This window comes from Salvelinus namaycush, chromosome 17 (genome assembly GCF_016432855.1).
Source record: "Salvelinus namaycush isolate Seneca chromosome 17, SaNama_1.0, whole genome shotgun sequence".
Classification (NCBI taxonomy): domain Eukaryota; kingdom Metazoa; phylum Chordata; class Actinopteri; order Salmoniformes; family Salmonidae; genus Salvelinus; species Salvelinus namaycush.
Window position 1 is genome coordinate 18,626,700 of NC_052323.1, and position 102,500 is coordinate 18,729,199.

At 43.7% G+C, this 102,500-nt stretch overlaps 3 protein-coding genes and 1 long non-coding RNA gene across 8 annotated transcripts; 3 read left to right on the plus strand and 1 right to left on the minus strand.

Annotated features, from left to right (window-relative positions):
• Positions 1–24,433: 24,433 nt before the first annotated feature.
• LOC120062396 (alpha-2Db adrenergic receptor-like) lies at positions 24,434–62,001 on the minus strand. Of its 4 annotated transcripts, none has more exons than XM_039012345.1 (3): positions 61,765–62,001; positions 47,168–47,275; positions 24,434–28,423 (listed from the first exon to the last, which is right to left on the minus strand). In XM_039012345.1, exon 3 carries the CDS (start codon positions 26,559–26,561, stop codon positions 25,260–25,262), a length of 1,302 nt encoding a protein of 433 aa, XP_038868273.1. In that variant the 5' UTR covers positions 26,562–28,423; positions 47,168–47,275; positions 61,765–62,001; the 3' UTR covers positions 24,434–25,259. The 4 variants fall into 4 exon arrangements, 2 of the variants coding, with proteins under 2 accessions (XP_038868273.1, XP_038868272.1); XM_039012344.1 differs by lacking the exon at positions 61,765–62,001 and adding an exon at positions 56,400–56,656; XR_005478395.1 differs by lacking the exons at positions 24,434–28,423; positions 61,765–62,001 and adding exons at positions 33,935–34,834; positions 56,400–56,640.
• Positions 60,236–69,319, plus strand: simc1 (SUMO interacting motifs containing 1). Its single transcript, XM_039012340.1, has 9 exons — positions 60,236–61,808; positions 62,505–64,037; positions 64,121–64,447; positions 64,631–64,791; positions 64,944–65,054; positions 65,232–65,363; positions 65,474–65,630; positions 68,172–68,256; positions 68,983–69,319. Exons 1-9 carry the CDS (start codon positions 61,665–61,667, stop codon positions 69,189–69,191), a joined length of 2,859 nt encoding a protein of 952 aa, XP_038868268.1. The 5' UTR covers positions 60,236–61,664; the 3' UTR covers positions 69,192–69,319.
• Positions 69,320–69,556: 237 nt separating this feature from the next.
• Positions 69,557–93,431, plus strand: LOC120062395 (CCR4-NOT transcription complex subunit 6-like). 2 transcript variants are annotated; one of them, XM_039012342.1, is made up of 12 exons: positions 69,557–69,936; positions 70,780–70,904; positions 71,228–71,414; positions 71,656–71,741; positions 71,850–71,954; positions 72,051–72,119; positions 72,273–72,430; positions 72,599–72,753; positions 73,457–73,611; positions 88,012–88,245; positions 88,479–88,687; positions 90,036–93,431. In XM_039012342.1, the coding sequence occupies exons 2-12, from the start codon at positions 70,793–70,795 to the stop codon at positions 90,282–90,284; spliced, it is 1,719 nt and encodes a 572-aa protein (XP_038868270.1). In that variant the 5' UTR covers positions 69,557–69,936; positions 70,780–70,792; the 3' UTR covers positions 90,285–93,431. The 2 variants fall into 2 exon arrangements, with proteins under 2 accessions (XP_038868270.1, XP_038868269.1); XM_039012341.1 differs by having other exon boundaries at positions 69,573–69,900.
• Positions 93,432–93,698: 267 nt separating this feature from the next.
• On the plus strand, positions 93,699–99,960 carry LOC120062043. Its single transcript, XR_005478379.1, has 3 exons — positions 93,699–94,629; positions 94,848–94,920; positions 99,848–99,960. It is a non-coding gene; the product is annotated as an uncharacterized LOC120062043 (long non-coding RNA).
• Positions 99,961–102,500: the final 2,540 nt, after the last annotated feature.

Here is a 102,500-nt window from a genome sequence, read left to right on the forward strand (position 1 = left end):
TCTGTTGAGAGAAGCCTAACTCTCCACACTCTGTTGAGAGAGCCACCACTGTCCACCACTCTGTTGAGAGAAGCCACCACTCCACACTTTGTAAAGAGAAGCCAACGCTCCACACTCTGTAGAGAGAAGCCACCGCTCCACACACTCTGTAGAGAGAGAACCCAACGCTCCACACTCTGTAGAGAGAGAGAAGCCACCGCTTCACTTTGTAGAGAGAAGCCACCGATACACTCTGTAGAGATAAGCCACCGCTTCACCCTGTATAGAGAGAAGCTACCGCTCAACACTCTGCAGAGAGAAGCCACAACCACACTCTGTAGAGAGAAGCCGCCTTTCCACACTCTGTAGAAAGAGAAGCCGCCTTTCCACACTCTGTAGAGAGAGAAGCCACCGCTCCACACTGTACAGAGAGAAGCCACCGCTCCACACTGTGTAGAGAGAGAAGCCACCGCTCCACACTGTGTAGAGAGAGAAGCCACCGCTCCACACTCCGTAGAGAGAGAAGCCACCGCTCCACACTCCGTAGAGAGAGAAGCCACCGCTCCACACTCCGTAGAGAGAGAAGCCACCGCTCCACACTCCGTAGAGAGAGAAACCACCGCTCCACACTCCGTAGAGAAAGAAGCCACCGCTCCACACTCCGTAGAGAGAGAAGCCACCGCTCCACACTCCGTAGAGAGAGAAGCCACCGCTCCACACTCCGTAGAGAGAGAAGCCACCGCTCCACACTCCGTAGAGAGAGAAGCCACCGCTCCACACTCCGTAGAGAGAGAAGCCACCGCTCCACACTCCGTAGAGAGAGAAGCCACCGCTCCACACTCCGTAGAGAGAGAAGCCACCGCTCCACACTCCGTAGAGAGAGAAGCCACCGCTCCACACTCCGTAGAGAGAGAAGCCACCGCTCCACACTCCGTAGAGAGAGAAGCCACCGCTCCACACTCCGTAGAGAGAACACACAGCTCCACACTCCGTAGAGAGAACACACAGCTCCACACTGTATAGAGAACACACAGCTCCACACTGTAGAGAGAACACACCGCTCCACACTGTAGAGAGAACACACCGCTCCACACTGTAGAGAGAACACACCGCTCCACACTGTAGAGAGAACACACCGCTCCACACTGTAGAGAGAACACACCGCTCCACACTGTAGAGAGAACACACCGCTCCACACTGTAGAGAGAACACACCGCTCCACACTGTAGAGAGAACACACCGCTCCACACTGTAGAGAGATCCAACCGCTCCACACTGTAGAGAGATCCAACCGCTCCACACTGTAGAGAGAACCCACCGCTCCACACTCTTTAGAGAGAATCCACCGCTCCACACTCTGTAGAGAGAACCCACCGCTCCACACTCTGTAGAGAGAAGCCACCTCTCCACACTCTGTTGAGAGAAGCCACCGCTCCACACTTTGTAGAGAGAAGCCAACGCTCCACACTCTGTTGAGAGAAGCCAACGCTCCACACTCTGTTGAGAGAAGCTAACTCTCCACACTCTGTTGAGAGAAGCCACCACTCCACACTCTGTTGAGAGAAGCCACCACTCCACACTTTGTAAAGAGAAGCCAACGCTCCACACTCTGTAGAGAGAAGCCACCGCTCCACACACTCTGTAGAGAGAGAACCCAACGCTCCACACTCTGTAGAGAGAGAGAAGCCACCGCTTCACTTTGTAGAGAGAAGCCACCGATACACTCTGTAGAGATAAGCCACCGCTTCACCCTGTATAGAGAGAAGCTACCGCTCAACACTCTGCAGAGAGAAGCCACAACCACACTCTGTAGAGAGAAGCCGCCTTTCCACACTCTGTAGAAAGAGAAGCCGCCTTTCCACACTCTGTAGAGAGAGAAGCCACCGCTCCACACTGTACAGAGAGAAGCCACCGCTCCACACTCTGTAGAAAGAGAAGCCACCGCTCCACACTGTGTAGAGAGAGAAGCCACCGCTCCACACGGTAGAGAGAGAAGCCGCCGCTCCACACTGTGTAGAGAGAGAAGCCACCGCTCCACACTGTGTAGAGAGAGAAGCCACCGCTCCACACTGTGTAGAGAGAGAAGCCACCGCTCCACACTCCGTAGAGAGAGAAGCCACCGCTCCACACTGCGTAGAGAGAGAAGCCACCGCTCCACACTGTGTAGAGAGAGAAGCCACCGCTCCACACTGTGTAGAGAGAGAAGCCACCGCTCCACACTGTGTAGAGAGAGAAGCCACCGCTCCACACTGTGTAGAGAGAGAAGCCACCGCTCCACACTGTGTAGAGAGAGAAGCCACCGCTCCACACTGTGTAGAGAGAGAAGCCACCGCTCCACACTGTGTAGAGAGAGAAGCCACCGCTCCACACTGTGTAGAGAGAGAAGCCACCGCTATACACTCCGTAGAGAGAGAAGCCACCGCTCCACACTACGTAGAGAGAAAAGCCACCGCTCCACACTCCGTAGAGAGAGAAGCCACCGCTCCACTTTGTAGAGAGAAGCCACCGCTCCACTTTGTAGAGAGAAGCCACCGCTCCACTTTGTAGAGAGAGAAGCCACCGCTCCACTTTGTAGAGAGAACACACCGCTCCACTCTGTAGAGAGAACACACCGCTATACACTCCGTAGAGAGAGAAGCCACCGCTCCACACTACGTAGAGAGAAAAGCCACCGCTCCACACTCCGTAGAGAGAGAAGCCACCGCTCCACTTTGTAGAGAGAAGCCACCGCTCCACTTTGTAGAGAGAAGCCACCGCTCCACTTTGTAGAGAGAGAAGCCACCGCTCCACTTTGTAGAGAGAACACACCGCTCCACTCTATAGAGAGAACACACCGCTCCACTCTGTAGAGAGAACACACCGCTCCACACTGTAGAGAGAACCCACCGCTCCACTCTGTAGAGAGAACACACCGCTCCACTCTGTAGAGAGAACACACCGCTCCACACTGTAGAGAGAACACACCGCTCCACACTGTAGAGAGAACCCACCGCTCCACACTTTAGAGAGAACCCACCGCTCCACACTGTAGAGAGAACACACCGCTCCACTCTGTAGAGAGAACACACCGCTCCACTCTGTAGAGAGAACACACCGCTCCACTCTGTAGAGAGAACACACCGCTCCACTTTGTAGAGAGAACACACCGCTCCACTCTGTAGAGAGAACACACCGCTCCACTCTGTAGAGAGAACACACCGCTCCACTCTGTAGAGAGAACACACTGTAGAGAGAACACACCGCTCCACACTGTAGAGAGAACCCACCGCTCCACTCTGTAGAGAGAACCCACCGCTCCACTCTGTAGAGAGAACACACCGCTCCACACTGTAGAGAGAACACACCGCTCCACACTGTAGAGAGAACCCACCGCTCCACACTTTAGAGAGAACCCACCGCTCCACACTGTAGAGAGAACACACCGCTCCACTCTGTAGAGAGAACACACCGCTCCACTCTGTAGAGAGAACACACCGCTCCACTCTGTAGAGAGAACACACCGCTCCACTTTGTAGAGAGAAGCCACCGCTCCACTCTGTAGAGAGAACACACCGCTCCACTTTGTAGAGAGAAGCCACCGCTCCACTCTGTAGAGAGAACACACCGCTCCACTCTGTAGAGAGAACACACCGCTCCACTCTGTAGAGAGAACACACCGCTCCACACTGTAGAGAGAACCCACCGCTCCACACTTTAGAGAGAACCCACCGCTCCACACTGTAGAGAGAACACACCGCTCCACTCTGTAGAGAGAACACACCGCTCCACTCTGTAGAGAGAACACACCGCTCCACTCTGTAGAGAGAACACACCGCTCCACTCTGTAGAGAGAACACACCGCTCCACTTTGTAGAGAGAAGCCACCGCTCCACTCTGTAGAGAGAACACACCGCTCCACTTTGTAGAGAGAAGCCACCGCTCCACTCTGTAGAGAGAAGCCATTCAACACCAGTCCTTAGATGGGCTTTTATGGAAACAAAAGGAACGAAAGAAACACATGATCAATATATAAACAAATACATAATCAATACACAAAGAAATACATAATCAATTAAAAATCCCATCAAATGACATTTCAGTACATTATCACAATTATATGCACAAAGCACATTTCATAGTCTACAATAGATGCAGAAATCAAACAGCATATATATTTACCCCTAAAATGTACAACTTGATGGAGGTATGAGGGTCTTCATGGCAGGGCTGGATGTCGAGGGCCCCTGCCATTAAGACCCTCGTACCTCCATCAAATTGTAAATATTAGGGGTAAATATGATGGCAAACGGAAGCAATGGCAAAATGTGTAGAATTGCAGGAAATGATCTTTAGAAGTGTAAAATGTTCTCTCAGCCTCACACGGCTCATTTTTCTCTCTGCCCCATGGTCAAATGTGTTTAGGACGTTAGATGCTTTTCAAAATAAATATATTTTCCTAGAATATATATATATTTTTTGGGGGGGTTGGGGGGCAGCCTGGAGGTAGGTGCCCCAGGGCCCCAAATGTGATAGTCTGGCCCTGCTTAATGGATCTGTTGATAACACACAGCAATTCATACATGATTGCACTGTTTGAGCGGTTGCAACCAGTTTGGGGTGTTTCAATTGAATGTGTTGTGGCAGATGGCAGGGAGAGGTGAGGGGAGTGGTAATTGAGGAGTGATATCTTGCAGGTAGCTGGCTCCATCCCCAAGCCTTATATGGACTTCATGCCCCAACGAGGAAAGGCTGTGGGTCGTTAAGCCAGGGAGTGCTGGGGAATAAAGGAGGAAGCAGCCTGCACAAAGGGGCACAGCTAGAGCTGTGTGATTACATGTTGTGACCTGGACTGTTGGAGTAACCAGCTTGTGTACCGGATTGGCTGAGGATCTGACTGTGAGGATTACCCCTGGAAAATGGAATGAGCAAACGAGAATGGCTTGTGGACTGTGAGGTGATTGGTGCATTTCCCCCTCTTCCCCAGTGTATGAAAATCCCGAATAAACTTCTCCTTTGCGTTCTGTTTGTGCTACTGGTGCCGGTTTTGTTATTGAACTTGGTGACGTGGAAACCCCACACCCTTGATCTTGCTACACTATTAAATGTTTCAACTGTTTATGTTCCTCTGATAAAGTGCTCCTTTGAAGTAGGAGGACTGGTCTACAGAGGTTTTATATAGAGCATGGATGGACAACTAGCGGCACGTGGGCTGCATGTGGGCCGCGGCCTCCCTTTTGTAGGCCTGCGGACCAATTTAAAAATAATATACAGTGTAATAATATACCGTGTATACAGTCAGGGTCTCAACTTACTATTGAGAGTTAGAATAATGGAACGCACAAGGTGCAATTTTGAAATTAAGTTCAATTAGCCCACGTCAGCAAATGTTTTTTGGATTGGTAAATTAGTCTGGCGGCCAACTACCTAAACTTGTAGTAAGCATGGTCGTAAGCATGGTCATTTATCGACCGGCGTGGAGTCCATTGAGCGTCAATTATCATAAAAATGGCAAACATTTGCCTCCACCCTATGGCGAAATGTGTAGAATTGCAGGAAATTAGCTGTAAAACTGCAAATGTTTCTCTGCTCCATGAGAGAATGAGTAGAATTGCATGAAATGGGGTAGGTAGTCTGGCCCTGGGGGGTATGGATGTGGGTACGCAGACCCACGAGCCACTGCAGCCCCTCATGATGAGTTCATGTTTTTTTGTGGCTCCCACCCCCATCAAAGTTGCCATCCCTGATATAGTTTCTCATTGTGGCTCACCTAGTGGACAACCTAGGTAGCTGTATAGTGTTACCTGCTCTTGGAGGACCCAGCCCTGTATCCTGTGTTCCCTATAGCTGCCTCTCCTGTAATGCTCCAAGTTCCAACACAAGGTGTGTAGCTAATAGCTATAGTGTTTGCTGCTCCTGGACACGCTGGTGTGTTAGCTGTACCTCCCCTATAGTAGTATATCCTGTGTTCCCCTGCAGGTACAGATGTATGATCTTAACTTGATTACTCTTTAAATTGCTGAGAATCTTCCTGCTCAGCAGGAAATGCAAATGTGTATTCAAGATTTAAAAAGGCTTCAAAGGTTGTATTTTCCGATTAAACATTTCAGAACTGAACAAAAACAAAAAATGTATCAACTCCTACAAAAACTGTGATTAATTTATACATTTACACATTAATTCACATTTCCTGTTGCTGCAGAATTATTTTCCTGCTGTAGCAACTAGCTCAAACTAAGATCCTATACCTGTAGCTGTAATTAGTGTTAGCTGCTGTAGTACACGGTGGTCTATTAGCAGTACAGATGTAGGATCTTAATTTGAGCCAGTTTGCTACAGCAGGAAAATAATCATGCAGCAACAGAAAATGTGAATTATTATGTGGATTAATACAATGAATTTACTTTTTTGTATGGGTTGATACATTTTTCATAAGGGAAAATCAAGTTTGAAATGTCAAAGTGGAAATTTCAAACTTCAGAAACCTTGACAAATACACTACTCGTTTTAAATGTCCTGCATTGCAGGAGGAAAGTTTGCCTGGAACAGGGTGATCAAATGTAGATCCTACACCTGTAGGTGACCAACCACTAGGATGATTTACACTGGGCCAGACAGTAGCCTTATGTGATCTCCCCCTCTCTCTGCCCAGATGATTTAATGACTATCTGCCCTGTGTCCCTGCCTGCAGATACACACATCCTGGGAGTGACGTGTCAGAAGACCTTGGATGCTTCCAGCCTTATCTTGTTAAAAACAATTTAAGAATATAAATTACCCGAGTGTTTCCATTGTGTCTGACAAACAAGAAGCAAGGTAACCAGGCATCTCTCTCTCTCTCTCTCCAATGAGACCCTTACTTTTCTCCTCCACCACATCTTGAAACATTCATAAACACATCTCCCGCGTCATGCCTGTTGTGGCTGCAAATAGCTTTGCCCATCCTGTCGACCTAAACAACCCCTCGCCGCTCTCTCTCCGAGACTTCCACCATCAGATATATTCTTTTCCTTCCTTTAAGAGACAGGCAGAGAGCTTGATTTCCGAACTAGCTGTGGATTGTTTTGGTTTCATCTGTCCTGCTCCCGTCGGTCTGGAGCTCTTTATGTACTATGGGACGGGAGCGTGGAGGTCAGGGGTGAATGTAGCTCTTCTTTTCCTGGACTATTCTCTCTGACTTTGTTTATAATGGAGGATAAGAAGGATAAATAGTTAGACTCAGAACACAATCATTGTGTAGTAAAGCCATGAGAAGTAGTGCTCCCAAGATGAGATCTGGTGTTTGGAGGGTGTTTGAATGTCAACCTAATGGAAGTGTTATAATACACTGGATGTTTTTCAAAACACAATGAAGTACTCCGAACTCTAGTTCTCCAATCTGAATATTGGTGTTTTAAAACACAATGAAAGTACTCCGAACTCTAGTTCTCCAATCTGAATATTGGTGTTTTAAAACACAATGAAAGTACTCCGAACTCTAGTTCTCCAATCTGAATATTGGTGTTTTAAAACACAATGAAAGTACTCCGAACTCTGGTTCTCCAATCTGAATATTGTTGTTTTAAAACACAATGAAAGTACTCCGAACTCTGGTTCTCCAATCTGAATATTGTTGTTTTAAAACACAATGAAAGTACTCCGAACTCTGGTTCTCCAATCTGAATATTGGTGTTTTAAAACACAATGAAAGTACTACGAACTCTGGTTCTCCAATCTGAATATTGGTGTTTTAAAACACAATGAAAGTACTCCGAACTCTGGTTCTCCAATCTGAATATTGGTGTTTTAAAACACAATGAAAGTACTCCGAACTCTGGTTCTCCAATCTGAATATTGTTGTTTTAAAACACAATGAAAGTACTCCGAACTCTGGTTCTCCAATCTGAATATTGGTGTTTTAAAACACAATGAAAGTACTCCGAACTCTGGTTCTCCAATCTGAATATTGGTGTTTTCAAGAGAGCCTTGTGAAAACCATTGTTGGTGTTTCAGTGCATGTAAAAGGCTGCATAAAATGCCAATGGTTTACAGCATAAATATTGATTGATTACGATTTTCAGACAATGTTTGAATTAACATTTTTAAGAAGACAATGGGAATTGAATAGGTTTCTGTCACACCCTGGTCTGTTTCACCTGTCTTTGTGCTTGTCTCCACCCCCCTCCAGGTGTCGCCCATCTTCCCATTATCCCCTGTGTATTTATACCTGTGTTCTCTGTTTGTCTGTTGCCAGTTCGTCTTGTTTGTCAAGTCAAGCAGCGTTTTGTCAACCAGCATTTCCCCAATCTCTCTTTTCCTCGCCCTCCTGGTTTTGACCCTTGCCTGTCCTGTCTCTGAGCCCACCTGCCTGACCACTCTGCCTGCCCCTGACCCTGAGCCTGCATGCCGTCCTGTATTTTTGCCCCACCTCTGGATTACCGACCTCTGCCTGACCTGACCCTGAGCCTGCCTGCCGTCCTGTACCTTTGCCCCTACTCTGGATTATGGACCCCTGCCTGCCTTGATCTGTTGTTTGCCTGCCCCTGTTGTTGTAGTAAACATTGTAATAAACATAGGCCAGCATCCCGGAATTGTCTCTTCACTGTTGACGTTGAGACTGGTGTTTTGCGGGTACTATTTAATGAAGCTGCCAGTTGACTTGTGAGGCATCTGTTTCTCAAACTAGACACTCTAATGTACTTGTCCTCTTGCTCAGTTGTGCACTGGGGCCTCCCACTCCTCTTTCTATTCTGGTTAGAGCCAGTTTCCGCTGTTCTGTGAAGGGAGTAGTACACAGCGTTGTACGAGATCTTCAGTTTCTTGGCAATTTCTCACATGGAACAGCCTTCATTTCTCAGAACAAGAATAGACTGACGTGTTTCAGAAGAAAGATCTTTGTTTCTAGCCATTTTGAGCCTGTAATCAAACCCACAAATGCTGATTCTCCAGATACTCAACTAGTCTAAAGAAGGCCAGTTTTATGCTTCTTTAATCAGAACAACAGTTTTCAGCTGTGCTAACATAATTGCAAAAGGGTTTTCGAATGATCAATTAGCCTTTTAAAATGATAAACTTGGATTAGCTAACACAATGTGAAATTGGAACACAGGGGTGATGGTTGCTGATAATGGGTCTCGGAACACCTATGTAGATTTTCCAGCTACAATGGTCATTTACAACATTACCAATGTCTACACTGTATTTCTGATCAATTAGATGTTATTTTAAAAGACAAAAAAATAGCTTTTATTTAAAAAACAAGGACATTTCTAATTGACATACATACATACATATATTCATACCAAGTTACCCACCGGATGGCCAATCCTGAACCAGAGTCAATCAAGACAAGGATTGTAGACTAATGCCAACTGAACTGTCAACTGTCAATCATATCATCTAACTCAATCCATATGAACAACCTTCATGTACCATCATCTAAATGTAAAGACTCAGGTCAGAGACATTAGCATAATGGCTGACTGGTGGATCACATTGAACCCTGGGTTGAAGTGTTGTATGAGTGCTACTTTTAACAGCAGCCATTGCCTGTTTTGTTTTCCCATTAATGTGAAATATAATGCCACATTTCCCTGAATTTGGAAGAATATTAATATGACAAATAACTTACAGATCTTTTAACTGTCTTCATCAATATAAAAATGTGAAAGACGTACATTCTTTTGTCATTTGATGATTAGCAAATAAAAAAGAAAGCATTTGATGCTTCACAATAATTTATTGAAAAAGTAATTGTAACGTTCGTCTTGTGGTGCATGAACGGACCAAGGCGCAGCAGGTGAGGAATACATACTAATTTATTGAATGAAAGACGAAAACACTGACAAAACACTAGAACAAACTACAAAACAATAAACGAAGGCAACAGACCTGAAAACAAACGAACTTACATATAGACGAAGAACGCACGAACAGGAACAGACTACCTAAAACGAACGAACAAACGAAACAGTCCCATGTGGTATACACTGACACAGGAACAATCACCCACAAACAAACAGTGAGAACAACCTACCTTAATATGGCTCTCAATCAGAGGAAACGACACACACCTGCCTCTAATTGAGAACCATACCAGGCAAACCATTAACCCAACATAGAAAACACATAACATAGACTACCCACCCCAACTCACGCCCTGACCAATTAAACACATACAAAACAACAGAAAACAGGTCAGGAACGTGACAGAACCCCCCCCTCAAGGTGCGAACTCCAGGCGCACCCCTAAAACTCAAGGGGAGGGTCTGGGTGGGCATCTGTCCGCGGTGGCGGCTCCGGCGGTGGACGAGGACACCACTCCACTACTGTCTTTGTCCCCCTCCTTAGCGTCCTTTGAGTGGCGACCCTCGCCCCCGACCATGGTCCAGGAACCTTCACCAACGCCCCTCTAAAATAGAGGAGAAAACTCAGGACAGAGAGGTAGCTCAGGACAAAGAGGTAGCGCAGGACAAAGAGGTAGCTCAGGACAGAGGGACAACTCAGGACGAATGGCAGCTCCGGACTGAATGGCAGCTCCGGACTGAATGGCAGCTCCGGAATGAATGGCAGCTCCGGAATGAATGGTAGCTCCGGAATGAATGGCAGCTCCGGAATGAATGGCAGCTCCGGACTGGGTGGCAGCTCCGGACTGGGTGGCAGCTCCGGACTGGGTGGCAGCTCCGGACTGAATGGCCGCTCATGACTGGAGGGCAGCTCATGACTGGAGGGCAGCTCATGACTGGAGGGCCGCTCATGACTGGAGGGCCGCTCATGACTGGAGGGCAGCTAATGACTGGAGGGCAGCTCATGACTGGAGGGCAGCTCATGACTGGAGGGCAGCTCATGACTGGAGGGCAGCTCATGACTGTAGGGCAGCTCATGACTGTAGGGCAGCTCTGGCAGCTCCTGACTGGCTGGCGGCTCTGGCAGCTCCTGACTGGCTGGCGGCTCTGGCAGCTCCTGACTGGCTGGCGGCTCTGGCAGCTCCTGACTGGCTGGCGGCTCTGGCAGCTCCTGACTGGCTGGCGGCTCTGGCAGCTCCTGACTGGCTGGCGGCTCTGGCAGCTCCTGACTGGCTGGCGGCTCTGGCAGCTCCTGACTGGCTGGCGGCTCTGGCAGCTCCTGACTGACGGACGGCTCTAGCGGCTCCTGACTGACGGACGGCTCTAATGGCTCGGGACAGACGGGCGGCTCTAATGGCTCGTGGCAGACGGATGACTCAGATGGCACTGGGCAGACAGATGGCTCAGATGGCGCTAGGCAGACGAGCAGTGCAGGCGGCGTTGAGCAGACGAGCAGCGCAGGCAGTTCAGACGGCGCTGGACAGACGGATGGCTCAGACGGCTCTGGGCAGACAGATGGCTCAGACGATGCTGGGCAGACGAGCAGTGCAGGCGGCGTTGGGCAGACGGCCGACTCTGACCTGCTGAGGCGCACAGTAGGCCTGGTGCGTGGTGCCGGAACAGGTGGTACCGGACTGGAGACACGCACCTCAAGGCTAGTGCGGGGAGCAGGAACAGGGCACACTGGACTCTCGATGCGCACTATAGGCCTGGTGCGTGGTACCGGCACTGGTGGTACCGGGCTGAGGGCACGCACCTCAGGGCGAGTGCGGGGAGCAGGAACAGTGCGTACAGGGCTCTGGAGACGCACAGGAGGCTTGGTGCGTGATGCCGGAACTGGAGGTACTGGGCTGGAGACACGCACCACAGGGAGAGTGCGTGGAGGAGGAACAGGGCTCTGGAGACGCACTGGAAGCCTGGTGCGTGGTGTAGGCACTGGTGGTACTGGGCTGGGGCCACGCACCATAAGGCGAGTGCGGGGTGCTGGAACTGGAGGTACTGGGCTGGGGCGGGAAGGTGGCGCCGGATATACCGGACCGTGCAGGCGTACTGGCTCCCTTGAGCACTGAGCCTGCCCAACCTTACCTGGTTGAATGCTCCCCGTAGCCCGTCCAGTGCGGGGAGGTGGAATAACCCGCACTGGGCTGTGTTGGCGAACCGGGGACACCGTGCGTAAGGTTGGTGCCATGTACACCGGCCCGAGGAGACGTACTGGAGGCCAGATATGTAGAGCCGGCTTCATGGCACTTGGCTCAATGCTCAATCTAGCCCGGCTAGTGCGGGGAGGTGGAATAACCCGCACCGGGCTATGAACACGTACAGGAGACACCGTGCGCTCTACTGCGTAACACGGTGTCTGCCCGTACTCTCGCTCTCCACGGTAAGCATGGGAAGTGGGCGCAGGTTTCCTACCTGCCCTCGCCACACTACCCTTTAGCCCCCCCCCCCCCCAATAAATTTTTGGGTGAGCCTCTCGGGCTTCCGTGCTAGACGCGTCCCCTCATAACGCCGGTTCCTCTCTCCGGTTGCCTCTGCTCTCCGAGCTGCCTCCAGCTGTTCCCATGGGAGGCGATCCTTTCCAGCCAGGATCTCCTCCCATGTGTAGCAACCCTTGCCGTCCAAAACATCCTCCCATGTCCATTCCTCCTTCGTGCGCTGTCTCTCTCTCCCGTTACACCGCTGCTTGATCCTTTGTTGGTGGGTGATTCTGTAACGTTCGTCTTGTGGTGCATGAACGGACCAAGGCGCAGCAGGTGAGGAATACATACTAATTTATTGAATGAAAGACGAAAACACTGACAAAACACTAGAACAAACTACAAAACAATAAACGAAGGCAACAGACCTGAAAACAAACGAACTTACATATAGACGAAGAACGCACGAACAGGAACAGACTACCTAAAACGAACGAACAAACGAAACAGTCCCATGTGGTATACACTGACACAGGAACAATCACCCACAAACAAACAGTGAGAACAACCTACCTTAATATGGCTCTCAATCAGAGGAAACGACACACACCTGCCTCTAATTGAGAACCATACCAGGCAAACCATTAACCCAACATAGAAAACACATAACATAGACTACCCACCCCAACTCACGCCCTGACCAATTAAACACATACAAAACAACAGAAAACAGGTCAGGAACGTGACAGTAATTTTGGACTCATTATTTTTATCATCCTGGACAAACTTATTATTTTGTATTTTCACAAAACTATATTTTCTTGTGTCCTTTGTTTGAGCATAATAACGTACATTTTACCTTTTAGAATGATCAATGAGGAGTTTACAAACACACAATAAGAGCAGGGAATACAATAAGAGGAGAGACTCACATTTACACTATTTGGAAACTCCAGAAGAAGGGAAATAATTCTGCACTAGACAGGATAAGAAACACCATCATAGTGTTTTCAACCTTTTCTGTGTTAGTGCTCCCAGTCTCTGGCAAGATGTTGCACAACTCCTGACTTTGTTGTGTTACAACACACCAAGTCATGTTTCAGAACACCTTAAATCTGTGTCATAACCCCTTTTAGACCCATGTGTTTCAAAACTCCAGCAAAGTTCAGGTTTCGTCTCCTTAATGTTGTTGGCAGCTCAGTTGCCACTAGTTTTAGTGTTCCAAAACTCTTCATTTTAAGAGTGTACAACGAGCTCCAAAAGTATTGGGACAGTGACACATTTTGTTGTTGTTTTGACTCTGTACTCCAGCACTTTGGATTTGAAATGATACAATGACTATGAGGTTAAAGTGCAGACTGTTTAGAAATATTTTTTTTTATACAAAGTCACACCATTTTTGGGGACAGTCCTGAATGGATAGTGAATAATGATGAGTGAGAAAGTTACAGATGCACAAATATCATACAGTCTCACCATTACAATAACAGGGGAGGTTAGCATTTTATATCATACCCCCAAGACATGCTAACCTCTCACCATTACAATAACAAGGGAGATTAGCATTTTATATCATACCCCCAAGACATGCTAACCTCTCACCATTACAATAACAAGGGAGATTAGCATTTTATATCATACCCCCAAGACATGCTAACCTCTCACCATTACAATAACAAGGGAGATTAGCATTTTATATCATACCCCCAAGACATGCTAACCTCTCACCATTACAATAACAAGGGAGATTAGCATTTTATATCATACCCCCAAGACATGCTAACCTCTCACCATTACAATAACAAGGGAGATTAGCATTTTATATCATACCCCCAAGACATGCTAACCTCTCACCATTACAATAACAAGGGAGATTAGCATTTTATATCATACCCCCAAGACATGCTAACCTCTCACCATTACAATAACAAGGGAGATTAGCATTTTATATCATACCCCCAAGACATGCTAACCTCTCACCATTACAATAACAGGGTAGGTTAGCATTTTTGGGGGGTATAATATTTACGCGTCTGTAATTTTCTCACTCTACATTATTCACGATTCATTTAAGATTATCCATAATCATGGTAGCACCCACATTAATGTAGAAGTGTTTAGAAACTTATTTTATTCTTATTTACTATAAAAGTGACTCCAAAATGACACCATACATGATTTACCAATATTTTCTACTGCACACAAAATAATCTTAAAACCAACCAAAACAAACAGCAAATGGTTCCAACAATAGTGTAGGGTCATACGATTGATGTAATCATTGCGTGCTGCGGATATGGGACCAAATACTTAACTATTTACTACTTTAATACACATATAAGTGAATCTGTCCCAATACTTTTGCTCCCCTAAAACAGGGGGACTATGTACAAAAATGCTGTAATTTATAAACGGTTCCTCCGATATGGATGAAAATATCCACAAATGAAAGCTGACAGTCTGCACTTTAACCACATACTCCTTGTATCATTTCAAATCCAAAGTGCTGGAGTACAGAGCCAAAACAACACATAATGTGTCAATACATGCTAATAGTCTGTTGGATGCAGCTGAAGTGGCCCTTGGAAAGTTGATCGAGACACACCTACTCGAGTGGGGCTGATATCCTCTTGATCTTCTTAATGTAAAAACATTCTTGTAGGCCTAGTTTATCTACAGTCAAGGGAGGCAAATGGTTCTATTTTTTGGGTATTGCTTAACCAATCAGAAAGTGAAGAGGATCGGTCGTCGGGGAGTTTGAGCATTGAGACTTAGGGTTCGGTGAGGAGTGCTAGTGTAGCATGAGAAGAGAAGAGGCCTGGAGAGAATACACATGGATCAGAGCATTGAGAAACAGCACTGCTAATTAAACAGCATTGTGTTTCATTCTTGCTGCAATGGAGCAGTTGATTAGAAAGATAATTGAATTGGGTAGCGAGATTTGACAGGGGAGTTTCATGCCTCGTCCAATCGTAATCGAAAACAGTGCAACGCTATCACAAAACAAATTGCATGTGAGTGCTTGATTATTGTTTCGCATTCTTGACACCTGGTGACGAAGGAATGCATAATGATTGCTACATAGAGAATATATCCCGTGGTAAATTGAGCTTCACATCAATAACACATTTACAGAACTGTGATCTTGAAAATAATTGTTTTGGGATGAGGCTGATGATTCATTCTTTGGTCAAAAGTGATGTGTTTGAGGTAAATATATATTTTGGAGCAAGTCTCCATCAACACACCAGTCCTAAATCTCTCATGCACTCTCTAATTTAGTTTATAAATAATCTGCAGCACTCTTTAAACCATCTCCCTTGGAGAGAAAATAGACATGAAAAGAGTGCATGATCACTCCCTTCTCTGACAACCACCTCCTGAATAAAGGCCAAAAACATATTCAAGCATCTCTGCTTCAGTGAAACCCAAGAGGACTGGATGATAGCTTATATGATGTATTTTTCCTCTAAACAACGAGACCGTGCACACTGGGAGACTGTAACTGTTACATACTGTTGGTACAGCTCAGTGTTAATGTTATATACCGTTACTACAGCTCAGTGTTAATGTTATATACCGTTAGCAAACCTCAGTGTTAATGTTATATACCGTTATTACAGCTCAGTGTTACTGTTATATACTGTTAGTACAGCTCAGTGTTAATGTTATATACCGTTAGTACAGCTCAGTGTTACTGTTATATACCGTTATTACAGCTCAGTGTTAATGTTATATACCGTTATTACAGCTCAGTGTTACTGTTACATACTGTTAGTACAGCTCAGTGTTACTGTTATATACCGTTAGTACAGCTCAGTGTTACTGTTATATACGGTTATTACAGCTCAGTGTTAATGTTATATACCGTTATTACAGCTCAGTGTTACTGTTACATACTGTTAGCACAGCTCAGTGTTACTGTTATATACTGTTAGTACAGCTCAGTGTTACTGTTATATACTGTTAGTACAGCTCAGTGTTACTGTTATATACCTTAGTACAGCTCAGTGTTAATGTTATATACCGTTATTACAGCTCAGTGTTACTGTTATATACTGTTAGTACAGCTCAGCATTATTGTTATATACCGTTAGTACAGCTCAGTGTTAATGTTATATACCGTTAGTACAGCTCAGTGTTAATGTTATATACCGTTAGTACAGCTCAGTGTTACTGTTATATACCGTTAGTACAGCTCAGTGTTAATGTTACATACTGTTAGTACAGCTCAGTGTTACTGTTATATACTGTTAGTACAGCTCAGTGTTACTGTTATATACTGTTAGTATAGCTCAGTGTTAATGTTACATACTGTTAATACAGCTCAGTGTTAATGTTATATACCGTTAGTACAGCTCAGTGTTAATGTTATATACCATTAGTACAGCTCAGTGTTACTGTTATATACCGTTAGTACAGCTCAGTGTTAACGTTATATACCGTTAGTACAGCTCAGCATTATTGTTATATACCGTTAGTACAGCTCAGTGTTAATGTTATATACCGTTAGTACAGCTCAGTGTTAATGTTATATACCGTTAGTACAGCTCAGTGTTACTGTTATATACCGTTAGTACAGCTCAGTGTTAATGTTATATACCGTTAGTACAGCTCAGCATTATTGTTATATACCGTTAGTACAGCGCAGTGTTAATGTTATATACCGTTAGTACAGCTCAGTGTTAATGTTATATACCGTTAGTACAGCTCAGTGTTACTGTTATATACCGTTAGTACAGCTCAGTGTTACTGTTATATACTGTTAGTACAGCTCAGTGTTACTGTTATATACCATTAGTACAGCTCAGTATTATTGTTATATACTGTTAGTACAGCTCAGTGTTAATGTTATATACCGTTAGTACAGCTCAGTGTTATTGTTATATACCGTTAGTACAGCTCAGTGTTATTGTTATATACCGTTAGTACAGCTCAGTGTTAATGTATATACTGTTAGTACAGCTCAGTGTTATTGTTATATACTGTTAGTACAGCTCAGTGTTAATGTTATATACCGTTAGTACAGCTCAGTGTTATTGTTATATACCGTTAGTACAGCTCATTGTTATTGTTATATACCGTTAGTACAGCTCAGTGTTACTGTTATGTGCTGTTAGTACAGCTCAGTGTTATTGTTAAATACCGTTAGTACAGCTCAGTGTTACTATTATATGCTGTTAGTAAAGCTCAGTGTTACTGTTATATACAATTAGTACAGCTCAGTGTTACTGTTATATACCGTTAGTACAGCACAGTGTTAATGTTATATACTGTTAGTACAGCTCAGTGTTACTGTTATATACCGTTAGTACAGCTCAGTGTTATTGTTATATACCGTTAGTACAGCTCAGTGTTACTGTTATGTGCTGTTAGTACAGCTCAGTGTTACTGTTATATGCTGTTAGTACAGCTCAGTGTTACTCTTATATACTGTTAGTGCAGCTCAGTGTTATTGTTATGTACCGTTAGTACAGCTCAGTGTTGTTGTTATATACCGTTAGTACAGCTCAGTGTTATCATTATATACCGTTAGTACAGCTCAGTGTTACTGTTATATACCGTTAGTACAGCTCAGTGTTACTGTTACATACCGTTATTACAGCTCAGTGTTACTCTTATATACCGTTAGTACAGCTCAGTGTTACTCTTATATACCGTTAGTACAGCTCAGTGTTATTGTTATATACTGTTATTACAGCTCAGTGTTATTGTTATATACCGTCAGTACAGCCCAGTGTTATTGTTATATACTGTTAGTACAGCTCAGTGTTACTCTTATATACCATTAGTACAGCTCAGTGTTACTCTTATATACCGTTAGTACAGCTCAGTGTTATTGTTATATACCGTTATTACAGCTCAGTGTTATTGTTATATACCGTCAGTACAGCTCAGTGTTATTGTTATATACTATTAGTACAGCTCAGTGTTATTGTTATATACCGTTAGTACAGCTCAGTGTTATTGTTATATACTGTTAGTACAGCTCAGTGTTAATGTTATATACCGTTAGTACAGCTCAGTGTTACTGTTATATACTGTTAGTACAGCTCAGTGTTAATGTTATATACCGTTATTACAGCTCAGTGTTACTGTTACATACTGTTAGTACAGCTCAGTGTTAATGTTATATACCGTTAGTACAGCTCAGTGTTAATGTTATATACCATTAGTACAGCTCAGTGTTACTGTTATATACCGTTAGTACAGCTCAGTGTTAACGTTATATACCGTTAGTACAGCTCAGCATTATTGTTATATACCGTTAGTACAGCTCAGTGTTAATGTTATATACCGTTAGTACAGCTCAGTGTTAATGTTATATACCGTTAGTACAGCTCAGCATTATTGTTATATACCGTTAGTACAGCGCAGTGTTAATGTTATATACCGTTAGTACAGCTCAGTGTTAATGTTATATACCGTTAGTACAGCTCAGTGTTACTGTTATATACCGTTAGTACAGCTCAGTGTTACTGTTATATACTGTTAGTACAGCTCAGTGTTACTGTTATATACCGTTAGTACAGCTCAGTATTATTGGTATATACTGTTAGTACAGCTCAGTGTTAATGTTATATACCGTTAGTACAGCTCAGTGTTATTGTTATATACCGTTACGACAGCTCAGTGTTATTGTTATATACCGTTAGTACAGCTCAGTGTTAATGTATATACTGTTAGTACAGCTCAGTGTTATTGTTATATACTGTTAGTACAGCTCAGTGTTAATGTTATATACCGTTAGTACAGCTCAGTGTTTTTGTTATATACCTTTAGTACAGCTCATTGTTATTGTTATATACCGTTAGTACAGCTCAGTGTTACTGTTATGTGCTGTTAGTACAGCTCAGTGTTATTGTTAAATACCGTTAGTACAGCTCAGTGTTACTATTATATGCTGTTAGTAAAGCTCAGTGTTACTGTTATATACAATTAGTACAGCTCAGTGTTACTGTTATATACCGTTAGTACAGCTCAGTGTTAATGTTATATACTGTTAGTACAGCTCAGTGTTACTGTTATATACCGTTAGTACAGCTCAGTGTTATTGTTATATACCGTTAGTACAGCTCAGTGTTACTGTTATGTGCTGTTAGTACAGCTCAGTGTTACTGTTATATGCTGTTAGTACAGCTCAGTGTTACTCTTATATACTGTTAGTGCAGCTCAGTGTTATTGTTATGTACCGTTAGTACAGCTCAGTGTTATTGTTATATACCGTTAGTACAGCTCAGTGTTATCATTATATACCGTTAGTACAGCTCAGTGTTACTGTTATATACCGTTAGTACAGCTCAGTGTTACTGTTACATACCGTTATTAGAGCTCAGTGTTACTCTTATATACCGTTAGTACAGCTGAGTCTTACTCTTATATACCGTTAGTACAGCTCAGTGTTATTGTTATATACCGTTATTACAGCTCAGTGTTATTGTTATATACCGTCAGTACAGCTCAGTGTTATTGTTATATACTGTTAGTACAGCTCAGTGTTACTCTTATATACCATTAGTACAGCTCAGTGTTACTCTTATATACCGTTTGTACAGCTCAGTGTTATTGTTATATACCGTTATTACAGCTCAGTGTTATTGTTATATACCGTCAGTACAGCTCAGTGTTATTGTTATATACTGTTAGTACAGCTCAATGTTACTGTTACATACCGTTATTACAGCTCAGTGTTACTCTTATATACCGTTAGTACAGCTCAGTGTTACTCTTATATACCGTTAGTACAGCTCAGTGTTATTGTTATATACCGTTATTATAGCTCAGTGTTATTGTTATATACCGTTAGTACAGCTCGGTGTTACTGTTACATACCGTTATTACAGCTCAGTGTTACTGTTATATACTGTTAGTACAGCTCAGTGTTATTGTTATATACTGTTAGTACAGCTCAGTGTTACTCTTATATACCGTTAGTACAGCTCAGTGTTATATACTGTTAGTACAGCTCAGTGTTACTGTTACATACTGTTAGTACAGCTCAGTGTTACTGTTATATACTGTTAGTACAGCTCAGTGTTACTGTTATATACCGTTAGTACAGCTCAGTGTTACTGTTATATACCTTAGTACAGCTCAGTGTTACTGTTATATACCGTTAGTACAGCTCAGTGTTATATACTGTTAGTACAGCTCAGTGTTACTCTTATATACTGTTAGTACAGCTCAGTGTTACTCTTATATACCGTTAGTACAGCTCAGTGTTACTCGTATGTACCATTATTACAGCCTAGTGTTATTGTTATATACCGTTAGTACAGCTCAGTGTTATTGTTATATACCGTTAGCACAGCTCAGTGTTACTCTTATATACTGTTAGTACAGCTCAGTGTTACTCGTATGTACCATTATTACAGCCTGGTGTTATTGTTATATACCGTTAGTACAGCTCAGTGTTATTGTTATATACCGTTAGTACAGCTCAGTGTTACTGTTATATACTGTTAGTACAGCTCAGTGTTACTGTTATATACCGTTAGTACAGCTCAGTGTTATATACTGTTAGTACAGCTCAGTGTTACTCTTATATACTCTTATATGCCGTTGGTACTGCTCAGTGTTATTGTTATATACCGTTAGTACAGATCAGTGTTATTGTTATATACCGTTAGTACAGCTCAGTGTTATTGTTATATACCGTTAGTACAGCTCAGTGTTACTCTTATATACCGTTAGTACAGCTCAGTGTTACTCTTATATACCGTTAGTACAGCTCAGTGTTATTGTTATATACCGTTAGTACAGCTCAGTGTTACTCTTATATACCGTTAGTACAGCTCAGTGTTATTGTTATATACTGTTAGTACAGCTCAGTGTTATTGTTATATACCGTTATTACAGCTCAGTGTTATTGGTATATACCGTTATTACAGCTCAGTGTTATTGTTATATACCGTTATTACAGCTCAGTGTTATTGGTATATACCGTTATTACAGCTCAGTGTTATTGTTATATACCGTTATTACAGCTCAGTGTTATTGTTATATACTGTTAGTACAGCTCAGTGTTATTGTTATATACCGTTAGTACAGCTCAGTGTTATTGTTATATACTGTTAGTACAGCTCAGTGTTACTCTTATATACCGTTAGTACAGCTCAGTGTTACTCTTATATACCGTTAGTACAGCTCAGTGTTATTGTTATATACTGTTAGTACAGCTCAGTGTTACTCTTATATACCGTTAGTACAGCTCAGTGTTATTGTTATATACTGTTAGTACAGCTCAGTGTTATTGTTATATACCGTTAGTACAGCTCAGTGTTATTGTTATATACTGTTAGTACAGCTCAGTGTTATTGTTATATACCGTTAGTACAGCTCAGTGTTATTGTTATATACCGTTATTACAGCTCAGTGTTACTCTTATATACCGTTAGTACAGCTCAGTGTTATTGTTATATACCGTTAGTACAGCTCAGTGTTATTGTTATATACCGTTAGTACAGCTCAGTGTTATTGTTATATACCGTTAGTACAGCTCAGTGTTACTCTTATATACTGTTATTACAGCTCAGTGTTATTGTTATATACCGTTAGTACAGCTCAGTGTTACTCTTATATACTGTTAGTACAGTTCAGTGTTAATGTTATATGCTGTTAGTTCAGCTCAGTGTTAATGCTATATGCTGTTAGTTCAGCTCAGTGTTATTGTTATATACCGTTAGTACAGCTCAGTGTTATTGTTATATACTGTTAGTACAGCTCAGTGTTATTGTTATATACCGTTAGTACAGCTCAGTGTTATTGTTATATACTGTTAGTACAGCTCAGTGTTATTGTTATATACCGTTATTACAGCTCAGTGTTATATACCGTTATTACAGCTCAGTGTTATTGTTATATACTGTTAGTACAGCTCAGTGTTATTGTTATATACCGTTAGTACAGCTCAGTGTTATTGTTATATACCGTTAGTACAGCTCAGTGTTACTCTTATATACCGTTAGTACAGCTCAGTGTTATTGTTATATACTGTTAGTACAGCTCAGTGTTATTGTTATATACCGTTAGTACAGCTCAGTGTTATTGTTATATACTGTTAGTACAGCTCAGTGTTATTGTTATATACCGTTATTACAGCTCAGTGTTATTGTTATATACCGTTAGTACAGCTCAGTGTTACTCTTATATACTGTTAGTACAGCTCAGTGTTAATGTTATATGCTGTTAGTTCAGCTCAGTGTTAATGTTATATGCTGTTAGTACAGCTCAGTGTTAATGTTATATGCTGTTAGTTCAGCTCAGTGTTAATGTTATATGCTGTTAGTTCAGCTCAGTGTTAATGTTATATGCTGTTAGTTCAGCTCAGTGTTAATGTTATATGCTGTTAGTTCAGCTCAGTGTTAATGTTATATGCTGTTAGTTCAGCTCAGTGTTAATGTTATATGCTGTTAGTACAGCTCAGTGTTAATGTTATATGCTGTTAGTTCAGCTCAGTGTTAATGTTATATGCTGTTAGTACAGCTCAGTGTTAATGTTATATGCTGTTAGTACAGCTCAGTGTTTTTGGCACCAAGCCCATACATCTGATGGCATGGGGACTTTGAAGACATTCCTCAGTGGATATAAATAGTGTATTTATTTCTCAGACAATAGAACCAAGATAACTTCCCTCTCCCTGACCACATTCTGCGTTTCTCATAGAGGGATAGCGCAATGTCTCACGTACTAGGAACTCTAGAACTACACAGCTGATTGAAATAATCAACTCACTCAAAGCTTTGATTTATTTGAATCAGCTGTGTAGTGCTAGGGCAAAAACCTAAATGTGCACCCCTTGGAGTCCCAAGGACCGAGTTTGGGAAACCCTGGCCTATAACACTGCATTTGGACTTACATCGTCTTTGTCATGACCGATCCAACATGAAACATGACCCAGGTCAAGTGTAATAAGTTCTGATCAGCTATCTATAGAACAGAGGTTATATGTGGCCTTTCTGGGAATTAAAACCACAGCCTTGGAGTGGCTAGCCCATTTCCTCCAAATGTAATTTGTCAGTCTCCGCATCTCCATTTGTTTAACCCTTCTCTCTTTGTGATGTGTGCATGATATGACAACATTCGTTTTCAGTCCCCAGATTTGCCACATCTGGAGATCTGACGCACATCTTCCTTGACATCACTGTCATGTGGCTCATGTATGCAACATGGCCAGTTGTGGATTAATTTGTCATGCTATAAACGCCTGAGTCTTTGCGGTTTGAAAATGTTTAAAAAAGGTAGATGAACAGTTGGAATCCAAAGCAGAGGCATTCAGCCTACTGTTTAATTAGACTAAGCCATATAAGCCTTATATTGCAATATCATACAGAACAAAGAGGATTAAGGATTTAAGATTGGTAACGGACGTTAAGCCATTGTTGAACCAATACACAGTGGTTCCATGTCACTGGAGGCCTGCCTGCGCACAAAGCCGATGACAATCAAAACACAGAAGAGGAAGTAGTAGACCAACTAAAACATGTTTAATCTAATATTTTCCCCACTTCCTTTCTCACACACACAAATGCACACACGCAAGCACGCACACACACACACACACACACGCAATATTATGGAAAAAATGTGAGTTTTCTAAAATGAAATATTTGGCTGAAGATTATAATAATTTCAGCAATAAATCATGTTAGATTATAATTTTGATACAAGGCGTCTCAAACTATAGGTACATTCTCATGATCTTCCTTTCTCATTAGGATAAAATAATATAAGCAAGTGTAAAGTGTGATCGATCTACCTGCTTACATATTTTGTCTACAAGTGTCTAAAAGAGGCACACTATCATATTTTGATATCATGATAATCTGATTGATAAAAGTTCATTCATAGGTGCTTTTGTAAACCATAGAATATGCCATGCCAATGCATTCCTGACACAGCATAGTGCTAGCAGTGTAGAGTGCATGTTTCAGCCCCATGGACAGCAGTGCCTGGGTTTGGGGGTTCAGCAATGAGGTAGACCTGAGGTCCACTCAAACCCATCTGACAGAAGTTGTAATCAATACCATTTTAGATATTTATTTTTTTAAATTGACTGAAAACTACATCAAATTATGAGGGTGCAGTGAGATACCCGATGGGTTGGATGATACTTTTCTCGTCAATCATCTTGAAAAAACTTCTGGAAATCAACCAATCCTCTGTCGTTAACACAATGGAAAGGTCAAATGCTGTATTATCTAAATGTTGAAAGTGCGTGGGCGACGGAGAGAAACAAAATGGTGCAGTTTGAGGCCATGTGGCGGAGAGTGATATGGGCGCTGGAGATGGGTGTGTGAGCAGGTGTGTCTGGGCAGGGGTGATGTGGATGTTTGTGTGCATCGGTATGTTGTTGTTTGTATGTGTATCTTTTGTATTGTTTAAAAAAATACAGAAATAAAATCTTTACATTGTGACACCTCTGTCAAACACGACCAAGCAATTGCAGTCATTTGTAATCACTTAGGATAGGCTACTCATCAAAAGTAGACTACACCGATGTTCTCACTCTCATTCCTTATTGACGACAGTGTGATGAATGATTCATGTTTAGAATCTAAAACTCCCAGTGCCCCACACAGCTCTATCAGCTTTGCAATCTGGGTTTATGACATCACTTTTACTCTGAACTAAGATGTCCCATCTTTTTTTTTATCTAGAAGGGACATAAAATATTAATTAAAGTACAGAAAAGAACGGGTTGTACAAAGTTTCTGGAATTATTATGCTTTGGCCTACATACCTTAGCTACATCACTGAATATTAAATTAATTCTTAACTTTGAAAGCAGGGGAAAATATGATTCAGTAGTCATATTAAACCATCAATGACAATATATATATTTTGCTTTTGTTTAATACATCCTATTCCCTCTGTACATTGTTTCTAATATTCACATATTGGTGCACAACACGAGATATTTTGATATGATATCATCATATTATTTACATATGAAAGTTCATTTTGAAACTAATAGTGATTCAGAGGTGTAGAGCTGAGCGCTGGATACGATGAGCAGTGAAGCACAGTCAATCAGTCATGGCCATCAAAGTGACCCTTCTTTTCAAGTGGCATTAGTGCGTTTTGAAGTCCGGCAAACGATTTTCTTAAACGCCTTACGGAAATCCCTGTTGAAAATGGTATATATGATAGGGTTCACGGAGCTGTTGCAGTAACCAATCCAGAAGAAGGTGTTGAAGAGCGCACCGGGGATGTAGCAGCTCTCCCTGCAGATTGCGTGCAGGCTATATGTGAAGAAGAAGGGGAACCAGCAGAGCACAAACACCCCCATCACCACGGCCAGCACGAACGTGAATCGCTTCTCACGCATCTGGGCCACTTTGGTCTTGGACGAGGTCACCGCAAGGTGCTGCCGCTGGGCCGCCAGGGCCGGGTTGGCTGCGTTTTTAGGGTCTTGGAAAAGCTGCGTGGCGCGCGCCGAGGCCCAAGATAGGCGGCAGTTCTGGCGTGGGCAGCAGTCCGAGCCCTCCACCTTCATTCGCTTGGAGAAGCGGTGGTTACCGGGTTTGTTGTCCGATGCACAGCAGCTCTCCTCCAGGTCAATATCATCCAGCTCCTCCTGCCTGTGGTGGTCCTCGGAGCTCTGGCTACTGGGGCTCTCTATCTCCATCCGCTCCTTCCTCACGAAGCACGTCTCTGACTGGGAGGGCTGCCTCTCCAGGCCATTCTTAGCCACGAACACCGTGGAAGAGCGCTGCTTGGCGACTTTATAGATCTTACAGTAGACTAGGATCATGATGAGGCCCGGGGCAAAGAAGGACACGAGGCAAGAGGACAGGATGTACCAGGTTTCGTTGTTTAACAGACACTCGTGCTCATCATGCTTGGTCATGATAAGAGGCGGAAAGGAGATGACGGCGGAGATGACCCACACCATGGCTATCATGGACTTGATTCGCTTGGGGGTCCGCTTCAGATTATAGCTCACGGCCTTGGTGACGGACCAGTAGCGGTCCAGACTGATGGCGCACAGGTGGACTATAGACGAGGTGCAGAAGAGTACATCCAGTGCCAGATAAAAGGCGCACCAGGGGCTCCCAAAGTACCAGTAACCCATGACCTCATTGGCAAGGGAGAACGGGATGACCAGTGTGGCTACGAGGATGTCCGCGCATGCCAGAGACACCAGGAAAAGGTTCTGGGGCGCGCGGAGAGCCCTGCTGGTGAGCACGGCCACGATGACCAGCACGTTACCAACGATGGTGACCAGAATGATCACGGTGACCAGCAGGATGATGAGCGCAGAGCCCAGCTCCGTGTGGGGGAGAGGTCTCGGTGCGCTCGAGGTGTTGGCATCCTGCAAGGTGTTGTAGGTAACGGTGATAAACTTGGCTACATCCATCATAAACGCATCTTCTAATGGGTTATTTATAGCGTGCACCTTTCCACCCCCAAACAGCTTAACTTGGAAGCATTCAATTGTTGATCAAGTCATTAGTCTTAAAGCATTTAACCAATGGAGACGCGCTGTGCACTAGGTTGTGTGATCGGGTAACAGATATAGCCTAGAGCACATAGGTCAAATACGTGAGGACCCTCAGCGTCCTGGCGAGCTGCCCTCATCTTCAGTTCCATAGAGAAGGGTCCGAAACAGCTCCGTGCTCGGTGACAGCTCCGTGCTCTGTACTCACAGCATATTGAGTAAGTTTTTGCCACTATGAAGTCCAGAATCCAAATGAGTAAGTCTCCATATTAGGGTGATATTCCAGCAGCATCAAAACATTTTGTTTCCGTTATCTCTCTGTCGGTCTCGTGCGCAGTGCTGTATGTTGTTTTGTTAAACAGGTGTCCTCGGTGAAGCACAAGAGGCAGCGCGCACTGCGAGATGGAGACACTGCTCGTGGTATATGTGTGCATGCAGGAGTGAAGTGGGTGATATCACTCCTAAGACCAACCCATCGCCAAGCTTAGCGAGACAGAAAGAGAGGGAGAGGGAGAGGGAGAGAGAGAGAGAGAGAGAGAGAGAGAGAGAGAGAGAGAGAGAGGTCTGACCGTCTGAGTTTACTTTGGATAAGGAACAGTTGAAGGGAGACTGCTCCTAGAATTATCTAATTGGTTCTTTATTCAGCTCTCATGCACAGAAAGAAAGCCATTACAGCCCACCTACAGATGGTAATGGAAGTTGATTCATAAACATAAGAATAATTTAACCATCAACTGTTATTAGCATCCATTATTTCATTTTGATAACAAATGGAGAACAGCATGAATGGCATGTTGGTATGCTGGTATGTTGACTTGAGGTGATGTTCATGACTGGAAAGTGAGATCATTTAAGCAGGAAACATTGTGTCTGCTGACTGGATCATATGATGGTATGGTGTGTGAGGTTCAAGGCATAGCAGCTTCAGGGCAAGACAATGGACTATGTTTAGGATCATCATCTACATTAGTAGGAGATTAGAGACAAACAAATAAGGACTATAAAGTTTTTATAATGTCACAGGTTTTTAAAATGCTTTCATAGTGTTCGTTTTCACTACTTGAACTTCAGTCATCATGCAATGCTGAGCTGATAATAAAGAGATGGAAACTGAACCAGTAACTTAGCTATGTTTTAAACAAGGATGTCTCAATTTACAGAGAAAAGCATGCCTAATTTGTCCTATCAGTGATGACATGTTGTGCATTCTACATTCACCTCTCTCTCTTTCTCCCATATTACACAATGAGATGGAAATGAGAGAATACCTGTCTGTCTGTTCCTCTGACCACATTTGCTGCAGGGGCAGAGTGACGTAACAGCCAGAGTGCTCTGTTCAGCTGTGCTGTGGTAGGGCTGAGGATAAAGCTATTTACCCCATAGAGGCGTGGAGACACGTGGACAAAGCTATGACGGCCACCCAGGGTAACAGGGAAAAGCACGGCTGATTGCAATTCGACAAAACGCAGGTCGGCTCTGAGCACGTTGCTGCAGATCTATGATTGAGTCATTTTAGGTTCGCCACAAATATCCAGGGCACTCCATTTGCTAAATAAACAGGGTGTGCAGACAGGAGGTTTGAGTGTGTGTGTGTGTGTGTGTGTATGTTGTCAGGGAGGCTCAGTTATAGCTTCCCTCTGCAGGGATACAACCTGCCCCCATCCATCCCTGAGTCTAAGCTGTAGCTTCCAGTGAGTGCTGAGAGGTTCTCCTCACCTAAAGGGTGACTGTCAAAGTGGATCAGAGCGAGGTCTGGTGATGCAGATATGCCCCTAGTGCTCCACCTGTAATACAGACACAGCCCCACCTCAGCTCACCTCTGTTCCAGTTCAGTCATTACCAGGACAACATGCTTTTTGAGATAGCAGAAGAGCAGAAAAACATTTCAGACAACACCAAAACAATTCAGACAACACCAAAACATTTCAGACAACACCAAAACATTTCAGACAACACCAAAACAAAAACATTTCAGACAACACCAAAACATTTCAGACAACACCAAAACATTTCAGACAACACCAAAGCAATTCAGACAACACCAAAACATTTCAGACAACACCAAAACATTTCAGACAACACCAAAACATTTCAGACAACACCAAAACATTTCACACAACACCAAAACATTTCACACAACACCAGAACATTTTTAACTCATCCAGTTGTAAGGCTATTTTTAACCTTGACGATGTGAAAGACCAGAGGGAGAATTAAGAGCAATTTTATTATTGGTATCATGTAAAGTAAATGTATGTGACTTCAATAAAGGCATTGTAGTTGTGGTTTGAATAATTGTAGACATAACCGGCATCAACTTTTCCCCCCATAAGGTCCTGTACTGTGTTGTCTTCAGTATTCAGGTGCTGGCACAGTCTAGATAAAGAAAAACAGCACTCCCATTTATCAAGGTCTGATGAAAAAACACATCCTGGACTGACTGGCATTACTTCAGCAATCTCCTCAACAGCACAGAAAAGGTTTAAGCCAGCGTCAGGACAATCATCAACTACACTCAAAAAAATGTGGTTTACAGTAAATATCAGTTTTGACGGGCCACACTGGAGAGGGTGAAAAGCTTCAACCACTGCTGTACACACCTTTTCTATTCATATACTGTTCATACTGTCTATACACACCATCATATACATATACAGTTGAAGTCGGAAGTTTACATACACCTTAGCCAAATACATTTAAACTCAGTTTTTCACAATTCCTGACATTTAATCCTTGTAAAAATTCCCTGTTTTAGGTCAGTTAGGATCACCGCTTTATTTTTAGAATGAGAAATGTCAGAATAATAGTAGAGAGGATTTATTTCAGCTTTTATTTCTTTCATCACATTCCCAGTGGGTCAGAAGTTCACATTCACTCAATTAGATTTTGGTAGCATTGCCTTTAAATTGTTTAACTTGGGTCAAACGTTTTGGGTAGCTTTCCACAAGCTTCCCAGAATAAGTTGGGTGAATTTTGGCCCATTCCTCCTGACAGAGCTGGTGTAACTAGGTCAGGTTTGTAGGCCTCCTTGCTTGCACACAATTTTTCAGTTCTGCCCACAAATTTTCTATAGGATTGAGGTCAGGGCTTTGTGATGGCCACTCCAATACCTTAACTTTGTTGTCCTTAAGCTATTTTGACAAAACTTTTAAAGTATGCTTGTCCATTTGGAAGACCCATTTGCGACCAAGCTTTAACTTCCTAACTTCCCCTCTTTACACTACTGCTACTCTCTGTTCATCATTTTTGCATAGTCACTTTAACCATATCTACATGTACATACTACCTCAATCAGCCTGACTAACCGGTGTCTGTATGTAGCCTCGCTACTTTTATAGCCTCGCTACTGTATATAGCCTCGCTACTGTTTTTCACTGTCTTTTTACTGTTGTTTTTATTTCTTTAATTACCTATTGTTCACCTAACACCTTTCTTTGCAAGGTCTACACCTGTTGTATTCGGTGCATGTGACAAATAACCTTTGATTTGATTTGATGTCTTGAGATGTTGCCTCAATATATCCACATAATTCCCCTGCCTCATGATGCCATCTATTTTGTGAAGAGCACCAGTCCCTCCTGCAGCAAAGCACCCCTACAACATGATGCTGCCACCCCCGTGCTTCACGGTTGGGATGGTGTTCTTCAGCTTGCACGCCTCCCCCTTTTTCCTCCAAATATAACGATGGTCATTATGGCCAAACAGTTCTATTTTTCTTTCATCAGACCAGAGGACATTTCTCCAAAACGTACGATCTTTGTCGCATGTGCAGTTGCAAACCGTAGTCTGGTTTTTTTATGCTGGTTTTGGAGAGTGGCTTCTTCCTTTCTGAGGGGCCTTTCAGGTTATGTCGATATAGGACTTGTTTTACTGTGGATATAGATACTTTTGTACCTGTTTCCTCCAGCTTCTTCACAAGATCCTTTGCTGTTGTTGTGGGATTGATTTGCACTTTTCGCACCAAAGTACGTTAATCTCTAGGAGACAGAACGCGTCTCCTTCCTGAGCGGTATGATGGCTGCGTGGTCCCATGGTGTCTATTGTTTGTACAGATGAAAGTGGTACCTTCAGGTGTTTGGAAATTGCTCAAAAGGATGAATCAGACTTGTGGAGGTTTTTTCTGAGGTCTTGGGTGATTTCTTTTGATTTTCCCATGATGTCAAGCAAAGGGGGACTGAGTTTAAAGGTAGGCCTTGAAATACATCCACAGGTACACCTCCAATTGACTCAAATTATGTCAATTAGCCTATCAGAAGCTTCTAAAGCCATTGCATAATTTTCTGGAATTTTCCAAGCTGTTTAAAGGCACAGTCAACTTAGTGTATGCAAACTTCTGACCCACTGGAATTTTGATACAGTGAATTATAAGTGAAATAATCTGTCAGTAAACAATTGTTGGAAAAATTACTTGTGTATGTACAAAGTAGATGTCCTAACCGACCTAACCGACAAGAAATTTGTGGAGTGGTTGAAAAACGAGTTTTAATGACTCCAACCTAAGTGTATGTAAACTTCCAACTTCAAATGTATATATTTATTCTGGACTCTGACATTGCTCGATCTGATATTTCTTCATTTAGAAACACAAGCATTTCGCTGCACCTAGGAACACATCTGCAAAATATGTGTATGCGACCAATACAATTTGATTTGATTAAGAAATACAATTTGATCATGCACAGCAACAAACAGACATCAGTGTCTGATCTAGATATCAGTGTCTGATCTAGATATCAGTGTCTGATCTAGACATCAGTGTCGGATCTAGATATCAGTGTCTGATCTAGACATCAGTGTCTGATCTAGACATCAGTGTCGGATCTAGATATCAGTGTCTGATCTAGATATCAGTGTCTGATCTAGACATCAGTGTCTGATCTAGATATCAGTGTCTGATCTAGACATCAGTGTCGGATCTAGATATCAGTGTCTGATCTAGACATCAGTGTCTGATCTAGACATCAGTGTCTGATCTAGACTTCAGTGTCTGATCTAGACATAAGTGTCTGATCGAGACTTCAGTGTCTGATCTAGACTTCAGTGTCTGATCTAGACTTCAGTGTCTGATCGAGACTTCAGTGTCTGATCTAGACTTCAGTGTCTGATCTAGACTTGTTTGGAGACAACAGGTTGGGGTTTTCATGACAGTTGTGAGTAAACACTTCCTCCAACACACACTTGCACACACACTTGCACACACACACACACACACACACACACACACACACACACACACACACACACACACACACACACACACACACACACACACACACACACACACACACACACACACACACTCTCACTTATAAGCCTACATCCCAGCCCCTTCCAGCAATCCCTATTCCAAGTTGTGAAACAATACCACACATCCTGCTGGTTGGGCTCCAGCTTCCTGCTGTGATGTCATCAACACACCTAATGAGAGGTGGATGTGCATCACAGCCCCGTCCTGACTCCCATCCCCGTCCTGACTCCCAGCCCCGTCCTGACTCCCAGCCCCGTCCTGACTCCCATCCCCGTCCTGACTCCCAGCCCCGTCCTGACTCCCAGCCCCGTCCTGACTCCCAGCCCGTCTTGACTCCCAGCCCCGTCCTGACTCCCATCCCCGCCCTGACTCCCAGCCCCGTCCTGACTCCCAGCCCCGTCCTGACTCCCAGCCCCGTCCTGACTCCCATCCCCGTCCTGACTCCCATCCCCGTCCTGACTCCCAGCCCCGTCCTGACTCCCATCCCCGCCCTGACTCCCAGCCCCGTCCTGACTCCCAGCCCCGCCCTGACTCCCAGCCCCGTCCTGACTCCCATCCCTGCCCTGACTTCCAGCCACGTCCTGACTCCCAGCCCCGTCCTGACTCCCATACCAGTGACCTGACACCCCATAACACAGGTCAACCTCTCACTTCCCATCTCACTCCCAAGCTTTCAACTCTCACCTACCACCACCACAATTTTGCCTGTCAGCAGCAAACACACACACACACATAAACACTGTGTCCGTTGGTCACTTATCTGTGTGAGTGTGCCGATGTCGCATGATCGTCCATGTGTGTGTGTGTGTGTGTGTGTGTGCACGTATGATCGTCCATGTGTGTGAGAGTCACAGCTAGCTGGTGTTTCACATCGCCCTAACAGGGAATCACACCCCTTTCCTCTTACACCAAAACAACAACAGTTTCAGTTTAGTGTGTGTTTGTATGCAGGGCAGATGGCAGCTCTGGATACATACATGACTACTGACCTTTATTTAGCCCAAAATAAAGGACAACATTTACCTCAGATTGCGTGCACCTTCAGACAAACTGTACTGGAACATCCAAGCTATATCATGGCAAATTAAGTTCTGGGTAAAAGGTCAAACGTCTGGGATAATTCCCTGATGTGAAATGTACCTAGCGCTATGTGGATAGAGTAGGTTGAGACCAGGTCCTTTCTCTCGGAGGGGGGGTATTGGGCCTTAGCCAGATGACAATAAACATGTGGCTAATTGCCTCGGGCTAAAATACCTGCCGTAATAATGAAAGCCAAACACGGTCTATTAGGCAGCAGCAGCCATCTGTTGTATCGACTGAAGGGCTGGGAGAGGGTGATAAATGGGAAATCAATGGAGTTGTTGGTGACGTTTTACTGATTTAATGCTCAAATTAGGATGATACAGCAGTTTCCTTTCACTGTTCTGTTCGATTGGTACTAAGCACCGATCTCCAATTCATTGGTCGTACAGGCTGTAATAACTATGTTGTTATAGGCTGCTATTGTCTTTGTCTAGGGTCGTAGGATGTAATTATCTTTGCCTAGGGTCGTTGGATGTTATTATCTTTGTCTCGGGTCGTAAGATGTTATCATCTTTGTCTAGGGTCATAAGATGTTATTATCTTTGTCTAGGGTCATAGGATGTTATTGTCTTTGTCTAGGGTCGTAGGATGTAATTATCTTTGCCTAGGGTCGTTGGATGTTATTATCTTTGTCTCGGGTTGTAAGATGTTATCATCTTGGTCTAGGGTCATAGGATGTTATTATCTTTGTCTAGGGTCATAGGATGTTATTATCTTTGTCTAGGGTCGTAAGATGTTATCATCTTTGTCTAGGGTCATAGGATGTTATTATCTTTGTCTCGGGTCGTAGGATGTTATTATCTTTGTCTAGGGTCATAGGATGTTATTATCTTTGTCTCGGGTCTTAAAATGTCATCATCTTTGTCTCGAGTCGCTTAGTTTTACTAATCATTCCATGATGAACTGTAAGCTTTAGAGGGATGTTCTTTTCACTGATCTCCCACCTGCAGACCTCAAAGGAAAATGCAAAAACACAATCCTTTATTTGAGTTTGGAATTATATTGATTCTTCATAATGTCAAGTGAAATGAACCAGAGTCTAAAAGGTTATTTAAAACATTAACCTCACAGACCTCAATTTGGAGTGAACATACTGACAAAGCACTTTCATTTAATAATCCTTTGTGCTTTCTCTCCGCAGACTTATAATTAAACTTTCGTTGCAAAACCTTGATCATGTCTTAGAATGAAGATCCAATACAGAGTGTTCTGTGTGCTTTTAAGATATACTTCTTAATCAAAGGGGATTGAGGCTTTAGGCCTACACTCTCTATTGCTGTCAAAAAGTTATTTAAACTTTCTGTGATGATTTTTTTTCAACAAATGTTTCGTTATCAATAAAATGTCACAATAAGGTGCAGAGCGTTCTATTTGCCTTCTGGCGGCAAGGAGACCCAGCTCCGCTAAAACCATTGACAACGGTGTGCAGTTTTCAAGGTATTGTTAAATAAATGTTAACAATTTGGTTGTAATATCATCAAGTCTTGAAGAGCATAGTCAGAACTACACATTTTTGATTATTCCTATAAGGGCACAAGGAGAGACCCAAACGCAGACACAGGAGGCAGATGGTTGCGCTCCGATATTTATTATAACAAAAGGGCTAGGCTAAAGGCAGGTCGAGGACAGGCGAGAGTTCATAAACCAGGTCAGAGTCCAAAAAAGTTGAAGGGGATAGGCAGGCTCGAGGTCAGACAGGCAGAGTGGTCAGGCAGGCGGGTTCTGCGTCAGGACAGGCCAGGGTCAAAATCAGGAGGGCTAGGAAAACCGCTGGTTGACTTGGCAAAACAAGACGAACTGGCCCAGAGAGACAGGAAACACAGGGATAAATACACCGGGGACTAATGGGGAAAACAGGTGACACCTGGAGGTGGGTGAAGACAATCACAAAGACAGGTGAAACAGATCATGCGTGACAATTGCATGCATAACAATTGCACACATTTAGCTCTATCATCCGAGTTATACAGCAAGTAGGCCTAACTTCAATCTTTTCATGATCAGTAAACATCAACTGATCATGTCATTTCCGATAAGTGAGGGTTGCCTGATATCTCTCATTATTGGCCACCATTAATTGTATATTTGATTGGTATGTAAAAAAGTTAACTATACCTGACAAGTATGAGTGGTTTAGGTTAATTTCCCATCCTTTGTTGGGTCTGCCTGTCAAGCAGCAGAAGAGCGCATTTGCCAATGTAACGTTACTGTTGGCTGATAATGTTTACTTTGCAAGTTACCGGTAGAAACTTTGTACAGTTGGCTAAACATAGTGGTAAGTAGACCTAATGTACTTTTTTCTCAAACCAAAGTAGGCCTACCTATAGAAGTTAGCTAACATGATCCCCTTTTGAACATTGTTTTTAATTAAGAGTATTTAATCACGATTGCTGCTGACAGACATGATAGGTTACATTGATTGAATTGGCTAGCTAGCTAATAATGACAAATTGGCTAGCTAGCTAACAACAGATCACGTCAATATGGCTAGTTAACAAGCTAACTTTCAGGGGACAAACTAGTTGGCTATATACAAATATTGTTTGATTTGATTGCCATCTACAGTGGTGATGACAATAGTCCGACTGACAACTTTACCAGGACGATTTCAAGCTCTTTCTAAAAGCCTAATCTCTGACGAAGCAAGCTAAATGACACATTTCGTTTGCTTCAGCTAACTAGCTACATACCAAACGTATCTGGCTACCTTCAAGTAACTGAAAATCCATGATTAATTGATATTGCTATCTAGCTATTTTAAGATGAATGCACTAACTGTAAGTCACTGTCACGCCCTGGCCTTAGTTATCTTTGTTTTCTTTATTATTTTAGTTAGGTTAGGGTGTGACATGGGGGATGTTGGTGTGTTTTTGTCTAGTCGAGGGTGTTTGTATTGTCTAGGGGGTTTTGGTAGAGTTTATGGGGTTGTGTTCAGTGTAGGTGTTTTAGGTATGTCTATGGTTGCCTGAGTGGTTCTCAATCAGAGACAGCTGTCTATCGTTGTCTCTGATTGGGAGCCATATTTAAGGCAGCCATAGGCATTAGGCAGATTGTGGGTAATTGTCTCTGTCTATGTTGCATGTTAGCACTTAGTCTGTATAGCGTCACGTTTGTTGTTTTGTTAGTTTGTATAAGTATTTGTTTCGTCTTCATTTTATTAAAGAAGATGTATCATTATCACGCTGCGCCTTGGTCCACTCTTCCACATAAAGACGATCGTGACAGTCACTCTGGATAAGAGTGTCTGCTAAATGACTAAAATGTCAATGTAAAGTTTACTGATTGCTGTATAACTCTGATGATAGAGTTAAATGTGGAATAATCTGAAATGTATAGTTCTGACTATGCTCTTCAAGAGGTGATGATATTAAAACCAAATAGTTATAAAATGTATTTATCAATCCCTTAAACAGCATAGTTGTCAATGGTTTTAGCTGAGCTGGAGATCTTCTTGCCCCCAGCAGCCAAATCGAAAGCTATTGTGACTTTGTATTGATAACAACCTATAGAAGTCCATGTTCAATCACATGTAAGCCTCAAGGCTTTGTAATGGGCAGCTCCCCTATCTGTCATGTTGAGTGGTTGTGAAGCCAATTCATTTACTTTTATGACTATGGTCAGAGCTACATATTTTAGATTTGTTGCATTCCTGCCACAACCTGGTACAGTGCATTCAGAAAGTATTCACACACCTTGACTTTCCCCCCCCAAAAAATTGTGTTACAGCCTGAATTTAAAATTGACATTATTTGCCACTGGTCTGCAAACAATACCCCTTAATGTCAAAGTGGAATTATGTTTTTAGACATTTTTACAAATTAATTAAAAATGGAAAGTTTACTTGAGTCAATAAGTGTTCAACCCCTTTAATATGGCAAGCTTAAATAAGTTCAGGAGTAAAAATGTGCATAACGAGTCACATAATAAGTTGCATGGACTCACTCTGTGAGCAGTAATAGTGTTCAACATGATTTTTGAATGACTACCTCATCTCTGTACCCCACACATACAAGTATCTGTAAGGTCCCTCAGTGGAGCAGTGAATTTCAAACCCAGATTCACCCACAAGGTTGAGGTTTACCAATGCCTCGCAAAGAAGTGCACCTATTGGTAGATGGGTACAAATAAAAGAGCAGACAATGAATATCCATATGAGCATGGTGAAGTTATCACTTACACTTTGGATGGTGTATCAATACACCATGTCACTATAAATATACAGGTGTCCTTCCTAACTTGGAGAGGAAGGAAACTGCTCCGGGATTTCGCCATGAGGACAATGGACACTTTAAAACAGTTACAGAGTTGAATGGCTGTGATAGGAGAAAACTGAGGATGGATCAACAACACAGCAGTTACTCTGTAATACTAACCTTATTGACAGAGTGAAAAATATCCAAAACATGCATCTTGTTTGCAAATAGGCGCTATAGTTATAATGCAAAGAATGTGGCAAAGCAATTCACTTTCTGTCCTAAATACAAAGTGTTATGTTTGGGGCAAATACAATACATTGCTGAGTACCACTCTCCATATTTTCAAGCATAGCGGTGGCTGCATCATGTTATGACTATGGTTGTAATCGTTAAGAACCGGGAGTTTTTCAGGATAACAAATAAACGGAATGGAGCTAAGCACAGGCACAATCCTTCAGGAAAACCTGGTTCAGTCTGATTTCCACCAGACACTGGGAGATGAATTCACCTTTCAGCAGGACAATAACCTAAAACACAAGGCCAAATCTACACTAGTTGCTTACCAAGAAGACTGTGAATGTTCCTGAGTGGTGAAGTTAGTTTTTACTTAAATCTACTTGAAAATCTAAGGCAAATCTGAAAATACTCATAGCTGTAATCACTGCCAAAGGTGTTTTTTATAAAGTATTGACACAGGGGTATGAATACTTATGTAAATGAGATGTTTCTGTATTTAATTTTCAATCAATTTGCTAATATTTCTAAAAACATGTTTTCACTTTGTCATGTGTGTAGATGCATGAGAAAAAACATCTCAATCAATCAAGTGTATTTATAAAGCCCTTTTTACATCAGCCGATGTCACAATGTGCTATACAGAAACCCAGCCTAAAACCTCAAAGAGCAATTGAATCAGTTTTGAATTCAGGCTGTAACACAACAAAATAAGGAATAAGTCAAGGGGTATGAATACTTTCTGAAGGCACTGCATATGGCCCAGCCATTCCTGGATTTTACGGCGGAGACCTGCGAAATTCGAAGCATCCATCTGAATCTCTATCCGGTGCCAAGTGTTCATTAGCACATTCATCTCATTTGACGTTTGGCCTCTTTCCCTGTTATTTTTGTGTCAGGCGGCGGTGAGTTTGATTGTGGCTTTTATTATCGCAGAAAACATCTCCCCTAAATATCCACGAGCGCTTGTTTACCTTGGTGCGAACGCCCCTCTCCTTGATACTCCAGATCATTTAGCAAATAAAAGAATTGGAGACATGGAGCAATCATTGTGTCATTTTTTCAGCTTCATTTCACAGCATGATTAATTTATCCTTGTCCTTCCAATTAGTTGAACGTCAACTCTTTCTCTATCCACCCAACAGAGGCAACAGTTTTTCAAGTAAACATTTCTTCCCTAAAAAAGGAAAGTAAGATATGAAACCTCTTTATCTCACTTACAATGGACATTACTCCATTACATCATTTAGTTTGGGAACTTAAATGGCTCCACTCTTCTAACAAAGTAACATAACATCCCACTCTCAATCTTTAAGTTAAAGTAGGGTTTCCAACAACACAGTTTGAGGCTTTATATCCCTTTAAATCTCAGTTTGCGTATCATGACACATTATTTCCTCTCAGTCAGAAGTTGCCGCTTGTCAGACGCTTGTCATACACTGTGGACAGTGTAAGGTGGGTTGCGTTGGGCAGCCTAGTGTGTGACTCACTAGAGCCCTGGTCAGCCATCAAGACTTCCTGCCTCTGCCCCTGGCATGCTATACCACTCAGATGGATTAGGGGATATTAAGCGCCAGAGAGTGGGGCCACTAGCAGAGCCGGGGGTGTTCATCACAGAGCATGGCAGGATGCATGACAGGTGTGTTGTGGTTCCAGGCTGCTGGCTCTTTTAGTCTGTACTGGATCGTATAGCTGCCGGATGGGGATCGGAGACGGGTTGGATTTTGTGGAGTTAGGTAAGTATAAGGTTTTGTACAATCTCTCTCTCTCTCCATCCAGGCCATCTGGCCTAGCTTGTCAAGCACTTAGCTCTTATCCCGGCCACAGCACTCACTGGTAATGACACAGTATCGCTCATTGTCACCCTAACAGTCATCACTGTACCAATACCAGGGGTCACAGGTGCACCACTCCAAAACGCCACTCTGACCTTGGCCAGAACAGCATCAGTGATAGGCCAACAGCCACGTCTGAGGATCAGGCAGGCAGGCAAACCGATTTGTTCTCTGTTTGCACAAGGATGACCTTTGATTCATTTTAGAGTTATTTAGCTTTCATAATTCTGAGTTAGAGTTGTTATTCTGTTGCATTCATTGTTGAATAATGCTGGAAGCACATTTTGTATTGTTTCTGTGAGCATCCAACAACAATATCTAAAAGTCCTTAACAGACACAAAAGGGAATATTACCTTGTTGAATATTTAATAACACCCTTCATTTTTACAGCAATGTCAAAAACTCATAGAATCCAATTCATCTGTGTTATGAGAATGTATGGCCAGAGACCAAACAGTAAGTCATCCATCAATTGATAATAACAATGCACAGAGGATATGGCCTTATGGGCCAGCAGAGTTGGGAAGTGCTACAGTAAGCAAAATCTCCTGTTTGTTCATCTTTATTTTTCACCTACTGCTGTATTCATTAAAAACTGCCCAAAGGTATCTAAAAGGGCTTGGCACATTAATCCAGAGTTTAAATATCCCAGATGTAAGTTCCAACTTAATCAATACACTCATATAGACTTACAAAACTTCTACACCCACATAAAGAATACTACAGTTTACTATAGAATACTATAGTACGTATAGTATTCTGTAGTAATCAATAGTACTGTATACTGTAGAATGCTATACTCCACTCTGTTGTATCCCACGATCATGTGTAGTACTTACTATAGAATTGCATAGTGTGCTGTAGAATACTGCACACTAATTTTATAAAGATAATAAAACAAAAACACTATAGTAAAAAGTACAGTAATGTCCCCAAAAACACTACAATAAATTTTACAGTATACTACAGTGAAGTCAGCAAAAACACTTCAGTAAATACTACAATAAAGTCTGTAAAAACAGGTACTTATAAAATAGTATGCTATAGTATTTTTTCAAGTAGGCACAAGTTAATTTATAGAACAGATGGAGAGGGTTGGCTGAGAGTACAGTATGTATAGGGCCTTCGGAAAGTATTCAGACCCCTTGACTTTTTCCACATTTTGTTAGATGTCACGACTTCCGCCGAAGTCGGCTCCTCTCCTTGTTCGGGCGGCGGTCGACGTCACCGGCTGTCTAGCCATCGCCGCTCCATTTTCATTTATCCATTTGTTTTGTCTTGTTCCCTGCACACCTGGTTTTCATTCCCCAATCACACTACATGTATTTATTCCTCTGTTCCCCCTCATGTCGTTGTGTGAAATTGTTTGTGTGTTACGTGTTTTTGTACGCACTAGGCTTGCGTGCGTTTTTTCCCAGTGTTAGTTCACGAAGCCTGTTTGTATTGTTATACATTTGATGTTTTGTAACTGTTTTGCTTTACACTTTGCCTTGTTGGCTGGAGGTTTTTTGACGCAGCTGCGTCCATCTGTATCGCTCTCCTGCCAAAATAAAGTGTGCGCTGGTTCACAATTCTCTGCTCTCCTGCACCTGACTTCACCACAAGTACGTAATCTAAACACAATACCTCATAATTAGAAAGCAAAAACAGTGTTTAGAAATGTTTGCTAATTTATAGAAAATAAAAAAACTGAAATATAACATTTACGTAATCAGACCCTTTATTCGGTACTTTGTTGAAGCACCTTTGGCAGTGATTACAGCCTTGAGTCTTCATGGGTATGATGCTACAATCTTAGCACACCTGTATTTGGAGAGTTTCTCCTATTCTTCTCTGCAGACCCTCTCAAGCTCTGTCAGGTTGGATGGGGAGCGTCGCCGCACAGCTATTTTCAGGTCTCTCCAGAGATGTTCGATCGGGTTCAAGTCCGGGCTCTGGCTGGGCCACTCAAGGACATTCAGAGACTTGTCCCAAAGCCACTCCTGCGTTGTCTTGGGTGTGTGCTTAGGGTCGTTCCTGTTGGAAGGTGAAACTTTGCCCCAGTCTAAGGTCCTGAGTGCTCTGGAGCAGGTTTTCATTAAGGATCTCTCTGTATTTTGCTCCGTTCATTTGTGCCTCGATCCTGACTTGTCTCCCAGTCCCTGATGCTGAAAAATATCGTCACAGCATGATTCTGCCACCACCATGCTTCACCTTAGGGATGGTGCAAGGTATCCTCCAGACGTAACGCTTGGCATTCAGGCCAAAGAGTTCAATCTTGGTTTCATCAGACCAGAGAATCTTGTTTCTCATGTTCTGAGAGTCTTTAGGTGCCTTTTGGTAAACTCCAAGCAGGCTGTCATGTGCCTTTTACTGAGGAATGGCTTCCATCTGGCCACTCTAAAATAAAGGCCTGATTGGTGGAGTGCTGCAGAGATGGTTGTCCTTCTGGAAGGTTCTCCCATCTCCACAGAGGAACTCTAGAGCTCTGTCAGAGTGACCATCGGGTTCTTGTTCACCTCCCTGACCAAGGCCCTTCTCCCCTGTTTGCTCAGTTTGGCAAACGTCTACCATTTAAGAATGATGGGAGGCCACTGTGCTCATGGGGACCTTCAATGCTGCAAAAATGTTTTGATACTCTTCCCCAGAACTGTGCCTCGACACAAATATGTCTCGAAGCTCTTTGGTAAATTCCTTCGACCTTAATGGCTGGGTTTTTGCTCTGACATGCACTGTCAACTGTGGGACCTTACATAGACAGGTGTGTGTACCTTTCCAAATCATGTCCAATCAGTTAAATTTGCCATAGGTGGACTCCAATCAAGTTGTAGAAACATCTCAAGGATGATGGCCTCTAAACCTTCAAGCTGCATACTGGACCCTATTCCAATTAAACTACTGAAAGAGCTGCTTCCTGTGCTTGGCCCTCCTAGGTTGAACATAATAAACGGCTCTCTATCCACCGGATGTGTAACAAACTCACTAAAAGTGGCAGTAATAAAGCCTCTCTTGAAAAGCCAAACCTTGACCCAGAAAATATAAAAAAACTATTGGCCTATATCGAATCTTCCATTCCTCTCAAAAAAAATTGAAAAAGCTGTTGCGCCTCAACTCAATGCCTTTCTGAAGACAAACAATGTATACGAAATGCTTCAGTCTGGTTTTAGACCCCATCATAACACTGAGACTGCACTTGTGAAGGTGGTAAATGACCTTTTAATGGTGTCAGACCGAGGCTCTGCATCTGTCCTCGTGCTCCTAGACCTTAGTGCTGCTTTTGATACCATCGATCACCACGTTCTTTTGGAGAGATTGGAAACCCAAATTGGTCTACACGGACAAGTTCTGGCCTGGTCTAGATCTTATCTGTCGGAAAGATATCAGTTTGTCTCTGAATGGTTTGTCCTCTGACAAATCAACTGTAAATTTCGGTGTTCCTCAAGGTTCCGTTTTAGGACCACTATATATTTTACCTCTTGGGGATGTCATTCGAAAACATAATGTTAACTTTCATTGCTATGCGGATGACACACAGCTGTACATTTCAATGAAACATGGTGAAGCCCCAAAATTGCCCTCGCTAGAAGCCTGTGTTTCAGACATAAGGGAGTGGATGGCTGCAAACGTTCTACTTTTAAACTCGGACAAAACAGAGATGCTTGTTCTAGGTCCCAAGAAACAAAGAGATCTTCTGTTGAATCTGACAATTAATCTTGATGGTTGTACAGTCGTCTCAAATAAAACTGTGAAGGACCTCGGCGTTACTCTGGACCCTGATCTCTCTTTTGATGAACATATCAAGACTGTTTCAAGGACAGCTTTTTTCCATCTACGTAACATTGCAAAAATCAGAAACTTTCTGTCCAAAAATTATGCAGAAAAATGTATCCATGCTTTTGTTACTTCTAGGTTAGACTACTGCAATGCTCTACTTTCCGGCTACACGGATAAAGTACTAAATAAACTTCAGTTAGTGCTAAATACGGCTGCTAGAATCCTGACTAGAACCCCCCAAAAATATTATATTACTCCAGTGCTAGCCTCCCTACACTGGCTTCCTGTTAAGGCAAGGGCTGATTTCAAGGTTTTACTGCTAACCTACAAAGCATTACATGGGCTTGCTCCTACCTATCTTTCCGATTTGGTCCTGCCATACATACCTACACGTACGCTACGGTCACAAGACGCAGGCCTCCTAATTGTCCCTAGAATTTTTAAGCAAACAGCTGGAGGCAGGGCTTTCTCCTATAGAGCTCCATTTTTATGGAATGGTCTGCCTACCCATGTGAGAGACGCAGACTCGGTCTCAACCTTTAAGTCTTTACTGAAGACTCATCTCTTCAGTAGGTCATATGATTGAGTGTAGTCTGGCCCAGGAGTGTGAAGGTGAACGGAAAGGCTCTGGAGCAACGAACCGCCCTTGCTGTCTCTGCCTGGCCGGTTCCCCTCTCTCCACTGGGATTCTCTGCCTCTAACCCTATTTCAGGGGCTGAGTCACTGGCTTACTGGTGCTCTTTCATGCCGTCCCTAGGAGGGGTGCGTCACTTGAGTGGGTTGAGTCACTGACGTGATCTTCCTGTCTGGGTTGGCGCCCCCCCTTGGGTTGTGCCGTGGCGGAGATCTTTGTGGGCTATACTTGGCCTTGTCTCAGGATGGTAAGTTGGTAGTTGAAGTTTTCCCTCTAGTGGTGTGGGGGCTGTGCTTTGGCAAAGTGGGTGGGGTTATGTCCTTCCTGTTTGGCCCTGTCCGGGGGTATCATCGGATGGGGCCACAGTGTCTCCTGACCCCTCCTGTCTCAGCCTCCAGTATTTATGCTGCAGTAGTTTATGTGTCGGGGGGCTAGGGTCAGTCTGTTATATCTGGAGTACTTCTCCTGTCTTATCCGGTGTCCTGTGTGAATTTAAGTATGCTCTCTCTAATTCTCTCTTTCTCTCTTTCTTTCTCTCTCTCGGAGGACCTGAGCCCTAGGACCATGCCTCAGGACTACCTGGCACGATGACTCCTTGCTGTCCCCAGTCCACCTGGCCGTGCTGCTGCTCCAGTTTCAACTGTTCTGCCTGCGGCTATGGAACCCTGACCTGTTCACCGGACGTGCTACCTGTCCCAGACCTGCTGTTTTCAACTCTCTAGAGACAGCAGGAGCGGTAGAGATACTCTCAATGATCGGCTATGAAAAGCCAACTGACATTTACTCCTGAGGTGCTGACTTGCTGCACCCTCGACAACTACTGTGATTATTATTATTTGACCATGCTGGTCATTTATGAACATTTGAACATCTTTGCCATGTTCTGTTATAATCTCCACCCGGCACAGCCAGAAGAGGACTGGCCACCCCTCATAGCCTGGTTCCTCTCTAGGTTTCTTCCTAGGTTTTGGCCTTTCTAGGGAGTTTTTCCTAGCCACCGTGCTTCTACACCTGCATTGCTTGCTGTTTGGGGTTTTAGGCTGGGTTTCTGTACAGCTGATGTAAGAAGGGCTATATAAATACATTTGATTTGATGATCAATGGAAACAGGATGCACCTGAGCTCAATTTCGAGTCTCAAAGCAAAGTGTCTGAATACTTATGTAAATAAGGTTAATTTTTAATACATTTGCAAAAATGTCTAAAACCCTTTTTTCACTTTGTCATTATTGGGTATTATGTGTAGATCGCTTATTTTTTTAAATCCATTTTAGAATATGGCTGTAACGTAACAAAATTTGGAAAACGTCAAGGGATCTGAATACTTTTCGAATGCACTGTACTCTGATGCTGTTCACTACACTGAGCAGAGCGTAAAACTAATACTATTGGCACTCTGTGCTCAGCACTCTGTGCTGTTCACTACACTAAGCAGAGCTTAAAATGAATAGTATGTACTCTGATGTTGTTCAATACATTCCATCTATAAATTGATTCAAATTCATCCTATGAACTGGTTTGCCATTATTTATTAATTGAATTGAATACGACCCCAGGTCAGCCACTGGCTGTGGAAACTAAACTCTGTCTGTGATGGTTTGATGACAAAGTTGTGTGTGTGTGTGTGTTCACTGGGCTATCTCTGCTCTGAGACAGACAAGGATGCTGAGGGGTAAATATAGTTATCTATCTCCTCTCTGCTTTGGCTCTCTGTTGTCTGGCGTCCCCCAGCAGATGTGTACAGTGACTCAGCCTCAGGGCTGCATCTCAATCCAAAAGAGCTGTCCCTTCTTCACTCCCATTCATGGATCTGTAATGACTGTGTGAAACTGAGCAAATACTCCCATCTAGTTTCTGAAATATACAGTATCTGTCAAAACTTTGGACACACCTACTCATTCAAGGGTTTTTCTTTATTTGTACTATTTTCCATATTGTAGAATAATAGTGAATACATCAAAACTATGAAATGACACATGGAATCATGTAGTAACCAAAAAAGTGTTAAACAAATCAGAATAGATTTAGATTCTTCAAAGTAGCCACCCTTTGCCTTGATGACAGCTTTCTACACTCTTGGCATTCTCTCAACCAGCTTCACCTGGAATGCTTTTCCAAAAGTGTTGAAGGAATTCCTACATATGTTGAGCATTTGTTGGCTGCTTTTCCTTCACTCTGCGGTCCAACTCATCCCAAAGCATCTCATTTGGGTTGAAGTCGGGTGATTGTGCAGGCCAGGTTATCTGATGCAGCATTCCATCACTCTCCTTCTTGGTCAAATAGCCCTTACCCAGCCTGGCGGTGTGTTGAGTCATTGTCTTTTTGAAAAAACAACTAAGCACAAAGCAGATGGGGTGGCGTATCGCTGCAAAATGCTGTGGTAGCCATGCTGGTTAAGTGTGCCTTGAATTCTAAATAAATCACAGTGTCACCAGCAAAGCACCCCCACACCATCACACCTCTTTCTCCATGCTTCACGGTGGGAATCACACATGCAGAGATCATCTGTTCACCTACTCTGCGTCTCACAAATACACGGCGGTTGGAATCAAAAATCTCAAATTTGGACTCATCAGACCAAAGGACAGATTTCCACCAGTCTAATGTCCATTGCTCGTGTTTCTTGGCCCAAGCAAGTCTCTTATTATTGGTGTCCTTTAGCCATGGTTTCTTTGCAGCAATTCGATAATGAAGGCCTGCTTCACGCAGTCTCCTCTAAACAGTTGATGTTAATGTGTCTGATACTTGAACTCTGTGAAGCATTTATTTGGGCTGCAATTTATGAGGCTGGTAACTCTAATGAACTTGTCTTCTGCAGCAGAGGTAACTCTGAGTCTGTCCTTCATAGGGCTTGATGGTTTTTGCGACTGCACTTGAAGAAACTTTAAAAGTTCTTGAAAGTTTCCGCATTGACTGACCTTCATGTCTTAAAGTAATGATGGACTGTCGTTTCTCTTTTCTTATTTTAGCTCTTCTTGCCATACTATGGACTTGGTATTTTACCAAATCGGGCTAACTTCTCTACGCCACCCCTACCTTGTCACAACACAACTGATTGACTCAAACGCATTAAGAAGGAAAGAAATTCCACAAATTAACTTTTAATTAACAAGGAACACATGTTAATTTAAATGCATTCCAGGTGACTACCTCATGAAGCTGGTTCAGAGAATGCCAAGAGTGCGCAAAGCAATCATCAAGACAAAGGGTGGCTACTTTGTAGAATCTCAAATATAAAATATATTTTGATTTGTTTAACACTTTTTTGGTTACTATATGATTCCATATGTGTTATTTCATAGTTTTGATGTCTTCACTACTATTCTACAACGTAGAAAATAGTAAAAATAATTATAAAATTATCCTAATAAAAACCCTGCAATGAGTAGGTGTGTCCAAACTTTTGACTGGTACTGGATCTTTAGCCTATCCAGTCCTATCAGATCTGTGATGGGGGAGTGGGGGACGGGAGAAGGAAGGAGAGTGAGTGAGGGAAGAACAGAAGGGAATATAATTTTTGGAATGAGACACAGCCTTCAACTTACCCCAGACCCCATCCTGCCTTGCTGTCCCTCCGTGTACCCAGCATCCTCTGAGCTTCTTATCTCCAACCTTAACCACCTCCCCTCCTGTCAACTGGACACTGCTGCTGTCTGAATAGGGAGTACGACACAGGGATATATTGTCTTTAGAACCACAGTCAAATGGAGGTTGGCTATAAAGTGAACTACAAAAATAGGTTGGCATTCCAAGATGAAGATTAATAAAGTTGTGTTTCAATCAATTGTGAGTATATATTTTGATTTCCTTTTTATGTTGTTGTAATATTATTATTTATATTTTTACAATGCAAAACATACACATACAAACGACAACCTCACACAGACATCAACTACATCACCCCTTCCCAGACCCACCTGCCCACACCCCCATCTCCAGCGCCCGCATCACGAGCCGCCACATGGCCTCAAACTGCACCATTTTGTTTCTCTCCGTCGCCCACGCACTTTCAACATTTAGATAATAAAGCATTTGACCTTTCCATTGTGTTAACGACAGATTGGTTGATTTACAGTTTTTAAGTATACATTTTTTCAAGATGATTGATGACAAAAGTATCATCCAACCCATTGGGTATTTCACTACACCCCCATATGCCATGTCTTGAAATATGCAGACAGACAGATTAAAAGTAAGTTTACATTGGAATACTTTTGACAACAACATTTCTAACTCCGCCCATGACTTTTGGACTTCATAGAATTCCCGGAAGGCATAGATTATTGAGTCATTGTCAGATTTACACTTAAGACATGACTGCCATTGTGCTGTAGAATTTGGGAATTTTGTCTCTTGTAAAATAAATGCCATAAATTAGTTTATACTGGATAAAGCGTACATTTTTGTTCACTGTAATTTTGTTAGTTATGTTCCAACATTCCCTCCATCTTGTGACAACATCAGTTCTTTTTAAGTTTTGGTTCCAGTAGTTTATAATTTTTTCTAAGAGATTGTCAGTTGGACAGGCTCTCCGCAAGATTTTGTATATTTTACCTATCATATGAATATCCTTTGCTAACTCAAATAGGTTTCCCTCAAGGTTGCTCTGATGTCTTAAAGATTTCAAATCCAAATTGTGTGATATAAAACTTTGAAGTTGCATGTATTTGAAAATATCTACATTGATCAATCCAAAATTGCTTTTGAACCAGTTGAGCTGACAGCTGTTCTGCACTGTTTCGCTATAGATGTATTCATCAGTCTAGCAATATATTTGATTAATGTGGCAGTGTTCTAGAAAGCTATGACTTTTGACTTTCATTTATGTCTGAGAAGAAAAAAAAGGTCAACCCATATGATCTAGTACACAATAAAAGTATAATAAAACATACAAATATGATATAAAAAAAAAAAATTGTGAATGAATAAGCCTTTTCACTATAATGTTTTAGGAACATCTACCCAAAATATTTTACCTTCTTTATTACTTTATCAAACATATCATGACATTAGTGATAGTCATAATCTGTTAAGTTTGTTAACGTCTAAATCAATATTTGGGCCATTTAAACAGCATGCATGTAACGGTTTTCTTCCAGGGGTGAAGGAGAGGACCAAAGTGCAGCGCGGCTAGTGTTAAACATGTTTAATACAAGAACAAGTGAAACACTACAAACAACATACAAAATAACAAATGTGCAAAACCGATACAGACCTATCTGGTGCAGAACACAAACACAGAGACAGGTAACAAACACCCACAAAATCCCAACACAAAACAAGCCTCCTATATATGATTCTCAATCAGGGACAACGATTACCATCTGCCTCTGATTGAGAACCATATTAGGCTGGACATAGAAACAGACAAACTAGACACACAACATAGAATTCCCACCCAGCTCACGTCCTGACCAACTAAACACATACAAAACAACAGAAAACAGGTCAGGAACGTGACAGAACCCCCCCCTCAAGGTGCGAACTCCGGGCGCACCCCTAAAACTCAAGGGGAGGGTCTGGGTGGGCATCTGTCCGCGGTGGCGGCTCCGGCGCAGGACGAGGACACCACTCCACCACTGTCTTTGTCAACCTCCTTAGCGTCCTTTGAGTGGCGACCCTCGCCCACGACCTTGGCCTAAGAATCCTCCCCAAGGCCCCCACATGATTTAGGAGGTAGCTCAGGACAGAGAGGTAGCTCAGGACAGAGAGGTAGCTCAGGACAGAGAGGTAGCTCAGGACAGAGAGGTAGCTCAGGACAGAGGGGCAACTCCGGACTAATGGCAGCTCCGGACTGAGTGGCAGCTCCGGACTGAGTGGCAGCTCCGGACTGAGTGGCAGCTCCGGACTGAGTGGCAGCTCCGGACTGTAGGGCAGCTCATGACTGGAGGGCAGCTCATGACTGGAGGGCAGCTCATGACTGTAGGGCAGCTCATGACTGTAGGGCAGCTCATGACTGTAGGGCGTCTCTAGCAGCTCCTGACTGGCTGGCGTCTCTGGCAGCTCCTGACTGGCTGGCGTCTCTGGCAGCTCCTGACTGGCTGGCGTCTCTGGCAGCTCCTGACTGGCTGGCGTCTCTGGCAGCTCCTGACTGACGGACGGCTCTAGCGGCTCCTGACTGACGGACGGCTCTAATGGCTCGGGACAGACGGGCGGCTCTAATGGCTCGTGGCAGACGGATGACTCAGATGGCGCTGGGCAGACAGATGGCTCAGATGGCGCTGGGCAGACGGATGGCTCAGACGGCGCTGGGCAGACGGATGGCTCAGACGGCGCTGGGCAGACGGAGGGCTCAGACGGCGCTGGGCAGACGGATGGCTCAGACGGCGCTGGGCAGGCAGGCAGCTCAGACGGCGCTGGGCAGACGGATGGCTCAGACAGCGCTGGGCAGGCAGGCAGCTCAGACGGCGCTGGGCAGACGGATGGCTCAGACGGCGCTGGGCAGACAGGCAGTGCAGGCGGCGTTGAGCAGACAGGCAGTGCAGGCGGCGTTGAGCAGACGGCCGACTCTGACCTGCTGAGGCGCACAGTAGGCCTGGTGCGTGGTGCCGGAACTGGAGGTACCGGGCTGAGGGCACGCACCTCAGGGCGAGTGCGGGGAGGAGGAACAGGGCTCTGGAGATGCACTGGAAGCCTGGTGCGTGGTGTAGGCACTGGTGGTACTGGTCTGGGGCGGGAAGGTGGCGCCGGATATACCGGACCGTGAAGGAGGACACGCGCTCTTGAGCACCGAGCCTCTCCAACCCTACCAGGTTGAATGGTCCCCGTAGCCCTGCCAGTGCGGCGAGGTGGAATAACCCGCACTGGGCTATGCAGGCGAACCGGGGACACCACCTGTAAGGCTGGTGCCATGTACGCCGGCCCGAGGAGACGTACTGGAGGCCAGATATGTTGGGCCGGCTTCATGGCACCCGGCTCGATGCCCAACCTAGCCCTACCAGTGCGGCAAGGTGGAATAGCCCGCACTGGGCTAAGCACGCGTACTGGGGACACCGTGCGCTTTACCGCATAACACGGTGTCTGACCAGTACGACGCCCTCTCACTCCACGGTAAGCCCGGGGAGTTGGCTCAGGTATCCAACCCGGCTTCGCCACACTCCCCTTTAGCCCCCCCCCAAGAAATTTTTGGGTGAGCCTCTCGGGCTTCCAGCCTCTCTTACGTGCTGCCTCCTCAATCCACCGCTCCTGGGCTGTGGCTGCCTCCTTCTCCTCCCGAGAGCGGCGATTCTCTCCAACCTTTGCCCAGGGTCCTTTTCCGTTCATGATTTCCTCCCATGACCATTCCTCCTGGTACCGCTGCTGCTGTTGCTGCTGCCCGTTGCCACGCTGCTTGGTCCGGGTTTGTTGGGTGTTTCTGTAACGGTTTTCTTCCAGGGGTGAAGGAGAGGACCAAAGTGCAGCGCGGCTAGTGTTAAACATGTTTAATACAAGAACAAGTGAAACACTACAAACAACATACAAAATAACAAATGTGCAAAACCGATACAGACCTATCTGGTGCAGAACACAAACACAGAGACAGGTAACAAACACCCACAAAATCCCAACACAAAACAAGCCTCCTATATATGATTCTCAATCAGGGACAACGATTACCATCTGCCTCTGATTGAGAACCATATTAGGCTGGACATAGAAACAGACAAACTAGACACACAACATAGAATTCCCACCCAGCTCACGTCCTGACCAACTAAACACATACAAAACAACAGAAAACAGGTCAGGAACGTGACAATGCATCCTTCCTATAGACAAGTTAAGAAGGGCTATGTAAAGGTCTCGATTTTGTCATTCTGAGCATATGCAAAGTGTCTGCCTCCAACGTAAACAAAATTAGTTCTTTACTTATTTTAGGTTTAATAAAGTGTGTAGGTCGAATTCTTTATTGTACAGTGATTGTTTTGCCATGTCTGCTGTAAAGAAGTCGAGCTGGATAAATGTTTTTCTAAGGACCGCCCCTTTGACGTAACGTTGCAGTGAAGTGATATAAATTGATGTAATGATACAGCAAACCACCAGAGGGAGGTAAATACACATTTATTCGACAGATGAATAAATTTAGAAAAATATGTTTACATTACTTATATTATGGATTTCCCAAGTCAGAAGACAGCCATCCAGACCTTTCTAGGGTCATGTAAACGTCATCTTTCGAATATTTGACAGATGACTGTCAGCAATAATGCAGTTATGGAAATACATTTATTTCCTATTACCAAGTCATTTACAGTTTCTATGCCTTTTGTTTTCCATGTGGATCATTTTATCGGTGAATTCTGACAAGCTGTCCAAGGATTACTCCATAGGGTCGAGTTTTTAGGGAAAGATATTAGTTCTTGTAGAATACGTAACATTTTCTTCCATGTTGTTGTAGTGTTCTTAACTATGAAGTTGTTATTGTTCTTAGCTTTATCATTGGAAAATAGACACATCAAAAGATTCTGGTGATGAACATGCTCATCTTCAATATGTATCCATCGTTCCTCTTTAGTGCATTGAACTATATGTCGCAAGTAAAGGCCTTGGGTGGTGAGTTGATACAATTCCAAGTCTGGAAAGTTAAAACCACCCAAAGACTTAGGATGATGTAAAACTTTCCTTTTAATTCTATGACTTTTATTTGCCCATAGAAAGTCTGTTATGACCAAGTATACGTTTTTAAAGAATGTCTTCGACGAGGTAATTGGTATTACCAAGACTAAGTATAAAAACTTTGCGAGCCATGCCATTCTGAATAGGTTTATTCTACCTGTTAGATTCATGGGACGATAGTTTTTTCCGTCCAAGGGTTAATTAGATCTTTAGTGTCAGTCGATCTGGAGTCGGCTTGCGTGGTATGATTACAGCCAACTCCTACATGAGTCTGAGGCACAAAGGATTATCTGAAAAACGTTCACAGCAAGATGTGTTTACAGGCTAAGAAAGAGAGAGAGGTGAAAATCAATACCAAGTGAAAAGATGTGTTGCTGAATAACAGAGAAACTCGAAGGGAACCAGTACTTCTGAAGTACCACTAATGCACTCCAATTCATACTCAGCCATTAAGTAAAGCCAGGAATTTAGTGGGCAGACTGTCCTCCCTCCCTATGCTAATTCCTGGTTATGCAAGATAATAGGGTTCGGATGAGGGGTTCTTTCTGATGTTTTATTTCTTCAACAGACCTGCTGTGATTATAAGCTATCCAGAGAATGTTTTATGTTCAAGGTCTGTGAATTATTAATTTTTTTAAATTAAATATCTCTCTGTGGTTGTTCCACCTCAAAAAGCACAAGAAAGAGGATTTCGACACCCACCATCTCAGACTGGTCTGAAATCATTTCTGTAGTTATACTTTTTTCAAAGACTAACTTTTAGCATTTGTTGCACAAATCCAATGCAAGTTAATGGTTCCTGCAGTTGAAGTGGGAAGTTTACATACACTTAGGTTGAAGTCATTAAAACTTGTTTTTCAACCAGTCCACAAATTTCTTGTTAACAAACTATAGTTTTGGCAAGTCGGTTAGGACATCTACTTTGTGCATGACACAAGTAAGTTTTCCAACAATTGTTTACAGACAGATTGTAGCACTTAAAATTTGCTGTATCATAATTCCAGTGAGTCAGAAGTTTGCATACACTAAGTTGACTGTGCCTTTAAACAGCTTGGAAAATTCAAGAAAATTATGTCATGGCTTTAGAAGCTTTTGATAGGCTAATTGACATCATTTGAGTCAATTGGAGGTGTACCTGTGGATGTATTTCAATTCCTACCATCAAACTCAGTGCCTCTTTGCTTGACATCATTGGAAAATCAAAAGAAATCAGCCAAGACCTCAGACCTCCACAAGTCTGGTTCATCCTTGGGAGCAATTTCCAAATGCCTGAAGGTACCACGTTCATCTGTACAAACAATAGTACGCAAGTATAAACACTATGGGACCACGCAGCCATCATACCGCTCAGGAAGGAGACGCGTTCTGTCTCCTAGAGATTAATGTACTTTGGTGTGAAAAGTGCAGATCAATCCCAGAACAACAGCAAAGGACCTTGTGAAGATGCTGGAGGAAACAGGTAGAAAGTATCTGTATCCACAGTAAAACGAGTCCTCTATCGACATAACCTGAAAGGCCGCTCAGCAAGGAAGAAGCCACTGCTCCAAAACCGCCATAAAAAAGCCAGACTACGGTTTGCAACTGCACATGGGGACAAATATCGTACTTTTTGGAGAAATGTCCTCTGGTCTGATGAAACAAAAATAGAACTGTTTGGCCATAATGACCATCGTTATGTTTGGAGGAAAAACCCCCATCATGTTGTGGGGGTGCTTTGCTGCAGGAGGGACTGGTGCACTTCACAAAATAGATGGCATCATGAGGAAAGGAAAACTATGTGTATATATTGAAGCAACATCTCAAGACATCAGTCTGGAAGTTAAAGCTTGGTCGCAAATGGGTCTTCCAAATGGACAATGACCCCAAGCATACTTCCAAAGTTGTGGCAAAATGGCTTAAGGACAACAAAGTCAAGGTATTGGAGTGGCCATCAAAGCCCTGACCTCAATTCTATAGAAAATGGGTGGGCAGAACTGAAAAAGCATGTGCGAGCAAGGAGGCCTGACTCAGTTACAGCTCTCTCAGGAGGATTGGGCCAATATTCACCCAACTTATTGTGGGAAGCTTGTAGAAGGCAACCCAAATCGTTTGACCCAAGTTAAACCATTTAAAGGCAACGCTACCAAATACTAATTGAGTGTATGTAAACTTCTGACCCAGTGGGAATGTGCAGAATTTTTTTTAAGCTGAAATAAATCATTCTCTTTACTATTTTTCTGATATTTCAAATTCTTAAAATAAAGGGTGTGATCCTAACTGACCTAAGACAGGGAATTTTTACTAGGATTAAATGTCAGGAAATGTGAAAAACTGAGTTTAAATGTATTTGGCTAAGGTGTATGTAAACTTCCAACTTCAACTGTATATTAGCATTTTCGCACTTCATTTCTAAATAATTTCAAGTAATGTAATTGAGTTACACAAATTTATGGATACTTTAGGATGATTTGAACATGAAGCATGAAAATGCTAATATATATACAATTGACTTGAATTGGATTTGTGCCACAAATGCTAAATCGTTAGCATTTGAAACAGTGGGCAGGTAAACAAAACCAAAGCATGGGTTGCTGTTGTACCTTGTCCATAGAATGCTTTCAGGCTATGGAAACCAATATGTAATTTGTTTAACGATCCCAATAAAATTGAGGGGGGGATTATGTATTTTTAATCACCTAATAGCAGGAACAGCATAATTTAGTGTTCAGAACATGGCAATATCAGGACGTAGGATGGGACATAAACAAAATACTGCAAAGTTGCTTAGGGGCTAGAAGCAGAGCTGCCATGTCTGTTGGCGCCATCTTTCTCTTGTGGGTTTTGAATATCAGTCCTCATCAGGTTTAGAAGTTGGAGTTTTGTGGCGATTTCCCAAGCTAACAAATTAAACACAATTCATTGAATAAACAATTTAATTAATTGCCAATATCCACTTTATGCAAGACAAAGTGCTTCTATTACAAACTCCTACATCTTGGTGTGGAATCTGTCCATATCAGCTAGTAAGAGTATCTACAATATTAGATATAAAAGTGTATAAAAATGTATGAAAGTCAATTTTTGCCAATTACATTTCATTGCTTGTTTTTCTAAGCCGTCTATGCAGCTGTCAGCAGCATTGATTTCCTGGATAAAGACATATCTACCAAGGTGACGATGCTTTACCAGGCAGTGGCTTTTGTTTGTGAAATTCAACTCAGTCTGTTTTCTCTCTGTGTAACAGCCTGATTCACTGCACCTCAGGCACACACGGATACGCACACGCACACAATATTATTATTCATCGTATTCAGCTCTAAAAGTACAGGTAGTCTGTCAGTACCTTCACAACCATGTTATGTACAGAACACTGACTGAATAGATAGATGTTGCTGTGTAGATTATCTGATATCTGATGATGATTCCTCTTTCAACAATATTTGGAAGTGTGTTCTAATGATTGATGTCATTCAAGGTCATGCTGAAAGAAATATACTGAGTATTGATACATAACAAATGTCTTTTGTTGCCTATAATCAAATCGCAAAGCGCCTCACAATGGGTTAGGATTGACTCCTTCTGGAGAAAACAGACTAAGGTTGTACCAGTGGTTGGAAGCTTAATTTCCAACACTACATAGGCTGTGTAGCCCCTGACGCAGGCAATGTATACAGGACAATTCCCCTGTTGTATATCACCTTGGAAACCTGGAAATGTGAATATTCTCATTTTATTTTTCATGCCATTTGTTATCACACTGAATCAATGGCTTAGTGCACACTCTACATCCTGTGATGTAACATCTCCTCAGTATAATATTATCATGTTAACACAGAAGCACAAGCACTAGCACTGTTAACATTCTCAAATTGCATTTTTATTCCCCTCCCTAGTTTTTTCATTTCACTCTGATACAAAATACTGCCCCAGTGTGCTTTAGGACCATGCAGACGCCTCAGAGCGGTCTGTTGTGCAGTTTCAGACTGCTGGATTTAGGACTGCACAGACAGCACAGTGCTTTCGGACAGGTTGTGTGAAGGCAAAGCTTTTGAAAGGCTGGCTTAGGATCAGCACTTGTCTAAACATCGGACTGTTAACATGGTTACTTCATGGATATCAGTCTGAAAGAAGTTGCTGTAAAAAAGACACAATAGTCTCTACAAGCTAGAATGTTGAATAAAGTTATATTTAAACATATTTTACCGATTGTCCGTGCTGTTGGTCCTTTTGGCGGTAGAAGGTGGAGATAGGGTATCCACAGGAAAGTGTTGTTTCCCAGATTTTTTGCGGCGTCGGTAGGTTCGGTTGCTTGTATTTTCCATATCCTGACGCATTTCATGTGTTGCACAATGTGTAAACAATAGCCAAATGTAATCGCACGTTGTCGACTAAAGCCTGTTACCTTACAATCAGCTGGAAGTGCTTGTGAAATTTTCCAGCTGATTGCGTTGGACAATGTTTAGTTTGTGCTTCGGTTAAACTGAGCCATTGTTGACATATTGTGCAAGTCGCATGTTAATTGCATCAGCATTGAAAATACAAACCGATATCCAGACCAGTGTACTGAAAGTCGGGTTAATAAGATTGCTCTGTGGATATTTTGTCTCAGATTACCTCATACCACAGGAGGCTGCTGAGGGGAGGACGGCTCATAATAATGGCTAGAAAGGAGTAAATGGAATGATATCAAACACATGGAAACATGTGTTTGATGTGTTCAATACCATTCCATTTATTTCTTTTCCCGACATTTTTATGAGCCCCTCCACCACAATTAAGGTGCCACCGGCCACCGGTGCCTCCCACATAAGGACAAAATCAGCGGACATCGGGTAAAGTACGTTCAAATTAAGTTTATTCAACAGTCTGACTTGTGATGGGACTGTTCACCAAAAGTGAGCCTACATATTAGAGACGAGAAAGTAATCTTCCACTGTTAGTCGTAGAGGCTTAGACCAGCATGGGAGAGTTGAACAGAGGCAATTGCTGTCAGTGTGCATGCGTTGCGCTCTTACTCCTTGTTGTAAAAGCAAGCAGAGCAGAAACGGGCTACTATTTAGTTGACAGATGTAGCTGGCAAGGTAACTGCTGTTTGACTTAACAGGAAGAAAAAAATGAAACTACTGTTTATTCGCAGTGCTGAACTTGTAACTGACATGTAACATTATCTAATGTTTCCTCCCCTCTCGACTGAGGTGAATTAACTAGATAGTAGCTACCACAGTCAGTTCGGCTCTAGCTATCTGTCAGATATGGCTATAATAGCCACCTCATATCACTATCTAACAGCTGTTGTGTGTTTGTTAATGTTTTGTAGCCTTTGTTTTGTCCTGTTTGAAAATACACTACCGTTCAAAAGTTTGGGGTCACTTAGAAATGTCCTTGTTTTTGAAAGAAAAGCAAATTTTTTGTCCATTAAAATAACATCTAATTGATCAGAAATACAGTGTAGACATTGTTAATGTTGTAAATGACTATTGTAGCTGGAAACGGCTGATTTTTAATGGAATATCTACATAGGCGTACAGAGGCCCATTATCAGCAACCATCACTCCTGTGTTCCAATGGCACGTTGTGTCAGCTAATCCAAGTTTATCATTTTAAAAGGCTAATTGATCATTAGAAAACCATTTTGCAATTATGTTAGCACAGCTGAAAACTGTTGTGCTGATTAAATAAGCAATAAAACTGGCCTTCTTTAGACTAGTTGAGTATCTGGAGCATCAGCATTTGTGGGTTCGATTACAAGCTCAAAATGGCTAGAAACAAAGAACTTTCTTCTGAAACTCGTAAGTCTATTCTTGTTCTGAGAAATGAAGGCTATTCCACATGAGAAATTCCCAAGAAACTGAAGATCTCGTACAACGCTGTGTACTACTCCCTTCACAGAACAGCGGAAACTGGCTCTAACCAGAATAGAAAGAGTGGGAGGCCCCGGTGCACAACTGAGCAAGAGGATAAGTACATTAGAATGTCTAGTTTGAGAAACAGACGCCTCACAAGTCCTCAACTGGCAGCTTCATTAAATAGTAACTGCAAAACACCAGTCTCAATGTCAATAGTGAAGAGGCGACTCTGGGATGCTGGCCTTCTAGGCAGAGTATCAAAGAAAAAGCCATATAAAAAGAAAAAATATTAAGATGGGCAAAATAACACAGACACTGGACAGAGGACACTGCCGTCCTGTGGGTTGTCACTCTGGCCTTGGCCTAACATCTAAGGCTGAAACCAAAAATGAATGTTTCACTAAGATCCTAAAGAGCTCTACAGTACTATTAGGCCTATGAGATGAATTATATGGAGGATGTGCTGTTTCTGTGTGTTAATGTATACTCTATGTGAAACCTTTGGAAATACCTGGATTTCTGCAAAAATTTGTCATAAAATTGATCTTCATCTAGGTCACAACAATAAACAAACAGTCTGCTTAAACTAATAACAAACAATTATACATTTTCATGTCTTTATTGAACACACCGTGTAAACATTGACAGTGCAAGGTGGAAAAAGTATGTGAACCCTTGGATGTAATAACTGGTTGACCCTCCTTTGGCAGCAATATCCTCAACCAAACATTTTCTGTAGTTGCGGATCAGACCTGAACAACAGTCAGAAAGAATTTTGGACCAGTCCTCTTTACAAAACTGTTTCAGTTCAGAAATATTCTTTGAATGTCTGGTGTGAACTGCTCTCGAGGTCATGCCACAGCATCTCAAATCAGGTTGAGTTCAGGACTCTGACTGGGCCACTCCAGAAGGAATATTTTCTTCTATTGTTGATTTACTTCTGTGTTTTGGGTCATTGTCCTGTTGCATCACCCAACTTCTGTTGAGCTTCAATTGGTGGACAGAGCCTTACATTCTCCTGCAAAATGTTTTGATAATCTTGGGAATTCATTTTCCCATCAATGATAGCAAGCTGTCCAGGCTCTGAGTCAACAAAGCAGCCCCAAACCATGATGCTCCCTCCACCATACTTTACAGTTGGGTTGAGATTTTGATGTTGGTGTGCTGTGCCTTTTTTCCCTCCACACATAGTGTTGTGTGTTCCTTCCAAACAACTCAACTGTAGAATCATCTGTCCACAGAATATTTTGCCAGTAGCGTTGTGGAACATCTAGGTGCACTTTTACAAACTTCAGACGTGCAGTAATGTTTTTTTTGGGACCGCAGTGGCTTCTTCCGTGGTGTCCTCCCATGAACACCATTCTTGTTTAGTGTTTCACGTATCGTAGACTCGTCAACATAGATGTTAGCGTGTTCCAGAGATTTCTGTAAATCTTTAGTTGACACTCTAGTATTCTTCTTAACCTCATTGAGAATTCTGCACTAAGCTCTTGCAGTCATCTTTGCAGGACGGCCACTCCTAGGCAGAATAGCAACAGTGCTGAACTTTCTCAATTTATAGACAATTTGTCTTACCATGGACTGATGAACATCAAGGCTTTTAGAGATACTTTTGTAAACCTTTCCAGCTTTATGCAAGTCAACAATTCATAATCTTAGGTCTTCTGAGGTCTCTTTTGTTCGAGGCATGGTTCACATCAGGCAATGCTTCTTGTGAATAACAAACTCACATTTTGTGAGTGTTTTTTATCGGGCAAGGCAGCTCTAACCAACATCTCCAATCTCGTCTCATTGATTGGACTCCAGGTTAGCTGACTCCTGACTCCAATTAGCTTCCGGAGAAGTCATTAGCCTAGGGTTTCACATACTTTTTCCAACCTACACTGTGAATGTTTAAATTATGTATTCAATATAGACAAGAAAAATACAATAATTTGTGTGTTATTAGTTTAAACACACTATGTTTGTCTATTGTTGTGACTTGAATGAAGATCAGATCAAATTTGATGACCAATTTATGCAGAAATCCAGGTATTTCCAAAGGGTTCACATACTTTTTCTTGCCACTGTATGTGTAGGTGGATGTTTTTTTTGTGTTTTTTTACTTTTGTTACAAAAATCTTTCCCTTGGGAAATGTTTTTTTTTAAAGGTGGTAAGGAAATTGTGTTGGGGAGAGAGTTGAGTTATGTACTAGACTGGTGGGGTTTGGGCGTGCAGGTGGCTCGGGCTGGCTGGGCGGTCTGGCTGAAATTTGATATAAAGGATGTCTTGATAAGTCTTTGTAATACATTTTTTAAAGAGTCATTAGGCTATTGGTTAAAGGTGCAACTCAATATTGATTATTGAATTATCTTTTATCTAGTTCAGTCTTATCAATCACTTAAACATATTTAATAATGTTCTCTTACTTAAGCTTGGTGACTGTGGGCATTTTTGCTTACTTTTTGTTATTCTAAATAGAGACGGCTAGAAGGGCCATGCGTCATATTATATAGATTGTGTAGAAATGCAGGAAATTAGTTTTAGATGCCAAAACTAATTCTGGAGGAAGACTCAAAGACCCCCGCACCAGGTTACCAGGTCACAGTTAATTACAGCTGTTTCCCCCCTCTGGCACAGCATGGTTTGTGCCCTTATGGCCCAAGGCTTTGAAGGTCACTGATAATTGGGCTCTTTTATAATGTTCGTCATGGGCTGTCAAGCGTCAGAAGTAAATCCCAGGGACCAGGGAGGAGAGGGCAGTGCGTCACATGTCACAATGTTTTGTTTTCAGTGGAATAGCTCTCTTGTAGTCTCCATAACCCTGGAGTCACAGTAACTGCACAGCTGTCTCATACACACACACACATTTACATAACTGGCTTTTACTTAACATAATTTGTGGTGCATTATATATATATTTTTTAACATAATATTGCAGGGAATTTCCCTACACAAACATGCATTACAGAAAAACTCAGTCTTGTGGCCGGGCACAGAATATGTAAGGTCTCCTCTTTGCGCTCCTTCTACTTAACTAGTTTATGACCATCCCTAGTTAAATAAAAATACAATAAAAATACAAATTCATGACCTGCATCTCCCTCTACTGGTAGGTGTAGGGTCAGTTAAACTGCGGTAGAGCTTCCTCCAGTATGATCCAGCTCAAAACAAGGAAATGGAACATGTAAGCTAGCTAGATGCGATTTCAATCACCGTTACACTTTGTAATTAGAATTAGCTAGTTATGGTAAAGAAACTTGAGTAGGCGTGACATCTCTGTTATTTAGAAACTGATATTATCAAAATAATTTTAATAAGTAACGTACACAGCGGCGGCAGGTGTCACAAACGGAAGAAGTCCATGTAACGTTAGCTAAAGTATCGCGTGACCGCAAAAACGAAAAAGTTTACGGATTTGCTTTGTTCTGTGGCTACTTGATAAATATTGTGACTCTTTTTGGATCATCTCTTTATTTACGGCATCGATTTCATAAAATGGATATAATTTGCTCGCTGTATTTTAGTTACGTTAGATAGCTATCGTACCATCAGACTCATGAGTGCTTCCCGCTGGTTCGCTGGCTAACTAGCTAGCTAGGTGCTAGCTAAATGGCTAGCTAATTTGAGAAGTTCACAGAGATGGATGATATAATTTCGCTCAGCTCGGGGAGCGGAGAGGACTCGGATGTTGAAGTTGTTGGCGTTTACAGTGACACCGAGAACAAGGCCGAAGCAATACCTTTTATCAGAGGAGGATGGGTCAATCTGGCTGCCTACACACCGGTAAGTGTTCCCCGTGAAGTTGCAAGGGCTACCCCGTACAACAACAGAAGAGGTTTGTTTGACATATGGCACGTGTGAAAATACAAGAGTAGGTAGCTTGCAGGCCCAAATGATGTAGTTGTTCAGAAAAAAAAGTTGTTGGCATTGACAGCTAGCTAATTAGCTGTTTGTTAATGTAATGCAAAACCAGTTGAGGGCGTGGCGCGTGCCACAAACTGGCGCTACTGTAATACAGACAGTCATTGGTTGATCCACTTCACTCACCAACTCCTCAGCTGCAGTTTGGGATTTACTGAACTTGTTGACCCGACCTAACTTTTCTTATCAACATTTTGAAAATTATAGCTAACGTTACATTGTTGTTGAAGATATTCAATGTGGTGTAGCCATACTCTATTTACCTGGTAATAGTTTGAGAGTAGACCAAATCGTTGTCCAGCTAGCTAGCTAACGTTAGCAGTTATAACGTAACGACGCGACTGTCCAAAAACACACCTGGTCAGGCCAGGGTTAATGTTTTTTGTTGTTGATGATATTGAGAATATTAAATAATGGCGTCTGCAGTCGATGGCATACATATTCAGCAACCTGAGATCAGTCAATACAAACACTTAAATGAAATATACTTTATGTTGATGTTTACCTCATAGAACTAGAATGAGATTATATTTACTGTGGTATACCTGTCTCTTTCAGTTTGTGATTGACATTACTGGTCGGAGGTGGGCACTACCACCACCAAGGAGGCGCAGGAGGAGGGACCCAGGTGGGCCTGTAGAAGTGGTGGACTTGAGTGACAACAACCTCTCGGATCACTCAGATCCAGGGCCGGTGAGTCCACTACCTCAGGGAGAGAAAAAGACTGAGGGACTTTCAAAACACAAAGGACCACACACCAAAAGTCCAGATTCTCTGTCCCGCTCCCCAACTGAACAAGAGTTGGAGAACAAAGCTGTTTTAAAAGCAGAAGAACGTGACATCCTTGAGTCCAATCAGAGTTCTCTCAGGGATTCATCTTCAACTGGACCACCAGATGTCAAGAACGCTGTGAAATGCTCAGACGTAGACATTCCAAAATGTCCGGTCAAATCACCAAGTGTGCCTAAATCTGAACCGCCAGCAGAGAAGGCAAAAGCCTCAGTGTCTTCCTCTTACCAGATAACTTGGGAGTCACAACAGTGCTTGGGTATAACTTCTCAACCACTGTGTGAAGGGAAAGAAGAGACAGAATGCCTCAAGGCCAAGACCCAAACCTCAATAACCATTCCAAATGAAGCTCCGACAAGCTGCACTGGAAAAGTAGAAAAGCATGCATTGGAAGAGCAAGAAATAGAGTCTATGTTTACAACGTATACACCTCTTCTGACAGAGGAAAGGGAAGAACCAGGGTCTCCACAATCATTACTCTATGCTACTCTCTCCCTCTCCCCCCAAAGCCTAGACAGCCCCTATTACGTCCCTGATGATACAGACCCAGACCATTTCAGGTTCTCAGAGGATTGGGGTGTACATGAAACTCGGCACAACGACACCTGTTATTCCCCTACACACATCCCCTTTGAGAGCTCTCTCTCTCCACCTCTACCTGATGATCAGACAGTGTGTCTCAACCAGAGTCTTAAACAGGATCCAGTCTACCCCTATAGCTCCCCTACCAATGGCACAGGATCAGTGCTGTTGGAGGAAATAAATCAACTTCAGGGCTTAAACCGCACCATCTCCAGTCCCTGCTCTCCTTCCATAGAACCAGACCAGCAGGCTCCCCAGAATTCCCAGCTAACCACCGGCTCCAACTCCCCTGGCTCCTGCATGGGAGGAACTCATAGCAATAATGAGAGCCAGCCCAACCGGACCCCCAGCCTTACGTCCACAGTCATCCTAGCTGGGGAGTCCCCAGACTGGCCTGTGGATGAGACTGATGCGGATCTGGTTATGGATAGCCCCCTGTACATGTGTAGTAGTATCCCTAGTGACCCTCCCATGTCGCTGCGGTCTGAGGACATGGATGTGGAGGCAGGGCCCAGATCTCCTGAGGCCAGCCAGCCTGGTTTGGGGGCTGAGGGCTTGATGACTACTGCATGGAGGGATGGCAATGAAGGAGAGGAGATGGGTGGAGAGAGGGTTGGTGGTGAGAATGACATGGAGGTCAGCAGAGAGGACAGACGCTATGTGTGTCCAATCCAGCTCAGGAAACTGAGGCAGCTGATGGCTGGACCAGTTCAGCACCTGGTAAGTAGGAGAGACATTTTCCCCACATTTTCCTGTGGTTTCTCTCACTCTCTTCTGTTGTTTTTCTCTCTCTCCCTTTCCAGGAGGATGAGGAAGAGGAGGACGATGGTTTTGGTGACCCAGAGCCTCTGTGCAGACAGAGCCTGAGCCTGGTGTACAGCACCATGGAGGAGAACTACCCAGAGGGCACCCTGCAGCTGCTGTCTGACCTGCTGCAGCCCCGCTTCTTCCCCCCCATCGACATCACCACCCACCTCCTCAGAGGCATCCTGCTGGACCCCCAGTGTCCCGACTTTCTCTGTCTGGAGGCCTACACTCTCCTCATGAGGACCCAGAGGCACAATCACACCGATCAGACCACTATCCCATGGGACTGGGAGCTGTTGACGTCAGTCATGGCTGCTGAACAGGTAAGGACAGTGACAGGCCTCTCTCAGCACCTTAACAATTGATTATGATTATACACCCAGTTTTTATTAGAGCAGTGAGGGAAGCAATGTTTCCACAAGCATCAGGTTTACAGGGGTATTATGCTTTCACTAGGATAGTTGATCTGACCACCTGCCCTTCCCGTCAATTCTCCTCTTCCTTAGAGCCGTGGCAGGAGGCTCTGCTGTGAGGTGGTGCGTATGCTGCTGCAGTACGTCGTCCAGACCATGGAGGATGACTTCCGGGTCAAACTCTCCTTCCGTGATCTCCACCATTCCATCGCCAAGGCAACCCTGTCATGTGATGTACGGTTCACCCAGGTCAGGTGAGCATTGTGTGTCCAGGAGAATAAAATATATATATATATATTTGTCTTTATCAGTTCCTGAGAAAAGAGACAGATGTGCATTTTGTTGAGGTTTGTATGACAATTTAATTAGTGTTTAAATATTTTCTACATCTTCTCCCTCCCATCAGAGATGTTATCAATTGGCTCTTTGCTGCTATTGTGAAATCAACAGGGGACAAAGGCAACATGTCTGCTAACATTGAGGTGAAAACACAGAAGGAAAAAGATGAACATCTAAAGTGAGTTAAAAATTACATCTGCATACAACATTCCACACCCCTTGACTCATTGTTTTGAGATTGGAAATATAGCACCCCACCCTTCATATCAGGTCAGTTTGAAGGATACAGAATAGAAACAGAGGACACACAGTCAATGTGTGTGTGTGTGTGTGTCATGTGCCTTATGTGTGTCAGAATGGTGTTCCTCCTCCAGAAGATGCTGTCCTTTGCCTTGGAGGTGGATCGCTCCCCGGCTCTCAACTCCAGCAAACTCTCTGGGGAACTCTTCCACACGCTCATCAGCACTGTCTGTCTGAGACAACACAGGTCAGGGTTTGAGGATGGAGGGGATGTTGAGATGAATGGACGTGTCAGGAGGACTATGCTTGCTGTGTAGAGACAGACAGCATCAACGCTTCACCTTCTCTCTTGCCTAGGATGCTGATGCTGGAGACCCTGGAGAGCAGACTACTGAGATGTAAGCTGATAGAGCACCTGCTGCACCATGCAAGTCCACAGAAGACCCCTCTGCCCATGTCTCTGAGTCTGCTGCTACACTTCCTACACAACGCCACCCTCCCACCTGACCCTACAGTGAGTACTAGTACTGCACAACGCCACCCTCCCACCTGACCCTACGGTGAGTACTAGTACTGCACAACACCACCATCCCACTTGACCCTACGGTGAGTACTAGTACTGCACAACGCCACCCTCTCACCTGACTCTATGGTGAGTACTAGTACTGCACAACGCCACCCTCCCACCTGACCCTACGGTGAGTACTAGTACTGCACAACGCCACCCTCCCACTTAACCCTATGGTGAGTACTAGTACTGCACAACGCCACCCTCCCACCTGACCCTACGGTGAGTACTAGTACTGCACAACGCCACCCTCCCACCTGACCCTACGGTGAGTACTAGTACTGCACAACGCCACCCTCCCACTTGACTCTATGGTGAGTACTAGTACTGCACAACGCCACCCTCCCACCTGACCCTACGGTGAGTACTGGTACTGCACAACGCCACCCTCCCACTTGACCCTATGGTGAGTACTAGTACTGCACAACGCCACCCTCCCACTTGACTCTATGGTGAGTACTAGTACTGCACAACGCCACCCTCCCACCTGACCCTACGGTGAGTACTGGTACTGCACAACGCCACCCTCCCACTTGACCCTACGGTGAGTACTAGTACTGCACAACGCCACCCTCCCACCTGACTCTATGGTGAGTACTAGTACTGCACAACGCCACCCTCCCACCTGACCCTACGGTGAGTACTAGTACTGCACAACGCCACCCTCCCACTTGACCCTATGGTGAGTACTAGTACTGCACAACGCCACCCTCCCACTTGACCCTACGGTGAGTACTAGTACTGCACAACACCACCCTCCCACCTGACCCTACGGTGAGTACTAGTACTGCACAACGCCACCCTCCCACCTGACCCTACGGTGAATACTAGTACTGCACAACGCCACCCTCCCACCTGACCCTACGGTGAGTACTAGTACTGCACAACGCCACCCCCCCACCTGACTCTACGGTGAGTACTAGTACTGCACAACGCCACCCTCCCACCTGACTCTATGGTGAGTACTAGTACTGCACAACCCCACCCTCCCACCTGACTCTATGGTGAGTACTAGTACTGCACAACGCCACCCTCCCACCTGACTCGATGGTGAGTACTAGTACTGCACAACCCCACCCTCCCACCTGACCCTACGGTGAGTACTAGTACTGCACAACGCCACCATCCCACCTGACTCTATGGTGAGTACTAGTACTGCACAACGCCACCATCCCACCTGACTCTATGGTGAGTACTAGTACTGCACAACGCCACCATCCCACCTGACTCTATGGTGAGTACTAGTACTGCACAACGCCACCCTCCCACCTGACCCTACGGTGAGTACTAGTACTGCACAACGCCACCATCCCACCTGACTCTATGGTGAGTACTAGTACTGCACAACGCCACCCTCCCACTTGACCCTACGGTGAGTACTAGTACTGCACAACGCCACCCTCCCACCTGACCCTACGGTGAGTACTAGTACTGCACAACGCCACCTGACCCTACGGTGAGTACTAGTACTGCACAACGCCACCCTCCCACCTGACTCTACGGTGAGTACTAGTACTGCACAACGCCACCCTCTCACCTGACCCTACGGTGAGTACTAGTACTGCACAACGCCACCCTCTCACCTGACTCTATGGTCAGTACTAGTACTGCACAACGCCACCCTCCCACCTGACTCTATGGTGAGTACTAGTACTGCACAACGCCACCCTCCCACCTGACTCTATGGTGAGTACTAGTACTGCACAACGCCACCCTCCCACCTGACTCTATGGTGAGTACTAGTACTGCACAACGCCACCCTCCCACCTGACCCTACGGTGAGTACTAGTACTGCACAACCCCACCCTCCCACCTGACCCTACGGTGAGTACTAGTACTGCACAACGCCACCCTCCCACCTGACTCTATGGTGAGTACTAGTACTGCACAACGCCACCCTCCCACCTGACTCTATGGTGAGTACTAGTACTGCACAACGCCACCCTCCCACCTGACTCTATGGTGAGTACTAGTACTGCACAACGCCACCCTCCCACCTGACCCTACGGTGAGTACTAGTACTGCACAACCCCACCCTCCCACCTGACCCTACGGTGAGTACTAGTACTGCACAACGCCACCCTCCCACCTGACTCTATGGTGAGTACTAGTACTGCACAACGCCACCCTCCCACCTGACTCTATGGTGAGTACTAGTACTGCACAACGCCACCCTCCCACCTGACTCTATGGTGAGTACTAGTACTGCACAACGCCACCCTCCCACCTGACCCTACGGTGAGTACTAGTACTGCACAACCCCACCCTCCCACCTGACCCTACGGTGAGTACTAGTACTGCACAACGCCACCCTCCCACCTGACTCTAAGGTGAATACTAGCACTAGATTTTGAATTGATGAAGGAAGTCATGTTCATTTATATGGCATCTCAAAAAACAGTACACGGACCAATTGTTTTACTAAAATAGTAAGAGAAGTCATAAAGGTATGTAGCATAGGCTCAGTCCGTTTCTATTGTTCTTCAGGATGGAGCTGAGAGCTGGAAGAAGTGGGAGGAGTTGGTCCAACTACTATGGATGTTGTTGCTGAGCTATGAGGAAGTGATGAAAGGTGGGCCACTGAACGATTCACCCATCAAAACGAGCATTCCTGAACAGTTTATTTAACTTTTAAATTGGTCACAGCCTCTTTAGGCTTTCCCCTTAGTTTTGTCCTCCTAACCCAGGGGTTCCCAAACTTTTTTGGCCCACGACCCCATTTTGATATTTAAAGAATTTGCAACCCCACCATGTTCTTTTTTTTATTGGGTCTATGACAGTCTATTACAAATCAGTCTGAAAGTACTTTTGACAGTATTTCAGTCTGAAGGCAGTATGGTTTGAAGTAAATTAAATGTATCTGAAAGGTATTGGGAAGTTCAGAAGATCACCAGGAAATCAGTGTGATCTTCTGTGTAGAAAATAACATCATTTATGTTTTTTCCCCTCAGTCTGATTTTGTGCCTAATCTTGTCCACTCTGTTCTAATGAGACTTGTGGGCATTGCAGAGGGAAATAGAAGACACATTTTTCCTGAGAGTCTTATCTTTCAGTGATGGGGTCATACTATTTTGTTGCTTAATACCTTTCAACGATAGAGACACATATTGTAGGAAGAAAATAGAAACCGCTCTATTTATTACAACTACGTCTAGTGGCTACCGGAGGTTAGACGTTACCCTGGTTCTATAAACCAAGCATGATTTTTCTCTCGCAACCCTATTTTCAAATCAGACGACCCCTAGTTTGGGAAATCATGTCCTAACCCATCTGCACTTTGACCCCTTGAAACCTCCAGGTCACCTGCGCTCTGCCGTCACCGAGCGAGGGGGCTACGGTCGCGCTCCAATCCAGACAGTGAATGATTCTTTGTCGCGGTTGGCGGTCCAGGAGGCTATAGAGACCTTCCTGTCCAGAGCCCAGGCTGACCTGGGCCAAGACCTGCCTCCACACATCCACGAGTCCCTCACCTACCTGCAGGATCATCTGCTGGCCTCCTCTCATTGACGATAATCTCAGCGCTTTGGTTCAAGCGGCTGTTGATTGATTTCTATTTATTTTTGTAATGATTCATTCAGTTTTCAAATTTTTCCCCCAATGAATTGTTTTAAATAAATATTTATTATTTTTTTTAACTAATTGTCTTAACTATGTTTGCTATTGACTTAGTATTGGTGGGACCTGTGTAGACAGTCTGACTGCATCCAATTCTTTATTTTTCCCTCATCAGAAGAAGTAAGCTAGTAATTCAAGACCCATATGCTGATAGTTTGCATGGTCTCCAGTCAAGTGAAGAAACAAGTGTATGAAGAACATAGTTTAGTGTATAGCTCAGCCCGCCCCTTCATTAGGAGTTGGATTACAGTGGCCATGATTTGCTCATTATAACGACCAATGAAGGTTTCACCTCATAATAAGTTCAGAGCCATGTGATATCATAGCAGTTTGATTAACAGCTGTTGATTCTTGAACACACCCCTGAAGTTGCGTTTGGTCCATAAATGTTCACCCAAAGTCGCTGGTTCAATCACAGATGGTGCGGTCCGTCCAAAAGCCAGCCAATAGCATCAAGAGTTGTCATCGTAGAGAAGGAAAAAAAATCCTGACAGTCGCCATGATGCTTGTTTTCTCCCTGTGATACAGCAGCGGAAACGAGTGAAGCAAGTAGAAACAAAAGAGCACGCACACGTCCTCGCGAGTTGGTATGCGTTTGCAGGTAAAAATCATCAACACAGGCGACGAGTTTATTTGGGTGAGACAGATCCACAGCTCATGTTTCAAATTACTACTGCGTTGATATTACCTTACCTAGCCATATGAAGTCGGACAGGTTAGAAAAATGTGGCTATCTAGCTTTCAGCGGGGGTTTGCTAGTTAGCCATAACATAAGTGAGTTAGCTAGTTAACGTTTACTGTTGCTCAGTCAGCCTAGCTAATGTGTTATGGTCAGTTATAAAATAATTACGCGAACGTTATCTTAATTCATTGGTTAGCTAACTATCATTCTCGCGAAGTTATTCGGTATTAATGACCGTTGGCTAACTTGCTAGCTAGCCCCTAGCTAACATGTTAGGCCAGTTAGCTATTGTTTTCCTGACTTTATGGCTTCAACGCGCCACTCAATTAGCTAGCTAGCCAGCCAATTTGTTATAATTAAGTTAGCTGGTGATTGTGGTTATTGCTTTATGCGGCCTGGTGTGTAGCTAGCTAATTGGCTAGGTAGTTAACTTAACTGTTATGTCATGCCATGAGTATTACATAAATACAACTTTATTGAAATCACTGGGTGGTAATCTGTAAAGCAATACATTCTCATGACATTGTAACTGAGTTACTAATTTCAGAAATAATTATCTGCCAGCCAATAATAGCCACATCTTTCTTGAGCCTCATTTCCAGAAGTTGTCAAACTCAAGTGACACCCTCTTGAAAAGTTACAAGGATGGCCTGAATGGCCGGCCTGTGCATGTTTGTAAAGTAGCATTAGTGAAGTCATTCTAAAAAATGTCAGATGTGCACCATGCATACCTCAAGGTGTTTGATATTTATTTTATCAGTGAATAATGTTCATAGTTATTAAACTTTTTCTACACAGTGTTACAGCAGGAATGCCCAAAGAAAAATATGACCCGCCAGACCCCAGGCGGATGTACACCATCATGTCAACTGAGGAGGCAGCCAATGGAAAGAAGTCTTACTGGCCTGAGCTGGAAATCACTGGTGAGCACGGCAGGGGTTGGCCCGGAGGCTGTGGAGGGGTGCTGTTCTCATATTAGGACCATGTGGGGATAGTCTAGGCCAGTTTCTCACAACCTTTTTTGTAAAGTGACCAGCATTCTAGTCATCCTTAGAGGATAAGGGCCTCTATTATAGGCCTGTATTTTGTCTCGACCATGAAGTCCAGCATGAGTGTTTACTTATGTACATTCAAATTGGGTAGAATTCAACCTGTATCTGCTTTGCATAGAAAGCCATCACACAGAGACCTGACTCACCAGTGTATGTTTATCTACCGGTCTCCCCCTCCACATTTCTGTCTCCAGGTAATGTCAGAAGCCTGAGCCCGTCTCTGTGGACTCTGACCCACCTCACTGCCCTACACATCGCTGACAACTGTCTGTCACGCATCCCACCTGACATTGCCAAACTACACAACCTGTTGTACCTGGATCTATCGTCCAATAAGATCAGGAGCCTGCCGGCAGAGCTCGGCAACATGGTGTCTCTCAGGTGATTCGCTGGGAACCATGATTCCCACGATTCACTTTGTTCTAAACTGGGCTTGTAACTGGTTGGTGCTGAAAATAACCATTGTCCCATTTTAAAAAGCCTGTTTGGTTCAGAAGATTTGCTTTTGCCTGTATTGATGACTGGTCAATGTGTTTTATTTATGGGAAGGTTGAGGAAGGGGCTGTATTGTCAGGGGGGCTAGTCTCTGACACTTGCGTTTCCATGTGTCCGCCCTCAACAGGGAACTGCTTTTAAATAACAACCAGTTGCGGGTTCTGCCATTTGAATTGGGGAAACTGTTTCAGTTACAAACACTGGGGTTGAAAGGTGAGTGTGGCTTATCGTTTTGGTAACAATTGTATCCTAGAGACCCCATTGTTGATCCCGTGGCATTTATTTGATGTCATTCAACATTGTGTTCTTCACTCCTAACAGGAAACCCACTTGCACAAGAAATCATGAGCCTGTACCAGGAGCATGATGGCACCAGGAAACTGCTCAACTACCTGCTGGACAATCTGGCAGGTTCAATCAAATGCAGTAAGTCTGCCTCTCACACACTGTTTTTGATATTGTAAAAAAAAAAAAAAAAAAAAAAAAAGTACCAATGGCTAAGGTGGATAACCCTCTCCCCAGCCCCCACAGAGCAGCCCCCGTCCCGGTCGTGGATCGCACTCCAGGAGCCTGACCAGACGAGGCCTTCTGGTGAGAAGCCAGCAGACAGTCCCTGTACACACAGTACCAGCACACAGCCTATCACACAAAACCACAATTCAATATAAGTATAAATGAGGGGGGGAAAGCATTAAGCTGAATAAGATGCAATTTCCTATTTTTCTCCCTGTTCCTCCTTCTCAGCATTGTTCTCTGTTATGTGCTACAACGTGCTGTGTGATAAGTACGCCACACGCCAGCTCTACGGCTACTGCCCCTCCTGGGCCCTCAACTGGGAGTACAGGAAGAAGTCCATCATGCAGGAGATCATGAACTGCAGCGCTGACATCATCAGCCTACAGGTACATGTTTACCTCAACCAGGGATAAACTGCTTCTCTCCTTATGGTTTCTCTCTGATCAATTCATGTAACTGATTGCCCGGAGTGCGCACACTGGATTTCCCTGGTACATGTTATGGGTGCATTCAGTCATATCTGTCCACTCATGTTATTGCTTTGTTTTCAACAGGAAGTGGAGACAGAGCAGTACTACCAGTACTTCCTGCCAGAGCTGAAGGAGCAGGGCTATGAGGGCTTCTTCAGCCCCAAGTCTCGAGCCAGAACCATGCACGAGTCAGACCGCAAACATGTGGACGGTTGCGCAGTATTCTACAGGACAGAAAAGTGAGTGCAACTGAAGTTCTGTCAATGCATCTCTTTTTCCCTGACCACAATACTCAATTGCTAGGTATCCATACAATTGGCAACAGATTTTCATTTGAATATAAACAATTACTAGTTACATGGGTTTCCATTATATTTTCATCTCCGCTGATGGTTGTTAAATAGCAAATGTGCCCACTCTGGTCTTGACACATGCTCTCTAGCCAACAGTTCGCAGATGGGATGGGTAGGCTACCTACATGATGAGATTCTTATGGATAAGAGCAATTTATTTGTCAAACAGCAGCCAAGCATCGATAATGTCACCAGAATAACACCCTTGGTATTTATTGGAGAGGAACATGAAGCTCATCACCGTGCACTTTCACTACCCTGAAGTTAATAGTTTATTATCTGTAGCCTAATAACCTGCATGCTTTTCCAAGTTGTAGTGGGAGGACAAAACGTCATTGCCTGACTCCCAAGTTTACTTCAATGCGATGGTTATCAATATTTAATTACTTTTAAACACAAAGATACCACCTTGTCTACATTTAGAAAGTTAATCTGACAAATGTGCTGTTTCTGTCAGGCATGTCATTTTCTATCTGACCTACTTTACTTGCATAAAGGTTGGATAGAAACCTGGTTAGTGACAGACTTTTATAACACCTCTCCCTGTTCACCCTTGCTTCTCTTTATTTCTTGCTCTGTCCTCCCTCAGGTTCAGCGTGGTGCAGAAACACACGGTGGAGTTTAACCAGCTAGCCATGGCTAACTCTGAGGGCTCTGAGGCCATGCTCAACAGGGTCATGACCAAGGACAACATCGGAGTGGCCGTACTGCTGGAGGTCCGCAAGGAGATGATGGAGGAATCCTGTGAGTACTTATGGCCCTGTCCTATTTCTAACCCAAGTCCCCACACCTAGCCGTGGCCCTGTCCTATTTCTCACCTTAGACCCCGCTCGTGACACCTGCCTCTTCATCTGGTTCTTACTCCTTTGGAGTTCATAAGACTGAACAAGTATAAGTAGGGATGCACCGATATGACTTTTTTGGCCGATTCCAATATTCCCCCATATATATAATTTAACATTTTAGCAGCCTTTTAAGGGTTCTAGTACAGTTAAATAGTTGAAACGGTGTCATATGTTAATTTGTTCAGTTAGGAACCGATTGTTTAACTTAGAAAAATTACATCTGTGAATGTATTTTAACAGACAAATATTTTAGCTGCCCTGCGTTACAAAGATGGTTAAGTTGTTGGTGGCTCTTCCTACTATCCAGTTTTGACCGTATGGAGAAACTTAAATGCTTTGAAATAAATATTGGTTTAAACTAAAATGCAGTTAATCATTTTAGCTTTAAATGCTTGGCAAAATGACTCTAGACTGTCATAAACTGCTATAAATGGCACAACTTAACATTTTCAAATGTGCTCAACTGACTTGATTAGTAAAATGAGAGCAAATTTATAACACATCTAATCTTTCATTTAGGAAATATTTGTATTTTTTTAAACACTTGAGTTTTAAATTAAATGGAAATCTTGACTTATGCCAGCCATGAATGAACAGAAAATCCATTGGGCTTAGTAAACATTTTTCCAGTGACTCTAGATGCCTGGGTTACAATATGACCACCCATTTACAATTTTAACTTTTGGTGAAGGTTTTTCTAAACAAAGAGGACCTGCTAAACTTTGTCACCCGACTCTTTTTTTTCGTCTACAATGTGTGAAGCAGCACTGAAAAGGTGCTCACTGATAAGGTACTTACGTGCAAGATACTTACGTGCAGATACATACCAAGATACTTACGTGCAGCTTTAGCTAGGATGGGGAAAACGGTGCTTGTTACTTCTCCAGTATCCAAGTGCATCTTTCCTGGGAATAGTAGGTTCTCAGGTATCCTAGTATCTGCAAATAATGGGGGGTAGTCGTACATTTAATACAACATATTGCTTTATTCTTGCATTCCAAAGGATCATTAGGCCGATGTAGTAACAGAAAATGAAAATACGTCTGACAAAAAAAAGTTGTTTTGTTGGCATTTACGTATGTCCCCATTACCAGTAAAAAATAAACAAAACTTATTTCTTTCACTTACAACCAGGATTTCATCATGTCAAACAGTGAAGTTTCAGCCCTGTCTGTCCATGGCCTCTAAAGTCGTGGGTCCTCTTCTTGGGTGTGTGCTGTTACTGTGTCTGTTTCCATCTTGTCTAACATTTCACAGTAACCCTGTTTTTTTTGTCTGGGTCGAAGTAGCGGCCCTTGTACCTCGCATCGAGCATGATGGTGACACAGTAAAGAGGATCAGAGAATGCCCCTGAATTGCTTGTTCACAGCGTCTAGTAGAGTACTTTTGCAAGTTTTAACCACAAGGTCTGTGTCGGCAGTTTTGTTGAGCAGGTGTTTCAATGCCATGACAGCGGGTATCACGTCTGCTGCAGACGCAGTTGAAGAGCTTATTTCTTGGGTCAGTTGTTCGAATGGAGCTAGGAGTGTGCATGTTTTCAATGAGTCCACTGGTTTGTACTGATTGTTGCAGGTAATTCCAAGTCGGTAGCGTACACGTCAAGCACCTATTTTTGTTCCAGCAGGCTCTATGTAAATAGGACTGTTCCATCTGGTGGAAGCATCTTAATTAAGCCTTTTAATTTTCACTCCAAGCTGCTCCTGTATTGCTTGCAGGTGCTGTATGCTAGCGGTGAGTGTTTAAAATGACCCGCTATCTTCCTACCTGTTGCCACTGTCAGATATGCTGCATTGGGCACCAAAAAACCTTCGTTCACAGCCAGTTGCACCGTGTGTGCCATGCATGGCAAACTGGCAACTCCATATTCTTCCAAAGACTTTAAGTTACGTGCATTATCACAATTCGCAGGGTGTACTTTTTGGGGGATTTTCCAAGTTTCAAACATTTTCTCAAATGCCGTTGAAATGGCAGCTGCGGTATGAGAACCAGCACATTCTTGAACATGCAATATGGCTTTCCTCGGTACGAAATCCTCGTCAACCAACTGTGCAGTCAGACTCCGCTTGCTCATGTCGCTGGTCCAAATGTCAGTTGTGAAGCTAATAGCCGCAACGCCCATAGCAAGTAGTTCGTGGATGTGCGATTCAACAATACTGTAACTCTGGTAGGGAAATATCTGGAAAAATAGCGCCTACTTGGTAGTGTGTACCGGGGCTTGATGTGCTCGACCAGTAGGCGAAAGCCAACATCCACAACAGAACGGTTGATTGTCAAGGGCAATGAATTACATTATCTTGGCATTACTGGATTTCGCTTTCGAGTTGTCTCGCTGAAATTTTCGTTCTCTTTCAAATGACTAGTCGACATGAACTTGTTTAGTTGTTGGAAGTGTGCTCTTAGTGTTTCTGCTTTTATTCTCAGTAGTCGCTGAACGTCTGGGGGTGATGCACTATCAAATGAGTAATTAGGTTTGTGGTATTGAATGATTTCACTTTCTTCCGTCAGGAAATAATAGCAGCACAAACGTTGCATGTGGCCTTTTTGTTATCTTCCTTTGAAACATCAAAATAGATCCACACAGCAGACATTGTGGGTTAGGAATGATGTGTTGCACGAATAGCGCGGTATTTTTTGTGGCGTCATTACGTCACCTACATTAAAGGTATGCACTTCAGCTTTGACATCGGTTTTGAACATCGGCGTTAAACTAAATTGGGGGTGGGGGGTAGTGTCTTTTTCATCAATGCTTAGGAATGTGTTTGTTTTAAATGTGTACCAAGGGCCTGTTAAATGCAGGGGCTTACCAGGGCTGAGGAGTAGAGGTAGGGAGCCCACGTGTGACTGGGGGGGCCCTGCCTCGGTGGGTAACTGATTAATGCCATTAACTGCATATTAAAAAATGTCTACCAGCCCTGATTTGAATGGGATCGGCCATCTATTGATTTTATTTCTATGTTTGGTTGCGGCTGTCTGTTTGCCTTGTGCAAATGTACAACTGTGAGAAATTCCGTTTGGAAAGCAAATCCCTACTGCTAAAAAGAGAACACTAATCTCTCTAGAACCAGTAGAAAAATCTCATCTCACATTTTTTTTGGGCTGACAGCAGCACTGTTTTTCAAAGTAGCTCATCTTCAGATGAGAAGTGCATCAGCTGTCACCGTGAGTAGCCTATGGCTTCGTCTTTATCATTAGATGAGTCAGTGTGCCACTGGACATTTTTATTTAGTAGCCTACTGTATGTATCCTATTTGTATATCTATCTCAAATGCAACATGCAAATGATCGGTTTCATGACCTGAAATAAAGATCCCAGAAATGTTAAATACACATACATTTGTCTTTAATAAATAACTTTTTGTGGGGAAAAATGTATTCTGGTTGTCTGGGTGGGCCTATGCCCTCCCAGGCCAACCTATGGCTGCGCCCCTGCCCAGTCATGAAATCCATATTGGGGCCTAATTCATTTTTCAATTTACATATTTCCTTATGAACTGTGAAATTACATTTTGTTTATTTTCCATGTTTGTGGTGTGTGTGTGTATATATATGTAATTATTTTTTTTTATGCACGAGAAGGTGTGGTATATGGCCAATATACCATAGCTAAGGGCTTCGCACAACACAAAGTGGAGTGCTTGTGTACAGCCCCTTAGCCATGGTATATTGGCCGTATACCACCAAGTACTGAGATGCCTTATTGCTATTATAAACTGGCTACAAACCTAATTTACAGCTGTAAAAAGATGCTTTGTCATACCCGTGGAATACGGTCTGATATACCACGTCTGTCAGCCAATCAGCATTCAGAGCTCGAACAACCCAGTTTCTAAAGTATGTGGACACTCCTTCAAATTAGTGGATTTGTCTATTCCAGCTGTACCCGTTGCTGACAGGTGTATAAAATTGAACACACAGCCATGCAATTTCCATAGAAAAACATTGGCAGTGTAATCGCCCGTTCTGAAAAGCTCAGTGACTTTCAACATGGCACCGTCATAGGATGCCACCAAATTGCCTCGAAGCAATGTCAGCACAAGAACTGTTCGTCGGGAGCTTCATGAAATGTGTTTCCATGGCCAAGCAACTGCTCACGAGAAAACAATCACCATGTGCAATGCCAAGCATTGGCTGGAGTGGTGTAAAACTTGCTGGCATTGCACTAGAGCTTTGGAAACACATTCTCTGAAGTAATTTATCACACTTCACCATCTGCTAGTCTGAGGTCCTGAGCACTCTGGAGCAGGTTTTCATCAAGGAGCAGCTTCTCCCCCGATTGCTCAGTTTGGCCAGGCGTCCAGCTCTAGGAAGAGTCTTGGTGGTTCCAAACTTCTACCATTTTAAGATTGGATGCCACTGTTCTTGGGGACTTTAAATGCTGCAGACATTTTTTTTGGTACCCTTCTTAGAGTTTTGCTCTGACATCCACTGTCAACTATGGGACCTTACATAGACAGGTGTACCTTTCCAAATCATGTGGTGCTAGAGGAGATGGCTGCCACTTTTACGGGCTCTTAACCAGTTGTCTTGTTTTTTCGTGTTATTTGTAACTTATTTTGTACATAATGTTTCTGCCACTGTCTCTTATGACCGAAAAGAGCTTCTGGATATCAGGACAGCGAGTACTTACTGGACAAATGTTTCTAACGAGTCGGATGCAAAGGATTTACTTCAGACACCCGACAAGGCCCTCATCTCCGTCTTTGGCAGGAGGAGACGGAGAGCTGGTAATCTGCCTCTACCGTCAGTCCTATTAGCCAACGTACATTCATTGGATAACAAAATAGACGCGCTACAATCACGAATATCCTACCAACGGGACATTAACTATCTTATGTTGCACCGAGTCATGGCTGAACGACCACATGGATAAAATACAGCTGGCGGGCTTTACGCTGCATCAGTAAGACAAGGGGTGGTGGTCTGTATTTGTAAACAGTTGGTGCACAAAATCTAATATTAAGGAAGTCTCAAGGTTTTGCTCGCTTGAGGTAGTGTATCTCATGATAAGCTGTAGACAACTCTTGTTAAATAGTGTGTTCATCATTTTTTCATAGCTGTCTATTTACCACCACAAACCGATGCTGGCACGAAGTCCGCACTCAATGAGCTGTATAAGGCCATAAGCAAACAGGAAAACGCTCATCCAGAGGCGGCGTTCCTAGTGCCCGGGGACTTTAATGCAGAGAAACTTAAATCAGTTTTACCTAATTACGACCAGCATGTTAAATGTGCAACATCTCCACACACAGATGTATACAAAGCTCTCCCTCACCCTCCATTTGGCAATTCTACCCAAAATTCTATCCTCCTGTTAAAAGCAAAAACTAAAGCATGAATCACCAGTGACTCTGTCAATACAGAGGTGGTCAGATGACAGATGCTAAGCTACACAACCTTTTGGTAGCACAGACCGGAATATGTTCTGGGATTCTTCCGACGGCATCAATACATGCATTGATGACGTCGTCCCCACAGTGACCGTATTTACATAACCCATCCAGAAGCCATGGATTACACGCAATATCCGCACTGAGCTAAAGGGTAGAGCTACTGTTTTCAAGGAGCGGGACTCTAACCCAGCCGCTTATAAGAAATCCCGCTATGCCCTCTGACAAACCGTCAAACAGGCCAAGCATCAATACAAGACTAAGATTGAATCATACTGCACGGCTTGCAAACTATTAGACTACAAAGAGCAGCCCAGCCGCGATCCTAAATTCCTTATGCCCGCTTTGAGGCAAGGAACGCTGAAGCATGCATGAGAGCATCAGCTGTTCCGGTTGACTGTGATCACGTTTTTCGTAGCTGACCAAAGACCTTTAAAAAGATGTGCTGACCAACTGCCAAGTTGGTCCCTGTCTGAGTCTGTAATACCAACATGTTTCAGGCAGACCACCATAGTCCCTGTGCCCAAAAACACTAAGGTAACCTGGCTAAATGACTACTGACCCGTAGCACTCACGTCTGTAGCCATGAAATGCTTTGAAAGGCTGGTCATGGCTCACCACCATTATCCCAGAAACCCTAGACCCACTCCAATTTGCATACTGCCCCCAACAGATCCACAGATGATGCAAGCTCTATTGCACTCCACACTGTCCTTTTCCACGTGAACAAAAGGAACACCTACGAAAATGCCATTCATTGACTACAGCTCAGTGTTCAACACCATACTTCCCTCAAAGCGCATCACTAAGCTAATGACCCTGGGATGAAACGCCTCCCACTGCAACTGGATCCTGGACTTCCTGATGGGCAGGAAGTAAAGGTAGGTAACACTTTTCTTCACCTTATTTAACCAGGTAGGCCAGTTGAGAACAAGTTCTCATTTACAACTGTGACCTGGCCAAGATGAAGCAAAGCAGTGCAACAACAAGTTACACATGGGATAAACAAGTGTACAGTCAAACACAATAGGGAAATCTATGTACAGTGTGTGCAAATGTTGTAAGGTTAGGGAGGTAAGGCAATAAATAGGCCATAGTGGTGAAATAATTACAATTTAGCGTGATGGTGGTGCAAAAACATAAATAACAATATGGGGATGAGAGTTGGGTGTGCTGTGTCCAGGTGCAGTGATCAGTAAGCTGCTCTGGCAGCTGATGCTTAAAGTTAGAGAGGGAGATATAGACTCCAGCTTCAGAGATGTTTGCAATTTGTTCCAGTCATTGGCAGCAGAGGACTGGAAGGAAAGGCGGCCAAAGGAAGTGTTGGCTTTGTGGCTGGCCAGTGAAATATACCTGCTGGAGCGCGTGCTACGGGTGGGTGTTGCTATGGTGACCAGTGAGCTGACATAAGTCGGGGCTTTATCTAGCAAAGACTTATAGATGACCTGGAGCCAGTGGGTTTGGTGACGAATATGTAACGAGGACCAGCCAATGAGAGCATACAGGTCCCAGTGGTGGGTAGTATTTGGGGCTTTGGTGACAAGAAGAATGGCACTGTGATAGACTACATCCAATTTGCTGAATAGAGTGGAGGCCATTTTGTAAATGACATCGCCGAAGTCGAGGATCGGTAGGACGGTCAGTTTTACGAGGGTATGTTTGGCAGCATGAGTGAAGGAGGCATTGTTGCGAAATTGGAAGCCGATTCTAGATTTGATTTTGGATTGGAGATGCTTAATTTGAGTCTGGAAGGAGAGTTTACAGTCTAGCCAGACACCTAGAATATGTGGACAAAAACCTAAGTCAGAACCGTCCAGAGTAGTGATGCTGGACGTGCGGGCAGCAATCGGTTGAGGAGCACGCATAATGTTTTACTAGCATTTTTAGAGCAGTTGGAGGCCATGGAAGGAGTGTTGTAAGGCATTGAAGCTCGTTTGGAGGTTTGTTAGCAGTGTCCAAAGAAGGGCCAGGTGTATACAGAATGGTGTCGTCTGCGTAGAGGTGGATGAGAGAATCACCAGCAGCATGAGTGACATCATTGAGATATATACACTGCTCAAAAAAATAAAGGGAACACTTAAACAACACAATGTAACTCCAAGTCAATCACACTTCTGTGAAATCAAACTGTCCACTTAGGAAGCAACACTGATTGACAATAAATTTCACATGCTGTTGTGCAAATGGAATAGACAAAAGGTGGAAATTATAGGCAATTAGCAAGACACCCCCAATAAAGGAGTGGTTCTGCAGGTGGTGACCACAGACCACTTCTCAGTTCCTATGCTTCCTGGCTGATGTTTTGGTCACTTTTGAATGCTGGCGGTGCTTTCACTCTAGTGGTAGCATGAGACGGAGTCTACAACCCACACAAGTGGCTCAGGTAGTGCAGCTCATCCAGGATGGCACATCAATGTGAGCTGTGGCAAGAAGGTTTGCTGTGTCTGTCAGCGTAGTGTCCAGAGATTGGAGGCCAGTACATCAGGAGACGTGGAGGAGGCCGTAGGAGGGCAACAACCCAGCAGCAGGACCGCTACCTCCGCCTTTGTGCAAGGAGGAGCGCACTGCCAGAGCCCTGCAAAATGACCTCCAGCAGGCCACATGTGCATGTGTCAGCATATGGTCTCACAAGGGGTCTGAGAATCTCATCTCGGTACCTAATGGCAGTCAGGCTACCTCTGGCGAGCACATGGAGGGCTGTGCGGCCCCACAAAGAAATGCCACCCCACACCATGACTGACCCACCGGCTATATCTGTTCTTAGTTCTACCTATTTTTTCATGCTTATTTAAGATGGTGAGGAAAGCACTTTTAAAGAACCAGGCATCCTCTACTGACGGGATGAGGTCAATATCCTTCCAGGATACCCGGGCCAGGTCGATTAGAAAGGCCTGCTCGCTGAGGTGCTTTAGGGAGCATTTGACAGTGATGAGGGGTGGTCGTTTGACTGCGGGCCCCTTACGGACGCAGGCGATGAGGCAGTGATCGCTGAGATCCTGGTTAAAGTCAGTAGAGGTATATTTAGAGGGCAAGTTTGTCAGTATGTTATCTGCGGGTGCCCATGTTTATGTATTTCCGGTTGTACCTAGTAGGTTCCTTGATAATTTGTGTGAGACTGAGGACATCTAGTTTAGATTGCAGGATGTAGGTGTTATGCATGTCCCAGTTTAGGTCACCTAACAGTACGAACTCTGAAGATAGATGGGGGGCAATCAATTCACACAAGGTGTCCAGGGCACAGCTGGGGGCTGAGGGGGGTCTATAACAAGCGGCAACAGGGAGACATATTTCTGGAAAGGTGGATTTTTAAAAGTAGAAGCTCAAACTGTTTGGGCACAGACCTGGATAGTATGACAACTCTGCAGGCTATCTCTGCAGTAGATTGCAACTCTGCCCCATTTGGCAGTTTTATCTTGACAGAAAATGTTGTTGGGTGGAAGTTTCAGAATGTTTGGTGGCCTTCCTAAGCCAGGATTCAGACACGGCTAGGACATCAGGGTTGGAGGAGTGCCACAGCAGTGAATAAAAAAACATATAGGGAGGAGGCTTCTGATGATAACGTGCTTGAAACCAAGGCTTTTACGGTTACAGATGTCAACAAATGAGAGCACCTGGGAAATAGGTGTGATGCTGGGGGCTACAGGGCCTGGGTTAACCTCTCTAGGCTAGGTACCGTCCCACCTGACCAACATCCGGTGAAATGGCAGAGCGCCAAATTTTAATTACTATAAATATTAAACTTTCATGAAATCACACATGCAATACACTAAATTAAAGCTACAGTTGTTGTTAATCCAGCCAACGTGTCAGATTTCAATAAGGCTTTACGGCGACAGCAAACCATGCTATTATCTGAGGATAGCACCCCATCAAACAGACAGTCATATGTCAACCCGCCAGGCGCGACACGAAATTCATAAATAAAGATATAATTCATGCCTTTGACGAGCATTTCTTTTGGCACTCCAATATGTCCCATAAACATCACAAATGGTCCTTTTGTTCGATTAATTATTTGGCGCGTTTGATCCAGAAAAACACCGGTTCCAAATCGCGCAACATGACTACAAAGTTACCTGTAATCTTTGTCCAAACATTTCAAACAACTTTCCTTATACAACTTTAGGTATTTTTTAACTTAAATAATCTATCAAATTTTAAGACAGCATAAACTGCGTTCAATACCGGAGGAAAACAAAGTGGAGCGTGCTTTTCTGGTCGTGCGCTTCTATCAAACAATACACTTCCCTCGTTCTGAACAGGGCTACTTCATTTATCAAAGGAAAAATATCAACCAATTTCTAAAGACTGTTGACATTCAGTGGAAGCGATAGGAACTCCAAGCAAGTGCCTTGAAAAGAGTGATCTGGATTTCTAATGGGTTTTCTATGGGGATCTCAAAAAATCCTGGATGGTTTGTCCTCGGGGTTTCGCCTGCCAAATAAGTTCTGTTATACTCACAGTTTTAGAAACTTCTGAGTTTTCTATCCAAATCTACAAATAATATGCATAGACCAGCTTCTGGGCCTGAGTAGCAGGCAGTTTACTTTGGGCATGCTTTTCATCCGGATGTGAAAATACTGCCCCCTATCCCAAAGAAGTTATCCTATACCTCTGTTGATGTAGAGGTTAAGGGTATGGCTAACGGCTATAAGAACTGGTCGTCTAGTGCGTTGGGGACAGTGAATAGAAGGGGCAGATTTCTGGGCCTGGTAGAATAGATTCAGGGCATAATGTACAGACAAGGGTATGGTAGGATGTGAGTACAGTGGGGGTCAACCTAGGCATTAAGTGACGATGAGAGAGCTTGCGTCTCTGGAGAAACCAGCTAAGCCAGGTGAGGTCTCCATGTGTGGGGTGTGTGACAAAAGGGCTATCTAAAACATGTTGAGCTGGACTAGGGGCTCTACAGTGAAATAAAACTAACCGAAACAGCAGAAGACAAGGCATATTGACATTAGAGAAAGGCATGTGTAGCCAAGTGATCCTAGGTTCCAATGAGCAGCAATAGGTGAGTCCGGTAGTCGCTACGTTGCGAGGCGAGCTGGAGCCACGGCGTTCAGAAAGCTAGCGGGCCGGGGCTAGCAGTCTTCGGTGACAACGCAACAGCCTGTTGAAACCACATGGGAAGATTACGTCGGCAGACCAGTCGTGATGGATCGGCAGGGCTCCATGTTGGCAATGAAGGGTCCAGGCCAATTGGCAAAATAGGTATTCTAGCCCAGGAATTAGCGGGTATACCTCTTTGGCTAGCTGGGAGATGGGCCTAGCTCAAGGCTAACTGGTGCGTGCTTCAGGACAGAGGCGTTAACCAGCGGTAGCCACTCAATTGCAGCTAGCTAGCTGCGATGACTCGGTGTAATAGCCCAGAGCTTGCGGCAGGAATCCAGTGTTGTGGTGGAGAAAAGCAGTCCAATATTGCGCTGTGCAAACTGGCAGGTATTGACCGAGCTAAAGCTGGCTGGTGACCGAGCTAAAGGTGAAGACTGCTAACCGTAGCTAGTTAGCTGGCTAGCTTCTGATGGAGGTTTCAGTTATAACGTATAAAAATTGCAGATCTTTACCACATTGGGTGGGGCGGGTTGCAGGAAAGTATATTTAGATTAAAATATATACTGAAAAACGATGAGACCGACTACTTACGTGGGACAAGACAAACAAGTCCGACTGCTACGCCATCTTGGATTCATAAAAATCTGATCCTCAACAGGAGTGCCTCTCAGGGATCCGTTCTCAGTGTCGTCGTCCCCGTACTCCCTGTTCACCCATGACTGCATAGCCAGGCACGACTCAAACACCAAGTTTGCCGACGACAAGTGGTAGGCCTGATCACTGACAACGATGAGACAGCCTATAGGGAGGAGGTCAGAGACCTGGCCTTGTGGTGCCAGGACAACAACCTCTCCCTCAACGTGATCAAGACAAAGGAGATTGTGCACTACAAGAAAAGGAGGACAGAGCTCGCCCGCATTCTCATCGACGGGGCTGTAGTGGAGCAGGTTGAGAGATTCAAGTTCCTTGTTCACATCACCAATAAACTATCATGGTCAAAACACAAAGACTGTTGTGAAGTGGGCACGACAAAACCTATTTCCCCCTCAGGAGACTGAAAAGATTTGGCATGGGTCTTCAGATCTTCAAATGGTTCTACAGCTGCACCATCGAGAGTATCCTGACTGGTTGCATCACTGCCTGGTATGGCAACTGCTCGGCCTCTGACCGCAAGGCACTACAGAGGGTAATGCGTACTGGCTAGTACATCACTGGGGCCAAGCTTCCAGGACCTCTATACCAGGCGGTGTCAGAGGAAGGCCTTAGAAATTGTCAGATTCCAGCCACCCTAGTCAGACTGTTCTGTCTGCTACCGCACGGCATGCGGTACCGCTTGTTTGGTCCAAAAGGCTTAACAGCATTACCCCCCCCCCCCCCCCCCCCAAATCCATAGGACTCTTGAACAGCTTATCAAATGGCTACTCAGATTATTTGCGTTGTCATCCCCACCTCAAACCCTCATTTACGCAGCTGCTACTCTCTGGTTATCTATGCATAGTCACTTGAACTCTACTTACAAGTACATATTACCTCGACTAACCTGTTCCCCCCCACACATTGACTCTGTACCGATACCCCCTGTATATAGCCTCACCACAGTTATTTTACTGCTGCTCTTGAACGTTATTCTTTTATAATTTTACTATTTTTTTACTTAATACTTTTTCTTAACTGCATTGTTGGTTAAGGGCTTGTAAGTAAGCATTTCACTAAGGTCTAGAGGTCGACCGATTTAATCGGAATGGCCGATTTTAATTTGGCCCGATTTCGTTTTCATAACAATCGGTAATCTGCATTTTCTTTTTACACCGATCATGGCCGATTTACATTTCACTCCACGAGGAGACTGCGTGGCAGGCTGACTACCTGTTATGCGAGTGCAGCAAGGAGCCAAGGTAAGGTGCTAGCTAGCATTAAACGTATCATTGTTTTTATAAATCTTAACAATCACTAGGTAACTACACATGGTTGATGATATTACTAGTTTATCTAGCTTGTCCTGCGTTGCATATAATCGATGAGATGCCTGTTAATTTATCATTGAATCACAGCCTACTTCGCCAAACGGGTGGTGTAAAAAAAGCACTGTCGTTGCACCAATGTGTACCTAAACATCAAAGCATTTCTTAAACTCAATACACAAGTGTATATATTTTTTTAACCTGCATATTTAGTTAATATTGCCTGCTAACTGAATTTCTTTTAACAAGGGAAATTGTCACTTCTCTTGCGTTCTGTGCAACAGTCAGGGTATATGCAGCAGTTTGGGCCGCCTGGCTCGTTGCGAACTGTGTGGAGACCATTTCGTCCTAACAAAGACGGCCAACTTCGCCAAACGGGGGATGATTTAACAAAGGCGCATTTGCGGAAAAAGCACAATCGTTGCACGAATGTACCTAACCATAAACCTCAATGCCTTTCTTAAAATCAATACACAGAAGTATATATTTTTAAACCTCCATATTTAGTTAAAAGAAATTCATGTTAGCAGGCAATATTAAACTAGGGGAATTGTCACCTCTCTTGCGTATATTGCACGCAGTGTCAGGATATATGCAACAGTTTGGGCCGCCTGGCTTGTTGCGAACTAATTTGCCAGAATTTTTCGGAATTATGACATACCATTGAAGGTTGTGCAATGTAACAGCAATATTTAGACTTATGGATGCCACCCGTTAGATAAAATACGGAACGGTTCCGTATTTCACTGAAAAGAATAAACGTTTTGTTTTCGAAATGATAGTTTCCGGGTTTTACCATATTAATGACCTAAAGGCTCGTATTTCTGTGTGTTATAATTAAGTCTATGATTTGATAGAACAGTCTGACTGAGCGGTGGTAGGCAGCAGCAGGCTCGTAAGCATTCATTCTAACAGCACTTTCCTGCTTTGGCCAGCAGCTCTTCGCAATGCTTCAAGCATTGCGCTGTTTATGACTTCAAGCCTATCAACTCCCGAGATTAGGCTGGCAGTACTAAAGTACCTATTAGATCATCCAATAGTCAAAGATATTTGAAATAGTCCTATAACTACAACCTAAAACTTCTTACCTGGGAATATTGAAGACAAAAAAAAAAAAAAGAAACCACCAGTTTTCATATGTTCTGAGCAAGGAACTTAAACGTTAGCTTTTTTACATGGCACATATTGCACTTTTACTTTCTTCTCCAACACTGTTTTTGCATTATTTCAACCAAATTGAACGTTTCATTATTTGAGACTAAATTGATTTTATTTATGTATTATATTAAGTTAAAGTGTTCATTCAGTATTGTTATTTTACATATATAAAAATTGGCTGATTAATCGGTAGCAGCTTTTTTTGGTTCTCCAATAATCGCTAGCGGCTTTTTTTGGTCCTCCAATAATCGGTATCGGCGTTAAAATCATAATCGGTCGACTTCGATCTGTTGTATTCGACCCATGTGAAAAATATAATTTGAGTATCCTAGTAAAGGGTCTGAATACTTAGGTGAAGGTGTTTCTGCTTTTTATTTTTAATACATTTCTATGGGATATTTTGTGTAGATTGTTAGTTTTTTTTAAAGCGTCAATGTGGTACAAAGTCAAGGGTGTGGCTTCTTTTCCCGACTGCACTGTATGTGTAGTCCAATGAACTGAAATATTTTACTGTCGCTTCATTGGCCTGGGCTATTGTTTGAATTCAAGACCAGTTTGATCTGTTTGTCATTGTCTGAGTAGCCAAAGCCCGGGGCCTGTGATTTTCTTAATCTGGCCCAGTGTGTACCACAACTCCTTTACTTCAAAAGGGGAGTGACTGCTGCGCTTCCCTAGCTCGAGTTTTCCTTAGCTGTGCTCTGCCTTTAAAGTAAACCCCAAACTTCTCTCTCTCCTCTCCAGCGGGGAAGTCTCTGCACGGCATGGAGAAACAGCTCCTACTGGTGGCCAATGCCCACATGCACTGGGACCCGGAGTACTCTGACGTCAAGCTGGTCCAGACCATGATGTTCCTGTCTGAGGTGAAGAACATTGTGGACAAGGCCACGCGCAGCCTCAAACTCTCCTCTGTCTCTGGGGAGACCAACAGCATCCCTCTAGTGCTTTGTGCTGACCTCAACTCTCTACCAGACTCTGGTGAGTGACTGAGTTGGAAAGGAAGGGAAAGGTACAAGCAAGCAGTGTAGTGATGGGCACACTAGCTGCTTGTTAGGTGATGGTTACTGTGAATGAAGTAATGAAGACACTTGTCCACCTCGCTTGTGTTCAGTAGGGCAATCGAAAATTAACATCTGTCTTATTGGATGTTTAGTTGGCTCATTCCCCCATATTGAACAGGACCAATGTAAATCCCTACCGTCTCTCCCCAGGCGTGGTGGAGTACCTGAGTCAAGGTGGAGTGGACTGCACCCACAAGGACTTCAAGGAGCTGCGCTACCTCGACAGCCTCACCAATTTTAACTGCAACGGCAAGAACGGGAACTCCACGTCCAACTCCAGGATCACCCACGGCTTCAAGCTGAGGAGCGCCTACGAGGACAGCCTGATGCCTTACACCAACTACACCTTCGACTTCAAGGTGAGGGAGGCGCTCAAACACAAGCACATCTGAAGCACTGTCTCTGAGGCCTTCTCTTGACATATTACAGATTGCTGTTTGATCTAGTCCTGATTAGTCAGGAAATTGTGTTTTTCTGGCATTGAAATTTACCTAACCCCCCACTGTTGTCAGTCTTTACTGGAACATGCACCTGCTTTGTAAACGTTTCATCTAATCTGACATTGTGTGCAGAAAAATAATTGACTGCTTTTGGCCCAAAAATACATAAGCTGACATTGCTGGACAATGTCTGGCAGAATACATCCTGATTTTTATTTTAAGGGAAAAAAGGGATAATAAAATGGCTTAAATCACATTGTATGGAGGTTGTTGCAGGTCTTTCCAATTGCATAATCTCTGTAGCTTACTCAGTCTACCTGCCTGTTTTGAGGTCAGACTTGCAACGTTGAATCAACTGGTACCAGCCCGCACCAAAGAGGTTGACAGACCTGCAGTAGTGTTTGTACAGAAATGTCATATCAGTCCATTTTAAGGAAGAGTATAACTTTCTTTTCCTGTACATCAATAAATATTTTGTTATGCAGATGTGTAGAAACTGCTACTCCAATAAAAATCCCTGATCACACGTGTAGGCTATGTCATGGCGGCATTGGCTAGCTAAGCTTATGGACATTAACATTTCATCGTGTCTAATGGTCATCTCGTGCCGATCTTCACATGTGCAGGCCACCAAATCAAAGGCATGTCAGTTTGTCACTTTCACAAGGTTGGAGAAATAACATGTTCAACTTAAGACATTGGCTCCAATTTAGGCTGTGCCTTTAGAAATTGAGCAAATTGACAACCTAAGAAGGATTTCTCACCTTTATTGACTTCTCAAACCCAAGACCCTGGCCTGGTCTGCTGAGTCTGCTTCGCCAGTGTTCCCTGAAGTATTGCTCTGTTGGCCCTCTGGGTTTAGAAACTCTGCTGACCTTTGTTTTCTGTTAGGCCTAAGGTTAGCCAACAGTCTGAGAAGGTAGTGTGCGGTAAACTTGCGTCTGTTTGGGGTCTAAACTGCTAGTACAAATCACGTTGGACATGTAGGCTTTCTGTTACGTGTAGTAGGAGTAGCAGTTTGACCTTTGGATTGTTTATTATCCCTGCTTCTGTAGATCAATATTCATTGCGGTCACTTACATGTGGTCTGGGCACTCCTAAAACAGCGTTAGCCACATGACTGGATTTATTTGGGTTTCCATTAGATTTGGCAGTAAATGTAATTTGTCCGGTAAACTAAAATGGGGTCTGCCAATTGCCCGGCACACATTTTCCCTAACCGAGGCTCCTCCTCACTCATCCCCCTCTTTTCTCTCTCTCTCCTCAGGGTGTGATTGACTACATCTTCTACTCCAAGCCTCAGCTCAACGTGTTGGGCATCCTGGGTCCCCTGGACTCCAACTGGCTCCATGAGAACAATATCAGCGGCTGTCCGCACCCCCACATCCCCTCTGACCACTTCTCCCTGTTCACCCAACTGGAGCTGCTGCTGCCCAGCACCCTGCCCCAGGGCCAGGTCAACAACCAGGTCAACAACCAGGTCAACGGCATCCACCTGCCTGGAGGCCGCAGGTAGTCGTGAGACACCACCGGGGGGAGGGGGGCGCTGTAATTTGGTCTAAAGCCTCTCCCTCCATCGCCTCTCTTCTTCAAACTGAAGGAGGAAGACAAGACAGGCAACCATCCTGTTAAAAAAGAATCAGCCATACAGTGAGGTCTGGCTGACAGGGATTTCTGTTATTATAGATATATTTTTTATTTTCCTTGTTTTCATTTTGATAATGCTAAAGTAAATCCTGTCTGTCCATTATATTATCTTGTGTTTTAGATCCCCCTGTCATTCTTACCCATAATGCTTTTGTAACTCCTTAACAGATGGTAGCATCCAATTTCACAATATCCCCTTGGCCCATTATAGATATTGAGATTAATTTTTAGCAATACCAGCAGACTCTTGTTGACTTTGACATGACCTGTGCAGTCTTGAACAATGGCACAAGAAAATCTGTCACTTGAGAGTTGTGGACACCTTCATGAGGCAAGGAGAGAAAGGACACCACTTCTCAAAATTCGAGCTGATGGTCTGTCCTATACCAATCTCAAACCAGCAAAAACAGTGTTAGACTGGTCTGTCTCACTCTCCCTACCAGCCAAGGCTCGGGGTGGGCCTTCGCTTTTCTCTCCTCTGGGCTCAATGTGATGGTACTTAGATATCTCCCATATATCTGGAGCATCCCATAGGAGAGAGTAGCGCTCCTCTCTGCTACAGGGCCCATCTCTTTGTGGGTCCACTACTGTGGTGCTCACCTGGTGCTACCAGTCCTCTCATTGACTAATAGAACTCAGTCCATTGTCTCCCTATCCAAGTGGTGCAATAGAAACTAACCCCACTGGTGCATTAAGACTCACTGTTGAGGTTTTTAGACGTATTGTTATCCTTTAGGACTACTGCATCCACCAAATACACTTGTCTGGACCCACGTGTGGCAAGCTTAGCTCTAGTTAGCACAGGTTTGTCGGCTTGCCGGTCAGGCATAGTGCTAGAAACGCATCTGGATTCTCTGGACTGAAACCAAATGTAATGAGTTTAGTTGCATAACATGTCATTAGTGGCAATCCCTTTTTGCACACTATTACCTCCTGTTTGCGTACGCGACGGTCATCCATTTTCTTGTTCATGACTTCGTTTGGACCAGTTACCACCTTTCGTAATAGGGAATGGGGTTTTGGCTGAGGGGCAATGGGATGGGGAATTATCAACAAATTTCACTTAGTTTGTTATTTTTTTTAAGCAGAGGGAGGTCACTAGCTGATTTACAGGAGTTTAAACCAGCAATCCTCATGGTCACACACACACAGATCTTGTAGCACTGTCTCTTGAGGCCAGTAGTGACTTTCCCCCAGCCATAAATTCCCTACTCTACAGCAGTGGGGTTTTTCCACCAGTGTTTGTACAGAATATAAATGTAGATTCAGTCTTTACATGATTGTATATGAGCCACTAAAGACCTGTTTTCTGGCGGTTTTTGTACTGATCTGATTTGAGGAAAATACAGGATTGTATTGTAAACTATGACTACATTTTTATCCAGGAAATGTTAAGATTAATTCAAATTACCAGCTTGTACAAAATACGTAAGGGGTTGTTCTGAGCGTTCACTCCCCCCCCCCAGGTTAACTGTTTTGATGTATCAGTATTGATTGGTTTCCTGCTGTTTTTGATTTGAGGGCATGTTGCTCAGATTGTAAATAGATCTACTGACTAAACCTCCTGATGCTTCTCACCCATTCTATTAATAAGCCTTCCTGCCACCAACCTAACCTACCATTCATCCATTCACAGTTCAGGCCATAGTAACACCATGGCCTGTATCCACAAAGTCTCCGAGTAGGAGTGCTGATCTAGGATCTGTCCATATTATTCATTATGATCTAAAAGAAACAACTGATCCATACTCTGAGACACTTTGGATACCAATAACACCCTATTCCCTTTAGTTTACTACTGTTGACCAGTCCTGTGTTGCTCTGGTCAAGAGTACTACTGTTGACCAGTCCTGTGTGGCTCTGGTCAAGCGTGTACTACTGTTGACCAGTCCTGTGTGGCTCTGGTCAAGAGTGTACTACTGTTGACCAGTCCTGTGTGGCTCTGGTCAAGCGTGTACTACATGGGGAAATAAAGTGTCATTTCAGATATGTCCTCAGAGGGTTTTCACATCACACCTCCACTATTCCATAATTCCAGTGTTGTACAACCGGAACATTGTGCCTCACCTTCGCAGTTTGTAGTCTTGCACTATTTACAATCGGCGAACGCCGGAACAACCTCTTCTGTTTATTTTTAAATACTGTCGAGACATTTGTGAAGATTTTGTGCTTTTGGCTTATGTTAGGATATTATTTTTTTGTATGAGCTGTGAGCATGTTATGGGGTGTGTGTATGTATATCTCTCCTCCTGGGTGAGCGATCTAGTAATCAGGTATGGAATATTTGTCTTGTTTTTTCTGGGGCAAAGCGAAGACCTCTTGTAAGCCCCCTCAGTTCCATAATGTTTTGCACCCTCCTTGTACTCTAGAACCCCTTATCCCCATAGCCACCTAGCCTCTCTTGACCCTGCCCCGGCCTCCACCACGAATCTAAATTCTGAATCTACAAAAGCATGTTCCCCTTTAAAACCCCTTAACGGTCAAGTGTATTCCTTTAGTCCTGTCTTTTTAACCCCTCTACAGAAGCCCCTGTATGGTTCCAGCCACTCTGGTACCATCTGTAGGGCAGGCTATCAGGTGGCCCACACAGACTTGTTGCTATTATCTATCTGTTTTATCACCGGGACCAAAACATGAAATATGTCAATAGTGGCTGACACTGTTGCAACTGTCACATTTTTAACAGGAAATGTAATAATGCACACTTATGATAGTTGCCCCGTCTAGCCCACAATGATTTGTCAATTAAATAAAATATGATCACCTTTTTAAAGTAAATATGATACTGAAGCCACTGTGCTAAAGTTAGCATTTTATGAATTTTTACAGAGGAAAAATATTGAAATATTAATGTCCTTTAAAAGTTGTTTTCTGTCCCTACTTTCCTCTTTTTTTCTTCTTTTTTCTCTCCAGAAACCAATGTCTGGTTTGATAACCCTGAATTGCTGATACTGTTGTAGCTTTTTTGTAAAGTGTGAATAAAATATGTATCATGTTTCCTTTCTAAAATGTTGAATTGTGTTTTTAATGTGTGTTCTGATTGCTACATTGTTTTCACTTTTACTCATTGCTTTTCCATACCTCCAACAACCAAATGGTTCTCTTTTTGGTAGATTAGTGTTTTTGATGAACTGTGGACTTGGCCGACTGGGTTGCTCTAGAAGTGGACGCAGAATGCTTATTGAAGGAATCATTCCTAATAGTAATTTGCCTTTCCAAACGTGGATATTGAACTTTATTTTTCTCAACTTTTTTTGGGGGGGGGGGGGGGGGGGTTGTCGCTTAGGCTTAAGATGTATGTTGTCTTAGAACCGGGGGAGCCTTGTCTTACTGGCTGATTCAGTTGTAGACTGCACTATTGTTGACTAGTGTGAAACAAACGTGAGTGTAAAACTAAGCTGAAGGCATTTTGCTGGTAGATGGACTGGTCCTGTGATGAGAGCACTATTTGGTCCATCTCACTGTTCTTGTTTCACAGTGGCTAAACAGAGTAGGTCACCAAGCCTACTAACCCTCACGTTTTGAACCCCCAACATTGGTTTTGATTGGAGAAAAAAGGGGGAATAACACGGCTTGATGTCACCATGAGCTTTGGTTAGTTAGTGATCACTATAACTTTACTGTTGACTTCTAGGTGTTTTATAGGAATCTGACTGCGCTCCCTGTCAAAGCTGCTTTCTGTCCAAATGTGAAGCACCCTCTTTAACCTTCTATACAGTACATCCAAATACCACTGTCATGACTTGTAGGGTTGTAAAGGAAGGAAGTATTTTCCTTAAACAACATGAGTGCTACATTTTATCCATGTCAAAATGAGTTTGGCTTGCAATAGTCCTCATTTCAGACAGGCCATTTCCATTCCCCAGAAAGTTGGCAATACCCAGACAGTCATTAAGAAAATGTTTTTGAAAATTATTTTATTTGGAAACTTATCTAATACTTTTTCAATTTCTGCTGATTCCGATCACCCCATTCCAGCATTTTCTCTCCTCCAGCTTGTATATTTAGGCTTCACCCTCGCCCTTGCCGATAGTGGTGGTAGTTTGGTCAGGTTTGTCAATTTGTAGCTAGCTGAGTACACTGTCACTGTGTACATACACTGGACCAACTACTTGTTTACCATTCATGGAATACCAGCAAAGAACACTGGCACAATGTTCAAAGAATCAAGTCAGCTGTTTTTAAACTCAATAATACAAATTTAAGGGACAATGGTGAACAAGTTATTTTTTTTTGCCGCTTTGGTTCGACTGGACTAGTTTTCTGTTGAACACATTTTCTTTACTCCTACCTAGCTATGTATTTTCCTACTTATGGTTGTAAATAAATTCAAGTACTGTTTCAATCTGTCTCCCTCTGATTCTTTGCAGTGGATGTTACATAATGTGGTTCCCTGATGTGATATTTTTCTGCCTGTATTATTATAATATAGGTAGAAGATGGATTCCAGTGGCAGAAGATTGTTGCAGCCTGATGTCCCAACTGGATGGAGGACCACGAAGTAGGTAAGTACTTTTACGACCACAAGATGGCGCTTTAAGATCACAAACACCGTTGTGCTGAGTTGTATAAGGATGATGTCGTTTGAACAGATCTGTTATACATTTACGTGCTGTCAGGGTATTCAGTGAACATATGACATGTACTGCAGTACAATCCAATATTCTGAGTTACAGGGTGGCTGTTGGGATGAAAAGGGACATTTATGGCTGAGGTAGGGCAGGTGTTTACCCTTAAAATGAGTCGTTTAGGGTTGAACGACCATAGGCACCTTAGAATCAGAAACAGACGGTGGGGTGAACTTGCCTTCCATCCAGAACTAACCCCGATGATGATGTGCTTAATAAGTAGAGGCATATAGAGCCACACACACTGAGCCTCAGGATCTGTGAAACACACAGCTCTTGAGCCAAAGAGCCAGAAGGATAGCCAGCCTACCTACCTGGCACTATAGGTGTTAAGACAGGAAATTAGGAGGGAAATGCTTTCCCCAACAGCATAGGTACAATATGTACTGTACAGGTTCTGACTAAATACTGTTAATCTGGTGGAAAGTGCAATACTGACTTTACTATATTTGTCTAGTTTATTGAGCACCGGTGTATTCTTTAAAAGCCCAATGCAGCTGCTTTTATCTCAATATCAAATCATTTCTGGGTAACAATTAGGCACCTTACTGTGATTGTTTTAACTTAACATTCTCTAAAATAAATTAAAATAGCTTCTTAGCAATGGGATTGGTCTGATTTTGGAGGGGGAAACGATCTTTTTTTGGCAGATAGGTATGGAACTCTTTCTTACTGGTCTATTAACTAATTTACTGCATGATGTCACCATGGAAGGCCAAAACTCCATCCCACCAAAATAGGCTGAACTTTCAGGCAGTCTTTTCAAACAGCTCTTACACTAAAAGGGAATTATAATTTTCACAATTTCATTATTATTATTCCAACCTCTGAGTGTGGAAATGTATATAAAACACAATAAATCTGCACTGGGCCTTTAAGTTCTAACAGAAATTGCTGTGAAGTTATTCTCACTGAAATTACCTGTGAAAAAAACACCCATTTCATTTATATAATGCTGCTAGCGTTCGCCATTCAGCCGGAGCTTTCAAAACATGTTTTTTCGAATTCAATGGAGTTATTATGTTGAAAAATTTTGCTTTTGAGACTGAGGTCATGAACCTTTTCTCGTAAATGTGGAATTTGATGTTGAAGCGGATGTCTGCATGCGTGTGTGATCCTGCCTGGTTGACTCCAGTGCTGGCGGTCCATCAGTGTTGTGCTAACGTGGCAGCCTGAGTCCAGAAGCCTGTAAAGTGCTTGCAGATGTAGCTTCTATCCTCCTTCTTTTCCCCCTCTTTACAAAAGAAACTCTACATGACCAACCGTGAACATGAGGATCAGTAAACATGCCTGCCTCGTGCTCTCTGTCATTGGCACATCACTTGGTGTGTGTGTGTGCGCACGTGAGTGCATACTTGTCCTTATTTGCTTGTGTATATACCTGGGTGCTGATGTAGCGTCTCTCCATGGAGGGGGGAGGAGAACGAAGTAGGCGAACGGAGCAGGAGAGGAGAACAGAGTCTCTGTGTGTGTGAAGCGCTGTCAGCTCTGTGTTCTACTGTTCTGGGTTCTACTGTTGTTGGTTCCATTAATAAAGCTCCAGAATGGAACACTGAGCCAGATGAGAAATGTAAACACTTATGATGGACAGCAGGGTTCATAAAGCCATCTAGTGATGTGGAGAAATAGGCCTGGATTTGAGCCGATGGTTGACATTATCAATGGTAGAATACTTAGCGGGTATTGTTACAACACAAGTCCTGTTTGTAATGTTCTGACTCGCTGTCGCTAAATTCTAACTTTACAAAGATTTTTTACACGTGTTCAAAGAGACACCTGAGCTGTAGGCCTGTAAACTTTCACACTCCTGTTAAAGCTGGGGTGTGGGCTGTATACCGTTTATTAACGAGAAAGGTGAGACACGTGAGTTATGACTGGCGGCCAACTCGCATGGCTGAAACACTCATAACCTACTGTGTGTGTGAGTGCCGTGCACATTCCGTGTGTGTGAGCGTGCGTTCTTGCGTGTGTTTGAAAGGGAAGGGATGCAGGTCTTTAACAGAGCAGAATGGTTTTCTCTGAGAGAGCTGTGTGGTCAGGTGGTAGGCCACATGTGGAATGTGTTAACTAGACTAGTCACCTGTGGTCTGCTCACTGGTCAACTAGGATATTTAGAACAGCGGGGGGATGTGAAGGGGGGAGGACTAGACTAAGGCGTTATTTCATATTGCTCTTAAATGTCTAAATGGACCTGTCTAAAGGATCTGTTTGACCTTGTGGACGTGGGTTTTAGCCTTCTGGTGTGTTTGTGGTGGTCTCCTCTTCATATTTCCACATCAAATATATATATAAAATGAAGTAGAGCGTTGATAAAATCAGATGTGCGCACACCAGTGGAGGCTCAGAGGTGGAAGGGCCATCCTCAGGGAAATTTCCTAAAAATAGGGAAACATTAAAAAAGTTAAAATTTTTAGATTAAACTATTAAATATATTAATGTCTCCAAATAATCGATTAAATAAATAAAAAATTGCCATGAAGGTCTACAGTAAGTTCAACAGCACTGTCTGGGGTAGCGCCATGGTTCAGCCGGAGGACAGCTAGCTGCCGTCCTCCTCTGGCTACATTGACTTCAATACAAAACCTAGGAGGCTCGTAGACCCCACCCCTTCTATAGACATACATGGTAGTTATGACCACTTCAGGAGGATGTCCTCCAACCAATCAAAGCTTTTGCAGTATGAACTGACATGTTGTCCATCCAATCATATAATTAGGACCAGAGAACGAACCTATTGAGTTGTATTGGGATTGTGCTACAGAGCATTATGGGGGTTATATTGAGAAGCTTGGTGACATTGTTGGATAGAGATTGATAGTTGAGCATTTTTGGGATATTATTCAATTCAAATAATTTTTTTCAAATTACAGGACACAGAGGAGGTATATTATAAATTGTTTTCTTGGTTTCAGAACTTTATTTTTGTGTCCAGTTAGTGCAATTTATTTAAAATTGCCTTGCTAACCACAATAGCTAGCTAGCTAACGTTACCAGCACGAGTGTGCAGTTTTCTGCGCCAGAATGGTAGAATGGCCAACGCTGCCGAAAATGTTGTGGACTTTTTGTTGAAGAACCCCTTCCATTCTCTGGGGTACACGGAAAAGGTGCAAATTAAAAGCGAGGGTCGATCTCTGCCTGAGATCAGTTTCATGAAGAAGGATGAAAATGTGAGATCGTTCAATACCACCCGGTATCAAAAGTATAGCTGGTTAACAGGGAGCCTTTCATTAAGTTGGCTGGCCTTGCCTGCGTTTTTGGGCATGCAGTAATTTCCTTTTAGAGGACACGACGAGATGGAAAGTTCCGCCGATAAGGGCAACTTCAAGGAGCTTGCAGAGGTAATTGCACGTTACGATGCTTTACTTGCTGAACATATCGAATTTTGTCTTTAATGAGATGTTGAAAACAATTCCGAATGGTTTTGATAGCTTCCATCGCATCATCCATTAGTTTGACGCAGCGCATTGTTTCGCTTGCGCTCGAGTAGGCTTTCCACTTACCTCCGGTATTTATTTAGCAAAGATAACACATAATCACTACGGACAGACACAAGCGAAAACTCATTACATAAATGTTGCAGCAGCCTAGGCTGCACCTAAACATTAGAAATCTGACATGTTGTATTCTAAACATTAGAAATCTGACATGCTGTATTCTAAACATTAGAAATCTGACATGCTGTATTCTAAACATTAGAAATCTGACATGCTGTATTCTAAACATTAGAAATCTGACATGCTGTATTCTAAACATTAGAAATCTGACATGCTGTATTCTAAACATTAGAAATCTGACATGCTGTATTCTAAACATTAGAAATCTGACATGCTGTATTCTAAACATTAGAAATCTGACATGCTGTATTCTAAACATTAGAAATCTGACATGCTGTATTCTAAACATTAGAAATCTGACATGCTGTATTCTAAACATTAGAAATCTGACATGCTGTATGGGATGAAAACGAGACTATTTTTCAGTCTGATCAACTGTAGACTACTAATAAGAGCAGCTGCATACAGACTGTGCGCTGTCCATCTGGTCAGGTTAAACTAATTGGTAACATTATGTATTTATAGTCCACTTGTGTGTCAGGAGAAAATGGGAATGTGATCAAATTGAGTTATTATTCAAAATTGGTCCGGCTAGGCTGCCAATACGTTATCAATCCCTAATGATTAACTGGAATTAATGAATCAACATAATAGTGATGACGGATGTGAGTAAATGTTTTGTAAGGCCTACAGTTGCCCAGGCCTGCATGATGCAAACATGCACAAAGCAAGCTCAGCTGTGAGTTCTATTGTCTATCAGTTGTTGTCTGTGTCTGGGTAGAGGAAATCCCCCTCCTAATCTAAATATCATTTTTATGAACAAATAGTTTGACAGGGTTTTAAAAAATGTGACCTGATTAGGAAAAACTGGTCCCATCATAGCCCATATAAAACCTTTTTACAACTGATTAATCACTGTCATACCTTATAGGGGTCCAGAGGTTTCCTAGTTAGGTTAACATATAAGGAAAAACTCCAGGCCCCAGGGGGTAAAAATTTGCCCCCCCACTCTAGGACCTATGGTGCCTCCAGTCTGCTTGCAGTTGTCAGTTATTGTCAGGTATGTGGATGATCAGGGCTTTACTCAGGAACGTTTCTTGAGCTACTATGATGTGTCAAGTGGGTGAGATGCTCAGTCTGTTTGACTTTGCACATTTTGAGATGTCTGAGTTTAAGTTATAGACAAACTCGTTGTCCAAACCTACGATGGCGCAGCTGTAATGGAATGTATCTGCTATTTGTATTTACAGCTAAGTACCCTCCTGTTCCCTGATTTAAGAGGTGATGACCACTGCACTACCTTTGTCAACTTTCTCCTGACATGAACTGAAGCTGCGTCTCATGTGCCCGCTCGTCCACTGGCACATTGAATTTGTGAGTACCCCTATACATTTTCTCTCATTTCTGTATGTAGAGTCAATCACAAACACAATCACATTGTTACTCATCAATGATTCAATGACTCTTTTCATCAATGACTCTTTCTTAGCTCTTTTGTCTAACTGAGTAGTTTGTTGTGTTATTGTTTTGTCTCCTCAGTCAAATCCTGTCCTGCACTGTTCAAGCCTCTGAACACCTCAACTGATGCCTCATACCCTGATTCAATCACTGCTGTGATCCCTTCCCAACACTGTAAGTAGCCCTCTCATTCAGTCACTGCTGTGATCCCTTCCCAACACTGTAAGTAGCCCTCTCATTCAGTCACTGCTGTGATCCCTTCCCAACACTGTAAGTAGCCCTCTCATTCAGTCACTGCTGTGATCCCTTCCCAACACTGTGTAAGTAGCCCTCTCATTCAGTCACTGCTGTGATCCCTTCCCAACACTGTAAGTAGCCCTCTCATTCAGTCACGGCTGTGATCCCTTCCCAACACTGTAAGTAGCCCTCTCATTCAGTCACTGCTGTGATCCCTTCCCAACACTGTGTAAGTAGCCCTCTCATTCAGTCACTGCTGTGATCCCTTCCCAACACTGTAAGTAGCCCTCTCATTCAGTCACTGCTGTGATCCCTTCCCAACACTGTAAGTAGCCCTCTCATTCAGTCACTGCTGTGATCCCTTCCCAACACTGTAAGTAGCCCTCTCATTCAGTCACTGCTGTGATCCCTTCCCAACACTGTAAGTAGCCCTCTCATTCAGTCACTGCTGTGATCCCTTCCCAACACTGTGTAAGTAGCCCTCTCATTCAGTCACTGCTGTGATCCCTTCCCAACACTGTAAGTAGCCCTCTCATTCAGTCACTGCTGTGATCCCTTCCCAACACTGTAAGTAGCCCTCTCATTCAGTCACTGCTGTGATCCCTTCCCAACACTGTGTAAGTAGCCCTCTCATTCAGTCACTGCTGTGATCCCTTCCCAACACTGTAAGTAGCCCTCTCATTCAGTCACTGCTGTGATCCCTTCCCAACACTGTAAGTAGCCCTCTCATTCTCATTCCCCATAATACTGTACTATAAATGTCTTTATTAAATGCTTTAGGTTAAAATAATTTGTCTTTGACGAGTTTTGAAACACACTGTCGTCTCCGTACGTTACGCACCTATACTGCGGGTCTCCCATCCTCCTCAATTCTTCAAGTCACAAGCCTCCACTGGCGCACACACAGCGTCGTGTCTATGTATATATTGTCAGTTAGGTAATGGAGCAGGTCTCGGAGGGCATGGCTCTATATTTATTAGAGGAACTAATGAGTGTCAGGCTGATCTAAAGGTCGGTGTATTTAATGATAAGTCATCATCAGCCAAACTGCTCAGCATTTCACACTGTACCAGCCTGCTCCTCTACCTGCAGCCACATACTCACACGCAGGCAGACACATACTCACGCACCGGCATTACTAGTTGAAGGGAGAATAATTGCTCTTAGCCGGCTAGATTTCTCCTGAACGAGAGGAGAAACGCCACCGGGGTCTCAGCTCTCATCTCTCCTCAGGGAGCCACCGGGGTCGCAGCTCTCGTCTCTCCTCAGGGAGCGACCGGGGTCTCAGCTCTCGTCTCTCCTCAGGGAGCCACCGGGGTCGCAGCAGCTCTCGTCTCTCCTCAGGGAGCCACCGGGGTCGCAGCAGCTCTCATCTCTCCTCAGGGAGCCACCGGGGTCGCAGCAGCTCTCGTCTCTCCTCAGGGAGCCACCGGGGTCGCCTCAGCTCTCGTCTCTCCTCAGGGAGCCACCGGAGGGAGTCTCAGCTCTCATCTCTCCTCAGGGAGCTGTCGCCTCACAATGACAGTCAAGTAGAACCCCTCTCTCCCTCTCTCTCCCCCTCTCTGTCTCTCTCTCCTGTCTAGGCGCTGGCCGTACTAATTGTCATTGGGGCTGGAAGCGGCTGGCTAGACGGTGTGTCCGCGGGTCACAGGCTCCAGAGACGCCTGGGTGGGTGGATGACAGGTCCTACATTCCTCACTGTGTGTGTGTGAGGGAGAGCGGGAAAGAGGATGACAGGTCCTACGCTCCACACAGACTAATGAGTGTGAAGGTAGACGGCCATGAATATAGCCAACATGGGGAGCGGGACGACATGATGGCAATGCTGAGATTGTGTGTGTGGGAGAGAGGGAGGATAGAGAGAGAGAGAGAGAGAGAGAGACACACAGACAGACAGAAAGACACACAGACAGACAGAGGGAGGGAGACGCGCGGACGGAGGGAGGGAGACGCGCGGACGGAGGGAGGGAGACGCACGGACGGAGGGAGGGAGACGCGCGGACGGAGGGAGGGAGACGCGCGGACGGACGGAGGGAGGGAGGGAGACGCGCGGACGGAGGGACGGAGGGACGCGCGGAGGGAGGGAGGGACGCGCGGAGGGAGGGAGGGACGCGCGGAGGGAGGGAGGGACGCGCGGAGGGAGGGAGGGAGGGACGCGCGGAGGGAGGGAGGGAGGGACGCGCGGAGGGAGGGAGGGAGGGACGCGCG

What these genes read in the sequence shown, in the direction of transcription:
- simc1 (XM_039012340.1), top strand. Translation starts at nt 61,665, where the DNA reads ATGGATGATATAATTTCGCTCAGCTCGGGGAGCGGAGAGGACTCGGAT. An exon ending in GTACGGTTCACCCAGGTCAG is followed by an intron (nt 64,792 to 64,943) that starts GTGAGCATTGTG and finishes CCCTCCCATCAG; the next exon opens with AGATGTTATCAATTGGCTCT. An exon ending in GAAAAAGATGAACATCTAAA is followed by an intron (nt 65,055 to 65,231) that starts GTGAGTTAAAAA and finishes TATGTGTGTCAG; the next exon opens with AATGGTGTTCCTCCTCCAGA.
- LOC120062395 (XM_039012342.1), top strand. Translation starts at nt 70,793, where the DNA reads ATGCCCAAAGAAAAATATGACCCGCCAGACCCCAGGCGGATGTACACC. An exon ending in ACAAACACTGGGGTTGAAAG is followed by an intron (nt 71,742 to 71,849) that starts GTGAGTGTGGCT and finishes CACTCCTAACAG; the next exon opens with GAAACCCACTTGCACAAGAA. An exon ending in CTGACATCATCAGCCTACAG is followed by an intron (nt 72,431 to 72,598) that starts GTACATGTTTAC and finishes TGTTTTCAACAG; the next exon opens with GAAGTGGAGACAGAGCAGTA.
- LOC120062396 (XM_039012345.1), bottom strand. Translation starts at nt 26,561, where the DNA reads ATGATGGATGTAGCCAAGTTTATCACCGTTACCTACAACACCTTGCAG.